Source organism: Aotus nancymaae, unplaced genomic scaffold, assembly GCF_030222135.1.
Source record: "Aotus nancymaae isolate 86718 unplaced genomic scaffold, 86718_ANA_hifiasm-v0.15.2.pri h1tg000002l, whole genome shotgun sequence".
In the NCBI taxonomy this organism is placed as follows: Eukaryota; Metazoa; Chordata; class Mammalia; order Primates; family Aotidae; genus Aotus; species Aotus nancymaae.
This window is the reverse complement of record NW_026988413.1, coordinates 28339949-28448367: the sequence shown is the minus strand read 5'-3', so window position 1 is coordinate 28448367 and position 108419 is coordinate 28339949. Positions and strand designations below refer to the sequence as shown.

General features: G+C 49.5%; 3 protein-coding genes and 3 long non-coding RNA genes across 15 annotated transcripts; 3 read left to right on the top strand and 3 right to left on the bottom strand.

Annotated features, from left to right (window-relative positions):
* Positions 1-4613: 4613 nt before the first annotated feature.
* PRRT4 (proline rich transmembrane protein 4) lies at positions 4614-15943 on the bottom strand. Of its 4 annotated transcripts, none has more exons than XM_064362740.1 (5): positions 15821-15943; positions 13639-14362; positions 13444-13548; positions 12982-13095; positions 4614-6977 (listed from the first exon to the last, which is right to left on the bottom strand). In XM_064362740.1, exons 2-5 carry the CDS (start codon positions 14288-14290, stop codon positions 5149-5151), a joined length of 2700 nt encoding a protein of 899 aa, XP_064218810.1. In that variant the 5' UTR covers positions 14291-14362; positions 15821-15943; the 3' UTR covers positions 4614-5148. The 4 variants fall into 4 exon arrangements, with proteins under 4 accessions (XP_064218810.1, XP_021529285.2, XP_064218761.1 ...); XM_021673610.2 differs by lacking the exon at positions 15821-15943 and adding an exon at positions 15564-15630; XM_064362691.1 differs by lacking the exon at positions 15821-15943 and having other exon boundaries at positions 13639-15477.
* A 23856-nt stretch (positions 15944-39799) lies between these two features.
* On the top strand, positions 39800-45719 carry LOC135273938 (uncharacterized). The gene is made up of 3 exons (XR_010341698.1): positions 39800-39896; positions 40219-40602; positions 45261-45719. It is a non-coding gene; the product is annotated as an uncharacterized LOC135273938 (long non-coding RNA).
* Positions 45655-64021, bottom strand: IMPDH1 (inosine monophosphate dehydrogenase 1). Of its 7 annotated transcripts, none has more exons than XM_064373659.1 (16): positions 63787-63932; positions 63319-63396; positions 59850-59948; positions 57810-57858; positions 54700-54801; positions 54504-54578; positions 54020-54226; positions 53785-53872; positions 52124-52323; positions 50356-50446; positions 50026-50121; positions 48569-48712; positions 48338-48482; positions 47850-47993; positions 47672-47755; positions 45655-46401 (listed from the first exon to the last, which is right to left on the bottom strand). In XM_064373659.1, exons 1-16 carry the CDS (start codon positions 63930-63932, stop codon positions 46380-46382), a joined length of 1770 nt encoding a protein of 589 aa, XP_064229729.1. In that variant the 3' UTR covers positions 45655-46379. The 7 variants fall into 7 exon arrangements, with proteins under 7 accessions (XP_064229729.1, XP_012329517.2, XP_012329518.2 ...); XM_012474092.3 differs by lacking the exon at positions 63319-63396 and adding an exon at positions 47096-47112 and having other exon boundaries at positions 46135-46401; XM_012474094.3 differs by lacking the exon at positions 63319-63396 and having other exon boundaries at positions 63787-64021.
* LOC135273937 (uncharacterized) lies at positions 63062-68905 on the top strand. Its single transcript, XR_010341697.1, has 3 exons — positions 63062-63657; positions 64271-64597; positions 68107-68905. It is a non-coding gene; the product is annotated as an uncharacterized LOC135273937 (long non-coding RNA).
* Positions 68906-86510: 17605 nt separating this feature from the next.
* LOC105716943 (uncharacterized) lies at positions 86511-105807 on the bottom strand. Its single transcript, XR_010341696.1, has 3 exons — positions 105265-105807; positions 103103-103198; positions 86511-86904 (listed from the first exon to the last, which is right to left on the bottom strand). It is a non-coding gene; the product is annotated as an uncharacterized LOC105716943 (long non-coding RNA).
* A 140-nt stretch (positions 105808-105947) lies between these two features.
* Positions 105948-108201, top strand: HILPDA (hypoxia inducible lipid droplet associated). Its single transcript, XM_012474110.3, has 2 exons — positions 105948-106078; positions 106958-108201. The coding sequence occupies exon 2, from the start codon at positions 107026-107028 to the stop codon at positions 107215-107217; it is 192 nt and encodes a 63-aa protein (XP_012329533.2). The 5' UTR covers positions 105948-106078; positions 106958-107025; the 3' UTR covers positions 107218-108201.
* Positions 108202-108419: the final 218 nt, after the last annotated feature.

Below are 108419 nucleotides of genomic sequence, written 5' to 3'. Positions count from 1 at the left end.
CTGCAACCTCTGCCTCCTGGGTTCAAGCGATTCTCCTGCCTCGGCCTCCAGAGCAGCTGAGATTACAGGCGCCCGCCACCATGCCCAGCTAATTTTTGTATTTTCAGTAGAGACAGGGTTTCACCAAGTTGGCCAGACTGGTCTTGAACTCCCAGCCTCAGGTGATCAGCCCTCTTCAGCCTCCCAAAATGCTGGTATTACAGGCATGAATCACTATACCCAGCCTAAACTTTATTTTTCAACATTAGCTCCAACAAGTTCAAAACACATTTGTAAGCAATGATACCAGCCACTTAGTTCATCAATAAAGAACTTAAGTTCTTTGGAATTTAAGCATGTCAATGCAGTCTTTTATTTTTTGCACTATTAATTGAAAAAACCCTTTAAAGATTTATATTTATTTTTATTTTTATTATTACTATTTTTTGAGATGAAGTCTCTCTCTGTCATACAGGCTGGAGTAGACTGGTAGAATCTTGGCTCACTGCAACCTCTGCCTCCCGGGTTCAAGTGATTCTCCTGCCTCAGCCTCCTGAGTAGCTGGGATTACTGGCACACGCCACCACGCCCAGCTAATTTTTGTATTTTTAGTAGAGACAGGATTTTACCATCTTGGTCAGGTTGGTCTCAAACTCCTGACCTCAGGTGATCCACCTGCCTCGGCCATCCAAAGTGCTGGGATTACAGGCATGAGCCACTGTGCCCAGCCAAGATTTTTTTTAAGATTAGGAAACAAAACCAAGTCAGAAGGAGCCAAATTAGGACCGTAAGGTGGATGCCTCATGATTTCCCATTAACACGCTTGAAGACTTGCCCTTGTTTGATGAGAGGAATGAGCAGGAGCACTGTGATGGAGAAGGGCTCTCTGTTGAAGCTTTCTCTCAGGCATTTTTCTGCTAAAGGTTTGGCTAACTTTCTCAGAACACCCTCACAATAAGCAGATGTTATCATTCTTTGGCCCTCCAGAAAGTCAGCAAGAAAAATGCCTTGTAGGCCTGGTGCAGTTGGCTGACACCTGTAGTCGCAGCATTTTGGGAGGCCAAGTAGAGCAAATCACCTATGGTCAACAGTTCAAAACCAACTGGGGCAACATGATGAAACTCCATCTCTACCAAAAGTACAAAAAATTAGCCAGGAGTGGTGGCATGCACTTGTGGTCCTAGCTACTCCGAGGCTGAGGTAGGACGATTGCTTGACCCAGGCAGGCAGAGGTTGCAGTGAGCTGAGATCATGCCACTGCACTGCAGCCTGGATGAGAGTGAGACCCCATCTCAAAACAATAACAACAATAAAAGTTTCAAGATAAATTTAAAAAAATAACTCAGGGCCCGGTGCAGTGGCTCACGCTTGTAACCTCAGCACTTAGGGAGGCTGAGGCGATGGATCACCTGAGATCAGGAGTTTGAGAACAGCCTGACCAACATGGAGAAACCCCATCTCTACTAAAAATACAAAATCAGCCGGGCGTGGTGGTGCATGCCTGTAATCCCAGCTACTCAGGAGGTTGAGGCAGGAGAATCTCTTGAACCCAGGAGGCGGAAGTTGTGGTGAGCCAAGATTGCGTCATTGCACCCCAGCCTGGGCAGCAGGAGCAAAACTGTCTGGAAACACACACACACACACACACACACACACACACACACACACACCAGGAAAGGAAGCTTTAAAACACAAAACAGATTTTAAGGTTGCTATGTTAATCCTATCCATGGTGAAAAGAGACAAACAGACAAGGGCAATGGAATGGATCATCTAACAAAGTTGGTTTGGGATTCTGCATCCTCTCTCTTCCTTCTCCTTCCCTCCTGCCCACTCCTATCACCTTAGGAATTAAAATTCCACCCCCAAAGATTAAATTGTGAGCTTCAGAACCCCAGCTAGGAGGAGACCTTTCTGATCCAGGCTGCAGTCTGTACAAGAAAAACAATCCTGAGATTGTTCCAATATCCCCTTCGTGAGACCCTCCACAAATGCTAAGTTTTAAGTACTTCTGACCCAAATCTTCCTTAAAGGACAAAACCAAACTGTGTCTCTATGCCCATCAGGGGTCAGCAGCCACCCACAGTGCAGTGTTCTGTGCCCCTCTGGGAGTACGACAGTGCAACTGACCCTTTCTACCCTCCCCATGGTTCAGACCTGGTTTCCCGATCTGTCTCCCAGCCCCATCCCTTCCAATCCATTTCTATCAGGGCAGGCAATGGTCCTTTCATCAGGAATATTTGCTCATCCATCTACCCAAGACACACGCAGCATTCTTTATTAAATAGCAGGAGCCATGGAACCCTGCATCACACCAGCAGCGTAGCTTCCAGGGGAAATAAACTGCTGGCCTCCTCCTCATCCATCACTGTGCAGGAGCCAGGAAAGGAAGTAAGAGAGGCCTGGGCTGTTCTCAGCCAGCCTCTTTCAGATCCCATCCCTCTAGCTCCACTCCCCCTGGCAGGCCAAACCTTCTTATAATACATAATAGTTCTCAGTCTTAGCAATTGTCACAACTATAATTAATTACTTTTGCTATTGTGATTATTTAGATCATTAGGTGTTTAACATCTGCCTTGCCCCAAAAGACCTCGTTCACCTCTCTGCTCCCAGCATCTAGCACATTGTAAGCAGTCAGTAAATATTTTTTAAGACATTGAATGAATGAATGAATGAATGAAGGTGAGCTTGTCTTTCAGACCTCACAATACCAAGACTTGGAACTGAAGGGTGTAGGCATTAGGATCTACCTGGATTCCTTCCAGGAAACCCACTTTGGGTAAGGGATGAGGCATGAGACAAAAGGGAAGGGTCCTCCAAAGTCTTGGCCTCTATGCTTTATGAAGTCAAAGGGCTGAGGTTGTCCTTGCTGAGGAAAATCAAAGAAGTGTTGGAGCTGATGAACAATGAGCTGTATTCCCTCAACCCCCTCCTGCCTCCCTCCAATTCCATTTAGAGCTGCCACACAGAAAAGGAGCATATGTGCACAAGTGTGTGTGTGTGTGTGTGTGCACCTGTGTATGTGTGTGACAGAGAGAGAGACAGAGAGAAAGCAATAGACAGGCCAACAGAGAGACTGGCTGGGGTATGCAGGGCTTGGACTGCTCTTTTGGGAAGTGTGTGCATGAACCCAAGGACCCTTGATAGGGAGAGTGAGTGAAAGAGAGAGGGGCTGGCAAGGATCAGTGTGAGTAAGAGATGGCATTGAGGAGCTGAGTGTGAGCAGAGGCAGATGAGAGGCAGATGGAAGGGTGAGTGGGAAAGAAAAGGAGCAATTGCTCAGAGCAGCAAGCACTCCTTGCATGACACAAAGCAACTCTGATGCTGGGCCCACTGCAGCCACTACGACACCAGTGAGAAATGCCTGTAATTAGGAGGTTGGCAGTTCTCTGGGCCTCAGCCCAGAGTGAGGATGCAGCAAGAATTTCTGAGCCAAGCTGAGCCAGGTGATGGAGGAGACACAATCAAAACCATTCTAGTTCCATCCCTCCACTGCACCAGCACCATCTCCCTCCCATTTCTCTTCCCCACGATGATTCTTCCTCTCCCCCAAACACAACTGATTCCCCTCCTCCATCTGAGGTCTCAGGCCCGGATGTTCCTTTCAGCCAAGACAGATGTTCATCTGCAAGGAGAGTAGTGCTTGAATTCTTCTACCCTCCTGCAGTGGACCTGGTCTGGCTGAGGGCTCCACCCCCTTCCAGCCTCCCTGCCTGCTTCTCTCTTGGCTTCCAAGACTCCCTTCTCTAGTCCCCAGGAGCTGATGGGCAAAGTTGGAAGAAAAATCACGAGGTTCCTGTATTTCCACTTTGAGCTTAGTGTGCATGCTCCTGCAGGTCTCCCTGTGATATGGGGACAGCTGCCAAAACACTGTCAGATTTTTGTTTTCAAACCTAATCCACAACCTGTTTTTGTGCTACTCAGAACCACTGCATTTTAGCCAAATGACAAACACACACCACAGACCGCAGAGCCAAATGCTCCCAGGCAAGGGAGGGATTAGAGTGCCTGGTGGTCGGAGAAGTCTGTGGGTCTCTGCACTGTGAATTTTGCTTTGGGAGCTGTCTGGGCAGGACAGGCTTTCTCCAGGGAGGATCTGCACCTATTAGAGAGGAGAGTTCTTCAGGAGAAAGGGGAGGGGTTGTGATCCCGACCCTGAAGAACGCCTGTTGATGGGTGAAAATGTAGAAAGGTAGTTTCTTTGTGGAGCCCAAACTGTGGGAACAGGGAGATGGCTGGGGATCCCGGCTCAAGGCGACCAGGCCCTTTTACATATGTCTCAATATTTCCAGGAAGGACTTGACCCCTAACTAGTCCCCAGCCAGTTGTCCACAAGGACCTGAAGCAGGCTCCTAGGAACGCAGGCATTTCCACCGATGATGGTAGTAGAGTTTCTGCCTCACCTCCCAGGGTCATGTCCCATCTCTGTGAAAAGCCACTTCCCAGTGATTCAGACGGGTCTTCGAGGGGCTGCTCCCAGGATCCCCACTCATTTCAGACACAGAACAAGACTCGCTGGTCTTATATGAAGGTACCTGGGACCCACCCCACCCAAGAGCTGCTTCTCTTCCACTTGTGATGGAATATCTGCTGCTGTTGCTCAATCAAGCTTTCCCAAGAAAGTCAGACCTTGCTCCTCTGAAAATATTTTATTGATAAATTAACTTTAAGAGCATTCCCCTCCCACCCAACTGCTGTAAAGTCTCCTAGATGGGTCATGGACCCCTGCGGGTGTCACAAGGAGGACAGGGAGTCCCACTCACACAGGGATAGAATTCCTAGTCATGGCAGAAGTGGGTAGGGGGCCTGAGGCAGGTCCCGGGGTCCTCTGAGGACAGCCCCTCTCACTCAGCACCAGAGTGGGGAGTGCTGGTCAGGAGCGGAGCACCTTGGAGCTTTATTGCTGGTGAATGCCAAGGAAAATGGGACCCCTGCCAGCCTAGAATTGCAGCTGAGGAATCAGCACCCAGGGCTCCAGAGAAGGTGGCACTGACTCCCAATCAATAGAGCCTGGCTGCTGACCCACCCACCCAGGGGCCCCTGGATGGGGAAGGAATCTGGAGAGGTATCTGAGCCAGGCAGGATTGGGGAAGGGTTACAGTGTGCAGGTCTCAGGCAGGGCAGGTGCCAGAAAGGGGTGTATCGCAGGGTAGCAAGGTGGCCACCTCGTCACAGGTCTATGGTGTCGCTGCCCATGCTCAGCTCGTCGATCTGTCGGCAGGCGTCCAGGAATTGCTCCTGCAGCAAGGTATCCTCCGCCTGCAGCTCAGAAGCAGGCTCTGGGGAGTCGCGAGAGGGTGGGGACAGGGCGTGGTAGGATCCTGAGGCCGGGAGGCTGGGGCTGCTTCCTGAGGGCCGTGGGGGACTGAGGACGCAGACCAGAGGACAGCGCGGGGCCCTGTCGGGGCTGGAACACAGCAGCATGGACGAGCTGTCCCGCGAGAGTCCGCACAGCGAGCCAGATGAGGCGCTGCTGCCTGCGGGCCAAGCCCCGGGGGAGGGGAGATCCGGGGGCGCCAGGGAGCCAGGGGCCTCCCCTGATCTCTCACTGGGCCCGCCCCCGGTCTTCGTCCCCAGTGAGGCGGTGCGATAGAGGCCGAGCCCAGGCAGGGCGTCGTCGAAGGCAGGGCCCTGGAAGAGGCCAGGCGCGAGCAGGGCCTCACTGCAGAGGGCCTCCTCGATGCTGCGCCGCAGGTTGATTGGGGAGGGCGGGCGGAAGTCCACGGTGTAATCGCTGCAGGGAGAGGAGGCAGGGGACGGGGCCGGGTTGGCCGCCGCGCCTTCGAAGCCCCGGCAGCCTCCGCCCTGGAGTAGGAGATCGGGGCCTGGCCCTGCCAGAGCGCACAGCTGTAGCAGCTCGGCGTCGCCGCGCGCGATGGCGCTCCCCAGGGGCTCCTTGTCCGGGGGCCCAGTGACCCAGCCTCCCGGCAGCAGCGGGGCCGCGTGGCCCGGGGACAAGCGGAAGAGCTTGGCCCAGCAGCGCGGCGGCACGCGTGGACTGCAGAGCGCGGGGTAGAGGCCCAGCAGCGCCAACGGGAGCGCGACGCCCACCTCTCCCAGGCGCAGGCCTAGTTGGAACGCCCACCAGGGCCAGGGTCCTTCCAGGCCGGGTTGGCCGCCGTAGCCCAGGGCGTGCAGCACCTCATAGCCCTGCAGGGCTCCGCTCAGCAGCCCGAAGGTGCCCGCCACCAGGGCCGTGCGCGCCGCGCGTCGCCAGGACTCCCGCGGGGCGAAGGGGCTGCGCGCCTGCGGCAGGGGGGTGGTGCCCTTGAAGCCCGACCCGCCCAGGGGCGCCCCAGCCCGCCGCCGCCGCCCGCCCCAGCAGGAGAGCGCCAGCAGCAGCCCCGAAAGGAAGGCGGCGAGGAAGGCGTGCAGCCCGCGCGAGGCGAGCCGCAGGGGTCGTAGCGGGCGATGCGCGGCGCTCCCGAGGGCGGCGGCGGCCGCCAGCCCCAGCCCCAGGAGCAGCAGCGCGGCCAGGCCGGCGGGACACCGCGGCAGGCGCGGCCGGGCCAGCAGCAGGCAGGCCAGCCCCAGGCCGGCAGCCAGGCAGGGCAGCGGAAGGTCCTGTAGCAGCAGCCAGGCGAGCGCGGGCAGTCGGTCCCTGTGCCCATAGGCGTCGTAGAAGAGCGGGAAGGCCCGCGTGGTCCCGGCCGAGAGCAGCAACAGGTCCAGCAGCGCCAGGCAGGGTGCGCCGGGCGGGCAGCGCCAGGGCAAGAGGACCAGAGCCAGCAGCGCCAGCAGAGCCACCAGGCCGAAGAGTGCGCCTACCCCGTACACGTGGGCCTCCCAGGCCAGCCCCCAGCGAGCCCTGGCCTCTGCCCAGTCGGCCTCCAGGGTCAGGAAGAAGAGTGGCGTCGGCGCCTCGGGAGGCTGCCCCTCGCGTTCAGGCAATTCTCCCAGGCTGCAGGACTCTGGCCCACACTCTGGCTGCCCGGAAGGGTTCCCAAGGCTGGGGGAAGGAGAGAAGTCATCTGGGCCAGAGGTGGGGACTGTGGGGTCTGTGGGCAAAGAACGTTTGGCTGAGGCAATCGTGCAGCCCTCCCCTACCCACCCCACAGCCAGTAGGCTGAAGGCCGGTCAGAGTCCCCTAAAGCATCCAGGACACACTTGTCTTACATAGGAGACTCATCCCTGCTCTTGGCCTTTCACCTTCCCCATCCCGCTCCCCTATTCAAAGTCCTTACTGGAGTTTCAGCTGTCATCCTTCCTCCTCCTCCTGTTTCTCTCCCTGTACTCCGGCCCCCCAGCTCCCAGCTTGGCTCGTTTGTGATTCTACTAAAGAGTTTTTCTTTGGCGCTACAGAACTTTACAACTGGAAGGAGCTTTAGACACCCCCTCCAGTTCAATCTTCCCACCAGAAAGGAAGCTTTATGAGAACAGGGATTTTTGTTTCTTTGCTCACATCTGAATCTCCATACTTAAATTAGTTTCTGTCACACAGTTGGAATTGAGCAGATATTCATTGATTAAATGAATCCCTGTACTTGCCAGATGAAGATACTGAAGCTCTTCTGGTTGGAACGCAGTGGTGCGATCTCAGCTCACTGCAACCTCCACCTTCAAGGTTCAAGCAATTTTCCTGCTTCAGCCTCCCAAGTAGCTGGGATTACAGGTGTCTGTCACCAGCCTGGCTAATTTTCTTTTCTTTTTTTGTATTTTTAGTAGAGACGAGGTTTCACCGTGTTGGTCAAGCTGATCTCAAACTCCTCAGGTGATCCACCCACCTTGGCCTCCCAAGGTGCTGGGATTGCAGGCGTTAGCCACTGCGCCCCACTGACCTTTTTCAACTACTCCCCCACCTTGTCTCCATCTCAAGGAAAAGCCCACACATGTGTGCGCGCGCGCACACACACACACACAGAGAGAGAGAGAGAGAGCAGGGGAACAGTAAGACACTGCTGTCTCAGCCCTCTGAGGAAAACGTCATTTCTCCTTATTCATTGGCCTTCCTGCCTGCTATACACCAACCCTTAGCCTATCCATGGCAGTCACCCCCCATCCTGCCTCATCCACAAAGCCACTGGTCTAAGTTTCTTAATATAGATGTCCCCTTGCTTCTCCCCACACTGTACAGAAGGTGACATTGAGATGGACTCCCCCAGGTCTCAGAAGCTGCCCTTAGGAACTCCCAGGGAGGAACTCTTGGGGACATCATAGAAGGATAAAATGCCATCTGAGTAAGTGAGCCTCTCAGTTGCTCTGGGGTTTGCTATCTTGGGTCCCTAGCCCCATCCTGTGCTCCGACACCTTCCCATATCCCTTGGGAAGAGGGAAATCAACTAAGAGAGGGTGAGGAGAAAGATCCTTAATTCTCTCCTGGAGCAAGAGAGGAGTTGGGAAGAGTTAGACTCAAGGATTCTCCCCACAGCCAGGCAGCAAGGGAAGATGCTGGAAGCTGAACCTTTCCCTGCCTTCACCTAGCAGGCTCAGCAGGACCACAGCCACAAGCAAGGGTGGAAGAACGGGTGGTGGTGAAGGATGTGGACAGCCTGGCGGGGATGGGGAGGTGGATAAAAGACAGATGTGGAATGTCGGGGGAAGGTGCCTGACAATCAGATCCTGCCTCAACTGCCTGGCCCTGCCCTGGCCATGCCCCCACTGGACAACACAGGAAGACGCCAGGAGCAACCCCAGCCACAGGCAGGGCCAGCTCATGCAGGGAACACTCATAACACAACAGTTCTAGGCCAAGCATGGTGACTCACGCCTGTAATCCCAGCACTTTGGGAGGTCGAGGCAGCCAGATAACCTGAGGTCAGGAGTTCGAGACCAGCCTGGCCAACATGGTGAAACCCCATCTCTACTACAATAATACAAAAATTAGGCAGGAGTGGTGACACATGCCTGTAATACCAGCTACTCGGGAGGTTAAGGCAGGAGAATCACTTGAACCCACGAGGCGGAGGTTACAGTGAGCGGAGATCTTACCACTGTACTCCACTGTACTCATTCTGGATGACAGAGTGAGACTCCGGCTCAAAAAAAAAAAAAAAAAACAGTTCTTAAAAATAATAAATACATGAAAGGTAAACAAAAATCTAACAGTTCTGAGAACAAGGAAAAAGAAGGAGTGAGGGGGCTGAGAGGTGGCTCTGAGAGAAGGAAAGGGAAGATGAAATTGGACAACTAGGAGGGCAGAAAGGAAGCACCCAAAACATTAAATCTACACAGTTCACTCCCAGCTGCAAGTGGCAGCAGGCCCCCTGGTTCCCATTCCATCACATCCTCAAATCCGAAATGAGTAAAAGTACCTACTGCATATAGGGCTGTTGTGAGGAAAAACGGGATAATGTTATAAAACTCTTTGGAGAACCTGGTGCCTAATGATCCTTCAATCAAGATTGTGCCGTTGTCATGATCAATCATCATCAGCTTGTGTGTATGTCAGTGTGACTACACGTGGTCTCAAACCAGTTCTTGACTCAACTAACTGTTTTCAAAGCCTTTCAAAATCCTAAACTTGCTTAGAAAGACAATTAGTCAAATAGTGAACATCAACACATTGTCTTGCCTTATGAACTCTGTTTAAATAATACCTTTCTGATGGCCTACCCATCCCTTGACTAATAAAGATGCCAGCCATCAATTAAATGAGAAACTACTTAGCTGGCAATGGAGAGCTCGCTGATCAGGCGGCATGGGTCTGGCAATGGAAGGGTCAAATGCACACACTCCCTCACTCCTCATTCTTTGGTCCCTTCAGATGCCCTTGCCCAACCCACTTCCTCTGAAAAGTGATTGAGTTGGCTCCGTCTCTCTTTGGTCTCTGTGGGCTCTGCAGAGAGGCAGGGAGATATGCCCTGGGAGCCTGAAGTCTGCCCGAGCCTGTCATCCCTCACCACACCCTCTTTGCTCACTGTACAGATAAGTGCAGCTGTCAGAGATTGGCTCCAATTCACCCTCTTCCATCTTTACTTCTCACCTATGGGCCACAGGAAATCTCTCTCTCTCTCTATCCCCAAGCTCTATGGCAATTACACCAAATTTCAACATTTATAAGAATCCAGAAAAGGAATAAAGACCAGGTAATAGGCAAAGTACAGGGATGGCTCAAGTGTCATAGAAAGAGTTCTGAATAGCCGGGCGTGGTGGCTCACGCCTGTAATCCCAGCACTTTGGGAGGCTGAGGAGGGCGGATCACGAGGTCAGGAGTTCAAGACCAGCCTGACCTACATGGTGAAACCCCGTCTCTACTAAAAATACAAAAAAAAAAAAAAAAATGCTGGGTATGGTGGCGCATTCCTGTAATCCCAGCTACTTGGGAGACTGAGGCAGGAGAATTGCTTGAACCAGGACCCAAGAGGCAGAGGTTGCAGTGAGCCAAAATTGTGCCACGGCACTCCAGACTGGCTACAGAGTAAGACTCTGTCTCAAAAAAAAAAAAAAAAAAAAAAAGAAAGAGTTCTGAATTAGGAACACTGATCCCAGGGGTCAGAGTATGCTCTGCATGCCCCACACTGGTCCAGGTGTGAATGGGGACAGGTGGAAAAAAAAAAACCTGGCTTCTGCCTTTGAAGGATCCACTTGACCTCATCTCCCATCTCCCCATTGGAGGCTTCTTTAGAAAGAGCCTTCAGTTTTACCCAGAAGAGCCCAGAAGACAGTGATCTGTGGTCCTCCCTTCCCAGGATCCCTCTTTGAGTAAGCCTCTTCTACTGGGAGGTCCCTTTCTGGTCCTGTGGGCCCTCTTAACCTCAGTGGAGAGGGAGGAGAGGGGATATCAATGTGAGTAACTGGTGAGGCAGGAGCTGGCTAGGGAGGGGTTGGGGGAAGGGATAGTTTGATTCATGGAAAAGTCAGGCCTGATTATCCACCAGCTGCCCAGATCAAAGGGCTGGGAATCATGTCTCCACTCTGGATGCTAGAAGCTACAGCCCGTTTAGTGGCCTGGCCCCAACCCTCTCCCCACCCCCACCTCCAGGATCATGGATGGTGATTATACTTTGTAGGGGTGACACTCAAAATATTTAGCAACTGAGATGGCACAGGTGCCAGCCAATCAGAACTGACACCTGCCAGGGTGGTCAGGGAGTGGAGCAGAACCGTCTGTGGACTAAGGGAAGTAGGCACTGATTAACTGGTAGGAAAGCCACACACTGATTAACTGGATAACTGTTCTGGTATGTATGGGCCAAATACAGGCTCTGTCCAAGGTGAAGGGGACTAATGCAAGAAGGGACTAGGAGTCAAAGGTTAATTGCACCTAGGTTAGAAAGATCCTAGAGGAGACACACACACACACACGTAGTGCTGGTGAGAGTAAGGCCCATTGGCGTTCTCTCCAGGAGGCTTGTAGCTTTCCTGGGTTTATCCAGAGGTCTGGTATCAGAGGCTGGGTTCCTGTAGCCAGCAGGGAGGAGGGGGAATGAGGTGGGGCCGCCAGCCTGCCTGGCTGCACTGTCTCTGATACTGTCCAGACTCATTAAACCTGCCTGCCCAGCGCTGTCACCAAGGCCGACAGACTGCCAGCCAGCATCCTTCCCCGGAGGCACAGAACCTGCTCTCCATGCCCCCCCCGCCCCCCCAACATCCCCCCCACCCCACCCCCGGCAGATCCTGCCCCTCTGCATACTGGGCTGGACAGGGGCATAATAGGCCCCTCACCCACCATCCAAGGGAGTGCAGTGACTGCGGCTGGAGTGAGCCAGAGAATCAGGTCCTGGGTTAAGTCTGGAGCTGGAGGAAGCTGGGGAGACCGGTGGTTTTCACTGCTGAGCCTAGTGTGGGATGTCTAAGAGGTTTCACAGCCACAGTAAACCCTTTGCAGAGCAAAGCTGGGTCTGAAAGCCCCTCAGTCCCTCTGCATGACTCCCCGGCCTCATTCACCAGAACCTCTCCTCCAGCACCTGTGCCCTCTGTTCTGTGGGTCGTTGTCTCACCACTGCCTGGGGCCAAGGCTGAGTTTTCTGAGGCGTAGGGTCTGGAGGTGGATTTAGGTTGCAGTGGGGACAGAAGCCACGTTAATAGCTACTATTTAATGAACCACTACTTTGTGCCCAGCATCATGCTAAGAGCTTTGTAGTAACTAGCAAGTACTACTATTAAACCCTGGTCTATGAGAACATTTAGGTTTGGAGAGGTTAAATAACGTCCCCAAAATTACTTAGCTAGTAAGTAAATAAATTGGGATTCATGCCAGGCGTGGTGGCTCACGCCTGTAATCCCAGGACTTTGGGAGGCCAAGGCGGGTGGATCATGAGGTCAAGAGATCGAGACCATTCTGCCTAACACAGTGAAACCCTGTCTCTACTAAAAAACAAAAATTAGCTGGGTGCAGTGGCACACACCTGTAGTCCCAGCTACTCAGGAGACTGAGGCAAGAGAATTGCTTGAAGTCAGGAGGTGGAGGTTGCAGTGAGCCGAGATTGTGCCACTGCACTCCAGCCTGGTGCCTGGCAAAAGAGTGAGACTCTGTCTCAAAAAAAAAAAAATTGGGATTCAAAGCCAGGTCTCAAGATTCCCGAGCCTGCGGTCTTTCCTCTGTACCACCAGCTTGTCTGTGTGCATGTTCTGAAAGGCTCCCTTGAACGAAGGTGGCACCTCCCTGCTCACGGTCTCCTCTTTTGTGTCTTCCCAATGAGACGCCCAGCTCTGCCCATATCTGACAGCATGTCACGTCAGATCAGACAGCAAAGGAAGGAGCCCTAGGGTTGGTGAGGAGTCAGGTCAGGCAGACTGGAGTGGAGGGTGGGGTTAGTGCCAGGGCTGCGGAAATCACGAAGAAGTTCCTGTGTCTGTTTGTCTCTGATACATCTGTCTACATCCTGCTCTGGCTGTCATTGCAAAACTCTCAGAGAACCGTTACTTAACTCTGTGTGGGACTTTCTCTAGCAACATTTGTTCTCTGACCATTCATATTTATCTCCATGGTGATGATGAAGAAAATGGTGATTATGATTATGATGACAATGAAATAAAAGGGTCCCAGAACATTGGTGAGTGACTAGCATGTAGTAAGTGCTCAATAAATAATTGTTACGTTCAAATGAATTGGATACTTACCTAGTGATGTTGTTGCAATCGAGGCAAAACTTAGGGAAGCAGCTGGGTTCAGAGGACTTGGGCTGGAGAGCTTCCTCTCCAGGGAGTATGGGGACACAGTGGTACCAAGGAACCCTGCAAAGAGAGCACATGGGGCTCAAGTGCCACCCTACCAGAAGCCTTGCCTCTGGGAATTTGGAGAAGATTATGTCCTTCCCCAGAGCTTGTCCTAAGGAAGTCACTGACCCAGGAATTGTAGCCACATGCTAAGCTCATGTACACCATGAGCTAAGCTACAAAGAGCAAACCAGATTCAGTATGGCAAAAAGAATATTCCTTCCATGGAAGTAGCAGCCCATATCCTAGGGCCTGGAAGAAGCAATGCAAGAAAGTAAAAAAATAAAGGTACTTGTTAGGCCCCTAGCACAGCGCTTGGCACGTAGAGGTGTTCCGTGATTGTTTATTGCATTTAAATAAACTCACCCAAAGATGCTGAAACTCCGGAGGCAGAGTTTGGGGATGTAGTTTCACCTGGGGAACTCAGGCCAGAGAAGTTCCGGAGTGGGGACAGAGTAGTGCCAAAGAATCCTGCAAAAGAAGCCCAGGCTGAAGCTGCCTCCTACCTGCCGGGGTGCCTCTAGCAACAGGGGCTCTCCTTGGGATGGGGTAGGTACTCACCAAAGGGTCCCAGGCGCCCAGCAATCTCTGCCAGGCTGGCCCGCAGGCTGGGCAGTAGGGGCAGTGTTCGATGTCCGAGCGTGGGAGCTGCACCTGCTCTCAGCGCCATGTCAAACTTCAGTTCCAGCTCGCTCTGGTGGGGCCTGGGAGCACTGGATGGAAGTGCTGTTGCTGTCAGAGCAGTGTCCCAGGTCACAGTGCTCCTCCGGGGCTGATAGGGAGCAGTGGGCCAGTCACTGGGCCCAGAGCGCCAGGATGTAGACTCCGGAAGCAGGGAGGAGGCCCGGGGCTTCGAGCCGCCTTCAGCAGAGCCCCACTCTAGGGGAGCATTCCCTGTGGAGCCCACCAGCAGTTCCCAAAGAGGGTCAGTCCTCAGCCCATTGGCCACCTCTTCCCCTGGTTCCTGGCCTGGCCCAAGAGAGAGTGGCTGGGTCTCTGTGACAGGACTCCTCCAGACAGCAGCAGGTCCCCGAAGATGGAATTTGAAGTTAAGTCCCAGATTGAGAGACAGCATAGAGGCCTCACTTTGAGGTGGGGGGGTCAAAGTGGTGACAGGGGCACCTGGGATGGAGGAGGTGGGCTGGGGGCCCACGGGAGCAGCAAGCAGGACACAGCAGAACAGCCCCAGCCCTAGACAACCATACCCAGCCATGGCCCCACCTGGCTTCAGGTGGCCTTGGTGGGCAGGGGCTCAGTTCTTCAGCACCTTTTGATCAGGAAGGTCCTGGAGAGAGGAGAGGCCCTGTGAGCCCTGGCTGTGGCCGCCCTCTTCCCTTTCCCAGGATCAGATGCCCCAGAGAGGATTCTGATCTCAGAGAAGCAGGTAGTGTGGCCGGATGCAAAGTGTGTCGCCCATGGCTCTGGCTCTTCTTGCCGACTTTTCCTGTACTTTCAGGCCCCAGCACAAATTCCTGGCTGGGGTTCCTCCTTCCCCACTGGCTCATGCAGAATCTGGGGTCTGACCACAACCGGTGGCCCTCATCCTTAACTAATAGCAAAAGGGATGGACTTGGGCTTCCAGACCTGGATTCCTCCCTTCCTTCCCTCTGTTGATCCTCAAGTATTTATGAAGGCTTACAGTATGCCAAGCACCCTTCTAGGCATATATCTGTGAACAAGCAAGCCCTTCCAATGTCTTGACCTATTCCAACCCCTACCTCCTGCCCCAGCCTGAAGTGCTGGTGCTCTCACTATCAGACCCCAGGGAGCATAGGACCCCCGGGAAGGGTGAAGCCAGCGCTGAGTGATCTTGCCCAGTCAGAAGGCTGCCCAGGCTCTGGCCAGAGAAGCACTGTTCCAGGTCTGGCAAAAGCACCTTCCCTCCAACCCCTCCCCTCTTTCCTGGGGCTGAGCCTGCTCCTTCCCTTGGACCCTAGAAGTATTCGGGGGAGGGGCAGCTTGGTGATCTCTGGCTTCCTGGAGAACGCCAGGCAGGCAAGCTGGGCGAACAGCAGCTGTGGCGGACTCCTACCCCTTCCCCAGAACTCTCTCCAACATGCGCACACATCTGGTGGGGGAAGGGAGGGTGAGCCAGGGACACACGTGCACCCGGCACCGTTACATCACACACATAGCCACACCTAGCACCCGTGACACACTCACCCTTCACACATCCCTGTCCCTGCGCGCACACACATACACACACACACACCTTCCTGCCGAGTCCTCCTTCTTACTGCATGGGTTCAGACCCAAGCTCTGTGAGCCCCCAGCCTCCCCTGTCTCACACACACACACACACACACACACACACACACACACGGCATGTACTGTACAGATATGCACAACCCCTATGAATACATTCACATACTACAGACACACGCCACACACCGCCATACCCCTACACTCGTACACGCCCACCACCCCTCGCAGGCACACAAGCACACGCGCGCGCGCACACACGCCCCCAGCCCGGACCTGCCGACCTGCTCCCCCGGGTCCTTCCCGTAGGCAGGTCTCCTCGCCGAGCCCCCGAAAAGGGGCGGTAGTGGCGGCCCTGGCGCCCAGCTGGGCAACGCTCCGCGGTGTCTCTCCGCTTCTCTCTGTTGTACCCACCGCCCCGACTGAAGATCCGGACCCTCAAAACCCCGGCGCCCCTTCGCCTAGTCCAGAGACCGCAGCCTCGCCGCCCCGCTGCCCCCGGCCCGCCCCCTGCCCGGCCCGCGGCCCGCAGCGCTCTCACCAGGCTGGCGGCCCGGCCCCGCGCTCTGCACTCGGCGCTCCCTCCCCGCGGCGCCGCCTCCTGGCTCCGAGTCTCGCTCCCCGGCGAAGCCGCCCGCGCCGGGGCTCCACGGCAGCCGGCTCTGACAGCCCTCCCTCCCGTCCGCCCTCGCTCCCTCGCTCCCGCGCCCTCCCTACTCCTCCTCCTCCTCCTCCTCCTCCTCCTCTTCCTTCTCCCACCTAGCGGTCCCCCCACACCCGGGCGGGCAGGCAGGCGCGCACAGCAGCGCGGAGCCGCGGCCACCTCGGTGCCTGGCGCCCCCACGCGCGCTCATTCACCCAGCGCTGCCAATCAGCCTCGCCGGGCGCCTCGCTGTGAGCCTGGCGAGGGCGGTCACACACTCCCAGGGCGGCCCAGCACACACATCCACAAGCGCGCCTTGCCCAGGAAACACACTCGCAGGTCGGAGCGCGCGCGCACACACACGCACACATGGCAGCCTGCCCCAGGATGGCACTCCGGGCGAGAAGAGCCCCTCTGTTTGCTAAGTAGAAGTACAATGGGCATTTCTACTTCCTTTATCTTGTGAGTCTTCACCGCACCCCTGTGTATGTCCCCACTTTGCAGATAGTTAAATGAAGACTCCGAAAATTGCCGAATTTACCCAAGATTGCACTGCCTAGTGGAAACTTGAACCGTCTCCCGGCCGGCCCTCTCCACCACCTGGTGGTTTTCAACAGTTGCACTGCTACACAGCAGTGCCTCCAGGAACACTTAGGTGAACTGCCAAATGCCAATCCCTGTGTGACATGTCTTTTTGCTAAAACTGATCTCTCAAAAATCCTGCTTCAGAAATGTCTGCCAGAAAGAATGGTGAGCTAAGCCGCTTGTGAGAGGTGGATTACAACTTGTTTCTAGTAAGAGGTGTGGGAGAACAGTAAAGTCAAAGGTTGAGCTCAGCGGTTCACTCCTGTAATTCCAGCATTTTGGAATTATAGGCTGAGGCAGGATGATCGCTTGAGCCCAGGAGTTCAAGAACAGCCTGGGCAACATGGTAAAACATAAAACAAAAACAAATAGCAAGCAAGCAGGAAAGAAAGGAAGAAAAGAAAGAAAACAAACAAACAAATAAATAAATAAATTAGCTGGGTGTGATGGGGTACGGTGGCAAACAACTGTAGTCCCAGCTACTTGGGAGTCTGAGACTGGAGGATCACTTGAGTCTGGGAGGTGGAGGTGGCCATGAGCTGTGATCATACTACTACACCCAGCCTGGGCAACTGAGCAAGACCCTGTCTCAAAAGGAAAAACAAAGAAAAAAGAGCGTACACCCTCACAGAAAGTAAGAGAACCCAGGCAAAAGATGACACATGCCGAAGATGACCAAGAAAACTGAGCAGTTACTACGGATACTTCCCAGACCTATTAAGCTATAGTAGTGACTAATTTAAGTAGTACTGGCACATTTATGTGGTTTTGCGTCTCTAAATCCCTTCACGTTTTCTTCTAACAATGCTAGTAATTTTAAAGTAACAGAACGTGAAACACTTCTTGGCTCTCTGCACCATTTAAAACTTTCCCTCAAAATCTAAACATCCAACTGTATGCCAAGCACGATGGTGGAGGCTTTATAAGAGTCTCCTTACAGGTCGGGTGAGGTGGCTCACACCTGTAATCCCAGCACTTTGGGAGGCTGAGGCAGGCAGATCACAAGGTCGGGAGTTCAAGACCAGCCTGGCCAACATGGTGAAACCCCATCTCTACTAAAAATGCAAAAATTAGCCAGCGTGGTGATGCGCACCTGTACTCAGAAGGCTGAGGCAGGAGAATTGCTTGATCCCAGGAGGTGGAGGTTGCAGTGAGCTGAGATCGTGCCACTGCACTCCAGCCTGGGTGACAGAGCGAGACTCCGTCTCAAAAAAAAAAAAAAAAAAAAATCACCTTACTTCTTCACCATCAAAAGCCACAGAGACAGAAAAATTATTGTCACCATGTTATAGCCTTGTTTATGACCCTGAATTCTTTTTCCATCTATATCTTCTCTCTTCTCTTGAAGGTTGTGGGGGTTGTGGGGGGCAGGGCAGAGTGGTGGTATTGCTTAAAGATTTGCCTAGGGCAGATTCTGTCTCACTTATTGAGAACTAGCTTAGCGCTTTGCCCATGACATGCTCCATGACTATTTGATAAGTGAATAATGAATGAATGCTTCTGGGGTCCACACGGGCAACGGGTTGCATTTCAGAAAGGCATCTTCCTTATCACAGATCCCTGCCAATTTACATAAAATCAAATCAGGCCACCAACTGAGCTACTCTCAGGGTCATCAACGATAAAGTCTGGAATTTATTCCGGGTCACTTAACAAAGCATTGCACCCCCAGGGGTTATCATACCCTGCCCCCATCCCCAAGTCCATTAGGGGTTGCCTGGAGGCTGCAAACTGGGATTCAGCCTCTAATTTTCTCTCATATACTTAATAAAAGTTATCCTACTGGAGACATTTTCTTTGAATCCTCCTCATAGAAAAGCCCATTTCCTGCTAATTATGTTCACTTAAAGACTTCTTTTTTTTTTTTTTTTTTTTTGAGATGGAGTTTCGCTCTTGTTACCCAGGTTGGAGTGCAATGGCGCGATCTCGGCTCACCGCAACCTCCGCCTCCTGGGTTCAGGCAATTCTCCTGCCTCAGCCTCCTGAGTAGCTGGGATTACAGGCATGCGCCACTATGCCCAGCTAATTTTTTGTATTTTTAGTAGAGACGGGGTTTCATCATGTTGACCAGGATGGTCTCGATCTCTTGACCTCGTGATCCACCCGCCTCGGCCTCCCAAAGTGCTGGGATTACAGGCTTGAGCCACCGCGCCCGGCCTCACTTAAAGACTTCTAAGGGAAAAGACAGAAATAAACATATCCCAGTACCTTAAGAGAGCAATCCTCCATGACCCAGTAGGATCATTCCCAGGAATAAGTTTTTAAATATATTGAAAAGGAAAGTAAGGGTTCTGGGTTAAGACGGTGATCGAATGCATATATCTAATTTCACTCCCTCCCAAAACCTCACTAAAACTTCAGTGAAGAGATTTTCAAATCAAGAGATAAACCTACAAGGATGCAAAGACCAGGAAAGGAGACCATAGCAGCAGCATTTTTGAGACAGGCTGGCAGGCAGTCATGCAGCTACTGACTTACCAGCCCTGAGCAAAAAGACATCCCAAACTGGCAGTGGGGAAAACCAAGAGCCAACTTGATTTACATGGCAAGGCTCTCAGAAGGCACAGAAACTGGCATTCCAAGGTACCTCCAGAACTGCAGGAGACAGTGGTAAAGCAGGGACTGAGCTGAAATACAGTTAGGTCCCTAGACCTCTTCCACAACTCCAAATCACTGGTCAATAGTTTTTCTCATATCCCAGGAGTCTGGAGGATTTTCCTCTGAAGAAGGTAAGATAGAAGGTATCTGGAATGGGGAAACTTCCAGTTGTGAACAGATATGCCAGACTGAAAATGCTGAAAACGAGGGGAGTAAGCGACCAAGTCATACTGAATGCTGAATACAGAAACCCTAAGCCTTCTCCCAGAATGGGCTCCCAAAGTGGTAGGAGCAGGCCTTTGCCTCCAGGGTAGAGACTAGAAGATTCTATGCTGGGGCATTTTACCAGACTAAGAGGAAAAATCTAAAGATTCTGACATAGGAGTTCTCCAAAAACAATCTGGTTAGATCCCTCTACTGTAGCAAACCCAACCTGTGAGCTTGGAGTTACCCACCAACCTCCTGCCCTCATCCCTCAACCTTAATCAGGACCAAAGATTACCAGACATCCAGGAAATTTTCTAACACAGAAGTGAAAGACAAAATGATCAGAAAAAGTAACTTAGAGAAACAAGTTATACAAAGAGAAGAGGGCACCAAAAAGATTATTGTTAATCTCCTCAGAGACATGAGAAGATACCATATCCATTAAACAAGAATAAGATGCTATAGAAAGAACATTCAGAGAACAGTAACAGTAACAATAATGCCTTGGAAAATAAAATAATGACAGCATAAGCCAGGCACAGTGGCCCATGCCTGTAACCCCAGCTACTCAGGAGGCTGAGATGGCAGGATGTCTTGAGCCCAGGAGTTCAAGACCAGCCTGGATAACATAGCAAGACCACCTCTCAAAAAAAAAAAAAAAAAAAATCATGACAGCAGAAATAAATACCTCAATAGAAAGATTAGAAGATAAAATTGATTAAATCTCCCTAGAAAGTAAAGCAAACATACTACAAGATAGAAAATATAAGAGAGAAAAGATAAGATCATTAAAAGACAATTCCAGGAGTCCAGCACTTTAGGAAACCGAGGCATCACTTGAACCTGGGAATTTGAAACCAGCCTGGGCAACATAGTAAGAACTGGTCTCTATAAGAAATTTTTAAAAATTAGCTGAGCGTGATGACACATGCCTGTAATCCCAACTACACGGGAGGCTGAGGTAAGGATCAACTGAGCCTGGGAGGTGGAGGTCGCATTGATGTATGATTACACCACTGCACTGCAGCGTAGATGGTGAAGCGGGAGCGAAGAAAGCAAGAAAGCATGAAGGAAGGAAGGAAGGAGAGAAAGAGAGAAAGAAAGAGGAAGAAAGGAAGGAAAGAGAGAAGAAAGAAAGAGAGAAAGAAAGGAAGGAAGGAAGGAATGAGGGAGGGAAGAAGGGAAGGAGAAAGAAAGAAAGAGAGAGAGAAGGAGGGAGAGAGGGAGGAAGGGAGGGAGGGAGGAAGGAAGGAAGGGGAAAGAATCCTGCATCAAGTCAATCATTTACACTTCGAATACACTTGTGGCTCTGGGTTGCTCCCAGGGCTGTTTACAAAATAAAAAATAATGAAAGAAAATAAAAGGAAAAAAAAAGAACCAGAGGAAAATGAAAGTGAGAAATAATCAATTATCAACTTTGAAGAAATTTTCTAGAACAGAAGGACATGAGTTGCCAGATCATAAAATTGTCCACCAAGTCCCCAACACTGTAGATTAAAATAAACCCACACAAAGACAAAGTAAAGAGTCTAGAAATTTCCAGATACAAAGAAAATTATCAAATAACATACGAAGACTCAATTATGAGAAAGGTTTTGAATTTCTCAACAGCAACACTGGAAGTCAAAAGCAATACCTTCAAAATTTTGAAGAAAATTGCTTTCTACCTAGAATTTATATCCATTCAAACTATTCATCAAGTAAGAATTTACAATACAGGTATTTATATTCTCAGACATATCAGATTTCAAAAGGTTTGCCTCCCATGCACAGTATCTGAAAAAGCTACCGGAGAAAGTGCTCCACCAAAACCAGAGTGTCAATCAGGAAAGTAGAAGACACGGGCTGCAAGAAATAGAAGGTATCTGGACTCCCTGTGCCACAGGGGAGAGGCAAAGGGGGCCCTGGGAAGACAGTGGAGGGGGTCCCAGGATAGCAGCTGTGCACCACATGCAGAGGGAGCCAGTTCAGACTGGAGCAGTGTGACTAACTCGGGAGACAGACACATTGACAGCTATCACCACCAAGACCCCTGCTGTCAGTGTACCATTTTTGGAACCTGACTCAGATCAGAATGTCTGGGGAGCCTGGTCCTGATACTGAATTGCGCTAGCCTTATCTTGACCAAGTGCTATGGAGCTCATGTTCTCCCTGCCACAACCTGCTGCCTGATCAGGAAGTTTGCACTTGACCTGCCCATGAAAGAAGGAGATAGAAGTGAGCTCCCAAGCAGAAAGCACAGAGCAGCCAGCTGCCCCTGACCAGATTCCACCCAGATGTCCAAGGTCTGGCTGATGCTACAGGCCGGCCACATACCCTTGTTGCAGGGAGCTCTGTGCTTCCCAAGACTCCCTCATGACCTTGCTCACTGACATTCCCAGAAAGGTTCTTGTAAACTCTCAGGGAAGCTGAAGCCACACCAAGACCCAGAAGGGCTATCAGTGTCTCTTCTCCTGGGAGTCTTCATCTAGTATAAAATCGTCCTTTCCTTTCATATTAGGATCATGCTTGCTTCTCAGTATTGTTAGGAATAAACACATATGTGGTAAAAACCATAGACAAAAGCAAGGGAAGGATTAACTTAAAAGTCAAGAGAATCATTCCCTGGGGTAAGAAAGACGAGGGGGGAGTAGTTATGACTCAGGAAGGGAACCCAAGGGGCTTCTAAGATACCAGTGATGTTTTACTCCTTAACCTATGAGACAGAAAAATGGATGTTTGCCTGCCTGCCTGCCTTCCTCTTTCTTTTTCTTTTTTCTTCTTTCTTTCTTCCTTCCTTTTTTCTCCTTCCTTCCTTTCTCTTTTTTCTCCTTCCTTCCCTTCCTTCCTTCCTTCTTCCTTTCTCTTTCTTTCTTTCACTTTCTTTTCTTTCTTCTCTTTCCTTCTCTCTTCCTTCCTTCCTTTCTCTCTCTCTCTCTCTCTTTTTTTTTTTTTTGTGAGATGGAGTCTTGTTCTGTGACCCAGGCTGGAGTGCAATGGCACCATCCAGGCTCACTGCAACCTCCACCTCCCAGGTTCAAGTGATTCTCCTGCCTCAGCCGCCCAAGAAGCTGGGATTATAGACACCCACCACTGTACCCAGCTAATTTTTGTATTTTTAGTAGAGGCTGGTTTCGAACTCCTGACCTCAGATGATCCACCCTCCTCGGCCTCCCAAAGTGCTGGGGTTACAGGCGTGAGCCCACCGAGCCCAGCTCTTTCTTTCTTTTAATGAGACAGAATCTTGCTCTGTCACTTAGGCTGGAATGCAGTGGCCCAATCACAGCTCACTGAAGCACCAACCTCCTCGGCTCAAGTGATCCTCCCAGCTCAGCCTCGCAAAGTGCTGGAATTATAGTCATGAGCTGCCAAGTCCAGTTCTCACTCTCTCTTTCTTTCTTTTCTTTCCTTCTCTTTCTCTTTCTTTCTTTCTTTGTTTCTTTCTTTCTTTCTCTCTTTCTCTCTCTTTTTTTTTTTGTTACGCGATCTCGGCTCACTGCAACCTCTGCCTCCCAGGTTCAAGCAATTTTCCTGCCTCAGCCTCCCTAGTAGCTGGGACTACAGATGCATGCCGCCATGCCCAGCTAATGTTTGTATTTTTAGTAGAGACGGGGTTTCACCATATTGGCCAGGATGGTCTGGATTCTTGACCTCATGATTCACCCGGCCTCGGCCTCCCAGAATGCTGGGATTACAGGCATAGGCCACCGCGCCCGGCCTGTGTTGTTATTTTTCTTCTACTAAGTTTGGATTTGTCTCCTTGGCTTGTAAAAAAAAATAAGAGAAAAAAAAGAAAGAACAAAAAAAAGTTTGAGTTTGGTTTCCTCTGGCTGTTCTAGTTACTTAAGATGCATTATTAAGTTGTTTATTTGAAGTTTTAATACTTTTTGATGTAGTTGCCTATAGCTATAAACTTTCCTCTTAGTACTACTTTTGCTGTATCCCATGAGTTTTGGTATGCTGTGTTTCCACTCAGATAGATAAACAAAATTGTAACAAAGAAAACAATACAAAAGACCAATGAAATGAAGAGTTACTTATTTTTATTTTTATTTTATTTCATTTTATTTTATTATTTTTTGAGATGGATTCTTGCTCTGTCACCCAGGCTGGAGTGGAGTGGCGAGATCTCAGCTCACTGCAGCCTCTGCCTCCTGGGTTCAAGCAATTCTCCTGCCTCAGCCTCCCAAATAGCTGGCATTACAGGCACGAGCCACCATGCCCAGCTAATTTTTTTTTTTTTTTTTTTTGTATTTTCAGTAGAGATTAGGTTTTGCCATGTTGGCCAGGCTGGTCTTGAACTGTTAACCTCAGGTGATCCATTCACCTCAGCTTCCCAAAGTGCTGGGATTACAGGTGTGAGCCACCGTGCCCGGCCAAAAAATTGTTTTTTAAGAATAAACAAAATTGACAAACCTTTAGCCAGACTACTTAAGAAAAAAGAGAGAAGACCCAAATAAATAAAATCAGAGCTAAAAAGGAGACATCACAAATGATATCACAGAAATTCAGAGGATCTGCTGGGTGTGGTGCCTCACACCTGTAATCCCAGCACTTTGGGAGGCCAAGGCGGGCAAATCACTTGAGATCAGGAGTTTGAGACCAGCCTGGCCGATGTGGTGAAACCCCATCTCTATTAAAAATACAAAAATTAGCCAGGCGTGGTGGCATGCGCCTGTAGTCCCTGCTACTCAAGAGGCTGAGGCCAGAGAATCGCTTGAATCCAGGATGTGGAGGTTGCAGTGAGCCGAGATGGTGCCACTGTATCCCAGCCTGGGTGACAGAGTGAGACTTCATCTCAAAAAAAAAAAAAAAAAAAAAAAAAACGCTTAAATCTACGACCTGAAACTAGGAAACTACTAAAAGATAACATTGAGGAAATTCCCGGACATTGAACTGGACAAAGATTTCTTGAGTAATACCTGACAAGCACAGACAACAACAGAAAAAATGGACAAATGGTATCACATGAAGTTAAAAAGCTTCTGCACAGAAACAAAACAAAGTGAAGAGGCGGAGAAAATATTTGCAAATGATTCATCTGAAAAGAGATTAAAAATCAGAACATATAAAGAGCTCAAACAACTCTATAGGAAAACATCGAATAATCCAATTTAAAAATTAGGCCGGCCCACTGGCTCACGCCTGTAATTCCAGCACTTTGGGAGGCTGAGAAGGGTGGATCACCTGAGATCAGGAGTTCGAGACCAGCCTGATCAATATGGTGAAACCCTGTCTGTACTAAAATACAAAAATTAGCCAGGCGTGGTGGCATGCACCTGTAGTCCCAGCTACCCAGGAGGCTGAGACAGGAGAATTGCTTAAACCCAGGAGGTGGAGGTTGCAGTGAGCCAAGATCATGCCACTGCACTCCAGCTTGGGTGACAGATTGAGACTCTGTCTCAAAAAATAAATAAAAATTAAATTAAAATAAAATTTTAAAAATGAAAATGAGCAAAAGCTCTGAATAGACATTTCTCAAAAGAAGATATATAAACGGCAAACAGGTATAAAAAAGCTGTTCAACATCACTGATCTCCAGAGATATGCAAAGCAAAACTACAATGAGATATCATCTCACCCCAGTTAAAACAGCTTTTATCCAAAAAACAGGCAATAACAAATGCTGGAGAGGATATGGAACAAAGGAACTCTTGTACACTGTTGGTAGGAATGGAATGGAAATTGGTACAACCACTATGGAGATCAGTTTTGAGGTTCCTCAAAAAAATAAAAATAGCTGGGTGTGGTGGCTCATGCCTGTAATCCCAGCACTTTGGGAGCCAGGGTGGGCAGATCACGAGATCAAGAGATGGAGACCATCCTGGTCAACATGGTGAAACCCCGTCTGTACTAAAAACACCAAAATTTAGCTGGGCGTGGTGGCGCATACCTATAGTCCCAGCTATTCAGGAGGCTGAGGCAGAAGAATCATTTGAACCCAGGAGGCGGAGGTTGTAGTGAGCGGAGATATCACCACTGCACTCCAGCCTGACAACAGAGCGACACTCTGTCTAAAAAAAAAAAAAAAAAAAAAAAAAAAAACTAAAAATATAACTATCATGTGATCCAGCAATCCCACTGCTGGGTATATACCCAAAAGAAAACTAATCAATATATCAAAAAGATATCTGCCCTCCCTTGTTTATTGTGGCACTTTTCACAATCGTGAAGATTAGGAACCAGCCTAAGCGTCCATCAGCAGATGAATGGATAAAGAAACTGTGTGTGGCCTGTCAGGGAAGTGAGGAGAGGGGGAGGATCAGGTGGAACAGCTAATGGGTGCTGGGCTTAATACCTGGGTGACGGGTTGATGTGTGCAGCCATCCACCATGGCACACATTTACCTATGTAACAAATCCGCACATTCTACACATGTACCTCGGAACTTAAATAAAAGTTGATTTAAAAAATTTAAGAAAAAATTTAAAAAGAAAAGCAACTGTGGTACATACACACAATGGAGCACTATACAGCCACAAGAAAGAATGAGATCCCGTCATTTGCAACAACATAGATGGAACTGGAGGCCCTTAAGTGAAATAAGCCAGGCACTGAAAGCCAAACTTCCCATGCTCTCACTCAATTGTGCGAGATAAAAATGAAAATAATTTAACTCATGGAAATACAGAGTAAAAGGATGCTTACCAGAGGCTGGAAATGGTAGTGGGGGTGGGAGAAGTGGGGATGGTTAAGGGTACAAAAGTACAATTAGAGAGAATGAATAAGATCTAGTATTTGATAGAACAACAGGGTGACTACAGTCAACAATAATTAATTGTACACTTAAAATAACTAAAAAGGGCCGGATGCAGCAGCTCACACCTGTAATTCCAGCACTTTAGGAGGCCAAGGAGGGCAGATCACTTGAGGTCAGGAGTTCAAGACCAGCATGGCCAACATGGTGAAACCCCATCCCTACTAAAAATACAAAAATTAGCCGGGTGTGGTGGTGTTTGCCTGTAGTCCCAGCTATGTGGGAGGCTGAGGTAGGAGAATTGCTTCAACTCGAGAGGCAGAGGTTGCAGTGAGCTGAGATTGCACCACTGCACTTCAGCCTGGGTGACAGAGTGAGACTCTGTCTCAAAAAAAAAAAAAAAAAGAGAGAGAGAGAGAAAGAAGAATGGAGATTCTGCTATCAATAGTGACATTTAACTTTGTTTTACAATTTGTAGCCAATGCAATAAGACCAGAACAACAAGGAGGAGGATAAAGAGACTAGAAGGAGGAGGGGGAGAAGATTAAGGAGGAAGAGGAGAAAAAAATAAGTACAAAATATTGGAAAAGAATAAAGGAAAAGTTAAAATAATATTATTGGCTAGGCAAGCCTCCTAAGTAGTTGGAACTACAGGTGCATGCCACCAAGCCTGGCTAATTGAGTTATGGCAAAACCATGTCTCTACAAAAAGTATAAAAATTAGCTGGGCATTGGCCAGGTGAAGTGGCTTATGCCTGTAATCCTAGTACTTTGGGAGGCTGAGGTGGGCGGATTACCTGAGGTCAGTAGTTTGAAACCAGCCTGGCCAACATGGTGAAACCCCTTCTAAAAATACAAAAATTAGCTGGATGTGGTGGCACGTGCCTGTAATCCCAGCTACTCGGGAGGCTGAGGCAAGAAAATTGCTGGAACTGGGAGGCAGAAGCTGCAGTGAGCTGAGATCATGCCACTGCACTCCAGCCTGCGAGACAGAGTGAGACTCTGTCTCAAAATAAATGAATAAATAAATAAACAAATATACAAAAGTTAGCTGGACATGGTGGCCTATACTCCCTGTAATTCCAGCTACTTGGGAGGCTGAGGCAAGAGAATCACTTGAACCAGAGAGGCGGAGGTTGTAGTGAGCCAAGAACCCATCATTGCACTCTACACTCCAGCCTGGGTGACAGAGTGAGATCGTCTTAAATAAAATAAAGTATCAACCTATTTTTAAAATTTGAAATAATTATTTTAAAATTCATTTGTGAGAATAATGGGGGAAAATAAACCCTTTTGAAGAAGAAGAGTAGCAAAAAAACAAAAAGAAAAAGAGTAGCAAGTGGGATGTATGGCAGAAACTTGCTCATTCATTTACATATACGTTAACCTACACTTAAAAAGCTACAATGATTCTGTGATAAATGAACAAACAGGACAAGCGAGGTGGCTCAGATCTATAATCCCAGCACTTTGGGAGGCCAAGGCGGGTGGATCACGAGGTCAGGAGATCGAAACCATCCTGGCCAACATGGAGAAACCTCGTCTCTACTAAAAATACAAAAATTAGCCGAGTGTGGTGGTGCACGCCTGTAATCCCAGCTACTTGGGGGTCTGAGGCATGAGAATCACTTGAACCCAGGAGGCAGAGGTTGCAGTGAGCTGAGATTGCACCACTGCACTCCAGCCTGGGTGACAGAGCGAGACTCTGTCTCTCAAAAAAAAAAAAAACAAAAAAAAAAAACAAACAACAAAACTGTGATGCTGGCATAAGAATCACTAGGAAGGTCAAAGAAAAGGGGAGCAGCACTAACCAGGTTATCACCCCATCTCCCTGCTCTTCACAGCAGAGTTGTCTGCATCTATCATCTCCACTTTCTTACCCCCCCACTCCAGTCTGGCATCCATCTTACAGCTTTACCGAATAGCTCTTGCCAAGTCATTCTGACTTTTAGGCTGGGTGGAGCTGGGTCTTCTTCCTTGACCTTGTTGAAATAGTAGATCTAACTGATCACTGTATTTGTCAAGGTTCTTCAGAGAAACGGAACCAAAAGGATATATGTAGATATGTAGGAAGAGGTTTATTATGACAGATTGGCTCATGCAATTAGGGAAGCTGAGAAGTTCCACAATCTGCTGTCTGTAGGCTGAAGGCCCAGGAAAGCTGGCGGTATAGTTCTAGTCCAAACCTGAAGGCTGAGAACCAGGGGAACCAATGGTGTAAGTCCTGGTTCAAGCCTGGAGAAACAGGAGCACCAACGTCCAAGGGCTTGGGGAGATGGATGCCCCAGCTCAAGCAGAGAGAAATTCATCTTTCCCCTGACTTTTTGTTATCTTCAACCCCTTGAAGGATTGGATGATGGCTATCCTCACTGGTAAGGATAAACTCTACCCAGTCTTCTGATTCAACTGCTAACCTCTTCCTGAAATACCCTCACAGACACACCCAGAAATAATATTTCACCAGCTCTCCGGGCACCCTGGAGCCCAGTCAAGTTGACACATGAATTCACCATCACAATCATTTACTCTTTCTTCTCGAAGACTCACTCTCTTGCCTTTCGAGACACTGCATTTTCTTGGCTCGCCTTCTTTGCTGCTCTGCCTCTTTCATCTATAGTTTTCCCTATGTAATCCCATCTACCTAGGAAATGCCAACTCTGACCTCTAAACTACGGACTAATCTTGTCTAACCACCTACCTGACACCTCTGCGTGGCTATCTGAGAGATACTTCAAACCGGTCATGTTCAGAATAGAACTCTTTTTTCTCAACTATTTCTTACCAAAACAACAACAGTCAATCTCTCCGCCAAAAGAACTTTTCCTTCAGCCTGTGATCGCAGCAGTTTGGGAGGCTGAGGCAGGTGGATAACCTGAAGTCAGAAGTTAGAGACCAGCCTGGCCAAGACGGTGAAATCCCGTCTCTACTAAAAATACAAAAAATTAGCTGGGCGTTGCCGTGTACACACCTGTAGTCCCAGCTCCTCGGGAGGTTGAGGCATGAGAATCGCTTGAACCTGGGTACCTGAGGTTGCAGTGAGCCGAGATCGTGCCACTGCACTCCAGCCTGAGCAACAGAGCCAGACTCCACCTCAGTAAAAATAAATAAATAAATGGAACTAGCTAAATAAATTATGGAACGACCCTAATGCAACTGTTAAAGTGTTAAAGATTGTAATAAAATGAAAAATAAGTATGTTACAATGTTAATTTTTCAAGCCAGGTGGAACTAAAATACCAATCCTGAAAAAGAGATAAAAGGCAGGACATAAAAGCATATATATAATAGCACCACAATTATTACACTTATTTTTCTGTATATTCCTAATTGTCTGGCCTGAACATAGATTTTTTTGACATGAAATACTATTTTATTTGTATTTATGCTTTTAATTTACATATATGGCATTGGGTAATTGGCCTCATTCTGTTTCCTTTTTTACTCAGTACTTTAAAAAAAATTGTTACTAGGCCAGGTGCAGTGGATCTCACCTGTAATCCTAGCACTTTAGGAGGCAGAGGTGGATAGATCACCTGAGGTCAGGAGTTTGAGACCAGTCTGGCCAACATGGGGAAACTCTGTCTCTACTAAAAAAAAAAAAAAATGAGCCAGGCATGGTGGTGGGTGCCTATAATCCCAGCTACTTGCGAGGCTGAGGGAGGAGAATCGCTTGAACCCAGAGGATGGAGGTTGCAGAGAGCCGAGATCATGCCACTGCACTCCAGCCTGGGTGACAGAGAAAGACTCCCTCTCAAAAAAAAAAAAAAAAAAAAAAAAATTTAATAGACTTTTTTTTTTCCCCAGAGGTTTTAGGTTCACAACAAAATGGAGTGGAAAGTACAGAGATTTCCCATAAGCCCTCTGCCCCCACAGAAGCACAACTTCCCCCATTATCAACATCCCACACCAGAATGGTACATTCGTTACAACAAATGAACTACATTGACACATTGTTATCACCCAAAATCCATAGTTTACATAAGGGATCACTCCAGGACTGTACAGTCTGTGGGGCTGGACAAATGTATAATGACATGTATCCACATTATAGTACCGTACAGCACAGGTTCACTGCCCTAAACATTCTCCATGTTCCAATTAATCATCCTTTCTACTCCTCTAACCCCTGGCAACCAATGATCCTTTAACTATCTCCACAGTTTTGTTCCTTCCAGAATGTGATATTGTTGGAATCACACAGCATGTTTTCAGATTGGCTTAGTAATATTCATTTATGCTTCCTCCATGTGTTTTCATGGCTTGATGGCTCTTTTGTTTTTTTAGACAGGGTCTCACTTTGTCACCCAGGCTGGAGTTAGAGTGCAGTGGCATGATATTGACTCACTGCAACCTCTGCCTCCAGGGCTCAAGTGATCCAGGGATCCTTCCACCTCATCTTCCGAGTAGCTGGGACTACCAGCGCAGGCTACCACGCTGGCTAATTTTTGTATTTTTTTGTAGAGACAGGGTTTCACCATGTTGCCCAAGCTGGTCTTAAGCTCCTGAGCTCAAGCGATCCGCTTGCCTCAGCCTCCCAACGTGGTAGGATTACGGGCATACACCACCACGCCCACCCTACCTCTTTTAGCACTGAATAATATTCCATCACCTGGATGTACCACAGTTGATTTATCTGTTCACCTACTGAAGGACATCTTGGTTGCTTCCCAAGTTTTCAATTACGAATACAGCTGCTATAAATATCCTTGTGCAAGTTTTGGTGTGGACAGTTTTCAATTCATTGGGGTATGCCAAGAAACACAATTGCTGCATCATATGGTAACAGTATGTTTAGTTTTATAAGAAGCTGCTAAACTCTCTTCCAAAGTGGCTGCACCATTTTGCATTCCCACCAGCAACGAAAGAGCGTTCCTGTTGTTCTACATCCTCGGCAGCATTTGATGTTTCGGATTTTTGCCGTTCCAATAGGCATGTGGTCGGATCTCACTGTTGTTTTAATTTGCCATTTCCTAATAACATATGATGCCGAGAATCTTTCATCCGCTTATTTTCTGTCTGTGTATCTTCTTTGCTGGGCTATCCTTCCAGCTCTTTTGCCCATTTCAAAATCACATTGTTCCTTTTCTTATTATTGAGTGTTAAGGCACAGTGGCTCATGCCTATAATCCCAACTTTGGGAGGCTGAGGTGGGGAGATCACTTGAGGTCAGGAATTCGAGCAGCCTGGCCAACATGGTGAAACCCCATCTCTACTAAAAATACAAAAATTAGCCGGGCGTGGTGGCAGGTGCCTGTAATCCCAGCTACTTGGGAGGCTGAGGCAGGAGAATCGCTTGAACCTGGGAGGAAAATGTTGCAGCGAGCCAAAATCACACCACTGCACTCCAGTCTGGGCAACAAAGTGAGACTCTGTCAAAAGAAAGAAAGAAAGAAAGAGAGGGAAAGAAAGAAGGAAAGAAAGAGAGAAAGGAGGGAGGGAGGGAGAAAGGGAAGGAAGGAAGGAAAAGAAAGTAGAAAATATTTTCAATAGCAGTCCTTTATCAGATATGTCCTTTGCAAATATTTGCTCCCAGTCATGGCCGTCCATAGACCACTTTTTTTTTTTTTTTTTTTTTTTTGAGACAGGGTCTCAGTCAATTGCCCAGTCTGGAGTATAGTGGCATGATCATAGCTCACTGTAACCTGGAACTCCTGGGCTCAGGTGATTCTCCTGCCTCAGCCTCATGAGTAGCTATGACTACAAGCGTGTGCCACCATGCCTGGCTAATTTTTTTAAAAGTTTTTTGTAGAGATGAGGTCTCTCTATGTTTCCCCAGCTGGTTGCAAACTCCTGGCCTCAAGCAATCCTCCCACCTTGGTCTTTCAAAGTCCTGGGATTACAGACATGAGCCACTGCACCCGGCCCATTGATTGCATTTTAATCACGATTTAAAAAGTGATATTTAGAATCAATACAAAACAAATCACCCAGGTGTGTATGTCAACACCCTGAACACCTCTGTCATCTAAGAGCTCTGTCATCTTTGTGGGTCCCAGCTCTGATCTCCCTCACCCCCTTCCAGTGGCCCTGGCTATCATCTTTCCAACGGCCACTTCCTCGTGTGTCCTCTCTGAGCTCAGCAGTTTGCTCTCTCTCGCTCTTTCAACCACACTCTGAGGCTTTCTGCCCTTCTCTAGGAGCAGAGAGTGAGGCCACATTCTAGGGATACTCCTGGGGCTGAGTTCCTTCTGAGAGGGGACAGTGGAGCAGGAACAGCATGGGGCTCAGGCACCAACCACCTGAGAACAGAGCTTGTTTTGGGTCTGGGAGTCAGAGGGAAGGGAAGGCAGAGGGGAAGGACCACGGCAGGGATGTCAAGAAAAGACAGGCCTGGAATGAAGGGACCTCAGCCCAGCTCTGTGGGGCTGCCCCTTCCCAGGCAGGCCAGAACACCTTTCCCAGCATTCACAGGGCTCTCTCCAAGAGAGATGAAGAAAACTGGAGGTGAACAAGAAGCAGAGTGGTGAGGGTGGGGTAGAGGGGCTTGAGAAATAGAACCTGGAACCCAGGATCCCTCCTGGCTCTGGTCCCTGGCCTTCTCCTCTCCTGTCCTGGCTCCTAGAACTGAAGGGTGGGAACAGGCCAGCAGAGGGGCCCTCCAGTGGGTGCCTTTTTTTTTTTTTTCTGAGACAGTGTCTCACTCTGTCACCCAGGCTAGAGTGCAGTGGTGAGATCTCTGACCACTACCACATCTGCCTCCCAAGTTCAAGTGATTCTCATGCCTCAGACTCACAAGTAGCTGGGACAACAGGCATGTGCCACCACCCCTGGCTAATTTTTGTATTTTTAGTAGAGACGGGTTTCACCATGTTGGCCAGGATTGTCTTGAACTCCTGACCTCAAGTGATCCACCTGCCTCAGCTTCCCCAGGTGCTGGGATTATAGGAATAGAACCTGGAACCCAGGCTCTGTGAGCTACCATGCTCCGCTGTGGGTGCCTGTTTTTCATTCCTTTAGGTCTTTAGCTTTTGGGGATCAGGAATGGGTAGAGCAAGGGTCAGGGAAGTCTGCTGCACACAATACTTTGTAACAAAAAGCAAGTCTTTTCATCTTTGGACAGGATGACTGCTCCCAAAGGCCTGCTTTGCTGGTCTCTATCTCCTTTCTTCAGCCCTTAGACTTAACTCAATCTCACTGTATCCCAATGTAACAGATTTCTCATTTGCAAAATCGGGATAATAATTGTCCCGCCCTCCTAGAGTTACTACCACCATTAAATGAGTCAATATATACAGAGTGCTTTAAACAGTACCCGGCACATAGAAATGCTGTGTGCATGTTTGCTACTATTCTTACTACAGTACTAGATTCCAAGGAGTGAAAAATGAAGCTGCTGGGCGCAGTGGAGGAGGTGGAAAAGTCTGGGTCAGTAAACAGGGGAGAATGGTAGTAGGGGATGCCAGGACAGGGCTGGGAGGCGTGTGGCAAGGAAGAGATGCAAGCAGCCAGGAGAGGAGTCTTACCAGGGGCTGGGCCACAGGGCACGCTCTCACCAGCAGGTAAAGAGGTGATGAGGATGGCGGCTGGGAGGAGCTATGCACCATCTGCAGGACTGATCTGTTTTGTAGGGCAGAGGAGGCCCCAGGGCAGACTGTCCTGGTTCTTCTGTCACTTTGAAAAGCCACACCACTTGCCCACTTAGAGCAGAGTCCCTCACTCCTGCCCCTCCCTCCCTGACAAAGACCCCTGGACCACCCAGGCACAGGGTAAAGGGGATGAGGTGATAGGTCGATGTCAGCCCTGGGGGCTCAGATCCAAGCCCCTCCTCCCACACCAACACCAAGGCAGGAACAAACCTCAGTGGGGTTTTGGCTTTTGACAGCCTGAAGGCTTCCCACAGGTGCCATGCAAACTCAGCCGTTTCTTGCATCAGGGGAGTGGAGGCCTCCTGCCTGTGACCCCCTCCCCTCACGGGTCATGCCCCCATCCCTCAGGTCCTCAGAGAACAGAGGAGCAGCTGAGGGGCCTGTGGCAGGGGTGGAGGAGGGGGAGGATCACAACAAAGCCACCAGGTCAGCACCCACGTGAGGCCTAATCAGGGTGTCCGTGCATGGAGGAAGACACCCTATGCTGCCTCTGGAGCCTTACTGTAGCCCCCCAGCTCACCTCTGCAGGCCTCTCCACTCCTGCAGCCAAGAGCTGGGGAGGAACCTCATGGCAATCTCTGGCCCTCATCGCAGCCTCCTCCCTGTCTTCCCTGAGATCTGAGGCCTTCATGATGTAAGTGGCAGGATTGCTAAATGGCAGTGTTGGTGCTGGGACCACTTATCTCCCTGACCTGTGAGATGGCCTGGCTAGGCAGGGAGGCTGGGGCAGAGGCCGGTGGGGGACAAGAGAGGAACCCTTCCAATGTCCTCCATTCCTTTTCTCTCTCCCCTGGGCCCCTGACCCTCTCCTGGGGAGTGAGTGGGCCTTTAGATATCTGGAGTACAGGCTGTGCATACAAACAGCTTGTGATCTGCACAATTCTGCGCTCCCCACCCCACTACAAGCGAAGCCCCTATGGTTTGGCCTGTAGGAGGCGCTGGAGGAACCTTTTGTAAAATCTGCCTGGAATGAGAGCTTGGGTGAAGGGGACACACCCACAAAATACCAGTCCCTCCGGCTCTTGGGGCAGCTTGCTCAAAACACACTTCCTGTATTACAAGGTGAAATAATGCAACCTTATGAGAGAACGTGAACCAGAGGAAAAATTAAAATATATAAATAAATAAATAAGAAATAAGCCATTAATCAAACTTTATCCCAAATTCTGAAATCCTAATAAAGTGTTTGAATCAGGCTTCCCTGGGAACGGAGAGAGCTGTGTTCCAGTTCTGCCTTGGCAAAGTTGTGAAGGCCGCTCCACCCTTCTTCCAGGAGGGGCCACTGCTGATTGATAAAAGAGTGAAGTCATGTCTGCGAGGGCCAAGGGCAGGAAAAGCTGGGAGGGCGGAGACCACAAAGACACAGGGCTGGCAGGAGCATGGGAGGTGACGGGGAAGCCCAGCAAAGGAGCGCCTGCTTCATCTTGGTGCCCTGAGCAAGGCCATGCCCAGCCCCCAAGGGACCAAACCCTGCCAGGGAAAGGAGAGCGGGCAGCAGTTCCCCACCAGACCCTCACAGCCAGTGCCAGGGGGTGAAGCTGGCGGGGGGAAGATGGAGATGACATATTGTGGGAGCTCCAAAGATACAAATCATTGAACAAATGCAGAGGAGAAAGGGACAGAAGTAGGCCCAGGTCCTCTAGGTCTTTGTATTCAAAGTGTGGCCACGGACCAGCAGCACCAGATGCTTGTTACAAAAGCAGACCCTTGGCCAGGCACGGTGGCTCATGCCTGTAATCCCAGCACTGTGGGAGGCCACGGTTGGCAGAGTACATGAGGTCAAGAGTTCAAGACCAGCCTGGCCAACACGGCGAAACTCCCATCTCTACCAAAAATACAAAAATTAGCCAGGCATGGTAGCAAGTGCCTGTAATTCCAGATACCTGGGAGGCTGAGGCAGGAGAATCACCTGCACTTGGGAGGAGGAGCTGCAGTGAGCTGAGATCATGCCACTGCACTCCAGCCTGGGTGACAGAGCGAGACTCCATCTCGAGAGGAAGGATGGAAGGAAGGAAGGAAGGAAGGAAGGGAGGGAGGGAGGGAGGGAGGAAAGAGAAGCAGACTATCACCCCTCCCCCTGCAATCTGCATTTCAGCAAGTGGCCACTGCCCCACAGACAGATGTGAGCAATCTAGAGAAAGCAGGGTTGCACTACCATCCCTACCCATGTCCCTGTACACATTCAGCTGGCTTGGTGACCTGCCTTGGCTTAAAACAGGCCCAGAAAGCTCCCCTCTCCTCTGGCCAGACGGATCTGAGTGGGTCCTTCCAGAATGCACAACAGGTGCGAAGAGAGGGCAGCTCCGAGCAGCCTCTTATCCCACTCCCTCTCTACTGTCCCCAGCCTCGTCCCCTGGTGCTGAGTGAGCCCTGGTGACAGGCAGCCTCAAGAGAAGGGAGCCCAGGAAAGCGGGGATCAGGGGCAGCCCAGAACAGGGTTTCTAGATACTTGGAGGTGGAACTTCCACTGAAAATCTGGTGGAAGTTCTGCTCCCTCTGCCAGAAAAATGGACAGACACACAATGTCGCAAATGTGGCAGGGGAGTCACAGATCCTCCAGAGCCCACTCACGTCCCCAGCCCGCAACGTCCTCTCTTTCCTTCCACTCTGATGGTGCCTGAGTGCCTCCTCCTCCACTCCACATGCCAGGCCCCTCTGCCTCAGGGAGCTTGTAGGCCAGACCAAGATGCAAACCCAAGGGACACAAGCCAGAGCAAAGGGGCCGTGGGGGAGCTCCAGGAGGGAGGGGTTTATGTCCAATCTGGAAGGCAACCTTGGGATTGCAGCAAGGCCGCAGGCTTTGGAGTCAGCTAGGCTTGCCATCTGTACTTCGGGGATCCATGCTACCCCACAGGGATGGCGTGCAGTCATGGTAGCGTGTTAAGGACTACTCGCTCTAGTTATGGAGGAGGTCACCATCCTGGCTAGGTGTGACATCCGAAAGATGTCCATAATCCAGGGCCTGGAATGTGTTACCTTACATGCCAAAAGGAACTCTGCAGGTGTGATTAGGTTGAAGGTTTTGAGATGAGCAGATTATCAGAGTTTATCAGGTGAACCCGATATAATCACAAGGGTCCTTATAAGGGAGACAAGAGTGTCAGAGTTAGCACAGGTGTGAAAATGGAAGCAGGGTAGAAAGACAGGAAGATTTAAAGATGTTATGTAGCTGGTTCTGAAGATGGAGGAAGGGACAGCCACTAGAAGTCAGCAAAGGCAAGGGAATGAGTTCCCTTGAGCCTCCAGGAAGAACGCAACCTCAAGGATCCACAGTAGACTCCTGGACTCCAGAACAGTAAGATCAGACATTTCTGTTGCTTTCAGCTGCTACGTGTGTAGTAATTTGTTACAGCAGCCACAGGAAACTAATACACTAGGCCTTGCCAGGTAGAAGCCAGAGTCTGCTGTTGGGAAGCTGTGGGGCAGGAGGGAGTTCAGGGGGGAATTTTGCAGAAGGGCAGGGCAAGGGCTGAGCCTGCAATGAGAGGGAGGAGGGGCCAGGCCCTGAGTGCTCAGCCTATGACCTCACCCTTGGCCAGCTGCAGCTGCCCTGGCACCCGGATGCCTGTCAGCCTGGGGTTATATGCCTGACTGGGCCAGAAAGGGATCCCTGTGTAGCCAGTCCTGAGGCAAGGGTGAGGGGTGTGACAAAGAAGGTCGATGCCGAGAGGGAGCCCAATCAGCCCCCGGCTGCAGAGCTCACATGAGGGGAGGGAGGAGGCTGGTGGGGCTGGCACAGTGCCCTGTTGCCCAGGGACCCCTGCCAACTCAGTCCCTCTCTCCCACTGACAGGAAGTACCTCCACCCACTCTTCTCTTTCCTTTCTCCATCCCCAGGCTATTCTGCCCTCCCCTGGGAGAGTAGGAGGGCCAGGGAGGGACTTTGGGGCTACAGATTGAGGCTGGGGGCCAGGCAGTGGCTTATGCCTGTAGTCCCAGCACTTTGGAAGGCTGAGGCAAGAGGATCACTTGAGGCCAGGAGTTCAAGACCAGCTTGGGCAACATGGTGAAACCCCATCTCTACACAAAATACAAAGAAAAAATTAGTGGGTGTAGTGGCATGCAGCTGTAGTCCCAGCTAATCAGGAGGTTGAGGTGGGAGGATTGCTTGAGCCTGGGAGGTCAAGGCTGCAGTGAGCCATAATCGTGCCACCGCACTCCAGCCCAGGTGACAGAGTGAGACCCTCTCTCAAAAAGAAAAATAAAAAGAGTGAGGCTGGGTGACAACCTCAGCTCAGTGGCTGAGAAGCTGGGTGACCTTAGGCAAATGACTATGCCCCTCTGAGCCCGTTTTCTCCCCTGGAAATGAGGACGATTGTAGTCCCCACTTCCCAGGGCTGTATTAAATGGCACCATGCATGTGAACACAGTGTCCAGTGTAGAGTCAACCCTCCAAGTGCCATCTTTGTGTTATCATCCTGTATACATTGTATTACCCACAAATACAAAAGAAGTTGGTCTCCCCTGCCAGCTGCCTGGTTCCTCAAGGAAGCACGTGTCCTCTTGGTATCTTTGGATTCGCAGCCTTGCTATATACTTCCTGGTGTAGACTGGGCGATGAATGTATGTTTTATGTATTCATTCAGTTATTTAACAAGTGTTTACGGGTGACAGTGTTTTAGGGGATAAAAACATATAAGGGAAAACAAACACTCTGCATATGTTTATTTATGTTTTAGAGTCAGGGTCTGGCTCTATTGCTCAGGCTGCAGAGGCACAATCATGGCTCACTGCAGTCTTGAACTCCTGAGCTCAAGGGATTCTCCTGCCTCAGCCTCCAGAGTGGCTGGCGTCACCATGCCTTTTTTTTTTTTTTTTTTAATTTTTGTAGAGACTGGGTCTCACTGTATTCCCCAGACTGGTCTTGAACTCCTAGGCTCAAGCAATCCTCCTGCTTTGGCTTCTCAAAGTGCTGGGATTACAGGCAGGAGCCACACACTGCACAGGCCAGGTACTATGCATACAAATAGAGAGTATGTTTGTGATATGTTATGGAGAACAATGAAGCAGGAGGGGCAGGGATGGGGGCAGAGAGTGAGAGGGTATTGGGGGTGGCAAGGGGTTTCAGGGAAGGTCTAACATGATCCCTTGAGCAGAGACCCAGAGAAAACGAGGGGGTGAACCACAGGGGCTGGGGTGAAGAGGAGGGCACTAGCATTGGAGGACAGCAAAGAGGCCAGCGTGACCTGGACAGTAGGGGTAGGGGACAAGCAAGAGAAAACAAGGCCTCAAGAGGGAAGGCCATGCGTGTGGGCCCAGCAGACAGACTTCTACTTTGACCCCAGGGAAACCAGTGGAGTGTTTTAAGCAGAGGAACGACCTGCTCTCATTTACATTTTAGAAGAATCACCTTGGCTGCTGTGTATTGAGAAAATTCTGGAAGGAGGCAACAGTGGGGGCTGGGAAATTGGAGCCCTCTGTAGTAACCCAGGTGGAAGATGGCGATGGCTTGAGCAGCACTGTCACAGTAGTGATTGGAAGAAGTGGTCATACCGAAGCTAGTGCTACAGGGATTGGCCGATGGATTAAATATGAAGTCTGTGCCAAGCATGATGGCTTATGCTTATAATCTCAGCACTTTGAGAGGCCAAGGTGGGAGATCAGAAGTTTAAGACCAGCCTGGGAGACAAAGTGAAACTCCATCTCCACAAAAAATAAAAAATTAGCTAGGAGTGTCAGTTCCTGTCTGTAGTCTCAGCCACTCAGGAGGCTGAGATAGGAGGACTGTTTAAGCCTGGGAGGTTGAGGCTGCAGTGAACTATGATTGCACCACCACCCTCCAGCCTGGGAGACAGACCAAGACCCTGTCTCATTCACAAATAAATAGTGAGAGAAAGTGGAGTCAGGACTGACTCCAAGGGTTTTTTTTGTTTTGTTTTGTTTTTTATCTGAGCAACCAGAGGAATGAATTTGCTAGTTTTTGAGATACAGTAGATTGAAGGAGGACCAGGTCTGGGAGGGTGGCAGGGAGTGTGATGTTAATTATATGTGTCAACTTGACTGGACCACAGAGTGCCCAGGTATTTGTTTAAATATGTTTCTGAGTGTGTCTGGGAGGGTGTTTCTGGATGAGATTTACATTTGAATCAGCTAACTGAATAAAGCAGACAGCCCTCCCCAGTGTGGGTGGCCCTCATCCAATCCATTGAAGGCTTGAATAGAACACAAAAGGCTGAGTAAGAGAGAATCTGTTCTCTCTGCCTGTCTTCAAGCCAGGACGTCAGTCTTCTCCTGCCTTTGGACTCCGGACTTACACCATTGGCTCTCCTGGGTCTCCAGCTTGCAAACTGCAGGTCTTGGGACTTGTCAGCCTCCACAATGATGTGAGCCAATTCTTTATAATACCTCTCTCTCTCTCTCTCTCTGTCTTTCCACACACACACGCATTTTTTTAAGAAAAATATTATATGATTGGTTCTGTTTCTCTGGAGAACCCAGACTACTACAGGGAGTCAGAAATTCAGCATTGGTTACGGTCAGTGTGAGGTGTGGAGTAAGCAGGGAGATGAGAGCTCAAGGGAGTGGAGAGCAGATAATTGAACTGGATTTGAATCCTCCAAATCTGTCCTTTGACCTACTTGAAGTCGGCTTTTTCCTCTGCACAGTCCCTGGAACAGAATCCTTTCCTGCACCTCCTCTCCCCAGGTAGTCCTGGGTTCCAGCTTTGCGTCCTCCTTGGCAGGCTCTCCTGTCCTGACACCGCAGAGGGGCCATATGACCTCCACAGTCCCAACTGCTATTCCCTGTCCCTCTGTAGTCCTTTGCCAGGAGAAAGCCCCATCACAAGGTCAGGGGAGACCCTGAGCAGAGGGGTCTCCCCCGACCAGGCCAAGCAAGGAAAGAGCTCAGATGGAAGGGGCTGGATTCATTCTCGCCTCTCTCCAGCCATTTCTGCAGCTCCTGGCTTCCTCGCAAGCCTCTCCACCAGCGCCCTCACAGGGCTTGGACACCACAGCTGCTGGGAGGAAGAATGGAATGGACCCAAGGACAGACAGGCAGGCCCAGGTCCTACCCCCACGGGCAACTAGGGTAAGTCACTTTCTCTCTCCGAGCTTTGCTGTCCCATCCATCATAAGGGAACAGGCATTACTGCTACAGGGTTGCTGAGAATAAGATGCACTTCGCACAGCATAGTAGTGAATGGCGGCAGAAAACAGGTATTTAGGCTCCCCTCCCCACCTAGCCAGCCTCTTTCCTTTCTGAGAGATGAAATTATTTTACTCCCAAGCCCCTCCTGTCCTTCGGAAGCCAAATTTTACTATGGATGCAGGCAACCAGGAAATGGTTGCCAAGGGCAGGGCTTTGAGTAGGGATGCTTGTTGCCTAGGAAACTGCCCCACTCCAGGTTCCCTGGGGTCCCACCGGTCGATGGGTCCTGGCGCCATCTGCCGGACACAGTGCCACACTGCTTCTGAAGCTCCCAGACCCAGAGTCCCGCAGCCTGGAGCAGGGAACATGTCTTCCCCTTCTGCCCCCCAACATCTCCACATAAAAGGTCTTTGCTCCTTTTGCCCCCAGATTTTCCCAGAGATTAAAGGCATGGGAAGGAGTTGGAAGCACTGTGGAGGGTGGGAGCGATGTCCTTCTCTACACAGAAAGAAAGAGGACAGGGAAGCAGGACTCCTGGGAGCCTGGGGTCTGAGGGCGTCTCTCCCCTAATTGATTTCCCCAGGCTTGCAATCCGCTTGGAAACTTTGTTTCCCACTACCCGGCTTTCCACAGGGAGGGAGCCATGGAAATGAAGAGGTTAAAGTTGAGGTGGGAGAGTGAAATGTGGGCCACAGCAAGGTCCCTGGTGCAACATCCCCTCATGGTGAGCCGCTCAGCTCCCGCTGCTCCTAGACCCGAGTCCCCTTTTCTTCTCTGGGGAGGACCTTCCTTCCCACTTGATAGTTGCCAGGTGAAGCCCTTGGAGCCTCAGATCGTCCTGTCCACTGGCAGAAGAGGGAGAAGCAGAAAGGTGCCTGCTATGAAACCAGGACTCCTGAGTCCAATACCCGCCCGAGGCAGCCCCTGGACTTGGCCACCCTGAGGTCAGCCTGCCCTGAAAGGTGAAGGGGGAAGTGAAATATCTGAAGTTGGGATGCCTGGGGTTGGGAGTGTGCCTCTTTCCCTTTTAGGATCACAAGTAGAGAAACTGAGGCACGGGGTGAGCGAAAGGCTGGTCTTTACCTATTCCAGGCTAATACCACATCTTGCTATCCAGATACCTCCTCTCCAACTCTAGCTGGGCTGGGGTGGGGGTGGAAGATGAAATTGACTTGGGAGCCAACACCCTGGCCCTCACCCCAGAAGCTGATGTTGTCAATGGGCTTAAGAGCAGGTGGAGCAGGAGGCTGGGGACCAGGTCTCCTGGGTCCCTGACCCCAGGAGGGGGAAATATTTTCCCTTCTGAGCTGAGCCAGGAGGGTAAGCAAGGAGGAGGCTGGTGATGGTGATGTCTGTGCCCTGCAGGTGAGAAGCCCTGCCCTGAGGACAACAGGTGTGAGAGGTGGGGCTGGGTGCTCTGGCCTAGAAGAGGCCACATGGGGCTGGAGGCTCTGACCCGGTCACTGCCCTCTGCCCAGGATTCCCTGCCTCCAAACTCTCCTCAGCAGGAGGTAGGAGGGCTTCAGGGTTACAGTGAGGTGGCCAAAGTTGGCCTCCCAATCTCCTGATTAGCTGAGTCTGGGTGTCAGGCTGTAGTGGGACCAGAGAGGCTGAGGTGGGAATTTGGCCCTTACAAGCCAGAAGGGATCCTGAAAGAATAAAAAGCTCCAAGGAAGGGCAGAGGGAGGAGCCACCTCCCGCAACCTGCCATGCGTCAACAGCTAGGTCCTCTCTTCCTCTCCAGCCCTGACTCCGGATGTGAGGAAAGGGGTGGAGGGAGAGACTGAGGGAAGCTGAGTGGCTCACAGCTGGGCTCTGCCCCTGCCTCCCCTCCAGGCTGACTGCCCACTTCCCGATTGGCACTGGCACCACAGAAGCTGAAAGGAGCCTCAGAGGGCTAGTCTGGTCCCCACTGAATTGTGTCATGCCATCTGAGGGCCCCGTTCTCAGTCCTTGGAGCCTGGGGGAAGGTGAAGCCAGAGGCATGGGCCACCCACTCCTCCTCCTCCTCTTGGTCCCCAGGGGTGCACCAGAGATGGCTCCACTGCTACCCCCCCTGATGTGAGGGTAACTTGACTCTCCTGCTCCACACACCTGCACTGCAGCCCGGGCCTCCCAGGGTCTCCTGGCCCTACTTGCTGCTCCTGCTCCTGCCCTGGCTGGGGGCAAGGGTGGGGTGGCTGCCTAGGCCAAGTCCCTGCAGCTCCACCTGGTCGGCGGCTTTGATGCGCTGGCTGGGAGAGTGCACTGAGCCATTTCCTTCGAGGTGGCCTGGTGCGGGCTGCCTGAATGCTGGTGTTGATGCAGTGGCCCTAGAGCACTGGCTGGCCGCCTGCTGGCAGTGCACCCTCTCCTTGGGTGGCTACTTTGCACAGATACTGCTGCCCACAAGCTGGGACCTGGGGCACCACAGCAGCACAGTTCAGCACCTGTGGGGCCATATCTTCACCAACCTGGTGGTGGGCAGCCTGGACGGCATGGTGCTGGGTGTGTGCCAGGGAGGGGTGAAGGGGTGCCTGTGCTGCACAGACCTGGCTGGACTCCAGGTGGGCAATAGTTCTGCTGACCGAGGCAGCTCTGCTCTGCATTTCTCCCAAATGTGGTTATGGGCTGCCTCTGAACATCCACCTGCTGTGGCCTTCCTACCCAGAGTCTCCCTCCCTTTGTCCCACTTGAGCCTCCTGCACTGTGGCTGAAATTGCAACACAGAGTGAGTGTGTTGCCTGGGTCCACACTTACATGAGTTTACCGCCCAGGCAAGGGGAGGACCCATAAGACACAATAAGACTCATTTACTCACACCTGTAATCCCAGCACTTTGGGAGGCCGAGGTGGGTGGATCACCTGAGGTCAAGAGTTTGAGACCAGCCTGGCCAACATGGTGAAACCCTGTCTCCACTAAAAATACAAAAATTAGCTGGGCATGGTGGTGGGTGCCTGTAATCTCAGCTACAAGGCAGCCACCCTTGTCCCCAGCCAGGGCAGGAGCAGGAGCAGCAGGTAGGGCCGGGAGACCCTGGGAGGCCCGGGCTGCAGTGCAGGTGTGTGGTGCAGGAGAGTCAAGTTACCCTCACATCAGGGGGTAGCAGTGGAGCCATCTCTGGTGCACCCCGGGGGACAGAGCAGGGTGGAGTGCAGTGGTACAAACTTGGTTCATTACAACCTTCACTTCCCGGGTTCAAGTGACTCTCCTGCCTCAGCCTCCTGAGTAGCTGAGACAACAGGCACCCACCACCACGCCCAGCTAATTTTTGTGTTTTTAGTGGAGACAGGGTTTCACCATTGCTGGCCAGGCAGGTCTCAAACTCCTGACCTCAGGTGACAGAGCAAGACTCTGTCTCAAAAAAGAAAGAAAGAAAGAAAGAAAGAAAAAAGACTCATTTACTGAGCACCTGTAACCTTCCATGTTCTCACGGAATCCTTGGCGATGAAGCCTGGAGGTGGGTGCTGTGCCATCTGCTTTGCTTAGGACACGTGCTGTGGCAAGTCTCCGACCGTGTAACTAGATGCACAGAATTCCTCTAAAACAGTAATTCTCTACCTTTAGTATGTATCAGAATTGAGGGGCTGAGTAGCAACCCAGAGGCCCAGAGCTGATCCTCCTATGGCAAGCCTAGGGCTTGTTTGTTACTAGTTCTCCAGGTGATTCTGACATGCACCAAACTTCCAGGGCCACTGTTTTTAAACCTCCTCTAGAAGGGCCATACTAATGCTACCATACCTCAGGTAAGGGGGAGATTACTTACAGTAATTCATCCTATTGGTCAGCTCTATTGACCAACTAGCTTTAGTTCAAAAGGGAACTTCTCCCTTTGAACCTCTCATGCCCCTGATCAGAGTGACTTGGCATTTATCTGAAAACCCTTAGATCTTTCCCATCTCAATGGCTGGTCAAGCTGCCATTGATTTTTGTAAGCAGTGCACAAGACAGACCATGGAACGTGGCCGTTTTGGTCCATCCCATCTCCTGGGACCTGGGCATTGTCCCCCGCTCCCAGCTGGGTTACCTCTGACTCAGGTGCTCATCAGGACACCAGGGCACAAGGCCTCCCGGGACTGTCAATGACCCATTCACTTTGCAACAACTCCTGGAGCAGATGTTGAACCAGCTCTGAGCCCCTGATACTCCTGCTGTCCAGCTCTTTCCTTCTTGTCCCTGGAAGCACAAAGCTAAAAAATGATGCAGTGAAAGGCTGGGCCCTGAGCACATGGCTCTCTGGGCCAAAGAGGCCTGGGAGAGGGCAGGTGTTGGCATGGCATGCCACAGGGAGCTGAGGGGCCCCTCCCTTAGCCACAGGAGTGTATCCAGATCTTCTCCTTGGCCTGCTCATTCCTGCTGCCCAAGCATCCCCTGGCCACCTTCTCTGCCTCTGCCCACTTGAGTGGTGCCTGTACCTTCAATGGACAACTTTGTACCCACTGCCCAAGCACAGAGGCACAGGAAGGCAATGTGAATGTTCCAAAACCCCTCAACTCTACGGGGTATTCAGCAGCACATGTGACAGTGCTGTCTCCACCAGCAGGAGTGGAGGCTGGGAGGTGGGTCCTGAGCCGAATATGAGCAGTGGGAGCTGACCCACTCTGCTTTGTACCTACAGGTGTGTTTCGGCAGATGTGACCACAGGCCCTGGCCATGCTGTCCTTCCACCGTGCCCTAGCTGCACCACATGGCATTACGAGGCTGTGGTGGGCGTACTGGCAGCTGACTGTTAGGAGGCCCCAACACTGGAATTCTACCGCCGTGACTCTCCACGATGCTGCCTGGCTTCGAGGTGCTGACCAGCTTGCGGCAGGTGAACTTGCCAGTGTGGCACCATCCTGGGAGACCTCCCGATGTGGGCCCCACCTGTGCCAGCACCCCCCCATGCCACCCGCACTACTGCAATGCCCTCATCACCTTCCTGGGAACACAGGGCCTGGTGCCACATTCCCCAGCCCAACTCTGATGGGGCTCCAGCCACCCAATGGACAGGGGACACAGAGGATGGTGGAGACGTTGAGACCTGCTTGATTTATTCCGATTATTTAATATACAATGATGCAATTGTAATCCCAAAGTGTGCAAAGTTAAAGCCTTCAACTGCAGCTGAGGAGAGGGCAGGAATGGTACACCTGGGGATGGTGGTGAGTCAGGAATGACGGGCAGGCGGCCATGACCAGGGCAGCCTCCTCCCCAGGGCCAGGGACAGGGGAGTGGCCTCAGGAGCAGGACCCAAGAGTAGCCCAGGGCCGGGGAAGGGGGCAGAGACCTCCCCTTGGCCTAGGTCAGGAGCTCAGAAGTGCCACATGGCTGAGGGGGCAGCGGCCCAGGAAGGGCCAGAGGCAGGGCCAGGAGAGCACCATTTCCTAGGGGGCTGGGGGCAGGGAGGTGCCCTACAGGAGAAGCCAGGAGGGGCCGCCTGCCCCTGGGGTGGGGGCCGGGCTGGAGCAGGCTGCAGCAAGAAAGACCTGAGGCAGGCGCAGGGCCTGAGAGCCCGGCTGGCTGGGCTCGGGCGGGGGGTCCCAGGGCAGCCTGGCCCAGGGAGCAGTCCTGACTCTGAGGGGGATGCCTGGCGAGGGGCCGCAGGCCCCTCAGGACCTCCCCCCTTCTCTCCCTGGAAAGGAGCTGGGGAACCCGTAGTGCAAATCTGTGGACCACTCAGTTATGGAGGGAGGCTGCGTCTGAAGGCGGACACTGGGGTGTGTCCCCTCCACCACCTTGGCCTCCGCTGCTGTCCTCAGTACAGCCGCTTCTCGTAACTGTGGGGACAAGGCAAGAGGGAGAACCAGCGTGGGTGTGCGGACCCTGTTCCCTCCCAAAACCCTTTCCCCAGGGCCCCCAGATGCAGGAGAGAGCAGAGAGCTGAGGAGCCCTGGGATCTCAGCCATAAGGGGCGGGAGGAGGGCTATCCTCCCCAGGCCAGCGTTCCCTGAAGAGCCGTGCTGGGTTCAGAGACAGCCATGCTCCTTTGGGCCATCACCACATCTAAGTGGACTGTCCTCAGTGCCGGGGTGGAGAGACAGCTCAGACAGGCACGGCCCATCCTCATGGAGCACGGCCCATCCTCATGGAGCAAGTTCCAACCCGGAGCCGAACCTCTGCTGCCTGTGTCTGCACCCAGCCCCAGCCCCACAGGCACAGTGGCTTAGACTGCTCGTGGTCACTGGGTCCAGTCTAAGATGGGGCAGCCTTAGGCCTGAGCTCATGCTCATGGGTGTCTCTCTGCAGCCAGAAAGGGATATGTGTTTCAGCTAGATGATTGGCCACCGCTGGTTTCTTCCACCATGGTGCTGAATATAGGGGGCTGGGGGGCCCAACCCGGGGTCCGTGTCTCATGACTATACCCCAGCGCCCTCCCACCCTCACCCAATACCCACCCCCCCACAAGCCCAGGTCCCACCCAGACTGCCCCTGCTCTACTCTACGCTTGGCCCGGGCAGCGCAGTTACTTACACGGCAGAAAGGTATAGCTATGGGAGGGTGGGGCGGAAAGAGACACAGGTTAGACACCCGCTGATGCCTGGGGACAGGGCTCCTGACCAGGGCGGGGCACATGCCTGCAACTACCGCTGCCAATGAGCACTGCCCCCACCCATGGGTGCCCCAGCACCAGCCCTGGCATCCGTCTCTCTGCCCTTGTCCCCGCCAGAGGGGTCATACCCCCATCTTCTGCCTGCCTGCCTGGTGCCACCACCAGCAAGAGCCCAGCACCACCAGCCCCTACCACCAGCCACCAAGCTTCCTGAGCAAGCAAGGGCTGACAGTCCAGATGCAGTGAGTGGCCACACCTCCTGTGCCCTGCTCAGGAGAGGCCCCAGAGGAGGGGAGGGCCTGCCTGCATGGGGGCTAGAGGACAAGGAACAGGGGGCTGGGCCCTGGAGGAGAGGGCGACGGGCCATCCTGTAGCAGCATCTGTCCCTGCTGCAGGTGGTCCATGGGGTCCCTGGAACCTCAGCTTGGCCTCAGAACCTTGGCCCCACCTGCCCAACCCGCTGCCTGCAGGTGAGAGCAAGGAGGCCACACACTTACGAGTGCAGGCCATGGACGCCACCCTCGATCTGGGCCGACATGGTCCGCTTCTCAAACTTGAGCTCTCCTGAGTACATCATGGACCTGGGAGGCAGGGAGGTGGAGCAGGTCAAGGCCGCCAAGGGTGGAGAAGAGAGAGAGAAAGGAAGCAGGAGCTGCCCCCAGTCTCAGCACTCACCGAAGGACAGACAGGCTGCGGGCCCCGATATCCTGGCAGCCATGCTGGATGCCTGCTATGAGGTAGGGCACGAACTTCTGAATGGACCCTTTGTCCTGGATGGAGCCTGAGACACCCTGTGCGATCTTCACCTTATCCCCCTCACTGCGTGGAGGGTGGAAGACTGAGCCCAGCAGCGTGACACTCAGAGGACCCCACCCAGTCAGATTAGGGGCCAGCCCACCCCTAAGAGTACCACAGGGGATTCTGATGGGAGAATCAAGCTCAGAGGATACCACCCAGGAGGGTCCCCCAGGCTGCTCCTTCCTGGGCAGGTAGCCCTGAGTCAGGTGGCCCAAGGACAGAGCCTGTATCTGCTACTTATCCCCTGTGCCTCGGTTTCCAGAACCACCATATGGGACTGGCTGCCATCTGGGGAAGTCGGTGGTGTGGCTGGCCCTGAAGGGTTGTGGGCCGATCTGCCCAGGTGGGGCCCAGGGGCAGGGCACCTGAAGTATCGTTTCTGGCTGCTGCTGCTCTTCTCCATGGCATCCAGTGAGCCCATGCCCCGGTATTTCTTGAGCCGCACTCCGTCTGAGAAGAAGTACTCACCAGGGGCCTCCGTGGTAGCAGCCAGCAGGGAGCCCATCATCACTACAGTGGGCGAGGGATTAGTGCCTCCAGCCCACAGCCCTCCTACTGCCCCCACCTGCTCAATCCCCAGCACATTCTCCCCTCACCTGTGGAGGCTCCAAGGGCCAGGGCCTTGACCACGTGCCCCACGGTCTGGATGCCGCCATCAGCTATGATGGGCACACCAAAGCGTCGAGCATACTCGGCCACCTTGTACACAGCAGTGCCCTGGGGCCGACCGCAGGCCATCACTGGGGGAGAGTGGAGTGCACAAGGCAGAGAAGAGTCAATGGCAGCTCCAGGGCCAGGCACAGGGCCAGGCCAGCTCTTCCTCCCGTGCACCACCTCTACTTGGGAAAAGGGACAGGGCTGGATGGTGTTTCTAAGACATAACGTAGGTGCTGGCACATAACACCAGGGTGAATGTCACTCCAGGGATCTGGGCCACCCCACCCCTAAGAGCATGGCAGGGGATTCTGATGGGGGAATCAGAAGTGGCTTTCAGAGCCTGTCACCCCAAGACAGGTGATCCCAGCCCCACCTGCTCCCAAGGCACAAGTTCTCCTTCAAGGCTTTGGTTTGCAAAAACTGTTACTAGGGTTAGGTACTATGGTCCCCTTTGGGGTACTGGTTTGTATTCCTTTAAGTCTAACTGTCCAAGGTCCTTCAGTGTCAGGTTTAGGCGGGGACTGAAATGAACCAGCACCTATCTAGGGATGGATGCAAAGCTGGATAAACCAGAGATGCGGCCTCTCATTGGTTTTGTCCCTACTCTACTCTAAGGCTTTGAATAGTGCCTGAGACAAGTAGGTGTCCAATTAACATGTGTTATGTGAGTGAGAAAGGGTCCTGATTTCACCACGGTGGTCAGCTAAGGCGAAGGCGCTCACTTAAAAAGCAGAGGCTCTGAAGACCAACACGGAGAGCTGTTTAGGGTAGCAAAGGCCAAAGGCATCACTCAGTGCTTTGGAGAAATGACCCTCACAGGAGGGGCTGGGTACATCTCCTCAGGCCAAGCCAGGACCCCAGTCCTCCAGGCAGCCACCCCACAAGTCAGACACCAGCCTCCAGGAAGCACCTCCTTAATAACCACATGGGGGACACATGTCAGGGCCCTCCTTTCCCCTTCGTGTTCAGGAACCCACCCTGCAAAAGGGCTTTGTAATTGGGTGGAGCTCCCTACCCCCGAACCTCGTGGTGATGCGAGTGTATAATATATCCTTACATATTCAGGGACACGTTGTCCCTGTGTCTTAAATATCTGCCTTGTCACAAATCGAATCAAACCCTGAGCTTCCAACAAGCCCTTAGACAGTCACAGCAGCCCCAGACCCCAGGTGGGGCCCCCTTGACTGTACTCTGAGAAGTAGGCTGGAGCTCTCTCGTCCTGCTTACATCTGCCTTCCCCTAAGTCAGTGGGCCCGACAGTGGGGTCCATGCCTGGGTCACCCCAGATCCCACCATGGCAGAACAGGGCCTGGCAGAGAGAGCACTCAATATGCAGCTGGGGAACAAGGGCGAGGCCCCCAGGCCAGTGGGCACTCGCTCACCTCCTGACACCCACCTTCCTGGGTGATGCAGATGGAGCCGCAGCCCATGCCCACACGCAGCCCATCCACACCAGCGTCAATCAGGTTCTTGGCCTGGGCTGCTGTCACCACTGGAGGTGGGAAGGGGCAGAGGAACAATGTGAGGATGGGATGCCCCTGCCTGCCCAATGGCTTCCTGGGACCCCAGTGTAGCACCCCCAACCCCCTTATGGTGACCAAAGCCCATCATGCTCCCTGCCGCCCATGCCAGGAGCCATGCCATCACCTAGGGAAGCTGAAGGGCAGGAAAGGGTTACTCAGTGGAGGGGCAGGAGCAGAGGGGAGAGAGGCGACCCTGCACTCACCGTTCCCCCCAATCACCTGGAGGTGGGGGTACTTCTGTTTGATGTAATGCACCATGGCGATCTGATACACCGAGTTTCCTTGGGACGAGTCCTGTGAGAAGGGATGGAAGAGCTTGGACTTAGACAACTTAGGACTCTCAAGGCGGGAGAGCCTGAGTGGATGAACCCCTAAAATCCTGTGAAAACTGTTACGAGAATCCTCTTTCCTTCTGTTTTTTTTTTTTTCCTGGAAATTCACTTGACAACTTTCAGTTGATTCTCAAAGTGGACTGTGTCCCCAAAAGGTTAACTACCACTAATGTAGTTTTAGAGTAGATACGGCCTTAAATTTTTTTTTTCTTTTTTGAGACAGTTTCGCTCTTGTTGCCCAGGCTGGAGTGCAATGGCACGATCTCGGCTCACCACAACCTCTGCCTCCTGGGTTCAAGTGATTCTCGTACCTCAGCCTCCCAAGTAGCTGGGTTACGGGCATGCGCCACCATGCCCAGCTAATTTTGCATTTTTAGTAGAGACGGGGTTTCTCCTTGTTGGTCAGGCTGGTCTCAAACTCCCGAGCTCAGGTAATCCACCTGCCTCAGCCTCCCAAAGTGCTGAGATTACAGGCATGAGCCACCGCGCCCGGCCGATAAGGCTTTTCATACTCACTGTACAGACTAATCCTTACAGCAAGGAGAAACTGCCTGGACCCGTATCCTCTTTCCACTAAGTCACTAACCAAATGAAATGACTTAACTTCTTTAAGCCTGTTTCTTCATCTGAAAACAAAATGGCGACCGTCCCTCAAGGGGCTGATATACACAAAGGTCTTGACGCAGTGCCTGGCAAACAGGCAGTTCTCAGTGAACACGAGCTAAATTATTAGGGTCAACTTATGAGCCAAGAAGGCCCTCAGAGGCCTTTGTTTGCAGTCTGTTGTGAGCTGCTGAGAGAGTGCCAGTGACCCTCCTATGGTTATTTTCCTGCCAGTCCTAGAATACAGATAAATCTAGATGTATGGTCCAGATCACTCACAAGGGGATCATAAGCCTTTATCCTCATTCTACTTCCCTTTGCTGGGAGGTCTTGATTTGCATTTGTTGCTTACAGCAATTTGTCATTTTTTCAAAGACTCAGTATGTACTTGTGCTTGTTGGTTAAATGGGCATACTGCATACTGGTGAGAACCGGGCTTCCAGGGACCTAATACCTGCATAGTGAAGACTGTGGCTGATGAGGAATTTTTCATCCTTCCTCCCCCTCCCAGCCTCACCCATTTTGGAGTCCCCAGTATGTATTATTTCCATCTTTATGAACATGTGTGCCCTCTGTTTAGCTCCTTCTTATACGTGAGGGCATGCAGTATTTGGTTTTCTGCTTTGGAGTTAGTTCACTAAAGATAATGGCCTCTAGCTCTGTCCATGTTGCTGCAAAGGACAGAGTTTCATTCTTTCTTGTGGCTGTGCCATTGGAGAATTTTAACTTGCTTGTTTTCTTTCTTTGTATCTCAGACGACACAAACCATTGTTTGTTTTTTGAGATGGTCTCGTTCTGTCCCCAAAGCTGGAGTGCAGTGGCACGATCCTAGCTCACTATGACCTTGAACCCCTGAGCTCTGGTGATCCTGCTGCAGACACTCCTAATTCTGACACCAGGGAGCACTTGAAAGCAGAGAGGAAGAGTAGCAAGGGAGGGGCACAGGATTAATCACAGGTGAACCTGGGTCCTCATGAACCTCCACTCTGCTGAACCACCCAACCACCTTCCCCACCACCCAGGAGGGAGACCTTACCAAAACTATGACATCGACGCCTGCCTGGGTGAGCAGGTCCAGGCGGTATTTGTCATCCTCACGGGTGCCCACAGCTGCCCCGCACAGCAGCTGCTTGTGGGAATCCTTGGAGGCCAGAGGGTAGTCTCGGTTCTTCTTCAGGTCGGTGCGGGCAATGATGGCCACCAGCTCATCGCGATCATTGACAATAGGCAGCTTCCCTGACAAGGAATGCAGGGGTGAGATGAAGAAGCAGGTTTGGCAGGAAGGGGTTTGGGAGGTGTTGGGGAGGGTGAAGATGCAAGTGAGACCACGCCAGAGATTCCACTGAAGTACCCCAGGCAGCCACTAGGTGACAGCATGTCCCAGGAAGTGTTCCTAGGGACACAGACCTCTCCCCAAGTAACAAGGAGCAAAGAAACCTCTCAGCCCCGTAGGTTCCTCGGGGGGTCCGTGGATGTGCATCAAGGCCTAGGATGGGCAGCCCCTGAGTACTGGCAGCCTATCACCTGCTGGGCCACAGTGGCCGAAATCTCCTAGCCAGGAGTGAAGCTGCTTTGCAGGGAGAAGCATGTGCCCTGTCCAAAACAAACTCCAAAGAACCCTCCAGTATGGACCAGGGAAGCATTTCCCAGTGTAGCCAACGGTGACCTGGTGAATATTTTATTTTTCCCTTTTTTCTAAAAAGCCAAAGTTGGCCGGGCATGGTGGCTCATGGCTTCCTCTCTTTGGGAGGCTGAGGCCAGTGGATCACTTGAAGCCAGGAGTTCAAGAACAGCCTAGCCAATATGATGAAACCCCATCTCTCCTAAAAATACAAAAAAATTAGCTGGGTGTGATGGTGTGCACCTATGTCCCAACTACTAGGGAGACTGAGGCAGGAGAGTTGCTAGAACCTGGGAGGTGGAGATTGCAGTGAGCTGAGTAGCACTGTACTCAAGCCTGGACAACAGAGCAAGACTCCATGTCATAAATAAATAAATAGCCAAAGTTGTGGCCAGGCATGGTGACTCACACCTGTAATCCCAGCACTTTGGGAGGCTGAGGAGGGCAGATGGCTTGAGGCCAGTTCAAAACCAGCTGGCCAACATGGTGAAACCCCATCTCTACTAAAAATACAAAAAAAAAAAAAATTAGCTGGCGTAGTGGCACATGCCTGTAATCTCAGCTACTCGGAAGGCTGAGGCATGAGAATCACTTGAACCCAGGAGGCAAGGGTTGCAGTGAGCCAAGATCGCCCCACTGCCCTCCAGCCTGGGTGACAAAGTGAGACTCTCTGCCAAAGTTGTTTCTAGCTAGTAAATATAGAAACAGCTCCAATGTCAAATAAATTTAACTGCAGGACTTCTCAGAGCCTTTAATAAGCTAATGTGCAATTCTTTATGCAAGATAGGGGATGGAGAAAGGAGTTACTTCTCAGGCTTTTAAGACCACAGAGGCTTTGTGATGAGCATCTCATAGGACTAATTTTGGGAAACATACTGTAAAGATCCTGCATGAGGGACAAGCTTCCCTAAGCCAAGAGAAGGATGGCAGGAACTGTGCTCTGGCCTGTCTGAGGTTATTCAAACCTTTTCCAGGGCCCAATCTGGTTGCTGGGAAAACCTGCGAAGCTCTGAAGAAACAGGGCTGTGGACAGGCAGTTAAGCTGGGGGTCAAGTTTTCAACTAGCTCCCTAGTACCTTTCTTGCTACGTTGCAGGATCTCATTTGCCTCTTTCAACGTCACGCCTGCTGGAGCCACCACCAGCTCGATCCTTGGTGTCATCACCTGTGGGGCCAGGAACATTTGCCTGCAGGTTGGCAGGTGAGAGAGAAGGAGCCAGGCCTCCCTCTGGTCCCTGGTCACAGGCACCAGTCTGAGGCCCCAGCGTGAGGGTCCTCTCTGCACCCAGCTGTTTCCCTGCCCTGCAGGTACCTCAGTGAGGAGGGTGGTGTGGTCCTTCTCAGCAAGAAAGTCGATGTCTCGGGAGGTGACGATGCCTACCAGCTTGCTGCCCATGGTGCCTGTCTCGGTGATGGGGATGCCAGAGAAGCCATGCTGCATCTTGGCCTCCAGCACATCACCCACAGTGTGCGAGGGGCTCAGCACCACGGGGTCCGTGATGAAGCCCTGTTCAAACTTCTGCGGGCAGAGATGGGGGAGGAAAAGGCTGAAAGAAAGCCCGGGATGACGTCTGGGCTGGCCACAGGGAACAGAGGACGTGGCTGTGCTGCAGAGAAGCCAGGGCCCTCAGTGGGATGAGGAACCAATGGGAAGATGAGGGTTTGGCCCCAGGACCCCACTGAGAGGAAGGATGCCCAGGAAGTGCCGCAGTGCAGGGCTGGCAGGGGAGGCTGGGAGGGCCTCTGAGGTGGGCACTGTCAGGTGTCATCTTGCTGGGGACAGGCCTCGTACTTGCCTTGACCTTCCGCACCTCGTTGGCCTGGAACTCTGGGGTGCAGTTGTGGTGAATGAAACCAATACCTCCCATCAGCTGATGTAGAAGGGAAGGGTGGTTAGAGCCGGGGCCCATCTGTCCTCAGCCCTGCCCCTAAACACAGCCCGCCACGGTCAGTTCCCATGCCCTGGAGTCCCCACACAGGTGTGTCACTCACAGCCATCGCAATGGCCATGTCAGCCTCTGTCACAGTGTCCATGGGGGAGGAGATCAGCGGCGTCTTCAGCGTGATCTTCCGGGTCAAGGCTGAGGTCAGGTCCTGAGGATGGAGGCACAGCCCATGTGAAGACTTATCACCCTCCGGACAAACATTCAGCAGCTCCTACATACACCCAGCACCAGGACAGGCCCCGGGGACACGGCAGTGAACAAGGTGGGTGAGGTCCCTGCTCCTCTAACGGAGCTTATGTTCTACTTGGAAGGAAAGATGACAGACAGGACACACGCTCAAGATGACTTCAGTCAGGATGAATGCTGTAGAGAAAAACAAGAAGGCCAAGCGAGCACTGGCAACCAGGTGACTGGGGAAAGCCTCTTTCCTGGGAGGGGACCGGTGGGAGCCGATCGAGTAGAAGTCAGAGGGGCTGTCACTCCCGGCTGAAGGGGCCAAGTGCAAACCTTCCTCAGAGTCCAATTCTTTCGGAGGCACATTTAAGAAAGAAAAAGGGCCGGGCGCGGTGGCTCAAGCCTGTAATCCCAGCACTTTGGGAGACCGAGGCGGGTGGATCACGAGGTCAAGAGATCGAGACCATCCTGGTCAACATTGTGAAACCCCGTCTCTACTAATACAAAAAAAATTAGCTGGGCATGGTGGCGCGTGCCTGTAATCCCAGCTACTCAGGAAGCTGAGGCAGGAGAATTGCCTGAACCCAGGAGGCGGAGGTTGCAGTGAGCCGAGATCGCGCCATTGCACTCCAGCCTGGGTAACGAGAGCGAAACTCCGTCTCAAAAAAAAAAAAAAAAAGAAAAGAAAGAAAAAGAAGGTCGGGAAGTGGACGGCAGGGAGAGGCACGAGGAAGGTAGGGGCAGCATGCATGGCCTCGAAGACCGTGGAGAGAAGCTCAGATCTGACTCCGAGAGAAGCCGTTGGAGGGTCTTGACAGAGACATAATCTGATTTATGTTCCGAAGAGGTCACTCAGGCTCCGACATGGAGAATGGATTCTGGGTGACAAGAGCTGAGGTGGGCGGAGGCGCGGAAAAGGCTTTTAGGCATCCAAGAAAGGAAGTGACTAATGGTCTGCAGCTCGAGAGAGTGGACAGGATTCCAAGTGTCCATTTAAAAGCCACCTGCCCATGGAGGTAGGGCCAGAGCACATACCCCTCTGAGGGTCAGGCCAACAGTGGTGGACCCCAGCCCCCAAGACATTTGTGCAGACTTTGCTATATAATTTTTTTTTTAGATTCAGGGCCAGAGCACATACCCCTCTGAGGGTCAGGCCAACAGTGGTGGACCCCAGCCCCCAAGACATTTGTGCAGACTTTGCTATATAATTTTTTTTTTTAGATTCAAAGCCCCTGAAACCCATCACTCACCCTGGTTCAGAACTCCAGCCCCATGATCTAGAAAACACCACCTTCTCCTCTTACATCATGCCACAGAAGGGCCATAGCCTTCCTGACAGAGGAGGCCACAGGATAGGGAGACCCTCACCAGCTGAGCAGAGGTTTTTCTTTTTTCTTTTTCTGAGATGGCGTCTCACTCTGTCACCCAGGCTGGAGTGCAGTGGCGTGACCTCGGCTCACTGCAACTTCTGCCTCCCAGGTTCAAGTGGTTCTCCTGCCTCAGCCTCCTGAATAGCTGGGATTACAGGCACCTGCCATCATGCCCAGCTGATTCTCATATTTTTAGTAGAGAAGGGTGACCATGTTGGTCAGGCTGGTCTCGAACTCTTGACCTCAGGTGATCCTTTCATCTCAGCCTCCCAAAGTGTTGTGATTACAGGCGTGAGCCACCACGCGAAGCTGATAGGGGTCTTTTCAATCCCTCTCTTCCTAGCAGCCAGCCCAGTGTCTGACACAAAGCCACCATACTCAGTAAACTTTGTTAAATTGAAGAGCTGCACCAAGAAGCCTTCCTTGTTGTCATAAGGGAAACAACCAGAATCATCCGAATTTCCCCCGAAAATCTGTCTGGGTCAGCTCTGGCTACACACAGGACATGAGCTTCCCTCACACGTCAGTGATCCAGGCACACTCAGGCCCTCTGGCCTTTCATGAGAATCAGATCAGAATAAATAGCAATAATAATAGCAACAGAAAACAAATGGGTTTTTTCCCAAAATGTGTATGAATTCATCACAGAATCATGGTACTCTTTCTTGCAATGACTTACACCATCATCACTACCCACCTTGGCTTCTCTGAGTGTATCTTATGTTAATTGTTCATTGATTCAGCTCATTGATGAGCACCCCCCCTCCGGGAAATCAAGGCACTGTGTTTCTTTGTATTTATCCAAAATGTAACTCTTTCAAATCCTCTTGCCAGTTCTTGTACATTGCAGATCAGTGAACAAGTCTGTCTACCATTTTTAAGTCTCCATAATTTTACTGGCTTCTATCATGTCCTTGTTCAGTATTTCAGACAAAATCCAATCCTCATGGTCTCTACGATAAGACAGCCACTCCCAAGTCCACCCCTCCCAGGCCTCCTCTGAACCTGCCCACAGGCTCTGTCGCTGACACAGAGCCACCCAGCCCTGGGTCAGGCCTCACTCAAGACACTCTTGTGTCCCTATAGCTGCCTCTGGACCCATCAGGTATAACCCTTTGATGTCTGCCAGTTTCTCTGGCAACAATAAAGGCTATATCCACCCATTCTGACTGGGTGGAATCACCCCTGTAATCACAGCATTTCGGAGGCTGAGGTGTGCAGATCACTTGAGCCCAGGAGTTGAAACCACCCTGGCAAACATGGCAAAACCCCGTCTACACTAAAAATACAAAAATCATCTGGGGGTCTAAACTAAAAATACAAAAATCATCCAGGGGTGGTGGCATGTGCCTGTAATCCCAGCTACATGGGAGGCTGAGGAAGGAGAATCACTTGAACCTGGGAGGCGGAGAATGCAGTGAGCCGAGATCACACCACTGCACTCCAGCCTGGGTGACAGAGTGAGACTCAAAAAAAAAAAAGCAGGGGGAGGGGCTACATCCTATCCACCCATTCCCAAAAAAAGTCTCTCCACACCTGCCCCTGAGCAAGAAGTCAGCCTCTTCCACCACACACACAGCCCCCTCCTCTTGTCAAAGGAAGAGGTACTTACCACCTCATCAGCAATGAAGTCTATGAATCCTGGAAGGATCAGGAAGTCGCTGTGAAGATAGAGAAATGTTATTAGTGGGGAGGGGTGCCCCAAAGGGGCAGAGCCTGCCATGCCAGAGGAGGCAGCAGGGGCATGCAGAAAAGCCTACGGGAGCAGAGGCTAGAGACCTCCCGTCCCTACTGACCCATCAGGGCACTTCCCACCTTGTGTCCCCAACTAGAGTCTGGCAAACTCCAGCCCCAAGAGCTAGAGCCAAAGACAGTCTGCTGGGGCACCATCAAGGCAATAGGCCCAAAATATCCACTGCCTTCAGGGCTTGGAGTTTGCCAAGCGACACAGAAGTTCCCATATCGCCACACGCAGCAGACACAGTGCCTGCCTTTGAAAACTTCTCAATCTTGATGGGGAGACAAAATAAGTAAACACGGAGAACAATTTTGTAGCACAGCACAGCATGAACATGACCCAGCACGGGACAAGCCTTACGCCCCAGCGCCTGGGCTGCTGAGTCACACAAGGCTGGAAACAGCATGGAGGGACCCCAGGGGGCTGAGTGCAAGGCACATTCTGACAGAGCAGGCACTCAACAGAAATGGCCGGGATGGGAATGGGGAGGAAAGAGGCCTCGGAGGTGGGACCAGGACACTGGGGCCCCAGCTAAAGGATGGCATCTGCCAACACTAAGGTGGGCCACAGTCACAGCAAACCCCGGAAGAGGAGTGCAGGCCTGTGTGGGTACATCTAGGTGCAAGGCCATAGCTCAGGGCCCCAACCTGCTAAAATCACAGCAGGCCTTGACAGACACACCCAAAAGCAAATATCCTACACTTCAGGAACACTCTGAACTGGGCTAAGCAGCAGGCATCCCTAGCGCAGGAAGGAAAAGCCACAGGGTGGAGGGGAGTGGGTCGTGAATCTGCCCTAAGGCCTAGAGAAACTCCTAGGCGTTCCCCTGGGGAGTTCCCCTAGGAGACTTCAGTGACAACTGTATCAAAGGTAGACTCCAATCTCATCACCAAAGACCAGCAAAGAAACAAAGAATGTCAGCTGCTCCCAGCCTTTGGCAGCCCTTCTTCTGTATAGCAAGGAGGCCAAGGGAGAAACGCTGGAGTCTGGGCCTCCTAGCATTTTCTAGGTATTCTATACACCCCTCGCCTACGGGCAGGTAGGAGGAGACACTCCTCAGAAGTGACTGGGTATCCTGGTGTTTAGGGAAACTGCCCGCCAAGCAGGAGTGCTTACAAGCCAGGCAGGGCAGGGCTGGCAGGAGATGAGGCAGGGATGCTCTTGACTGGCCAGCATCCCCACTCTGCCCCTTCTGATGCTCCTTCCTGGCAGGGACACAGTCCTGCAGCCAGGAGGCAGAGATAGTGCCAGGCCTGCAGCAGGCAGGACAACTGGCCTCGGGCCCACGGAAAAGGCAAACGAAGCCAGAGGCAGACGGGTAGGTCTCTGTCCTCCTCCAAAACCCCATGTGGGGTGGGATGAGGGGTGGCAGTCACAGAATAATTCACGCCTTGGGAGGGGCACCAGGACCAACCTGTGGGCAGGCAGGGACACCACTGGAAAAAGCGCTGGACTGGACGGTTGGAAAAGGAGCCACCCCAACCACCTGGCTGGGTCCCTGCTGGGGCCACAAGGAAGCAGTTGCCTAAGCTGGGCTGCAGGGACCCTCCGCCCTCGTGGTAAGGCTGGGAGGGGACGTCCTGTACCCACGGCTAGGAAAAGTCTCCCCATAACGCCCACATCTCCAGTTCCCACATGCCTCAGGGACCCTCCATGCCCCCGAGAGGAGGAAGGGGGGCAGGCCGAGCCCAGATCCGGCCAGAAACGGGTCAGGACTCTGAGGGCCGCGGTGTCGCCGTGCCACGTCCGTCTGCTCCGGCGCGGGCCTCCTTCCTTCCCGTGCCCAGCCCCCAGCGCCCACAGCAGGCACTCGCACCAGGCCGGGAACGCCGGGGGAGCCACGCACGTGCAGGGCAGGCCGGGGGTTGCGGCGCGTGGGTGCGCGCACCGAGGGGTCCGAGCCCCCGCTCTTACTTGTAGGTGAGGCCGTCGGCGCTGGCGAAGAGCTGCTGCGCGGTGAGCCCGTCCTCGGGCACGTAGCCGGTGCCGCCGCTGATCAGGTAGTCCGCCATGCTGCCGCGAGACCCCGCGACCCGACATAAACACCCGCGCGGCCGCTAGCCGCTGCCGCCACCGCCGCCGCCGCCGCCGCCGCCGCTGACGCCGCGCCGCGGCCACGCTGCCGCCGCGGGCCGGGCGGGCCGGGGGCGGGGGCTGCGGCAGCGGCGGGGCGGGCCAGGGCGCCGCCCTCCCTTCCCTCTCCTCCCGCCCCTCCGGCCCCTCCCTCAGAGACAGCTCCGCCCGCGCCGCACAAAGGGCCCCGCAGACCCGGGCCCTGCCGCCGCAGCGCGCACGCCCCTAGTCGCCTGCAGTGGCCTCGCGACCCCGCCAACCCCGACTGGGGAGGAGGTGGCGCTCGCGGGGAAAAGGACGGGGGCCAGGCCAGGACACGCCCCCTCCTCCGCTCCACATCCAGCCTCCCAGGACCCCCAGCAGAGGCCCCACCCCACCCCCGAGTTCTACCCCAGCCTGGGCCACCCACCTTGCCTTTCTCCCCAGGTTATCCCTCACACGGTTCTGCCGTTCCCCAATCCCCAGTACTCTTCCCCAGACCCTGATCAAGGCCCGGAGCCCTGAGAAACCGGTCTGGGCTCTCAGCTCCCCCGCACTAAGGACTTTGAGGTTAGACCGCTATCCGACGTCCCTCCTAGGGAGCGGGCATTCTTCACAATGACACTCCTTGACCTTTGGGTGGCCTTGGAGCCGTCTGCAGTTTACAAAGTATTTTTCATAAATGATCACATTAACTCCACAATCTATTAATTGCAAAGTATTGGGTACCCCATTCCCTTGACAGGCAAAATCTACAGTTCAGAAAGGGAGGGAGGGGTACTGCTTCTGTACCCCTGTCTCCGGCCAAGAAAATGATGTTGGTACCAGGGCTTTTAACCTCAGAGAGCAGTTCGTTATTTGGGAGGGTCCTGCAGTGAGTGGGAAGATGAAGGAGGATCATAAGCCTGGCTTAGGCAAGTGTGCATACAAATAAGGACGGGGCTAGGGAACTTCTGAAAAATCCCCAAAGCAGAAGTTTGTGGTCCTGGGTACCCAGAAAGATCCTGATTTCTACACGAGGGCAGTGACTGGGTAGCAGATTGATTCACATGGGGAAAGGGGGGATGGCAGGATGCCACCCTTCCCTCTTATGGGACCAGAACTCCTCCCTGACCAAGAGCGGGTCCCCCTACCCAGACTCCACAGCCTCCTCCCTGTGTCCTCCTAGGGCTCCCACAGCTCACTTGGGAAGATGAGAATAAGATGCCATGGGACACAGTCCCCTCCCTGGTAGAGTGGCTGACTGTGGCCCTGGGAGGCTGGGTTTGTTTACCTCTCAGCAGTGTGGTGGCAGCCAGACCCAGGGGAGGCTTGGCCTCCAAGCCACGAGGTTCCCTGGGATGCCCAGCCTCCCTCATTGATGCCCCCCGGGACCCTGCCAGGAAAACACAGACTGTTCCATCTGTGTGCAGAGGGGAGGCTGGGGCCAGCTTGCCAGCGATGCCGGGGAAGCACCTCTGAACCTTCAGCACTCACGGGCTCACAAGGTGAGCCCAGGCCACTTGGGGGACCAGGGGAAAGTCCTGAGGAGAACCAGCACTAGGACCTTTCACTGACCACGTGGAGCATAGCAGTGAGACCAGCCAGAGAAAGTGCCTGACCATTCAGAGCTGTTATGGGGTACCTTTCTGGCCACAGAAGAACAGAGCTATCATGCCAACTTCAGGCACGGAGCAGAGACCGTCCCAGTGGCCGCTCTGGGTCACTGTGTCACTAAGCGACCTGTTCTTGGTCACTATCCCCTACAGTATGGGTCAGGAATGGCTAGAGTACTATTCAGGGTTCAACCAGAGCCCGAGGCCAAGGAGAGCAGCTGGATTTGACCGTATCAGGTGACCTTTACTGTGACATCTGCCCCAGCCTAGAACTCTGGGACCCAAGGGAGGAGGCTGCCTGGCTGAGGCATGGGGAGGGTCGCCTTCCCAGTGATTACAGACTTCATGGCCCCACTCCCCTCTCCTGCTCCCCAACTCGCCTCCCGCTTTGACCTGTGTCGGGCTCCTCATCACTCTAAGCCGCTGGGCTCAGCCCTGGGTTAGGCTGTGCTTTTCCAGAGACTCCGCTAATCCACCCCCAACCCCCGCTCTCCTCCACCCTCTTCCTGATCTTCCCCAGCTGCTTCCTCCATGGGGAGGAGACACCGAGGAAACCAGTGAGCCACCGCAGCCAAGGAAGGGCTGTTGTCCCCTGAGACCCCCACCTAGCAGCTGTGGGGATAGGAAGGCAGGTCCAAGCCCTCTTCTCAGGGTAGCACGGTAGCAGTGCTCAGCGGGGTACAGAGGTCCAGGCAGGGAGCCCCAAAGGCTCTATCTGGCCTGGGGCTGTTTGAATGAACAAGATTTCAAAATACTCTTGAGGGGAAGATGGGGTAAGGGGAGAAGAGGTTATAACATTAGCACTGCTGAGCTAGGACGGGGGCATAGCCCGTCCAAGTTCAAGCCAGAGAGCAATAACACCGGATTCAAACCCAGGACTGCTGACAGAATCCTGTCCTCCTCCCACAGCTCCAGGTTGGTGAAGGCAGGAGGAGGTCTGGCCAGCAGGTTTTGAATCTCACTACACCACCTGGCTAGGGCTCAGGTTTACACAGGCTCTCTGAGCCGAAGTGGGGGATGTGAGTGAGGTTGGAGTGGGGGTAGGAATGGCCCCTTGATGCAGAACTGCAGTTTCGAGAAGGGACGCACTCATATGGCTTGGGCCTGAGCTCTGAAACAATATGTTTGCAATCCCTGCTCTAACCAAGCCCTGCCTCCATCAAGCCCCGACCAGCTCCTTCAGCCCCTGTGGCCCCTCCTCATCACCCTGCGCCCTGAAGCCCAGGAGCTGGATTTTTAGGATGGGAGAGCGTCTGGGGGTTGCCTAAGCCTGACTCAATCTAGAGAGGCAGCCTGCCCGCACAGGAGGGGCCTAACGCAGCAGACCACTGCCCAGGAGCCCCTTAAGCCATTAAAAGTTCTTACATAAGCGGCCAGCCCCTGGGCAGAGCTGCCGGGCTAATTCCCCCAGACCGCCCCCCCAAACCCAGCTGTCAGGTCACCTCCCCAAGCTGCTATACACCAGCAGATGGGCAGAGAAAGAAGTCCAAATCCTCTGGACCGGAAGGACAGTGGGATTGCATTTCAAGCTGCGATACAATCCAGAGATTAGCTGCTGTCTCCTTTTCAGCCAGTCCCCCTGGGGCCCAGCTCACTACCCTACTCTTCCTCCAGTGACCCTCATTCCCCGACAGACCCCAGCACGGGGGCCTGCGTCTTCCGAGAGACCTTGAGGTGAGCTGCCCTGGCAGCCTCATCAGATCTCAGTACATGTTGAGGAGGGAGAGTGTCCTCGCCTAGCCCTGCGAAGGCGATCCATCTGGACACCTACACCTGCCAGTAAGACCACTGAAGACAGTTCTAGGAGGAAACAGCTAAGGAGGGGTAAGCAAGTCGGACAGGGACTCCAACAAGCACTGTTTGAACCCCAGGGGCTGGAGCCACCTGAACGGGGTGTCGTCGGGTGTGTAGCGAGGTCCAATCTAGGGCTAAGATTTTATGAAACGTTTTGACGACCTGCTCCCTCTCCTCTGCTCCCCCGTGCAATGAAGCACCTAATCCTTCGCACAGTGCCCGCCTGGATCCCCCAACCAAAGCCGGGAACGTGGCGTTTCGGAAAGTTGGAGCCTGAGGCGGTAAGAGGGAAAGGGTGTGTGGGGCCTGCCCCTCCCCTCCCCCGCAGCGCCGCCGGGTTCCCAGAGCCGCCGCGCCCTCCTCGGCCGCCCGCCCCGGATGCGCCCCGCGCGCTCTGCCCTGGGCGTCACCTCTCGGGCTCGTAGCCGGCCTGCAGCAGTCGGGCGCTGTACCGCTGCGCCGCCGTCTCGTGTCCCGGGTGTTGCCGGGCTCCGGGCTCCGGAACGGCGGCGGCTCCACCTCCCTGCAGCGGTAGCGGAATGAGCGGCCCCTCCATGCGGAGGCCGCAGCTCAGGGCGGGCGGGAGCCTCTCCGCCTGGAGGCTCCCCCGGCCCCGGCTGGGCAGTGAGCGCAGCCCGATCGGGTCCCGGGGAGGGGCGGGGCCGCCGGGGCGGGGCCTCGTGCCGGGGGCGGGGCCGGGGAATCCGGGAGTCGACTGGGCTCCGCCCTGGGCTCCCAGCTCTCCTCCGCGCCGCCACGCGGATGCCTAGACTCGGTCCGTCTCTGCCATCCCGGATTCAGCGAGGGTATATCGGGGGATGAGGGGCAGAGGTGTTCCCACACGGGTGGAACTGGAAAGGACCCCGTCCCTTCCCTGCTGTCCGGACCTTCCAGTGTCTCGAGGCCCCTTCCGAGGAAAACCAGAAGAGGACAGGAGCGGGCAGCCGGAGGCAGGGCTTCTCCTTGCGTCTCGGACCCGCTGCTCTGCTGCACCCCGACGGTGCCAGGTCTCCTGGAGCGCCTCCTACCCGCCGGCCGCAGACCTCCCACGCTGGGGCGAGAGGTGGGACATTTTCCATCTTCCTGTGCCTGCTCAGCCGACCCCACGTTCGAGAGCAGGGAGAGAGATTTCCACAGCCTGTCATCTGCCAGGGGACGAACAGAACAGACAAGGCTGCTGGCTCCTTAAGGAACAGGACCTAGTCTTGCCTCGTGGTGGAGGTACTTTGCCTTGTGATGTTACCCCGCAACAAGGGACGGGGGCAGAGCAATGTACTCCAGCTTGTTTGTCCACTTCTTAGATAGCGCACTTTTTCCTACTGTTATCATTGTGAACAGTGATTGAACACCTACCAAAACTGGCAAAGAAATGTTAAGACTCCCTGCCCTCAGGCAGTTTATTTCAGGAGACAGAGTAGATGAAAATAAACTGCTGACAATTCTCATGCCATGTACAGATGGTCCTCGACTTACAATGGTCGACTTATGATTTTTCAACATTACAGATGGATTTGTCCAGAAGTAGCCCCATCTTTAAGTAAGTCGAGAAGCATCTGAACTTTTAAACGAAGTCTGACAAGTTTGAGGGAATAAATGGTAAACACTACGTGATTGGGGAGTGCTAAAGATGTATTAGGGGTCAGACTTTCAGCAACTTTTTTTTTTTTTTTTTTTTTTTTTTTTTGATACGGAGTCTCACTCTGTCACCAGGCTGGAGTGCAGCTCCTGGGCTGGGGTCAAGAGATTCTCCTGCCTCAGCCTCCCAAGTAGCTGGGATTACTGGCGCCCGCCACTATGCCCAACTAATTTTTTGTATTTTTAGTAGAGACAGGGTTTCACCATGTTGGCCAAGCTGGTCTTGAACTCCTGACCTTGTGATCCGCCCCTCTCCGCCTCCCAAAGTGCTGGGATTATAGCCATGAGCCACCGCGCCCAGCCTCAGCAACTATTTCACAAAGGAAACTGAATTTATGCAACAGTAAGGTCTTGGACTTTATCCTTCATGGTGCCTTTTCCTATGCACATACACACCCACTCCCCAGAATCAGGATTCTTTAAAAAAAAAAAAAGTTTTGGACTGGGCACGGTGGCTCACACCTGTAATCCCAGCACTTTGGGATTACCCAGCCGAGGCGGGTGGATCACGAGGTCAAGAGATCGAGACCATCCTGGCCAACATGGTGAAACCCTGTCTCTAGTAAAAATACAAAAATTAGCTGGGCGTGGTGGAGTGCACCTGTAGTCCCAGCTACTCAGGAGGCTGAGGCAGGAGAATTGCTTTAATCTGGGAGGCGGAGGTTGCAGTGAGCCGAAATTGCACCACTGCACTCCAGCCTGGCGCATGGAGACAGAGCAAGACTCTGTCTCAAAAAAAAAAAAAAGTTTTAAAAATTTAGGTCTAGCACAGTGGCTCACACATGTAATCCCAGCACTTTGGGAGGCTGAGATGGTCAGATCACCTGAGGTCAGGAGATTCAGACCAACCTGGCCAACATGGCTAAACCCCATCTCTACTAAAACATACAAAAATTAGGCCGGGCGCAGTGGCTCATGCCTGTAATCCCAGCACTTTGAAAGGCCGAAGCAGGCAGATCATGAGGTCAATAGTTTGAGATCAGCCTGGCCAACATGGTGAAACCCTGTCTCTACTAAAAATACAAAAATTAGCTGGGTGTGGTGGCGCACGCCTGTAGTCCCAGCTACTCAGGAGGCTGAGGCAGGAGAATCACTTCAATCTGGCAGGCAGAGGTTGCAGTCAGCCAAGATTGCACTACTGCACTCCAGCCTGGCAACAGAGCGAGACTCCGTTTAAAAAAAAAAAAAATTAGCCAGGTATGGTAGCACATGCCTGTAGTCCCAGCTACTCAGGAGGCTGAGGCTTAAACCTGGGAGGCTGAGGTTTGCAGTAAGCCAAGATTGGGCCACTGCGCTCCAGCCTGGATGACAGAGTGAGACTGTCTCAACAACAACAAAAAAGCTAAAATTAATTCATTGATTATATTCAATGCCCTCTGATACTTGTATTCTGTCTCCTGTTTGGTGAGGGGCCCAATAAATTGATTTTGGACTCACCATTTAAAAAATACTACCCTAAAGCCAAAGGTTTCTGTTTGGAAATAAGCAGATAAGGTACCCATATGTGTTTATAAAGACTCTGAAGGAGAAACTAGTCAAAACCAATCAATTACTCAACAGCGGAAACTTAGAACTAGCTATAGCCTAAACTTTAAATGATTATTTGTAAACAGGTTAAACTGCTGAGAAAACCCAAATCCAAATAAAGTTACCAGGACAGTAAGAATGACATGAAAGATAACTGTAACATAATTAAATGCATTGTAACCCAGTGAACAGTGTTGTCAGATGAAGACAATGTACTGGGGGAGGAAAAAAAAAGGGTGACAGAGCAAGACTCTGTCTCAAAAAAATAAAATCATGGAAAAATGGAATTAAAAGATAAGAAGAAAAAAATAAACTTTATTTTCAACGTAAGCTCCATCAAGTTCAAGAGTCATTCCTAAGCCATGATACCAGCCATTTCGTCCATCCCTAAAGAACTTAAGGTCTTTGGAATTTAAGCAAGTCAGTGCAGTATTTTTTTTTTTTTTAACATTATTAATTGAAGAAAAATAGGAGCCCTTTAAGGATTTTTTTTTCTTTTTTCTCTCTCTCTTTTTTTTTTTTTTTTTTTTTTTTTTTTTTGCGAGACAGAGTCCCACTCCGTCACTCAGGCTGGAGTGCAGTGGGGTGATGCTGGCTGTCTGCAACCTCCTTCTCACAGGTTCAAGCGACTCTCCTGCCTCATCCTTCCTAGTAGCTGGGATTACAGGTGTCGACCACCACACCCAACTAGTTTTGTATTTTTAATAGAGACAGGGTTTTGCCATGTTGACCAGGCTGGTCGAAACTCCTGACCTCAGGTGATCCACTGGCCTCAGCCTCCCAAAATGTTGGGATTAAAGGTTAAAGGTGTGAGCCACCGCACCCAGCCAAGATTTTTTTTTTTTTTTTTTTAAGATAGAGTCTCACTCTGTTGCCAGGCTGGAGTACAATGGCACAATCTCGGCTTACCTGCTCTGACTCCCTAGTGCAAGCGAGTCTCCTGCCTCTGCCTCTCAAGTAGCTGAGATTACAGGCACATGCCACCATGCCCAGGTAATTTTTGTATTTTTAGTAGAGATGGGGTTTCACTGTGTTGGCCAGGATGGTCTTGATCTCCTGACCTTGTGATCCACCTGCCTCAGCCATCCAAAGTGCTGGGATTACAGGCATGAGCCACTGTGCCCAGCCAAGATTTTTTTTAAGATTAGGAAACAAAACCAAGTCAGAAGGAGCCAAATTAGGACCGTAAGGTGGATGCCTCATGATTTCCCATTAACACGCTTGAAAACTTGCCCTTGTTTGATGAGAGGAGTGAGCAGGAGCACTGTGATGGAGAAGGGCTCTCTGTTGAAGCTTTCTCTCAGGCATTTTTATGCTAAAGGTTTGGCTAACTTTCTCAGAACACCCTCACAATAAGCAGATATTATCATTCTTTGGCCCTCCAGAAAGTCAGCAAGAAAAATTCATTGTGCGTCTCAAAAAACTGTTGCCACAATCTTTGCCCTTGACAAGTCCACTTTGGCTGTGACTGGACCACTTTCACCTCTTGGTAGCCATTGCTTTTATTGTGTTTTGTCTTCAGGATTGTATTGGGAAAACTATGTTTCATCTTTTTTTTTTTGAGACAGAGTTTCGCTCTTGTTACCCTGGCTGGAGTGCAATGGCGCATCTTGGCTCACCACAACCTCTGCCTCCTGGATTCAAGCAATTCTCCTGCCTCAGCCTCCCAAGTAGCTGGGACTACAGGTGTGCGCCACCATGCCCAGCTAATTTTTGTATTTTTAGTAGAGACGGAATTTCACCATGTTGACCAGGATGGTCTTAATCTCTTGACCTCGTGATCCACCCACCTTGGCCTCCTAAAGTGCTGGGATTACAGGCGTGAGCCACCGTGCCTGGCCTGTTTCATCTCTTTTACATGTCTTCAAAGAAACACTTCAGCATCTTGATCCCACATGTTTAAAATTTCCATTGAATGTTCTGCTCTTATCTGTGGCTGCTTTGGACACAGACCTCCTAAGCGAGGGCAAGATAGGTGGAAGATACTATCCATCTCCCTTTGCCTACTCAACAGACTTCAACTTAGATGGGAGAAAAATAGGTTTTCAACATCCCTTACCTGCCACCGAGGAACAGTTTTGGCACCCATTGAGTGGAAAGTTTGCTCAACTTTAATTTTTTTCAGTCAAAATTGTGTAAACTGAACCAATTGAGATATCTATGGTGTTGGCTATTGTTTTTGCTGTTAATCATCAGCCTCTTCAGTTATGGCACAAACAAGATGAATTTTTCCTTGCAAATTGATGTAGATGGTCTGTTGCTTTAGGTTTCTTCTTCAACACCTTATCCCTTCTTAAAATCAGTTATCCATTTGTAAACTGCTGATTTTGTTGGGGCATTGTCCTCATAAACTTTGGATAAAGCTCAGCGATTTCATAATTCTTCCACCTAAACGTCATCATATATTCAGTGTTTGTTCTTGCTTCAGTTTTAGCAGAATTCATGTTGCTCTGATGGGGGCTCTTTTCAAACTGATGTCTTATCCTTTTTAGTGCCTCAAACTAGATCCTGTTCAGATACATTATAAAAAGTTAGTATGAGTATATTTTGGTGCAAAAAAAAAAATTGAAGTCCAGGGATCGTTTTTTTCATTTATATATATATATATATATATATATATATATATATATATATATAGAGAGAGAGAGAGAGAGAGAGAGAGAGAGAGAGAGAGAGAGAGAGATGGAGTCTTACTCTGTCACCAAGGCTAGAGCGGAGTGGTGTGATTTCAGCTCACTGTAACCTTCGCCCCCCAGGTTCAAGCAAGTCCCCTGCCTCAGAATCCCGAGTAGCTGGGATTACAGGCATCTGCCACCACGCCTGGCTAATTTTTGTATTTTTAGTAGAGATGGGGTTTCATCAGGCTGGTCTTGAACTCCTGACTTTGTGATCCACCTGCCTCAGCCTCCCAAAGTGCTGGGACAACAGGTGCGAGCCACCGAGCCTGGCATAATATACATTTTCTATGAACTTTTTGAAGACCCCTCATATATCAAAGCAGACTAGGGATAGATCCTGCAGTTAGGTGGGCCTTGGTCCAAATCTAGGCTTACTATATAATCACCCAAGTCATGAACTCTCTCTGAGCCACAGTTTGCTCATCTTTCAAATGGGGTTAATACTCTATCTCATAAGGTCGTTTTGTGATTAACACATGTAAAGTTCTTGGTACATAGTAGGGTTTCGATAGACACAAGCAATGATTATCGTAAACTAAGTAAGCTGTAGCTAACCTCTATACTTTTGACCCTCAGCTAAATACAATACATGATTTCTATTCTATATCAATTCAACAAACGTTTACTGGGCACCTCTCATGTGCCAATTAGATGCTGGGAATATAATGGTGAGCAAGATGGTCACTGTTTGTACTGTCACAGGCCTTAAAGGCCAGTGGCAGAGAGACAAGCAGGCAACTAGAAGACAGAGTGGGAAGGGCTCTGACAGAGAAGGACACCCCTCCATACAGCCAGACGCCCAGGCAAGGCACAGACAGTCTGGATGTTCTGAGAAAGAAATGATTTGGGACCACTTTAAAAGCTCCTGGAGGTAGGCAGAACATAACACATAAAGGAACACACATACATAATGAGAGAACTCGAGCAGTGACTGAGACCTGGCACTCAATACGGAGCGGCTCTGCCTTATCTCCAGAGCTCGTTGACTACAAATGAGATTTGCCAGGACACTATTCATTAAAACAATCATATTATGATGGAATAACCTGAGGGCCTCAGCCTTTCATATGAAGGGATTTTACCTCCAGTAATGTCTGGGGACACTTGGCAATGTCTAGAGGCATCGTTTATTGTTATGACTAAGTGGAGAAACGGTGTATTCATGGCATCTAGTGGGTAGAGGCCAGGGATGCTGCTAAATATCCTACAATGGCTTTTCACAATAAAGAAATACGTGCTCCTAAATGTCAAGAGTGCTGAGATTAAGAGGTCCTGTCTAGAGGAACTAATAAACAAAACTAGAACTAGGCCTGCGCAGTGGCTCACATCTATAATCCCAGCTCTTTGGGAGGCCGAGCCAGGTGGATCACCTGAGGTCAGGAGTTCAAAACCAGCCTGGCCAACTTGGTTAAACCCCATCTGTACTAAAAATACAAAAATTAGCCAGGCATGGTGGCACACGCCTGTAATCCTAGCTACTCAGGAGGCTGAGGTGGAGGATCACTTGAACCCGGGAAGCAGAGACAGCAGTGAGCCAAGATTGCGCCCCTGCACTCCAGCCTGGGTGACAGAGTGAGACCCTGTCTGAAAACAAAAACAAAAACAAAAAATTAGAACTAAAGCAAACTATTTAATCTTCCTAAAGACATGAGGACAATAGACTGTTTTAATCTTTTGTACATGAAAGAGCTATGCATCCTCACTGGGCCTCAATTTCCTAATCTAGAGATTAGAGAAACGAGATTATTGGATTAGATAATGTAGAAAGTTCTTTCCAGCTGGAAAAAAAAATATATGACTCAAATATACTTAAAGGATTAGAATGCAGGCTGGGCATGGTGGTTCACGCCTGTAATCCCAGCACTGTGGGAAGCCAAGAAGGGAGGACCACTTGAGCTCAGGAGTTCACGACCAGCCTGGGCAACATAGCAAAACCGCATCTGTACAAAAAAAATACAAAAATTAGCTGGGCATAGTGGCGTACCCTGTGGTCAGCTACTCAGGATGCTGTGTGTGTGTGGGGGGGTGTGTGGTGGTATGTGTGTATGTGTATGTGTGTGTGATGGTGTGCTTTTGGTGGTGGTATGTGTGTGGTGGTGGTGTGTGTGGTGTGTGTGTGTATGTGTGGTGATGATGTGTGTGTGGTGGTGGTGTGCTTGTGTGGTGGTATGTGTGTGGTGGTGGTGTGTGTGGTGTGTATGTGTGGTGGTGTGTGGTGGTGGTGTCTGTGTATGTGTGGTGGTGTGTGTGGTGGTGGTGTGTGTGTATGTGTGTGTGGTGATGTATGTGTATATGTGTGTGGTGGTGTATGTGTATATGTGTGTGGTGCTGTGTGTGTATATGTGTGTGGTGGCGGTGTGCTTGTGTGGTGGTGTGGTGGGGGTGTGTGTGGTGTGTGTGGCAGTGGTTTGTGTAGGGGGGTGTGTGGTGGTGGTGTGTTTGTGTGGTACTGTGTGTGGTGGTGTGTATGTCTGTGTGTGTGGTGGTGTGTGTGGGGTGGTGTGTATGTGTGTGTGGTGCTGTGTGTGTGATGGTGTGTATGTGTATGGTGTGTGTGGTGGTGGTGTGTATGTGTGTGTGGTGGTGTGTGTGGTGGTGGTGTGTATGTGTGTGGTGGTGTGTGCGTGATGGTGTGTATGTGTGTGGTGGTGTATGTGTGGTGGTGTGTATGTGTTGCGGTGTGTGTATGTGTGTGGTGGTGTCTGTGTGATGGTGTGTGTGTATGTATGTGTGGTGGTGTGTGTGGTGGTGTGTGGTGGTGTGTATGTATAGTGGTGTGTATGTGTGTGTGGTGGTGTGTGTGTATGTGTGGTGGTGTGTGGTGGTGTGTATGTGTGTGGTATGTGTGGTGGTGTGTGTGTGGTGGTGTGTATGTGTTGCGGTGTGTGTATGTGTTGCGGTGTGTGTATGTGTGTGGTGGTGTCTGTGTGATGGTGTGTGTGTGTATGTGTGTGGTGATGTATGTGTGGTGGTGTGTGGTGGTGTGTATGTATGTGGTATGTGTGGTGGTGTGTGTGTGTGTTGGTGTATGTGGTGGTATGTATATATGTGTGGTGGTGTGTGTATATGTGTGGTGGTGTGTATGTGTGTGGTGGTGTGTGTGGTGTATGTGTGGTGGTGTGTGTATGTGTGTGGTGGTGTGTGTGTGGTGGTGTATGTGTGTGTGGTGTGTATGTGTATGGTGGTGTATGTGTGTGTGGTGGTGTATGTATGTGTGTGGTGTGTGTGTATGTGTGTGGTGTGTGTGTATATGTGGTGGTGTATGTGTGTGTGTGGTGTTGTGTATGTGTGGTGGTGTGTGGTGTTGTGTATGTGTGTGGTGGCGTGTGTATGTGTGTGGTGGTGTGTGTGTGGTGGTGTATGTGTGTGTGGTGTGTATGTGTGTGGTGGTGTGTGTGTGGTGGTGTGTATGTATGTGTGGTGACGTGTGTGGTGTGTGTGTATATGTGGTGGTGTGTGTGTATGTGTATGGTGGTGGTGTATGTGTGTGTGTGGTGGGGTGTGTGTGGTGGGGTGTGTGTATGTGGTGCTGTGTGTGTGAGAAAGAGAGAGAGCAGTGCGCTAGAGAGAGAGAGAGTGCGAGAGAGAGAGAAAATGGATGCCCTAGGGCTTCCTCTCCCTGCATACACTGGAAAAAGAGAAAAGGACTTCATATCTGCAGTCTTTTTGGTTTGTTTTGTTTTGAGACAGAATCTACCTCTATTGCCCAGGCTGGAGTGCAGTAGCACAAATACAGCTCACTGCAGCCTTGACCTCATGGGCTCAAATGATCCATGGGGCACACCACCATGCCCAATTAAAATTTAAAAAACATTTTTTTTTTTTGTAGAGACAGTCTCACTATGTTGCCCAGGCTGGACTTGAACTCCTGGGCTCAAGCAATCTGCCCACCTCGGCCTCCTAAAGTGTTGGGATTACAGGCGTGAGCCACTGCACCTGGCTTGCAGTCTTGACATGCTGTGAGATACTGTCCTGTTTAATTTCTAGCCAACAATATCAAAAAGAATTCTCCTAAGACTGAGAGCAGATTTAGGAAGAGTTTTAGAAAGCTTCCGTCACCACTGACCTGCAACAGAGCGGGTATCTGTGGCCCCTAGCATCTGAGCCAGCAGGGGAGGGTGTGGGGTGGGATGTCTATGACAAGTCTGCTGCATGCATAACTACTGTGCCACTGTGTCCCTGAGCGCTGGCATGGGAGCCAGGCCTGGCACCTATCCTGGCATTGGCGGACGGGAGGAAGGAGGTCTCATGAGCAGATGGAGGCTTCTGCAGCAGCTCTCTCTGCAGGGCCCTTCTGTCAGAGTGTGTCAGCTTCCCCTGCCCTGGCCTTGACCCTGTCACATCTTGGCTTGAGTTTCCTAATGGTTTTTCACCCTTTTTTCTGAAGATTGTCATTGCAGTGGAATACATTAAATGCTAGGTGAGGTAACCGATGAAGTAAGTTACTTGAAAGTGTTTCGGAAAATATCAAGAACTACACAAACACAAGTCATGATTCTTCGTGTTTTCATCATCAAGGAGTACTACAGAGTTCCCTGCCAGACTGGGGGGGATCTGAGAGTTCACCTACTCCAGTTCTTTCATGTTGCAAATGAGAAACGGGAGGCTTCGTGAAGTGAAGTGGTTTTCCAAGGCCATAAAGAGCAATTAAGCCAGCACTGGAATCCTGAGACACAGCTAGCCATTCACTGCGCATCCACAATGAACACTGTGCTGTACAATGTACCACTTTACATCCATCCCACACGGCAATCCTATGGAATAGGAATATTAGTTCTACAAATGAGGAAACTGGCCAAGAAAGGTTTTTTATTTTTGTATTATTTATTTTATTTTTTGAGACAGAGTCTGGCTCTGTCACCCAGGCTGGAATACAGTGGCACGATCTCGGCTCTCTGCAACCTCCGCCTCCCAGGTTCAAGTGATTCTCCTGCCTCAGCCTCCCAAGTAGCTGGGATAACAGGTTCATACCACCATGCCTGGCTAATCTTTTGTATTTTTAGTAGAGATGGGGTTTCACCATGTTAGCCAGGCTGGTCTCGAACTCCTGACCTCAAATGATCCACCCACCTCAGCCTCCCAAAGTGCTAGGATTACAGGAGTGAGCCACCATGCCCAGTGGGTTTTTAAAAATTCACTTACAGCTGGATGTGGTGGCTCACCACAATAATCTCAGCACTTTGGGAGGCTGAAGGCAGGAGGATCACTTGAGCCCAGGAGATCAAGACCTGGGCAATATAGGGAGGCTCCATCTTTACAAAATTTTAAAGTAAATAAAAATGAAAATAAAATACACTTACAAAAACTGAGCTATAATTCACATGCCAAAAAATTCACCACTTAAAGTGTACAATTCAGTGGATTTTAGTTTATTCACTAGCACCACTATCTAATTCCAGAACATTCTCATCACCAAAAAAAGAAACCCTACACCCAATTAACAGTCACTCCCTATTCTTCCCTCCCCCCATGCCCTGGCAACCAGTAATCTATCTTCAGTCTCTATGGATTGTCTATTCTGGACTTTTCATATAAATGGAATCCAACAATATGTGGCCTTTTATGTCTGGCTTTTCACTCCCTTAAATTGTTTTATTTACAAACAGCAAAATTCACTTTTTGTTGGTTCTGAGTTTTGATGATGTAAAGTCATGTAACCACTGACACAAGCAAGACATGGAACAGTTCCCATTACTTTACACTGCCCCTTTGTCATCAGCAGTCCTGCCATCCTCCCACCGACCCAACACCCTAATCCTTTGCAACCCCTGAGTTCCTATAATTTGGTCTTTTCCAGATTGTCCTATAAATGGAATCATACAACATGGAGCTCTTTGCACCTGACTGCTTCCGCTTAGCATAATGCACTTGCAATTTACCCATACTGTTTTCTGTATCCACAGCGCTTTCCTTTTGATTGCTGAGTAGTGGTTCATTATATGGACGTACCACAGGCTGTTTATCCACTTACCAACTCAAGGACACCTGGGGTGTTTTCAATTTGGGGCAATTATAAATAAAACCACCATAGACATTCACATACGGGTTTTTGTGTCAGTGAAGTTTTCATTGCTCTTGGTTAAATCTGAGTGGGACTGATAGGGCCTGTGGTATGTTGTATCTTTAAGTTTATAATAAAATGCTAAATTGTTTTTGCAAATTAGCCATACTATTTTGCATCCCCAGTTCCAGTTCTCTGTTTACTTCTCAGCATGTGGTATGGTCAGTTTTTTTGCTTTTTGTGTTTTCACCATTCTGATAGGTGTGGTTATAAAATTTGCTTAAAATCATACATATATAGCCAGCGGCAGAGCTGCTATTTAATTTTAATTTACCTGTCTCCAAAATCCATTCTCTTGCTTGCTTGCTTTTTTTTTTTTTTTTTTTGAGAGGGAGTTTCACTCTTGTCACTCAGGCTGGAGTGCAATGGCACAATGTCAGCTCACTGCAGCTTCTGCCTCCCAGGTTCAAGCAATTCTCCTGCCTCAGCCTCCCAAGTAGCTGGGATTACAGGTGCCCATCACCACACCCAACTAATTTTTTTTTTTTTTTTTTTTTTTTTTGAGACGGAGTTTCGCTCTTGTTACCCAGGCTGGAGTGCAATGGCGCGATCTCGGCTCACCACAACCTCCGCCTCCTGGGTTCAGGCAATTCTCCTGCCTCAGCCTCCTGAGTAGCTGGGATTACAGGCACGCGCCACCATGTCCAGCTAATTTTTTGTATTAGTAGAGACAGGGTTTCACCATGCTGACCAGGATGGTCTCGATCTCTTGACCTTGTGATCCACCCACCTCGGCCTCCCAAAGTGCTGGGATTACAGGTATGAGCCACCGCGCCCGGCACTAATTTTTGTATTTTTAGTAAAGACAGGGTTTCACCGTGTTGGCCAGACTGGTCTCAAACTCCTGACCTCAGGTGAACTACCCACCTCGGCCTCCCAAAATGCTGGGATTACAGGTGTGAGCCACTGCGCCTGGCCAATCCATTCTCCTCTTTCTACCACACCTACTGCTCCTTAAATGATTCATTTACTACACCTTAACTCAGAGCACAGTGCCAGGTAGCCAGTAAATCCACTCTACCAGTTGGATGCCTAGGTTATGTTGCAGTAAGAACGGAACAAAACCTAACTCTTAGTGGCATAACATAACCAAAATTTATTTCTCATTTACTCTGCATGTCCATTGTGGGGTCAGATGGGGCTACTCTAAAACCCAGGCTGATGGAGCAATGACTGTCTGGAAGCCTGACACTAGCTGTGGCAGAGGGGAAGAGAGCTCTGAAGGTCTCACAAAGTCAATAAAATGCTCCAGGCTAGCAGTGATACCATCACTTTCACTTACGTCCCATTGGCCACAACTACTGTAGTCCATGGCCACACCCAATCACAAGTGACCAGGGAATAAGATCCTATCAAGTGGCCAGAAGGCAGAGAGGAGGAAAAATTTGGTGAACAGCTTTAACGTGTACCATGTGTATTAGTAATTACCATTGAGGATTTAGAAGATGCAGGGCAACACTAAGTGAAAAGGGTACTTATAAAGGGTTGCATTATTACAAAAATTAATCCCACCCAGGATCTTCAACACCCTCTTCACAGTTGCCACAGAAAGCCTTGGTTGGGTGCAGAGGGCCGGCACTACACAGACAGGCCCTTCAGCTGTCCTTTCTTCTAGATTCAGGAAGAGCTCACATGGTTTATAAACATAGTTCCCGTTAAGTTCAGCAACAAACAGGCTGGAAATCCAACTCTTACGCTCCTTACTCCATTCCTTGGATTCATATTCTTATTCCAGCCATGCTCTAATTCCACTTCCGGGAGTAGGTGGCAGGTACCCCCCTGAACCTCAGGTTCATGATGCTATTGGGCAGATCATATGGGATGGAACGGGGAGCTGTGGGAAAAGATATTCCTACACAGTCCTGCCTGAGGCTTTGGAGGAGATCCCAGAGAGCACCCTGGCCAAAGTTATTGGGACTACCTGAGCGATGTGGTGAATGTCCATGAGCTTGGCAGACAGAAGGCTGGCTGAAACGCTTAGCTCCTTCCATATTAGCTATGTGACCATAGACAGGCATTCTGGGTTGTTTCTTCTTCTGGAAAATGAGGATGATTGTAACTTCTGCTAACATGCTATGAGGAACAGCAGTTTATTAGTATTAATTAAATACCTGGCACATAGCAGTTGCTTCATAAAGCTATTATTACTGTGATAGCTGAAGCCAAACAGCCGCCCTGAGCATTTTCATACTTACTCTGCAGAGATGAGCTCTGGTAGCCTGAGACTTGGTTTCACTTGACCTCGGGCTATACTCAGAGCAAAAGGATGAAGTATTATTGCTAGTTCACTAAAACTAGTGTTTTATCTCCTAACTATTGGAATAATTTGATGTCATTGTTGTTGTTTTCATTACATGTGCATATCTAACTTGCATGGATGAAATATAAACCTAGATGTCATAATCAAAGTCAAAATGGTGATTAAAAAGAACTCTAGAGAAACTTTTTGCTAAGCTCTCTGACCAAAGAACCTTAAGCAAATTAAAAATTAGCTTTAATTTTTTAGTTTTTACACCACGGCCCTAGTTTTAATCTTGAGTTTGTAATTACTTTGTGTACCATGGTACAGTGGCTAATAAAAATAAATTAAATCTCTAAACAGTCACATAAACTTTTTCAAAGCAAATCGGCTTGGATGGCTGCACTTGAATCCATGTGTGGGGTGCTGGGACAAGACTGCCCCCTTCTGGGACTTTCCAGTACTGCAGGGACTCCTTGCTCAGGCAGCCTCTTTGCCTTCATTCACTGGAACAGGCCCTGGTAGAACCCGGGCCATCCCTTTCTGTCTTCATGGCTGTGGGGTTTTCCATGGTGCTCAGACTGCTAAAGGACAGTAGTCTTCAAGTGTCTTGGGTTTTCAGAAGCCTTTCTGGATCTCTCTTTGAGGAAAGAGGCTGCATCTACTCCCCAGTATTGCCTCACATTGGTATAGCACTTTCCAGTTTAAAGAACAATTTCAGCCAGGCATGGTGGCTCATGCCTGCAATCCCAGCACTTTGGGGAAACCAAGGTGGGCAGATCACCAGGTCAGGGGTTCAAGACCAGCCTGGCTAACATGGTGAAATCCTGTCTCTACTAAAAATACAAAAATTAGCAGGACCTGGTGGCGGGTGTCTGTTAATCCCAGCTACTTGGGAGGCTGAGATAGGAGAATTACTTGAACTCGGCAGGCGGAGGTTGCAGTGAGCTGAGATCAGGCCACTGCACTCCAGTCTGGGGCGGGGGACAGACCAAGATGCCGTCTCAGAAAAAAGAACAGTTTCACACTCATTATTTCACATTTCATTATAATCCTGTGACTTAAGATGAGACACAAATGATTATCATCATTTTACATGGAAGAATAAAGGTTAAGAGACAGTAAGTGGTTTGCCCAAGAGCTCACAGCTAATAAATGGGAAAGAAGTTCTACAATCCAGGCCTTTGGACATGGGGTTTGCATTCTTTCTGCCTAACCATAATAAAAATATTACTTTTATTTTCACAATATCCTATTTACTATGTGGTAGGTCAGTGATTCTCAACCTTGGCTACACACTAAAATCTCCTGGGGTATTTAAGTAACTCTCCTGTCTGGGCCCCTCCCTGACCAATTACCTTGAATCCGTGGTGGAGTTCCAGACATCTGTGGGTTTATTAGCTCCTCCAGGTGTTTCTAATGTACAGCACCAAATGCCATTGTGTGGGGCTTTATTTAAACCTCATCACAATCCCACCAGCTAGGTATACCAGCCATGTGCTGAAATGATATGTAAATTGCCCAGCTGACCTTGGATAGCCCCTAATACCACAATTCCCAGACTGTTCCCTAAGGCGTTCCAAGTCTCCATGATGGATTCATAGGGATTCAGCATGATATTTGAAAAATATGAGGGAGGCTGGGTACAGTGGCTTACACCTGTAATCTCAGCACTTTGGGGAGCCAAGGTGGGCAGATCACTTGAGGTCAGGAGTTCGAGACCAGCCTGGCCAACATGGTGAAACCTTGTCTCTACCAAAATACAGAAAAAAATTAGTCAGGCAGGGTGGTGGGCTCCTGTAACCCCAGCTACTCGGGAGGCTGAAGCAGGAGAATCGAGTGAATCTGGGAGGTGGAGGTTGCAGTGAGTCGAGATCACACCACTGCACTCCAGCCTGGGCAACAGAGCGAGATTCCTTCTCAAAAAAAAAAAAAAAAAAAAAAAAAAAAAAAGGCCGGGCGCGGTGGCTTACGCCTGTAATCCCAGCACTTTGGGAGGCCGAGGCGGGTGGATCACGAGGTCAAGAGATCGAGACCATCCTGGTCAACATGGCGAAACCCCGTCTCTACTAAAAATACAAAAAAATTAGCTGGGCATGGTGGCGCATGCCTGTAATCCCAGCTACTCAGGAGGCTGAGGCAGGAGAATTGCCTGAACCCAGGAGGCGGAGGTTGCGGTGAGCCGAGATCGCGCCATTGCACTCCAGCCTGGGTAACAAGAGCGAAACTCCGTCTCAAAAAAAAAAAAAGAAAAAAAAAAAAAAAAGGAAAAAAAAAAAAAAAAAAAAAAAAAAAAAACCTCAGGAAACAGCAATACGCAGCTGTGCAGGGCACCAAGGAACTATTGTGCTAGCTTATGGTAGTTCACCATTTCCACAGTAGATGACGCTACATTCCTTCTAATGACAGTATCTTCGCAAAACGATTTTTTTTTTTTTCAGCATGAAAATCAGCATGAAATAGGATATCAGTGTGGTAGTGGTCAATCTGATTCCAAAGTTGGGGAAGTAGCACAGTGCCCAATAGGCATAGCTCTCCCATTAGTAAGTAATTGGTAATTTAAGCAAGAAACGATTTTTTTTTTCTATTTATGTGCATTATCTTTTTAAACAGTTAAGTTGTTAGGACATAAATACTTATTAACTTGTTTGGACCTAATAATTTACTTGAAGGTAAATTTGTTGTATTTTTTTTTAAGGCACTGACATACAAAGGGCACCTTCCTAATGCCAAGGCCACACGATAAAAGGGCAGAAGTAGGACTTGATCCGTCTGAGCCCTGAGCCGAATGCTTAACTACTTCTTTGAACTGGGCTCAATCATTGCTTTTCTTCTGTGCCCTGTCCTGGATGCCAAACCCTCAGCATTGAGTTAGGGGTCAACCTGGAAATGACAGAGCATAAGTTAAACACGACTGTCAGGACCACACATGAGTACAATATCCTTTGCCAAATTATATAACATCCCTGAGCCTCAGTTTCTTCATCTGTAAAATGGGGATGGCAAAATCACACTACAGAGTTGTTGTGAAGATTAAACAAGCTAAAAATCACGGAGCGTCTGCTTTAGAACAGGTACTCAGTTAAGAGTTTATTCTCTCCCTTTCTCCCCTCCTCACTTCCATGACAGACCTGAAAACACGAGGGGACACAAATGTGCATGGAGGTGTGAAACACACACATGCAACCACCAGACTGCCTGTACGCCGTCCTCAGCCTCAGGCACATTGTTAGTACAGATATACTTACATGCATACATACATACAATCGCAACACCTTGTCTGATTAAATCAGCACAAAAACTGATAGAACCATGAAGCAAACAAAATAAGCTCTTGAACTCACTCTCCTTTCTCCACATGTCCTCAACTGGGAGGTCCTCTGCCAGCCCCAAGTATTGTGCAGGCTCAGTCAGTCCACATCTGCCTACCTTCCCAGTCGCCCATTATGTCACTGTACATATGCCACTGGACCAAAGGGACACTCTGGACCTAAAAATGTCTTCCATTTCATCCCCACACCCCTACTATTAGTTCTTTTTCTTTTTCTTTTTTTTTTTTTTTTTTTGAGACAGAGTTTCACTCTGTCACCCAGGCTGGAGTGCAATGGCACAATCTTGGCTCACTGCAACCTCTGCCCCTGGGTTCATGAGATTCTCCTGCCTCAGCTTCCTGAGTAGCTGGGATTACAGGCAGGTGCCACTATGCCTGGCTAACTTTTGTATCTTTAGTAGAGACGGGGTTTCACCATGTTGGCCAGGCTGGTCTCAAACTCCTGACCTCAGGTGATCCACCACCTCAGCCTCCCAAAGTGCTGGGATTACAGGCGTGAGCCAGCACGCCCGGCCCTACCATTTGTTCTTAACAGCAGCAGCTCCAGAACAGATTATCACCACCACCCCCCAGGTGTTCTTTGCAGGAGAAAGGTCCCTATACCAGTCAAGGCTTTTAGGCCTTCATCTTTTTTTTTTTTTGAGACAGGGTCTCGCTGTGTCATCCAGGCTGGAGTGCAGTGGTGCAATCATGGCTCACTGTAGCCTCGACCTCTCAGACTCAAGTGATCCTCCCACCTTAGCCTCCCAAGTAGCTGAAACTACAGATGTGTGCCACCACATCCTGATAATTTTTAAAACAAATTTTTTGCAGAGACAAGGGTCTCACTATGTTTCCTAGGCTGGTCATGAAGTCTTGGGCTGAAGAGATCCTCCTGCCTCAGCCTCCCAAAGTGTCAGGATTATAGGTGTAAGCTACTGTGCCCAGCTGTTTTTCACCTTTAGATATTACTTCTTTGGGCTTGAAACCTTTTATAAAATAGACCTCTCTCTACAAGAGGTAAATCTATGTCTCACTTAGCAGATGGTTGAACTCCAGGTCAGCCACTGAGGAGGAAATAGAAGAAGCAGTGTCCCTAAAACATTCATCCCATAAATATCTAATGAGCATCTACTATGTGTTAGGCGCAGCGGCACAGGCATGAACAAGACCCGATCACTGCCCTCAAGGCTTTTAATCTAATGAAGGACCAAGGCTAGGAAACAGATGATTACAAGTCCCATGTGACATATGCTAATCCAGGAAGGAATTATGGGAGCACAGAGGAGGGACACTGAACCAAGACTCAGAGCATGGGCGAAGACTTCCTGAAGGAAGTGACATCAGACCGAAACTTAAAGGATGAGGAGGAGTTAGGACTACGACAGAGGTGGGACCATTCCAAGTAGAAAAAACAGAACAGCATGGAAAAAAGTCCAGGGATGAAGAAGCATGGTGTTTGGGACTTGGGTGCACCTCGAAACAAGTGTGGGGCATAGTTAGGACCACTTTTTTTTTTTTTTTGAAACAGAGTCTCGCTCTGTCACAGGCTAGAGTGCAGTGGCATGACCTTGGCTCACTGCAACCTATGCCTCTCAGGTTCAAGCAATTCTCCTGCCTCCCAAGTAGCTGGAATTATAGGCACCTGCTACTATGCCTGGCTAATTTTTGTATTTAGGAGAGATGAGAGTTCACTATGTTGGCCAGGCTGGTCTCGAACTCCTGACCTCAAGGGATCCACCCACCTCAGCCTCCCAAAGTGCTGGGACTACAGGTGTGAGCTACCGCGCCCAGCCCAGGACCACTTTTTTTAAGTCCAAAATTTAGCCAAAAATTTTCACTTACCAACTATTTATTGAGCTCCTCCATATGTAAAGACCCGTTGCTATTGCATGCTGTGTGTGTAAGAACATCGGCACAATGGCTGGGCGCAGTGGCTCATGCCTGTAATCCCAGCACTTTGGGAGGTCGAGGTGGGAGGATAACTTGAGCCCAGGAGTTTGAGACCAGCCTGGACAACTTGGTGAAAATCTATCTCTACTAAAAATATAAAAATTAGCTGGGCATCGTGGCACATGCCTGTAGTCCCAGCTACTTGGGAGGTGGAGGTGAGAGAATCACCTGAGCTTGGGAAGTTGAGGCTGCAGTGAGGTGAGATCATGCCACTGCACTCCATCCCTTGGCAAAGGGAGCGGGAACAAAAAAAGAAAAAGAAAAAAGAAAGAGCACCTGCACATCGTAACACTGTGAGCCGTATGAGGCCCACATTAATCTTCCCTGATCTTGCCACACCTGGACACACCCTCTTAAGACTAGCTATCCCAGGCTAGCGCCCTTCCTAGATGGCAGGACTGGTTTGAAACTTGGTTGTCATGCGTCCTAACTACAGGCATGCTTTGGATTCCAGCAGCCCCATGAGAAAGCCTCAGCCTCAGGCAGGGCTTGTACTAAACCTGCAGCCACCGGCTGTAGTGGGTCAGAGGTGAGGCGACGTAGCAGGGTGGTGCTGCACCCATTCTGGGTTTGAGAGGCCTGGAGATGTCTTCTCGCTCCCGTCAGAAACTCTAGTGTAGGGAAAGAGGTGAGAAATGTGATGTTTTTTAGTTGAGGACTGGACACCAAAATTCTGACCACAGCTGAGGAGATAATTTGCCTTATTCTATTTAAACCTTTGGGGCATACAGATTGTGCAGGACAGGAGGTTGGGGTGGTGTGGCTAGAAATCCACTCTCAACATAATGTCCACATGGTGGCATGACATCCAGGTATAACACCCCAGGCCAGGACTGTCGCCTACCCCGTCCCCACTTGGGGACCTCGAGTGACCAAATACAAAACACCAACCTCACCACCATCTTTACAAGTTGTTAGAAGTAAAATTCATCAGAATAGAAACTCCCCATCCCAAAGAGACACTGCTTCCAAGAAGCCTTTCAGCTGACCATTCAGCCCTTGACCTGCTTGTGACCGGAGCAAGACCTATTCCTTTCCCAGCTTTTGGGAAAGACTCAGTCACTTTGGCCCGCCCTGCCTAGCCCAGGTTGCTGACCTCATGGTGAGGGCAGAGACCTAGCTGGAGAGGGACCTTTCACCTATTTCTCTGTTGCACTCATAGGTCCCTACAGGGTGCAGGAAGGCACCTGCGCGTGGCAGTCAGACCGTCACACGAAGACTCCTCTTGGGCCTTGGGGGACGTGGACTGGGCTCTACCATCCTAGGGGGGTTTACGGTTCTGTCCAGTGGTGGGGGTGCCTGGCGCTCCTCCTCAGGGAGTCTTGGACCGCCCAGCAGCAGGTCGTGATGTGGCCACCCTCACCAAGAGGGAGTGGCTGCCACTTTCAGTTCTGGGAACATCCCTTTGGAGGCCCCTCCACTCGGAGAACAATCTATAAGACCCGAAAGGCACCCACAGACCCTCCAGCTAGGACCTGAGGGTGGCTTCTGAGATGACGCGGAGACTGTCCCTGGCTATGGGACCGGGCATAATTGGTGGCCCCAAATCACAATCCCTGGCAATGGAGCGCTTCCGCCTCCTACTCCCGCCCCCGAAGATTCTGGTTGCGGTGTCCACCCAGCCTCTCCCTGCCTCGGTATCTCAGTTGCAGGGTAAAGGTGAGGACAGACCCCTCCCGTTATGGGTGGCCCAGGACGGTTTCCGGCTGAGTCAGCCCCGCCGGGAGAGCACTGCTCCAGCCAGTGGTGGGACTGGCCCGCTCACTTCCTCCCCGAGCTGGGAGGTCCAGCTACCCTGGAGGCTGCCCTGAACTGCTCCTCGTCACCTGCAGGTCAGGGCGCCTGCTGAGATCTCCCCCTCTTCCTGGGGCAAACGGTGTTATCGCGGCATTGCATTACTTCCCTGGCTCATACTTTGCTAGTAAAGCAATTACTTACTGCTAAAAGGAAGGACTCTTCCCAGGAGGGCCCCCTTCCACTCTCGAGAGGCAGGGGGCAAGGGTATATACACACACAGAGGGTGGAACAATGAGAGGCAGTATGAGAAATAGTTAAAAGCACAGATTCTAGCATCCTAACTTGGACTTGTCCCAGTTCTGCCGTTTTTGGGGGCTCTGTTGTTCTAGGTGAGTTCTTTCCCTCAGAGGCCAGTTTCCTCATTTGTAAAAGGGCCAGTAATTATGATGGCACTTTTTTAAAGGATTACTATGAAAATTAAATGAGACAAAACATGGAATGCTCCTAAATGGTGCCTGGCACAGGATAGGAGCTCAGTGCATGGCTTTAAAATGTGCCTTTCAGGACAACACTTAATCCCGACGGGTGGGAATTTCACACAAAGTAGAAAGTATGTGTGGGCAGGCAGGTTTTGTATTGCTGCCCACGCCGTATTGAATAGACTAGACTGTGCTTCCTGCCCCCATTTCTGTTTCTCTTCTGGATAAAACAGTCTTAATTAGAGGCAAGCTGGGAACTAGGATGCAAATAGCATTTCCTAAAACTCCTAAACGTGCCTGAGTCAATCCCCGTCTGTCCACACACAGGAGGCTGCATCTTGGTCCCCTGGAGCCACAGGCCAGGAGCCAACCTGGATGTCTCTTTGTTCCCTTTACATAATAAAAATCAAAGTCTATTGATCTTTTCTAATCATAGACTATAGATTCTTTCCTTCCTCTTTGTCCTTGTTGCCCTTGCCCAAACTAGAGTCAAATTCTGGAGGCACCAAAAATCTCAGTGGAGGCAGAAAAGATGAATAAGAGCTTCACAGACAAAGAAGGGGTCATTTCAAGTTTTGAGAACAGTACAAGCAAGGCTCAGAGACTTCCCATGACACAGTGCTCCGTGGAACAAAATGTGGCTCTGTATATAGGAACGGAGGCCCAAGCAGAACCACATGGCATGACAGCTGGGCACACAAACACACAGCTACACTGCCTGGCTTTGAATTCCAGCTCCATCATTAATTAGCAAGTTACTTAATTTCGGTGTGTCTCATTCCTCATCTGTAAAATAGGATCATAATAGTGCCTCTAAGGGTTGTTGGGAGGATTCAATGCACTGATAGATGGAGAGAACTAAGTATAGTGCTGGGGCATAGTAAGTACCCCATAGATATTACTGTTCCCAATTTCTATGTAAGTGCTGGAACGGCCCACCCTTCACCATTCAACTTCAAGTGCACCCTGCACAGGAAGCCGCCTTTAATTAATCTGAAATGGCTGTCAAACATCACCCCAATGTACTCACCCACTCTCATTTGTCAGTATCAATGTTTTGTGTGGCTTTTTTTGTGTTTTGTGTGGCTTTTTTTGTTTTGTGTGTGTGTCTCATTCCTGTCACCCAGGCTGGAGGACAGTGGCACAATCATGGCTCACTGCAGCCTCGACTTTCCAGGCTCAGGTGATTCTCCCACCTCAGCCTTTCAGCCTCCTGAGTAGCTAGGACTACAGGTGCGCACCACCACATCTGGCTTTTTTTTTTTTTTTTTTTTTTTTGGAGAGACGGGGTTTTGCCTTTGCCATGTTGCCCAAGCTGGTCTCAAAGTCCTGGGCGCAAGCAATGTGCCCGCCTTGGCCTCCCAAAGTGCTGGAATTACAGGCGTAGAATAAATGTTTTAACAAACTTATTCTCCAGCTCTGGGTTGGGGATTGGTCACATCAACAGAGAAGGAAGCTTACTGTAGAAATTAGGGAGTTGTCTTGTGACACAATGACTCAGTTAAGCATTCAACATTCGGTCAGCAAATATTTACTTATTTATTTATTTTTTTAAACCAGAACATTTATCGCATGACTAATCATTGAAATTCTTAAGATAAACTGGATGCCGCAACAGCTGCCCTCTTGGGTTGGGTTGTTCCTCACGGCATCTGTGCCCCAATCTGCAATATACAATTTTTAGGTGTCCCATTCACCCAGACCCAGAGGTATTTCGTCTTCTATCCTTGGCACTCCAGTTACACTTCCTCTTGCATTTGGCGGGGTAGCCACATTTGCCACAGTCATCTTCTGAAGGTGGCAGGCCTTAGAGCCACAGTGGTGGCACAACATGGGTGTCTTATTGTGATGCTTTCCAAACAGTAATGTTCCTTTCATCATCTCGCTTCTGCGGCTGAGACCAAAGAGACTGGAAGAGAAGGCACTTCCATTAATCTGGTCAGCAAATATTTACTGAACGCTTACTATGTGTCAGACACCATGTTTTTCCTCATGGCTTCCCCTAAGGCTCCAAGTAGAATTAGGCATGAGGGTGATTGATTGAAAGGTCTCTGAAAAACCAACCTTTGTCTCTAACATCCTTCCTCCTGGCCACCTGTAAGATTTGGCACTGACTACCCATCTTCAAACCCCTTGTATTAGTCTGTTCTCATGCCGCTGTAAAGAACTGCCGGAGACTGGGTAATTTATAAATGAAGGAGGTTTAATTGGCTCACAGTTCCTCATGGCTGGAGAGGCCTCAGGAAACTTACAATCATGGTGGAGAGGGAAGCAAACACATCCTTCTTCACATGGTGGCAGCAAGAAGAAGTGCAGGGCAAAGGGTCAGAGAAGCCCCTAATAAAACCATCAGATCTCATGAGAACTCACTCACTATGTGGAGAATAGCAGCATGGGGGTAACTGCCCCATGATTCAAGTACCTCCCACCAGGTGCCTCCTAAGACACATGGGGATTATGGAAAGTACAATTCAAGATGAGATTTGGGTGGGGATACAGCCACACCATATAATCCCTCTTAAAAATAATGCATTCTATCTAGGCTGCTGTAGTGGCTCACACCTGTAATCCCAGTGCTTTGGGAGGCTGAGATGTGAGGAACACTTGAGGCTAGGAGTTTGAGACCAGCCTGGGCAACCAAGTGAGACCCTATCTCTATAAACAAACAAAACAATTAATTAGCTGGGCACAGTGGTGTGTACCTGTAGTTCCAGCTACTTGGGGTAGGACAGGGTACTGACTCGGGAGGATCACTTGAGCCCAGGAGGTTGAGACTGCAGCAAGCTATGATTGTACCACTGTACTCCAACCTGGGCAACAACAGTATTCCATACAAAGGAATACTATTCTGGACATTTATATGAGATGTCCAGAATAGTATTCCTTTGTATGGAATCTAAAAATAGGCCAGTTGCATAGCTCACACCTGCAATTCCATCACTTTGAGACGCCAAGGCAGGAGGACCACTTGAGCTTGTCTCTAAAAGTAAACACATACATAGATACATACATACATACATAACATACATACATACAGCTGGGTGTGGTGACTCATACCTGTAATCCCAGCACTTTGGGAGGCCAAGGCAGGAGGACCACTTGAGCTTGTCTCTAAAAGTAAACACATACATAGATACATACATACATACATAACATACATACATACAGCTGGGTGTGGTGACTCATACCTGTAATCCCAGCACTTTGGGAGGCCAAGGCAGGAAGATTACTTGAGCTCAGAAGTTCAAGACCAGACTGGACAACATTGAGACCCCCATCTCCATAAATAAAAAATTTTAAAAATGGGTCAAGGTTCTAATTTAACCAAAGAGGTCATACATCAATTATCTAACAGCATAGGAATTCCATTATCTGATTAACTCATCTTCTGTCTACAGCCATACCACCCTGAACTCCTGATCTTGTCTGATTAACTCATCTTCCAGAGCACATGGATCTGTAACGGGCTCCAGTGGGGCTGAGACAGAGTCTTGCTCATCACCCAGGCTGGAGTGCAGTGGCGTGAGCTTGGCTCAGTGTAGCTTCTGCCTCCAAGATCAAGCGATTCTCCTGCCTTAGCCTCCCGAGTAGCTGGGATTACAAGTGCCTGTGACCACACCTGGCTACAATTGGGTGAAGGATTCGAATAGGCATTTCTCCAAAGGAAGCTTACAAATAGCCAATATGCAGATAAAAAGACGTTCACCATCATTAGTCATTAGGGAAATACAAATAAAATCCACAATGAGATACTACTTAACAACCACAAGGTTGGCTAAAATAAAAAAAAAAGTAAAGACAAAAACAAGTGTTGATAGGATGTGGGGAAACTGGAAACTTCATATATTGCTGGTAGAATTGTAGAATGATGCAGCCACGTTGGAAAATAGTTTGGCAATTCCTCAAAATATTAAACATAGAGATACCATATAACCCACAATCCTACTCCTAGTTGTAGACCCAAGAGAATTGAAAACATGTATCTACACAAAACTTGTATACAAATATTCCTATCAGACTTATTCATAATAGCTAGGGTGGAAACTACCCACATGTTCATCAATTGATGAACGGGTAAACAAAATGTGGTATATCCATACAACAGAATATTACTTGGACATGAATGAAATTTTGATACAAGCTACAACATGCATGAAATGAGAACACTGTGCAAGTTGGAAGAAAGGGAGGCAGGAAAACAGCAGAGTAAGCTGGGGGCGAAGGGGACCCATGGATGCAGGCTAGCTTAAGCAGTAGCAAAAGCAAAACATGCAAAATAGCAGAAATAGAACATACGAAATAAGGGAGTAAGCAGGACGTACATAAGGGAGTAAGCAGAGAGTTGAAATATGCAAGATAAGAAAAACGAGAAAGACTCGCAGTAGCAATTTGGTCACTAAAAATAAAAATAAAGATGAGCAATTTGGTCAAAAGAGATAAAGATTGAGCAAGTGGAAAAAAACATATAAAAGTCCATGAAATGTAACAAAGTGGGGCTGATACCACTTGCGGTTCAGCCTGCTCTCCCCTCTCCAGGAGTGTTACCATGCAAACAAACTTTTGCTGCTTTGCTATGCTATCTGTGTGTGTCACGTCCAGTTCTTTGTTTGGGATACCAAGAGCCTGCAACTGCACAGTACCATCCATTAACAAAACCAGACACAAGGTTATATATTACTCATTTATATGAAATGTCCAGAATAGTATTCCTTTGTATGGAATCTAAAAACAGGCCAGTTGCATGGCTCACACCTGTAATCCCAACACTTTGAGAGGCCAAGGCAGGAGGACCACTTGAGCTCAGGGGTTTGAGACCAGCCTGGACAACATAACAAGACCCAGTCTCCACAAAAACAAAAAATAAAAAAAATGAGGTGGGTGTGGGGTGGTGCATGCTTGTAGTCCCAACTACTTAGGAGGCTGAGGTGGGAGGATCCCTTAAGCTGTGGAGTTCAAGGCTACAGTGAGCTATGATGGCGTCACTGCACTCCAGCCTAGGTGACACGGCAAGACCTCATCTCAAAAAAGAGTTGTTGGGGACCGGGTGCAGTGGCTTGTGCCTGTAATCCCAGCACATAGGGAGGCCGAGGCAGGAGAATCACCTGAGATCAGGAGTTCAAGACCAGCCTGACCAACATGGAGAAAGCCTGTCTCTAAAAAAAAATTAAATTAAAAAAATAAAAATAAATATATATACATAAAAGAGTTGTTGATGTGTCTTACTGAGGAAAAGAGTAAAAATTAAATAAATAAATAAATAAATAAAGAGTTGTTGGTGTGAGAAGAGTAGAAATTTGTGCCTTTGGGGAACCCAGGAGTGTTGGCTGTACCCAAAATCACCCCCCTAGGTAATACTGCTGAGGGCACTGCTCTTCTTGAAGCCTTGTTTCTTCTGGTCCCTTGCACCTCTGCTCCCAGCTCACCCTGGTCTGCTCTCAGATATCTTCCACTCCTAGAAGTCCAGAGGACACCCACTCTTATCACTCTTGTGGTAGCTAGTGTCCTAAAGCACTATCCACCTGCCTTGTTCCCATCCCTTCCCCATAATCCAATACAGCCTTCTGTATCCTAAAAGGAGTTAGTCTGACATATCCCCAGCAAATGTGTAGATGGTGTCAACTTAATCGGAATTCCTTCCCTTCCCTATTTTACAAACCACTCTGCTCCATCTGTATTCATTTCCTAGGGCTGTGGTAATAAAGCATCACAAACTAGGTGATTCAAAACAGTATAAATTTATTCTCTCACAGTTCTGGAGGCTAGAAGTCTGAAATCAGGGCACTGGAGGGCAACACTGCCTACTAGGGGAAGATCCTTCCTTGTTTTTGTCCAGCTTCTGGCAGCCCCACACATTCCTTGGTTCATGGCACCCTAACTAATCTCTGCCTCTGGCATCACATGGCCATCTTCCCTCTGTCTAGCTGTGTCCAAATTTTCCTCTTCTTACAAGGACACCAGTCACATTGGATTAGGGCCCACCCTAATCCAGTGCCCCTCATTCCATCTCCTCATTTGCAAATCAAGAGAATACTATTTGGATTGTGTGTGCATGCAACATAGGAAAATGGCCGCTGTCAAACAGTGTTCCTAGGAAGGCTATTTCACAGTATGCAACAAGAGCCTAAACAGGTGTGTGGGCTGCGTGTAGTGGCTCATGCCTGTAATCTCAACACTTTGGGAGGCTGAGGCAAGAAGACGGCTTGAGCCCAGGAGTTCAAGACCAGTCTGGGCAACAGGGTGAGTCCCCGTCTCTACAAAATATAAAAGTAAAAATAAAACAAAAGTACCAGGAGTGGTGGTGTGCGCCTGTGGCACCAGCTATTTGGGAGGCTAAGATGGGAAGATGGCTTGAGCCTAGGAGGTCAAAACTGCAACAAGCCGTGATGGCACCACTGCACTCCAGCCTGGGTGATAGAGCGAGATCCTGTCTCAAAAACAAAACAAAACAAAAAAAGAAACGCATGCCTTCTGATTTTTACTCACAGGTATTAATCTTAAGGAAATAATTGGGCAAGCGTAAAAATCTAAGTATATGTTCATTGCAGCTTTGCTTAAAACAGTAAAAAGCAACACAAACATTCTAAATGAATTCAAAGGAGAATTTATTTGCTCTTAACGAAGTTGAAACTCAACTGAATTCTTTACTTTTATCTATGTTTCCTTCTCTTAGAACCACAACACTCTTGCAGATGTTAAAATGGTGCCCTTTTATGAAACAATTAGAAACTTGAATAGTGTTTGATATTAGGAATCACTGTTGATATTTTAGCTGTGTAATAATGTTTTAGCTTTGTTAAAAATGTGTAAACTTTTATTTATTTTTTATTGTAGTCTTTTTTTTTTGAGACGGAGTCTTGTTCTGTCACTCAGGCTGGAATGCAGTGGCGTGATCTTAGCTCACTGCAACCTCCGCCTCCTGGGTTCAAGCAATTCTCCTGCCTCAGCCTCCCAAGTATCTGGAACTATAGGCGTGCACCACCACACCCAGCTAATTTTTGTATTTTTTTTTTTTTCTGAGACAGAGTCTCACTCTGTCACTCAGACTGGAGTGCAATGGCATAATCTCGGCTCACTGCAACCCCCACTTCTCGGGTTCAAGCAATTCTCCTGCCTCAGCCTCCTGAGTAGCTGGGATTATAGGCACACACCACCACGCCTGGCTAATTTTTTTTTGGATTTTTAGTACAGACGAGGTTTCACCATGGTAGTCAGGCTGGTCTCGAACTCCTGACCTCATGAGCTGCCTGCCTCGGCCTCCCAAAGTGCTGAGATTACAGGTGTGAGCCACCGTGCCCAGCCCAATGTTTGTATTTTAGTAGAGATGGGGTTTCACCATGTTAGCCAGGCTGGTTTCAAATGCCTAACTTCAGACAATCCGCCTGCCTCGGCCTCCCAAAGTGCTAGGATTACAAGCGTGAGCCACCGCACCTGGCCTGGTTTACTAATCTTTAGTGGGTGTGAGTGACAAAGATTGGTCCACTGATAACAAATAAGCATCTGATTCGCACAAGACACAGACTGAGAAGCAAATATATTTTTTAAATCTTAAAACAACCCTCTCAAAGTTACAGGAGATAACTAACTAACAGAGATGATCAATAAATAAGGACGATGCTTATAATACATTTTTAAAATTTTATTTTGGCTGGGCACGGTGGCTCACACCTGTAATCCCAGCACTTTGGGAGGCCGAGGCGGGTGGATCAGGAGTTCCAGAACAGCCTGGCCAACATGACGAAACCCCGTCTCTACTAAAAATACAAAAATTAGCCAGGTGTGGTGGCGGGAATCTGTAATTCCAGCTACTCAGGAGGCTGAGGCAAAAGAATTGGTTGAACCAGGGAGGCAGAGGCTGCAGTAAGCCAAGATCACATCATTGCACTCCAGCCTGGGTGACAGAGCAAGACTGCATCTCAAAAAAAATATTATTTTGGATTCACTGGGTCCATGTGCAGATTTGTTACATGGGTGTATTGCATAATGGGCTTCTAGTGAACCCATCACCCGAACAATGAACACTGCACCCAGTGAGTAGTTTTTCAAAAGAGATCCTCTTTGGGAGTCCCTGGTAAGAACTTTTAAGGATAATATAAGACATTCTTTTAAAAATAATACAAGCATTCTCTAGACAGAATATGCTTATCAACTGAGAGGCATAAACTCAAATGCTGTATCAGCAACTGATACCCCAACATGCAAAGGAGCCTGGGATGGGGGACTGGGGAGGTTTCCAGAGTCAAATGGGAGAGCTGGGAGCTTGAGATACCAGCAGTTTTAGCTGACTTTCAGGATCTGTCAGGCGAGGGGCTCAGGGGTTCAGTGTAGGTAGAGCTTTGGGCCTCCGTCATTGACAGGAGAGATTCTGACTGGACAGCTTTTTCTCCAGTCCTTTAGCTAAAGGACGAGGGGTCACAGGGAAAGGAAAACAGGGTGGGAGTCTCCTCAAAGGCCAGTTGTCCTTTACCCCTTACTACCCCCTCTCCTGCCAGCAGCCGCTGTCCTTGGCTAAGATAAGAGGCAGCAGGACAGCCCCCTGCCCTGCTCCAGCCAAGCTGGAGCAGAGCCACAGAGTGAGTTGGCCAGCAGCAGAAATGTCTGGGCATCTGTGTCTGGGGGAGAGGTGCCAGCTGGCTAGGCAGAGAGAAAATGTGCCCACGTGCACACACACGTGTAAAGGTAGGGCACGTGTGTGTGAACAGCAGAGGGGAAGAACAGCTGTTGTAACTGTGAATGAAAATGGTACAGACACCAGGAGAACTCTATTGTCTCCCAACCCGCAGACTCAGACTCTGCCTCCCTGCCAGGAGCAAGATACCCATCTACTCTGGTAGCACCACTTCGACCACCACCAAGGAGCAATGGAGCTCATTACAGGCCTAGCCCTTTTGCAGCTAACCTAGGCTGCCCCATGCTCAGAGACCCCACTGTGACCACCAAGAGAAGATGACAGCAAGGAGGAAGGCTCCCTCTATGTTGCAATATTCAATGATTTTATGGTTCCATGAAGGAAAGAGAAAGCAACGTGTCAATACACAGATTTATCCTAAACTGCTGATGGACATACTTGGAGCAGTACAGAATGAGTAAACTCTCTTAAATACATGTCTCCAGTGAGTTTCCTTTTTGATTCTAATTACCTCCCCAAGACAGAGGACTGTCCCCAAGCCTTTACTGAGATGAGAATATAGGGACTTCTTCACCCCAAATCTTTCCTAAAGTTTGTTTTTACTTACATACGTTTTCAAAACATTCATTGAATACTTTTTTTTCTTTTATTTATTTATTTATTTTTGAGAGTGAGTCTTGCTCCATCACCCAGGCTGGAGTGCAATGGTACAATCTTAGCTCACTGCAAACTGCACCTCCTGGGTTCAAGCAATTCTCCCATCTCAGCCTCCCGAGTAGCTGGGACCACAGGCACATGCCACCACACCTAGCTAATTTTTCTATTTTTAGTAGAAACAGGGTTTTACCAAATTGGTCAGGCTGGTCTCAAACTCCTGACCTCAAGTGATCCACCCACCTCAGCCTCCCAAAGTGCTGGGATTACAGGTGTGAGCCACTGCACTAGGCCCTTTTTCTTATGATATATGCTCATAATAGAAAAATTAAAACTTAGGAAACTGTAAAACCTCCATAATCCACCCCATCCTCACTTAACTTCCACAGGCCCCATATATGCCTGCCACAGGATGCCCATCAAGTTAAAATGCACCCACATCTCACATCCGAAGTTACCATGCTGAGTTGAAACTGTCCAGTTGGCCAGGCACGGTGGCTCACACCTGTAATCCTTGTACGTTGGGAGGCTGAGGTGGGCGGATCCCTTGAGGACAGGAGTTCAAAACCAGCCTGGCCAACATGGTGAAACTCCATCTCTACTAAAAATACAAAAAAGTTAGCCAGACATGGTGATGAGTAGCTGTAATCCCAGCTACTCAGAAGGCTGAGGCAGGAGAATTGCTTGAACCTGGAAGGTGGAGGTTGCAGTGAGCCAAGATCGTGCCACTGCCCTCCAGCCTGGGTGACAGAGCGAAACTCCATCTCAAAAAAAAAAAAAAAAGAAAAGAAACTGTCTAGTTAACATATATTTTGCAGGCCTTTGATTAAATATTTATGAATTTTAGTTTTGACATTAAAAAATTTTTGTTTGGGGGGTTCCCACCATCCCCCCCCAAAAAATTTTTTTTGTTGTTTTTTTGAGACAGAGTTTGCTCTGTCGGTCAGGCTAGAGTGTAGTGGCATGATCTTGGCTCACTGGAAACTCCGTCTCCTGGGCTCAAGCAATTCTTCTGCCTCAGCCTCCCAAGTAGCTGGGATTACAGGTGTGTGCCACCATGTCCTGCTAATTTTTGTATTTTTAGTAGAGACAGGGTTTCACCATGTTGGTCAGGCTGGTCTCGAACTCCTGACCTCAGGCAATACCCCCACCTCAGCCTCCTAAAGTGCTGGGATTAGAGGCATGAGCTTTAAGCCAACATATTTTGTTTTCTATAACTCAAATGTGTTTGAGAGTCTTGAAAAATCTATAAGCCCGAGGAACTATGCTTATTATGACCAATGAAAAAAAGGATATTGACCAATAAAAAAAAGGATATTGTCCAGTGAAAAATGTTACCATTTAAGAGTAGATATATGTCAGTCTCTCTATGTATTTACCATGGATAACTTATAGAGCCCATACAGTTTTGAATACTGTTTTTTTCCCTACTCTACATTGTTCATCCAATATTTCCCAAACAGAGCTTGAGAGCAGAGGCCTGCTGCGTCGGTGAGAGTCCCCCACCCACACTGCAGCTTCTCAGTGCAGGTTCTAGGATCACACACTTCATAGGTAGAAAGGCTCTGAGAGAGACAGCTTGTCTCCCTCAGACCTGTGCTTCACAGATGAGGAAACTGAGGCCTGAAGAAGTGACTGGCCTCAGGTGAGTGGTTAGTTAGTGCTACAACCAGACTCAGAATTGAGGTTGCTGGCTCAGGTGGGAGGTGAAGAAGCCACTGCTTGCGTGCCCTTTGCCATCTTCCAGGGCCAACTCTCTGTGGGCACCTTCCGCGGGTGCCATACTGCCAGGCCCTCCCACTTCACTCCCACCTCCCACTAGCTGCTCCAAGCTCTTGACTCAATTTCCCCATCCAAACTCACTTGTTTTCCCTCCATTGACACAATGTTGCTCAAGCTGTAAATTTACAACATGTTAGTAAATTTTAATTTTTTCCTGATTGTAAAGTAACAGATGTACATGGGAGAAAACAGGAGTAAAAAAGGAGTTCATTATCATATCACCCAGAGACGATCATTGTTAAAATGCTATGCAACAAACATCAATGAATAGAATTAGAAACTGATCAGTTGCTCTGTTGTTATTAATTTTTTTAGAGACAGGGTCTTGTCATGTTGTCCAGGCTGGTCTTGAACTCTTGGGCTCAAGCAATGTTCCCACCTCAACTTCCCAAAGTACTGAGATTGTAGGCATCAGCCGCCAAGCTCAGCATGTTCCTTTCAGTTATAAAATATCTCAGATACACAAACATGATTCATTTACTCAACAAATATTTGTTGAGCATGTACTGTATTTTGGAAGGCACTATTTTGGGTTAGGAACACAGTAATTGACATAACAGTCCGAGTCCTTGTTCTCACGGAGCTACATTCTACTGAAGGAAGATAGATAATCAACAAATAAGTATAAAATAGGTTTGTTGGTATTGAGTACTATGAAGAAAGAATGAAACAGTGTAAAGGAGGAGAGCAGGTGGTGAGTGTTGCTGTACAGAGGATGATTAGGAAAGCCTCCTGAGAAATAACATTTGATCAGGGTCCAGAAGGAAGTGATAGAGTAAGCCACTCATCCATTCATTCATCAAATATTGATTGATCATGTTTCAGATACTGAGGACATAGTAGTAAATAAAAGTGACATTCCACTCTGGGGCACTGGTACTCCTCTTCATTGGAGACATCTTGTACTATTTTACCTAAAGGCCTGAAGACTGAATTGTATAGGAAGGAAAGGAAGAGGAAGAGCTATCCTTAACATTTTATTTTTGTTTTGGCCGGGCGCAGTGGCTCATGTCTATAATCTCAGCACTTTAGGAGGCCAAGGCAGATGGGTCACTCAAACAAGAGTTTGAGACCAGCCTGGCCAACATGTTAAAACCCATCTCTACTAAAAAAAAAAAAAAAAAAATACATCTTGCATATTCTTCACATGTACCCCAAAACCTAAAATGCAATTAAAAAAAAGAAAAGAAAAGAAAAGAAAATGTGGCACATATACACCATGGAATACTATGCAGCCATAAAAAAGGATGAGTTCATGTCCTTTGCAGGGACATGGATGAAGCTGGAAACCATCATTCTCAGCAGACTGACACAAGAACAGAAAATCAAATAGTGCATGTTCTCACTTACAGGTGGATGTTGAACATGAGAACACACAGACAAAGGGAGGGGAACATCACACACTGGGGCCTGGGGGATGGGGGACTAGGGGAGGAATAGCGGGGTCGGGGGATTGGGGAGGGATAGCACTAGGAGAAAAACCTAATGTAGATCACAAGGTGATGGATGCAGCAAACCACTACCATGCCACGTGTATACCTATGTGACAAACCTGCACAATCTACATATGTACCCTAGAACTTAAAGTATAATTAATAAATAAACAAATAAATAAATAAATAAATACAAAAAGTAGCTGGGTGTGGTAGCTATGGCTGGCGCCTGTAGTTCCAGCTACTCGGGAGGCTGAGGTAGGAGAATCGCTTGAACATGGGAGGCGGAGGTTGCAGTGAGCCAAGATGGTACCACTGCATAAATAAATAAATAAATAAGTAAATTAAATACATACATATATTTATTTACCTAATAAGGCTGGTCTTGAACTCCTGACCTCAACTGATCCACCCGCCTCGGCCTACCAAAGCTGGGATTATAGGCATGAGCCACCGCATACGACCAACCCTTAACATTTTTAAATGCAGACTTAAACAGTCTAAAATTGGCCAGGCGCGGTGGCTTACACCTGTAATCTCAGCACTTTGGCAGATCACTGGAGGTCAGGAGGTCGAGACCAGCCTGGTCAACATGGTGAAACCCCATCTCTACTAAAAATACAAAAGTTAGCTGGGTATGGTGGCGGGTGCCTGTAATCCCAGGAGGCTGAGGCAGGAGAATCGCTTGAACCTGGGAGGAGAAGGTTGCAGTGGCACCATTGCACTCCAGCCTGGGTGACAAGAGCAAGACTCCATCTCAAAAAAAAAAAGTCTACAATTAATCAATATTTACTTTCCTCCCAAACAAAAACTCTTTCAACCTTGTCTCTGCTCACTGTTCCCATCTGAAATGTTTACCAATTTTTATGTTTATCTTGTTACTTTTACTTTTCTTTTTTTTTTTTTTTTCTTGCTAGGGGTTAATTTTTTTAATTAATATTTTCCAATCAGTAGCATTTGGCTCTGTTACTGTTCTTTATTTTATTTATTTATTTTTTTTTGAGAGAGAATAGGAAGGAGGAAAAAGGAAGAGAAAGAGAGAGAGAGAATGGGGAGGAGGGAGAAGGAAAAGAAAGAGGGAGAGAGAATGGGAGTATTGCTTTCTTGCCCAGGCTAGAATGCAATTTACTAATGGGTATTGAAAAGCTCTTTTATACTGATAATTATACTTAATGATGTAGTCAGGAAGGAATAAGGGAAGAAGATAACAAACAAACAGCCAACCAATATTTAATTTAAACCTATGAAATGCTATGCGATTACTGAGGAGTGATTTACTTCCAATTATATAGTCACCTTTGGAATAGGTGTGAGGTGGTAATGTATGTTTTGTGTATTTGAAGTGGAGAGTTCTATAAATGTTTATTAAGTTTACTTGTTCCGGGTCTGAGTTCAAGTTCTGAATATCCTTGTTAATTTTCTATCTCGTTGATCTATAGAATCGTTAGCTCTTCTTGTTACATTGATCCTTTTGCCATTATGTAATGTCATTCCTCGCCTCTTTTGATCTTTGTTGCTTTAAAGTCTACTTTATCAGAGGCGAGAATTGCATCTCCTGCTTTTTGTTTATTAGTTTATTTTTACTCTCTGTTTGATTGGTAAATCTTCCTCCTTCTCTCTGAGTCTTTGTGTATTGTTGCATGTAAGATGGGCCCGGATGCAGCATACCGATGGGTTTTGGCTTTTTATCCAATTAAAATATATATAGGTTTAATACCGGCGTTTGATGCTAGCTGGCTGTTTTGCCCATTAGTTGATGTAAATTTTTTATTGTGTTAAAGTTCTTTGCTTTTTGATATATTTTTGGAAAGGCTGATATTGGTTGTTCCTTTATATGTACAGTGCTTCTTTCAGAAGCTCTTGTAAAGCAGGCCTGGTGGTGGTGAACTCTCTAAGTACTTGTTTGTTCGCAAAAGATTTAATTTTTCCTTCGCTCATAAAGTTTAGTTTGGCTGGATAGGAAATTCTGGGTTGAAAGTTCTTTTCTTTAAGGATGTTAAATATTGGTCCCCACTCTTTTCTGGCTTGTAGGGTTTCTGCTGAGAGATCTGCTGTAAGTCTGATAGGTTTCCCTTTATGGGTAACCTGACCTTTCTCTCTGGCTGCCCTTAGTATTTTCTCCTTCATTTCAACCCTAATAAATCTGGCGATTATGTGCGTTGGGGTTGGTCTTCTTGAAGAATATCTTTGTGGTGTTCTCTGTATTACCTGGAGTTGAATATTACCCTGCCTTGCCAGGTTGGGAAAATTTTCCTGAATGATATCCTGAAGAGTATTTTCCAACTTGGATTCATTCTCTTCATCACATTCAGGTACACCTATCAAACGTAAATTAGGTCTTTTCACATAGTCCCATATTTCCTGGAGACTTTGCTCATTCCTTTTCATCCTTTTTTCTGCATTCTTGTCTTCTCGTTTCATTTCACTGAGCTTTTACTTTTACTTTTACTTTTCTAAATCAACCATTATTAAAAATGGTTTTGAGTGGTCATAATTTATTTAGATGCATCCATGTTTTGTAAATATTTCCTTACCATTTTTTCTTGTATTTCCCTATCTCCTTTTGGGTTCAGTTTTGTTTCTCAGGTTCATTCTTCAGAAGTTTCCATGGTAAGGGCCTATGGCAGCTAACTCTTGGTTTTTGGCTGTTGTTTTTTTTGAGACAGAGTCTCTCTCTGTTGCCCAGACTGGAGTGCAGTGGTGTGATCTTGGCTTACCACAACCTTTGCCTCCCAGTTCAAGTGATTCTCCTGCCTTAGCCTCCTGAGTAGCTGGGATTACAGGTATGTCACCACGTCTGGCTAATTTTTGTATTTTTAGAAGAGACAGGGTTTCACTATATTGGCCAGCCTGGTCTCACTCCTGACCTCGTGATTCACCCACCTCAGCCTCCCAAAGTGCTGGGATTACAGGTGTGAGCCATTGCACCTGGCCTACTCTTTGTTTTTGTTTGTCATCTGAAGATGTCTCAATCTGCCCTCCTTTTTAAAAAAATGACTTTATTCAGATACAGTTCACATACCAGAATCCACTGTTTTAAAGTACACAATTCAATGGTTAAGTATATTTATAGACTTATACAACTGTCACCACTGTCTAGTTTTAGAACATTATATCACCAGCCCACACACCAAAAAAAAACCACCCTGTACCCACTAGCAGTCATTCCCCAGTCCCCTCTCCTCCCTGGCAACCACTAACCTACTTTCTGTCTCTGTGGATTTGCCATTTTATTTTCTTTTGAGACAGTCTCGCTCTGTTGCCCAGGCTGGAGGGCAGTGGCATGATCTCAGCTCACTGCAACATCCACCTCCTGGGTTCAAGCGATTCTCCTGTCTCAGACTCCCAAGTAGCTGGGACTACAGGTGAGCATCATCATGCCCAGCTAATTTTTATATTTTTAGTAGAGACAGGGTTTCACCCTGTTGGCCAGGCTGGTCTCAAACTCCTGACCTCCAAGTGATCTGCCTGCCTCTGTCTCTGTGCTGGGATCCTCAAAGTGCTGGGGTTACAGATGGGAGCCACTACACCCAGCCCTGGATTTGCTTATTTCTGACATTTCATATAAATGGAATCATACAGTATATGCCTTTTGTGTCTGGTTTCTTTCACTTAGCATAATATGTTCAAGGTGTATCCATATTATAGCATGTGCCAATACTTCATTTTTTATGGCTGAATCATATTCCATTGTATCACATTTTGTTTATCCTTTAGCCAGCTGACAGAGGTTGTTTCTACTTTTTTGGCTATTATGAATAATGCTGCAATGAACATTTGTGTATAAGCATTCGCGTGTGAACATATATCTTCAGTTCACTTGGGTATATATTTAGGAGTGAAATTGCTGGAACATATAGTAATTCCTTGTTTTTTTTTTTCTTTTTTCTTTTTTCTTTTGAGACAGAGTCTCACCCTGTTGCCCAGGCTGGAGTGCAATGGTGCAATCTCAGCTCACTGCAACCTCCACCTCCCAGGATCAAGCGATTCTCCTGCCTCAGTCTTCTGAGTAGCTGGGATTACAGGCGTGCACCACCACACCTGGCTAATTTTTTTTTTTTGAGATGGAGTTTCGCTCTTGTTACCCAGGCTGGAGTGCAATGGCATGATCTCGGCTCACCACAACCTCTGCCTCCTGGGTTCAAGCAATTCTCCCGCCTTAGCCTCCTGAGTAGCTGGGATTACAGGCACACGCCACCGTGCCCAGCTGATTTTTTGTATTTTTAGTAGAGACGGGGTTTCACCATGTTGGCCAGGCTGGTCTTGAACTCCTGACCTCATGATCTGCCCACCTCGGCTTCCCAAAGTACTGAGATTACAGCGTGAGCTACCCCACCCAGCTGATCATACAGTAATTCTATGTTTAACTTTTTGAGGAACTACTCTAGAGCAGCTGCACCATTTTATATTCTAACAGCAATGTATAAGCGTTCTATTTTCTCTACATTTTCATCAATATTTGTTATTTTCTGGGTTTTTTTTTTTTTTTTCTTGTGTGACAGTCATCCTAGTGAGTGTGAGGTGGTATCTCACTGTATTCTATTTTTTATGTTCATTTTAACATAAACTATACTATATACTCTTTTAACAATATATTGTGGAGATCTTGTCGATATGTACAGAACATAATCTCTTTTTTCTGGCTTTATAATTCACTGTCTGAATGTACCATCTTTTATTTAACCAGTTCTCTACTGATGGGCTCTTTTTTCCAGTTTTTCACTATTACAAACGGTGCTGCAACAACTACCTTTACAAACTCCATTCTCTACATGTGGAAGTCTGTCTGTAAGGATAACTCCTAAAAGTGGAATTCTGGGCTAAAGAGCATATGTATATTTTTATTTTTATAGATATTGCCAAATGGTACTCAGCGGTCTTTTTTAAACACCTCAATGGTCTTGAGGTGTTTAAAAAAAAAAAATCGGGGGTCGGGGAGACAGATATTGACAAATTGATTTCATAAAGAATGTGCCAGTTTATAGTCACCAGAAATGTAAGTACACATTCTCTAAATGAATACTAGATGATAAGATCACATTTGTGAAAATACTGTGTTCTTAGTATGGTACTCTTGTGTGGGTTGACTTCAGAATCACTTCTTTTTAGGGGCTTTGGGGGAAGGGCAGCTTATAAAAAGCTTTCCTTGGTTGCAGTTCCAAGGAGGAGGTAGAACCTGAAAAGGGCTCGACCTGGAGCCCTTATCTACCTTTCGTTGGTGAAACAATGGGTACTCACTGAAGATGCTGGGTAAAATATTCATTTATTCCTTCAATCAACAAACATTTATCAAAAGTCTACTATTTGGTGCTAGCTGCTGGGGAAGGAATGAAACAAAATCAGACCAAACACTCCTTTCACTGACATTTTCAGGCTTTTGAAGGGACTCAGACATTAACACAACTAAAGTAAAATAACACATTGCGGGAGAGATGTCTATCATGCCACTGGAGCCTGGAACAGCATCCGAGGTCAGCAAGGGTGACCAGAGGAAATATGTTTGAATTGAGATATGAAAGATGAGTAAAAGACTAGGTAAAGAAAGTCTCTTCCTCCTCTGAAGGAAAAAGCATAGTTAACAAGTAAAGAAGGCTGCGTACGGTGGCTCATACCTGTAATCCCAGCATTGTGGGAGGCTGAGGTGGGAGGACTGCTGCTAGAGGTCAGGAGTTTGAGACCAGCCAGGGAAGCATAGAGAGACCTCATCTCTACAAAAAAAGAAAAGAAAGAAAAAAAAAGAAAGAAAGAAAGAAAGAAAGAAAGAAAAAATTAGCTGGGTGTGGTGGTGCGTGCCTGTAGTCCCAGCTACTCAGAATGAGGTGTGAGGACAGCTGGAGACCAGAAAGTCAAGGCTGCAGTGAGCAGTGATCGTGCCACTGTACTCCAGCCTGGAAAACAAGGTGAGACCCTTTCTCAGCAACAACAAATAAAGAAGAGAGGCAATAATACCTACCTCATAGCGTCATTAGAAAAATTAAATAATACATGTAATGCATTTAGCAAAATGCTCAGCACATGTCAGTTACTGGGAAAATTATTATTTTGTTTCCATTCTTTCTTTTTTTTAAATAACCATATATTAGTGAATGTTAAAATCCCAGTTCCCCAAGCAAAACATTACCACCCTAGTTATGTACTCACTTCTAAGCACCACCCCACACTGCCTTGGGTTGTTAGTTACCTTATTCAGGTCGTTTACTCAACCAGGTGACAAGCTTATTTGGAACCAGAATCTGGCTTTATACTTTTTTTTTTCTTTCTGTTTTTTTTTTGGCTTTATACTTTTTAGCAAAATAATAGCTCCTATTTACTGAGCATATATGACACTCTTTATGTACATTAATTCCAACCCTCACAACAACCCGGTTTTACAGATTCTCTTCCTCATTTTACAGATAAGGAAACTAGAGTTCAAAGGGGTCAGTTAGCCTGGCCAAGGGTGAAGGCAGGCCTAAACCCTGATGCAAGTAGTTACATTTGTAGTGACAGATGGGAAAGCACAGAGCTGCACTCACCCAAACACTTCTTATCTCCAGCTGGTGTTACCTTTAGACAGTGGCAGTGAGTATGGGGAGAATTATTGGAGAGGCGCCTATCCCTTCTTCCAGCTGTGTGACGTATAAATTTAGAACTCAGCAGAACCCAAAGGGTCATTGAGGAATTCCTGCATTCATTCACCAAGCCTAGGCTGCTAATGAGCAAAACCCCTCACTGGGAGTTGTGTACTCGATGATACAGATAATGTTAACACTCATGGCATGTTTTCTATGTGCCAAGCACTGTTCTAAGTGCTTTATATAGATTAATTCATTTAATATCCAGGTTAAGACTGTTATGATCCCACATAACAGCTGAGGAAACCAAACTACAAGAAGTAAAGGTTTCGTCCAAGGCCCTCACCTGGAAAGTAGGGGCATTTGGATCTGGCAGTGATTTCATAGCTTGAGACTTATCTTAGTAACAGTGTGAGAGAAGGGTCACGAGTCAAGCACAAAACCAGACGCAACTCTGGTAAAACGAAGCACCAAAAGTTCTGCGGGCTGAGCAGGAAAGTTGGTTCCAAATGTCTGCCTGCCTGCCAGCAGGCCTCCAGCCCCAACCTTCTGCTTTCCCGGCTTCCCCACCCCCTCATTCCCGCCAGACCACAGCCAGCCAGCCGGGAAAGGAGGGGAAAGGTCGCAGTGGGGATTTGGCTCCTCCCTTCCCGTCCAACAGCCCCTATTCAGCAGAGCCCGCGGAGCTCGCGCAGATGTAGAAAGTCTAGGTTCTTTCCCATCCGGCCCATGCACTAGACCCGGGCACACAGAAACGCCAGTTCTAAAGCCACCAGCAGCCTTCCCTTCCACGGGGTGGACGTTCCTTCCCAGGGGTCCTCCCCATTCCCAGTGTCTCTCTGGTACTCCACTTTCTGAGATTCCCCCGTTGCGTGCTCTCAAGACAGACCGCACAGTCTTGGCTGGGTGGTGGGGGTGGGGTGGGTGGAGGGGGTGCTTGGTAGGGCAGCCCAACCCCCAAATCTGGGCATAAGGCTGTATGGACTGTGACCTCCTGGCTTTTTAGTTCAAGCCAAAAGCACCCTTAAAAATCATCTAGCGGCCAGGCGCAGTGGCTCACTCCTGTAGCGCCGACACTTAGGGAGGCCGAGGCAGGAGGATCGCTTGAGATCAGGAGTTTGAGACCAGCCTGGGCAACACAGCGAGACTGCGAGAAGAGAAGAGAAAGAAGAGGGAGGGGGGAGGGGGAGGGGAGAAGAAAATCATCTAGTGGCCAGTACCTTCATTACAGTTGAGAAAACTGAGGCCCATTTAAATACCAAGTGACTTGCCCATATGTAGTTAGGATCCCAAACCAGGGCCAGGTGTATTTCACATCTTCTTAAACGGCACGACAAACTCTCACAGAAAGCAGAGCTTTACGTGGTGCACAAGGGCCTCACCATTCCAGAGATATCGGTGGCAACTGAAACTCGGGATCTGGAATCTTGGTACCTCTAAGAAGTGAAACAAAACCTGCTCTTCAGTCCTTGAAATGAAGAAAATAACGAGTGGGATGGGGTCTGGTGCCCTCTGACAATTTGGTGCTTGCCGAAATCTCTGGGGAAGAAGCCACTCTCCGCGGCAGGGCTTCACGGACACGAAGGCCGGTGTTTTTCACCGACTAGGTAGGAGGGAGATGTACTCTCTGACTCCTTCAAACGTCTTCTGTAGCAGGAGATGGCAGTCGAGGCACACTCCTCGTCTCACTCCAGACCGCAATGACTCAAAACCGCACGACGTGTACTTTCGGAAACAGATCCGCCGGAGAGCACCCTATACAGTCCCCAAACGAGGCGGGGCCGCGGACGTGCGTCCCGGCGTGTACGACCCAGCGCGTGCGTGCGGGCTCAAGTGCGCGTGCGCGTGCCCTCCGGGGGTGGGCCCGCGACTATAAGGGGTGGAGGTTGCGCTTCCTTGCTCGGCGTTCTGCGGTGGACAGCGCGTTTGTCTTCGGTGCGTTTTGTGGCGGGAAGCTTCTGCGCTGCTGCTTGATACCGACTTTCCTCCCGACTCTTACACGACCTGCTGCTACAGCCGGCTCTTCCCCCGGAGGTGAGCTGCCCTATGGGTTTCCCCGGCTCCTCACTCCCATCGCCCGAGTGCGGGCCAGGTCAGCAGCCTAGCAGGGCTGCGGCTGTGCCTCTGGGAGCCTCTCTTCTCGCCCACACCCTACCCGGGTTCCCCAGTCAGCCGCCCAGCCCTGTTTTGTCTTGAAATGGCCCTAACTAGAATCCACGTGGGCCATCCCTTGCCCACCAGTGCTGGGTTAGGCGTCCCTGCCATGCCCTCCCAAAGCACCTTCACCATCTCCTTCCTGTCCCAGCACTTAGCGTGTTGGGTGGTAACCACCCTTTGTCTACAAGGTTTGCCATGTGGCCCTAGTATCTTCCAGGGTACCTAACACATTGCAGATATTCATGGTATGTTGGTTAAATAAATGAACTTGATAGATTTGACCCTCAGAGTTATTTGGATTTGCAAAAAGTTTGTAGTTAACTCCAATCTGTGATGTGGGAGAGACTTCCAGGCAGGTGGTTTTCTCTAGCTCATGCTCTTATATTTCCCTTTATACCCGCCACCCCTCTGCAAAAGGCCTGGGCCTGTTTCAGGAACGTGACTGATACCTGCACTGTAGCACAGGGGTTGTGCATTGTGCAACTCCTTTGCACAATTTGCAGGAACAAAGTTTCAAGAAAGTAAAATTTTTAAGACGTGTTCTTGAATTAGTCCAAGAAGCAAGACTGGCTCCACAGCCATGAAGTTTGAAATGTAAATATACTTGGAGAGTCGCTGTGTAGGAACATCCTCTGATCCCTGTCTCCGTTACTGGCTAAGCCTCTCCTTCAGCTCCGTGGGAGGACAGAAGAGTCAGGACTGGATGCATGCATATCCCAAAAGGGTGTAGATTGATTATTTCCTCTCTTTTCTCAGGATCCAGAGGCCTTCCAGAAGCAGAAGGCAGCTCTGCTGCTCTGCGGAGGAGTAGGGTCCTTTCAGCCATGAAGCATGTGTTGAACCTCTACCTCTTAGGTGTGGTGCTGACCCTACTTTCCATCTTCGTTAGAGTGATGGAGTTCCTAGAGGGCTTACAAGAGATCCCATCGCCTGGGACCTCCTGGACCACCAGAAGCCAGCTAGCCAACACAGAGCCCCCCAAGGGCCTTCCAGACCATCCATCCAGAGGCATGTGATAAGACTTCTTTCTGTGCTGGCCATATTTTGGAACACTGACCTACACGTGTCCAGATGGGAGTCCCATTCCTAGCAGGCAAGCTCTGCACCAGTGTAACCAGAGAACTATTACTAGGCCTGGAAGAACCTGGCTAACTGGATGCTCATTGCCTGGACAAAGCCTGTTTAGGCCGGCTGCTGTGGTTTACGCATGTAATCCTAGCACTTTGGGAGGCTGAGGCAGGTGGATCACCTAAGGTCAGCAGTTTGAGACCAGCCTGTCCAACCTGGTGAAACCTGGTCTCTACTAAAAATACAAAAGTTAACCGGGCATGATGGCAAGTGCCTGTAATCTCAGCTACTTGGAAGCTGAGGCAGCTGAATTGCTTAAACCCGGGGGCAGAAGTTGCAGTGAGCCGAGATCATACCCCTTCACTCCAGCCTGGATGAAAGAGCAAGATTCCATCAAAAAAAAAAAAGAAAAGAAAAAGAAAAAAGAAAGAAAAGAAAGAACCTGTTTAATGCACGGGTGTGAATGGATTGCTCATGGCTGTGAGACATGTTGAACTCGCCCTTTCCCCAGGGCCTGCTGTATGCTGTGCTTTCCTCAGCAGTATGGCTCTGACATCTCTTAAATGTCCCAACTTCAGCTGTTGGGAGAGGATGTTTTCAACCCTGCTTCCTAAACATCTGCCAGGGGTTCCTTTAGACATGAGTGTCTTATGCTCAATTATTTGGTGTTCAGCCTCTCTTCCACGAGAGCTCCTCCATGTTTGGATAGCAGTTGAAGAGGTGTGTGGGTGGGCTGTCGGGAGGGAGAGGGTGGAGTGTTCAGTGCCCATTTCTCATTGTTTTACATTTTAAAGTCCTTCCGCCAACATAGTGTGTGTTGGTCTGAAGGGGGTTGTGGGATGCCAGAGCCTGCTCAGGTTACGGACATTGTGGCCACTATGTGGCTTAAATGATTTTTTCTAGTTAATAAAGTGGAATATGTGTTTCTACTATGTGCCATGTCGGCTTCTGCCCTTGAAATTCTTGGTAGGAAAGGGTCTTAATTTCTAGACCTGAGGTTTAACATCTCAAAACTTTGGAGCAGGAAAGTGCGTAAACCACTTTGTTTAAAACATAATAAACCTCTGAATTTGGGGGCAGAGACAGTTGGGTCTGCCCTGTATCAACCAGTTGTGTGAGCCTAGGCCACGACTACAGCAGTCCTCTCGTG

What these genes read in the sequence shown, in the direction of transcription:
- PRRT4 (XM_064362740.1), bottom strand. Translation starts at nt 14,290, where the DNA reads ATGGCTGGGTATGGTTGTCTAGGGCTGGGGCTGTTCTGCTGTGTCCTG. An exon ending in TGGGCGCCTGGGACCCTTTG is followed by an intron (nt 13,549 to 13,638) that starts GTGAGTACCTAC and finishes CTTCTTTTGCAG; the next exon opens with GATTCTTTGGCACTACTCTG. An exon ending in GATTGCAACAACATCACTAG is followed by an intron (nt 6,978 to 12,981) that starts GTAAGTATCCAA and finishes CTTTGCCCACAG; the next exon opens with ACCCCACAGTCCCCACCTCT.
- HILPDA (XM_012474110.3), top strand. Translation starts at nt 107,026, where the DNA reads ATGAAGCATGTGTTGAACCTCTACCTCTTAGGTGTGGTGCTGACCCTA.
- IMPDH1 (XM_012474092.3), bottom strand. Translation starts at nt 63,932, where the DNA reads ATGGAGGGGCCGCTCATTCCGCTACCGCTGCAGGGAGGTGGAGCCGCC. An exon ending in CCTGCAACGTAGCAAGAAAG is followed by an intron (nt 52,324 to 53,784) that starts GTACTAGGGAGC and finishes ATTCCTTGTCAG; the next exon opens with GGAAGCTGCCTATTGTCAAT. An exon ending in GCGTCGATGTCATAGTTTTG is followed by an intron (nt 50,447 to 52,123) that starts GTAAGGTCTCCC and finishes CCCTTCTCACAG; the next exon opens with GACTCGTCCCAAGGAAACTC.